The sequence below is a fragment of the Macaca thibetana genome, chromosome 19 (assembly GCF_024542745.1).
Source record: "Macaca thibetana thibetana isolate TM-01 chromosome 19, ASM2454274v1, whole genome shotgun sequence".
NCBI lineage: Eukaryota > Metazoa > Chordata > Mammalia > Primates > Cercopithecidae > Macaca > Macaca thibetana.
This window is the reverse complement of record NC_065596.1, coordinates 41,636,555-41,751,458: the sequence shown is the minus strand read 5'-3', so window position 1 is coordinate 41,751,458 and position 114,904 is coordinate 41,636,555. Positions and strand designations below refer to the sequence as shown.

The 114,904-nt window shown below is 40.9% G+C and overlaps 3 protein-coding genes across 12 annotated transcripts; 1 reads left to right on the top strand and 2 right to left on the bottom strand.

Annotated features, from left to right (window-relative positions):
- Positions 1–12,868: 12,868 nt before the first annotated feature.
- LOC126942017 (zinc finger protein 570) lies at positions 12,869–30,919 on the bottom strand. Of its 3 annotated transcripts, none has more exons than XM_050769052.1 (6): positions 30,809–30,872; positions 28,989–30,435; positions 28,161–28,244; positions 22,264–22,390; positions 21,837–21,932; positions 12,869–14,330 (listed from the first exon to the last, which is right to left on the bottom strand). In XM_050769052.1, the coding sequence occupies exons 3-6, from the start codon at positions 28,191–28,193 to the stop codon at positions 12,976–12,978; spliced, it is 1,611 nt and encodes a 536-aa protein (XP_050625009.1). In that variant the 5' UTR covers positions 28,194–28,244; positions 28,989–30,435; positions 30,809–30,872; the 3' UTR covers positions 12,869–12,975. The 3 variants fall into 3 exon arrangements, with proteins under 3 accessions (XP_050625009.1, XP_050625010.1, XP_050625012.1); XM_050769053.1 differs by having other exon boundaries at positions 29,070–30,435; XM_050769055.1 differs by lacking the exon at positions 28,989–30,435 and having other exon boundaries at positions 30,849–30,919.
- A 16-nt stretch (positions 30,920–30,935) lies between these two features.
- On the top strand, positions 30,936–102,931 carry ZNF569 (zinc finger protein 569). 8 transcript variants are annotated; one of them, XM_050768935.1, is made up of 8 exons: positions 31,073–31,443; positions 33,047–33,210; positions 45,925–46,164; positions 51,509–51,614; positions 56,476–56,533; positions 83,802–83,928; positions 84,229–84,324; positions 99,665–102,931. In XM_050768935.1, the coding sequence occupies exons 5-8, from the start codon at positions 56,519–56,521 to the stop codon at positions 101,485–101,487; spliced, it is 2,061 nt and encodes a 686-aa protein (XP_050624892.1). In that variant the 5' UTR covers positions 31,073–31,443; positions 33,047–33,210; positions 45,925–46,164; positions 51,509–51,614; positions 56,476–56,518; the 3' UTR covers positions 101,488–102,931. The 8 variants fall into 8 exon arrangements, with proteins under 8 accessions (XP_050624890.1, XP_050624888.1, XP_050624892.1 ...); XM_050768933.1 differs by lacking the exons at positions 31,073–31,443; positions 51,509–51,614 and adding an exon at positions 30,936–31,007; XM_050768931.1 differs by lacking the exon at positions 51,509–51,614 and having other exon boundaries at positions 31,067–31,268.
- LOC126942124 (60S acidic ribosomal protein P1-like) lies at positions 35,257–35,800 on the bottom strand. Its single transcript, XM_050769361.1, has one exon. It carries the CDS (start codon positions 35,652–35,654, stop codon positions 35,310–35,312), a length of 345 nt encoding a protein of 114 aa, XP_050625318.1. The 5' UTR covers positions 35,655–35,800; the 3' UTR covers positions 35,257–35,309.
- Positions 102,932–114,904: the final 11,973 nt, after the last annotated feature.

Below are 114,904 nucleotides of genomic sequence, written 5' to 3'. Positions count from 1 at the left end.
TACTCCTAAACCAACATAATATGGGGGTTTTGCTTTTAGGCACAACCAACAATCTTGGGCTAGTTTAGGCTGGGTGAGATTAAGGAGGTGGCCGGGCGCGGTGGCTCAAGCCTGTAATCCCAGCACTTTGGGAGGCCGAGGCGGGCAGATCACGAGGTCAGGAGATCGAGACCATCCTGGCTAACACGGTGAAACCCCGTCTCTACTAAAAATACAAAAAAAAAACTAGCCGGGCGCGGTGGCGGGCGCCTGTAGTCCCAGCTACTCGGGAGGCTGAGGCAGGAGAATGGCGTAAACCCGGGAGGCGGAGCTTGCAGTGAGCTGAGATCCGGCCACTGCACTCCAGCCTGGGTGACAGAGCAAGACTCCGTCTCAAAAAAAAAAAAAAAAAAAAAAAAAAAGAGATTAAGGAGGTAACGTACCCCGTCCAGAATGGACATTAGGCTGGGCTAGAGATGTGGTCATGGTAGCTGAGATTTAGGAACCTGGAGAGGCGGCGGGATGGTTAAATCGACCCTGTCTGGGTGTCTTTGGAACACAGGGTCACCTAAATCAGTTAAAGGACCAATTTGCTTAGGAGGGCTCCATGGGACCAGGATTTTTTTCTGGATGGTGAACATAGTTCCAACATCAAATCCCGAGATATAAAGCCTTAATCCCCATGACATGCCATAATACCATTGAGCCGAACCAGGGTTATGGACAGTTATAGTAAGAGGGTTACAATTTTCTTTTTTTTTTTTTTTTTTTTTTTTTTTTGAGACAGAGTCTCGCTCTGTCGCCCAGGCTGGAGTGCTGTGGCCGGATCTCAGCTCACTGCAAGCTCCGCCTCCCGGGTTCCCACCATTCTCCTGCCTCAGCCTCCCGAGTAGCTGGGACTACAGGCGCCCGCCACCTCGCCCGGCTAGTTTTTTTTTTTGTATTTTTTAGTAGAGACGGGGTTTCACCGTGTTAGCCAGGATGGTCTCGATCTCCTGACCTCCTGATCCGCCCGTCTCGGCCTCCCAAAGTGCTGGGATTACAGGCTTGAGCCACCGCGCCCGGCCAAGGGGTTACAATTTTCTATAATACACAGTCTAGGATGGGAAATGCGAGTTATGGAGAGGGTTGAGAACCGGGTTGATCCTCCAGGCTAAGTGGCTAGGGTTACACACGACCAGTGAGGGCAGAAAAACTGGTAAGAATCTCAACAACTAAAGTCAGGGTGATTTCCAGGACAGAGGTAAAAGTCAGCATTCTGGAGTCCTTTTTCTGCACCTTTAGAGCTTCCACATCCAGTCCGGCTTCCTGTGTGTCCGAACCCTGCAGCAAGGTCGATGTTCCCCACTCCCATGACCGGCAGGTGGTGGTGTTCTTCCTGGGTACTGGCAGGCTCTGGGAACAGAGCACATAAATCGACTGCAAAAGAGACTTCCTTGGAGGTTCCTGCCTTCCAAGTGGTGTTTGCAAACATACGTCCTGTTGTGAAAGAAGTGAGAAAAGAGTAGAGAGGGGCAGAAGGCATAATAGGCAGAAACAAACAAAAGAGGTAAATAAAGAGAATTAATCTGATGGCTTCCCTCGACTTAGGTGCAGTTTTAAGGGGCCTGGCCCAGGCTTGGGGACCCATGTTTCTTGCTGGGCTTTGTTGGCTTTTTTGATGCGAGAGTGATGAATCCAAGCAGAAATCCCGTCCACTTTCAGAGCTGTTGGCGTGGTGAGGATGACAGTATGAAGTCCTTTCCAGGCAGGAGTGAGTCCTCCTTTCTGCAGCCTTTTAACATACACCAGGTCACCCGGCTGGAAAGAGTGGCAGGGCCCCGTCTGGTCAGGAACTGGATTGGGGTGTGCTCCCCGGCCAAGCAGCTAGATGATGTCCTGTACCTGTTGGAGAGACTGCAGGTACTGTAACAAATTAGCTTGTGAGATTTCTGCTAAATGGGTATCTCTTAGCTTAGGCAAGACAGGTGGAGCCCTTCCATACATGATTTCAAAAGGTAAAAACCCAGCCTGGTAAGCGGTGCATCTTACTTTAAGAAGGGCTAAAGGAAGGAGCTTTACCCAATCCTCACCAGTCTCTAGGATTAATTTTGTAAGAGTACTTTTTAGGGTGCGGTTCATGCGTTCTACCTGTCCAGAGCTCTGAGGTCGATAGGCACGATGGAGTAGGTGTCTACTAGCACCAGGAGGTATTTATACCCTGGTTTTTCTTCTGCAAAGTCATTTTCCCACTTTTCTCCTGGTGAGCCTCCCCAGAGGCGGTGGCCTGAGCTGGGCTTGGGACCTTGTTTGGCGTTTACCTGAGCACAAGCTGTGCACAGGAGAGCTGCTTGGTTAGTGAAGTCCTGAAGGTGAGGGATCTTCAAATGGCTCCTTAGAAGCTGGGCCAGTTTTACTCCGCCCAAATGGGTGGTAGAATGCAGACGATTGATTAAAGTTTCCTGAGGGCTCAGGGCATGAAAATTCTGGAATCAGGAATAATCCACCAACCTTCTTGATTTTCACTGGCTTGAAGATCTGAATCTTGTTTTTCTTCTTCTGGGGAGTATTCCGGGTGGTCTGGTAAGTCAGACTGCAGAAAGGACACAGCGGGCAGTAGGGTCAAAGGCGAGACTGGGAGCCGAGCTGCCCCTCGAGCTGCAGAGTCGGCTCTTTGGTTACCATGGGCAACGGCCATGTCTTCTCATTGATGTCCTTTGTAGTGAATTACAGCCACCTGCTGAGGAAGCCAAACAGAGATACACCACGACGCCCGGCTAATTTTTGTATTTTTAGTAGAGATGGGGTTTTACCATATTAGCCAGGCTGTTCTCGAACTCCTGACCTCAAGTGATCCGCCTGCCTCAGCCTCCCAAAATGCTGGGATTACAGGCGTAAGCCACTGCGCCTGGCTGGGGCTATTGACTTCGAAGATAATTTAGGGGGTGAGGAAAATGTTCTATGTATTGTTTTAGGTGGTGGTTTCATGGGCCTATGTAATTGTCAAGACTCATCAAAGTGAACACTTATTTGTGTTATTATATGTAAATTATACCTTCATTTTTAAAATGAAAAAGCATACTGTTTTTTTTTTTTTTTTTTTTGAGACAGAGTCTCGCTCTGTCACCCAGGCTGGAGTGCAGTGGCGCAATCTCGGCTCACTGCAAGCTCCGCCTCCCGGGTTCCCGCCATTCTCCTGCCTCAGCCTCCCGAGTAGCTGGGACTACAGGCGCCCACAACCGCGCCCGTAGTAGAGACGGGGTTTCACCGTGGTCTCGATCTCCTGACCTTGTGATCCGCCCGCCTCGGCCTCCCAAAGTGCTGGGATTACAGGCGTGAGCCACCGCGCCCCGGCCAAGAAAAAGCATACTGTTGAGAGTATTGAGTAGTGATGTGGGCCAGGGAACAGAGAGGGAGTAGAAAAGAAGTAACCGAACTTTATCATAGTCTGCAGAAAGATAGGACCCTGCCAAGGTCATCATCAGCATTTACGGCCTATGACAGGGCGATTCCTCTAGGCAGAGGAATTCGAGAAAGGAGCCTCTAGGCAGACTTAGCTCCAAGGCTCTGGGCTAACCCAACCTGCACTGACCATCAGTGCTCACTTGTTCCAGTGAGCTTATGCCTATAGGTCCAAGCCTTGAACTACATGTGGTGGCCCTGGACACTGTCATCATTTAAAAGGATACAGGCCCCAAATTTGGCCTAAAAGGAGGCACAGCGCTTCCTTGCTCTGGAGCAGAAAGGACCTTACCTGGGCCTGAGTGTTGTTTGTTTGTTGTAGGGGAAAGAAAGAGAGATCAGACTGTTACTGTGTTTATGTAGAAAAAGGAAGACATAAGAAACTTCATTTTGATCTGTAGTAAGAAAAATTCTTCTGCCTTGAGATGCTGTTAATCTGTAACCCTAGCCCCAACCCTGTGCTTGTAGAAACATGTGCTGTATTGACTCAAGGTTTAATGGATTTAGGCCTGTGCAGGATGTGCTTTGTGAAAAATGTGTTTGCAGGCAGTATGTTTGGTAAAAGTCATTGCCATTCTCCAGTCTTGAGTACCCAGGGACACAATGCACTGCGGAAGGCCACAGGGACCTCTGCCCAAGAAAGCCTGGGTGTTGTCCAAGATTTCTCCCCACTGACACAGTCTGAGATATGGCCTCGTGGGAAGGGAAAGACCTGACCGTCCCCCAGCCCAACACCTGTAAAGGGTCTGTGCTGAGGAGGATTAGTGAAAGAGGAAGTCCTCTTTGCAGTTGAGATAAGAGGAAGGCGTCTGTCTCCTGCTCATCCCTAGGAATGGAATGTCTTGGTATAAAACCCGATCGTACATTCTATTTACCGAGATAGGAGAAACCGCCTTGTGGCTGGAGGTGAGACGTGCTGGCGGCAATACTGCTCTTTACTGCACTGAGATATTTGTGTAAAGTTAAACATAAATCTGGCCTATGTGCACATCGAGGCACAGCACCTTTCCTTAAACTTATTTATGACACACAGTCCTTTGCTCATATGTTTTCCTGCTGACCCTCTCCTTACCATTACCCTATAGTCCTGCCACATCCCCCTGAGATAGTAGAGATAGTGATCAATAAATACGGAGGGAACTCAGAGACTGGGGACGGTGCGGGTCCTCTGTATGCTGAGCGCCGGTCCCCTGGGCCCACTTTTCTTTCTCTATACTTTGTCTCTGTGTCTTTTTTTCTTTTTTCTTTTTTTTTTTTTTGAGAAGGAGTTTCACTCTTGTCTCCCAGGCTTGAGTGCAATGCTTGAGTGCAATGGTGTAATCTCGGCTCACGACAACCTCTGCCTCCCGAGTTCAAGTGATTCTCCTGCCTCGGCCTCCCAAGTAGCTGGGATTAGAAGCATGTGCCACCATGCCCATCTAATTTTGTATTTTTTAGTAGAGACAGGGTTTCGCCATGTTGGTCAGGCTGGTAAACTCCCAACCTCAGGTGATCTACCTGCCTTGGCCTCCCAAAGTGTTGGGATTACAGGTGTGAGCCACCGCGCCTGGCGTCTCTGTGTCTTATTTCTTTTCTCAGTCTCTTGTCTCCATCTTGTGAGAAATACCCACAGGTGTGGAGGGGCAGGCCCCCTTCAGTTTGTTGTTTTTTTATTTTTATTTTTATTTTTTGGTGTTTTGTCTGGTTTAGTTTGACTTTTTGGGTTTTTTTTTTTTAGAGACAGGATCTCACTCTGTTGTCCAGGCTAGAGTGCAGTGGCACCATCATGGCTCACGGCAGCCTTGAACTCCTGGCCTCAAGTGATTCCCCTGCCTCAGCCTCCCAAGTAGCTGGAACTACTGGCACACACCACCATGCCCAGCTAATTTATTTTTATTTTTTTGTAGAGATGGGGTCTTGCCATCTTTCCCAGGCTGTGGCCTGAGTGTTAATAGGGATGTAGCTTGGCATGAGTGTAGGGTGCTCTGGATCTGGGTGGGATGTGGCCATCTCCTGGATCAAGTTGATCTTGGGAGTAGCCTGGGATGAGGAGAGGCCACAGCCTATCCTGTCCTGAGAGTATGTGGAGGCGGGGAGAGCACAGGGGCAAGGGTGAAACAAGTATCAAAGTATAATTTTCAAAAACTTGTAATTTTTAACTCTTTTACAGATATTCAAAGATTCATATAACTTATTAGCAAGGGAATTGGAAATTGATTTCCAAGTGAACAGGTATATACATTTTTTTCAGTGAAAAATAATAGAATATTTGAATAAGATTGCAAAGTTAGATATAAAAACTATTTAATATCCCTACAGGGCAATAAAACCATACCTTTATTTCTTCTGCACAGAATCAATTTGTAGCTATACCAGATGAATATATGAAAATGCATCAATTGTCTGCAAGTTAACATCTATTTTTACACGACCTACATCCTAATCAATAACAGAGTCAATCAAATAAAGGTTCATTACACCAGAGCAATGAATTCTCAACCCGGGGCAGTTTTAAGCCCCAGGGGACATTTGGCAATGCCTGAAGATGATTTTGGTTGTCACAATGGTGGGGTAGGATACTACTGGCATCTAGTAGAAAGAGGCCAAGAATGCTTCCAGTCACTCTGTGATATAGAGAAGAGTCCTCTGTAACAAAGGATTATCTGGCCCAAAATGTGAATGGTGCTGACTGTGGGAAAACCAGTCCCTAGAACAGTTTGTTAGACTGTGTTGTAGTATGACTTTGCAAGGATACACGGGATAACAAAGTAATATATTTTCCTTATTTCCTAGTGTCATGTGGTGCAAGGTTAAAGATAACCAGGGGCACACATGCTTGTATCTTGCCACAATGTCAGCCTTTTATTGATGCTAGTTCAATCACAGCAACGTGAGCTACGTGGAGTTCCCAAGGAGGCATTCTCCTTAGTACTTCCCCTTCACTCCGGAGGCAGAGCAGCGGCACACAGGTTCAAGATACTCCAGAAGTCAGTCAATATTGCAAAGCATATATAATAGTGTACCTTTTTTTTGGTGGGGGGGACAGAGTCTCACTCTTGTCCAAACTGAAGTGCAGTGGCATGATCTCAGCTCACTACAACCTCTGCCTCCCGGTTTCAAGTGATTCTCCTGCCTCAGCCTCCCGAGTAGGTGGGACTACAGGTATGCACCACCATGCCCAGCTAATTTTTTTCTATTTTTAGTAGAGACAGGGTTTCACTATGTTGGCCAGGCTGGTCTCGAACTCCTGACCTCGTGATCCACCTGCCTCAGCCTCCCTAAGTGCTGGGATTACAGGTGTAAGCCACCACACCCAGCCAATAGTATACTTAATATATAAACGTTCTTGGTGAGACATTCTACAACAAACAAACGAATATTTAACATCAAGAGGAAAAAGAGATAGGAGAAAGGGTTAAGGAACCAGTCCATGGGCAAAGACAAAAGAGGTCCTAGTCTGGACTTAGGCAGTCCATCAGTCTTGCAAGAAAGAATTTTTGATGTGGCACAGCCTTCCACAGCAGATGCCAAATTCTTATCACAAGTAACTACAAGATAGTGTCAGTTAAGATGGCCTTTTCATGCTGCTGAAGGCCTAATCTTTATTGTTACAGAGTCCTCTGGAGAGAACTGATGGTGGAAGAATGTGCTTGTTCATGTGCTTAACTGGTTGGATGCAGTCTTTATTCTTTTTTAATTAAGCAAAATATCTTGTTGGCAAAGTGTTCTATGAAAAATGAAATGGAGTCTTTTTCTAAGATGGAGTTAGGTATGTCAAAGGTGCTCTATACACCTAGTTTCTGATAGCTTATTATTTTTTTTTTTGAGACGGAGTCTCACTCTGTTGTCCAGGCTGGAGTACAGTGGTGCGATTTTGGCTCACTGCAGCCTCTGCCTTCCAGCTTCAAGTGATTCTCCTGCCTTAGCCTCCTGAGTAGCTGGGACTACAGGCGCACACCACCATGCCTGGCTAATTTTTGTATTTTTAGTAGAGACGGGATTTCACCATGTCAGCCAGGCTGCTTTCGAACTCCTGACCTCAGGTGATCTGCCCTCCTCAGCCTGCCAAAGTGCTGGGATTACAGGCGTGAGCCACCACGCCCAGCCTGGTTGTTCTCAATTCTAACTACATCTTAAAATCACCTAAAGAGATTTTTTAAATCCCAGTTCTTGGGCTCCACCTCCAGAAGTTCTGGTTTCATTTTCCTGGGGTAAAGCCCTGTTTTTATTTTTTTCCTTTTTATATTTCACTAGGTATGGGAAGCTGTGGATTCATAACCTGAGTAAATTAAGGAATTTCACATTATGAACTCAATTTGAGATGGGCTGGACTGGTGATACCTGGAAGGGGTAAATGAGAATCCACTCTGGAGGCACCTTATGCCTCAGGGAGCATCCACAAATCATTTTTCAGGAACAGTGACCAGCAAGTTGTCACAGATATCCAGCATGCAAGGGGACAGAACCACATGAATAAGATCAAATAGAAACAACAGATAGTATAAGCAGATTCATCTAAACTGAGTAGCTTTGAACTAGGGATGTTGCTTTGGTTTGGGTTCAAGGCCCCCATTCAACATCTCTTAGCCCACAATGGTGAGTCTTCAAGACATATGAATATACATTACAGTGACAGCTAGCCCTTGGTATCTGCTGGCACGTAGATACCATTGCACCACTAATTTCCCATAGAACCTACCCCTCCTCCAAAGTCTTTATAGGAGCTGTAGTAGTTGCCTCTGTTTAGATCATGGGTTTTATTTCCCACTGTGTCCTCTATATGTGGTGCTAGATATTATTTCTTTTTTTTTTTGAGACGGAGCCTCGCTCTGTCGCCCAAGCTGGAGTGCAGTGGTGCAATCTTGGCTTACTGCAAGCTCCGCCTCCTGGGCTCACACCATTCTCCCACCTCAGCCTCTTGAGTAGCTGGGACCACGGGCGCCCACCACCACGCCCGGCTAATTTTTGAAAACATTTTTAGTAGAGACGGGGTTTCACTGTGTTAGCCAGGATGGTCTCGATCTCCTGAACTCGTGATTCACCCACCTCAGCCTCCCAAAGTGCTGGGATTACAGGCGTGAGCCACTGCGCCAAGCCAATATTGTTTATTTCTAATCAGCACTAATTTCTACCTCTTTTTGTGCTCTTACCTTTGTTTCAGGGGCTGGAAACCTAACAATTTCACTTCCTAGACTACTTGCTAAAAGTCACCTAAAAAGTCAAAAGTCAAAAAAAAAAAAAAAAAGACACTGGGCTATAGCTCAGATTGCACAAATATCTCTAGCTAAAGGATATGAATGAGTGAATGAGGCAAAATAGGGAAGAGAAGAAGGGCTTTAATTTTTTTTTTTTTTTTTTTTTTTTTTTGAGACAGAGTCTGGCTCTGTTGCCCAAGCTGGAGAGCAGTGGCGTGATTTCGGCTCACTGCTGCCTCTGCCTCCTGGGTCCAGGTTCAAGCAATTCTCCTGCCTCAGCCTCCCGAGTAGCTGGGATTACAGGCACACACCACCATGCCCAGCTAATTTTTGTATTTTTAGTAGAGACGGGGTTTCACCATGTTGGCCAGGCTGGTCTTGAACTCCTGACCTTGTGATCCACCCACCTCGACCTCCCAAAGCGCTGGGATTACAGGCATGAGCCGCTACATCTGGCAGGGCTTTAATTTTTATCTACTGCTTTAACTTTCACTTCAGTGTGCTGGAGTGTGGTGGACAAGCACTCTCCCTCACTCTGCCATCCTGTTTCTTGTTGATATTTTCAACCATTCAGGTATGGATGTCTGAGGCCTCTCTTTGACAGTGATAGACAATTTCCTTGATATTCTTAATTGCTTATTTTTCCATTGACTTATAAATGAGAAAAATATAAAAATGTGAAGCTATCAACAAATTCTGCTGGATATTGATTATAATCACAGTGACTAAGTTAGGCATACATTTAAAAATCCAGAGTCTCTGTGTATTTGTTTCTGTATGCTGCCTATGTATCTGAAGTAAATTTGTCTCCACCGCCTGCTTCTACTTGTAACAGCCTCATGCCACTTCCCTTCCTGTTTCCTTTCACAGTATATTTTATAAAATAATAAATTTTACTAAATACTGCTGTAAATTTAACATGTATTATGACAAATGCATGTAACAGTTCCAAAACAAAGATTTACCTCCCTTTAACATCTGAGAAAATTGAGTTCAGAAAGAATAGTAATTGGCCCAGAAAAATTCTGGACACTCAGATGGTACACAAAGGGAAATTAACAAATGATGGTGCATATACAATGGGGTCCTAAAAACAATAAGAATGATGATGGGAAAATTAGGCTTATAAAACCCTTAGCATAAAACGTCATTCTCAAACCAGTCACACATGGAAAGATAAGTCTTAAAATTGTTAACAATGGTTGCCTCTGGAAATAGACCATAAATAAGCTTCTTTCTGAAGAAAATGGTGAATACAGGAATACCAGTGGCACGCCTGGGGAACAGTAAGAAAGTAACTGACAGGGCACAGTGGTTCACACCTGTAATCCCAGCACTTTGGGAGGTCGAGGCGGGCAGATCACCTGAGGTCAGGAGTTCAAGAGCAGCCTGACCAACATGGCGAAACCCCATCTCTACTAAAAATACAAAAATTAGCTGGGCGTGGTGGTGCGTGCCTGTAATCCCAGCTATTTGGGAGGCTGAGGCAGGAGAATCACTTGAACCTGGGAGACGGAGGTTGCAGTGAGCCAAGACCATGCCACTGCACTACAGCCTAGGCGACAGAGTGAGCCTCCATCTCAAAAAAGAAAAAAAAAAAAAAAAAAAACCTGATAAAAGCAAACATCATTTAAATGTTCTTTATTTTTTTTGCATTATGAAATAGTTTAAATATACAGAAAGACACAGAGAGTAAGAACCGACTCATATACTCACAGTCAGCTTTATCAAATTTTAAGAATTGTCTATACAGTATTTGCTTATTTTTAAAATAAATAAATAATGAAAGATATTTTCATTTGCATCCTTTCCCCAATCTCATTTGTCTTTCTCCCTGCAGGTCATCACTGTTCTGAATCTGATGATTATTTTATGAATTCTTTTAGATTCTTTTCATATAGTATTTAGCCATGAAAAATATACATAACACTAATTTGCATGTTTTGAAATTGTACATGTTATACTGTATTATACAAAATACTCTGTAGTTCAATTTCATTAATACTATTTTTGAGATTTACCCATGTTAACAGAAATATCTCTATCCATTTTAGTTTGCATTCTATCTTGTGTTTAACCTAATGGTTAGATTGCTTTCAACTTTTCATTCTCACAAACAGTGCTGCAGTGGACCATCATATATATCTCCTTGAAACATGAGGAGAGACTATGTAGAGGTTTAAACGTGGAATTGCTGGGTCAAAGATTATTCACATCTTCAACTTTACTAGACATTGCCAAATTGTGCTAAATACAACTACTTCCAATAGCACCGTATGAGTGTTCCTATTGCTCCACATCTTTCCAGTAACTGCCACTCTAATGCTTTTGCCAATGTGATGATTTTGAAATAGTTCATTGTGATTTTATTTTGCATTTCCCTTACTACTACTGAATCCCCTTACTACTAGTAATACCCCCAAATCCAGTCTTTCTCTACTGGTATGAACCATCACCATACACAGTTTCTACAAATAGAGTCGATAATTTTCTTGCTGCTCTTAAGAATTTATACCTCATAGATAAATTTCAGAACAAATTTGTGAAGCTAAAGGGCAAAAAAAAAAAAAAAAAAAAAAAAATACACTGAAACATTTTGGCTGGAATTGCAGTGAATTTTTAATTAGAAGAATTGCCAACTTTATCTCTGTAGTCTAGGCTATATAATGTTCCTTGATTTATTTTCTTGTTACTCTTCAGTTTTCTGGGTTTGATTTTTTTTTTTTTTTTTGTTAATTGTAACCATTTCTATTCCTTCCTTGATCTAAATATAGGTTCTGCATTCTTCCCAGTGAATTCTATTTTTCTTAATTGGCTTATCCAATTCATTATCTTTAGAAACTTCCTAAGACTGGCTATCAGTGTTATAGTTCCACTACCTAAGTTTATATCCACTACTAAGCTACAGTACAAAGACTGCCATTTATGTTCTAAAATTTTTAGATTTTCCAAATTCTGAACTGGTGTTTTGCAGGAATGCTCTACTTTGTCCAATAAGGAATCTTGTTTTGATTGTGAGGAGTAAATGATATATGTAGAGTATGTAAGTTAATATATGTAGAATATGTAAGACAGTGCCTGATGTGTAGTGGGCACTCAGTATATGTTAGCTATTATCCTTTATTGAATATCTGCTATATTTGACAGACTATATGAAATACTTTACATGCAAATTTCTCATTTAATATGCACCAGTCTACAACAGACACTTTCACTTAATACTAACATTTCTACAGTACAGTATCCTGTATTATTCCTATTTTAAGATTTAAAGAAAACCCTGAGGTTTAGATAAGCAAATCGCTCAAAGTCACACAATGCCATAGTAGTGTTGGAGCTATGATTTTCCAGAATCTAAGCTCTTCGTCCTGGGAAGTGCCTAGTGCCCAAAGAAGAAGACTGGAATAAAATAAGGCTGAATGGTGTGTAAGAACCAAATAACAAAAAGCCTCGCAGACAATTTTAAAGGCTGTGAATATTAGTCTAAGAACAATAACAAGCAAAAAAAAAAAAAAAGTTTTAACTGGAGATAGTAATATGTGTTTTCTTTTCTGTTTTTTTTTTTTTTGAGATGGAGTTTGCTCTTATTGCCCAGGTTGGAGTGCAATGGTGCCATCTCAGCTCACTGCAACCTCTGCCTCCCGGGTTCAAGTGAAGCTCCTGCCTCAGCCTCCAGAGTAGCTGGGATTACAAGTGTGCACCACCATGCCTGGCTAATTTTGTATTTTTAGTACAGATGGGCTTTCGCCATTTTAGTCTCAAACTCCTGACCTCAGGTGATCCGCCCACCTCGGCCTCCCCAAGTGTTGAGATTACAGGTGTGAGCCACTGTGCCCAGCCCATATGTTGTTTCTTATACTTTGAAAAGAACAGTTAGAGGCTGGGCGTGGTGGCTTATGCCTGTAATCCAGGCACTTTGGGAGGCCGAGACAGACAGATTCCTTGAGATCAGGAGTTCAAGACCAGCCTGGCCAACATGGCAAAACCCCATCTCTACTAAAAAATACAAAAATTAGCCAGGCATGGTGGTGCATGTCTGTAGTCCCAGCTACTCGGGAGGCTGAGGCACAAGAATTGCTTGAACCCTGGAGGCGGAGGCTGGGAGTCAGAGGTTGCAGTGAGCTGAGATCATCCCACTGCACTCCAGCCTGGGCAACAGAGCAAGACATTGTCTCAAAAATAAAAAAAAAAGTTTTAAAAAGAAAGAAAAAAAGATCAGTTTGAGTGCATTGTGGGAAATGGACTTAAAGGTAGCAAAAATAAATACAGGAAGACCTGTTTGAAAGCTATATTAGTAATCAGAGTGAGATGAATCGGACCAAGGTGACAACTTTAAAGATAAAAAAGAGTACAAATTCTAGAAACATTTAGGACTCAGGATCTATAGGACTTGGTGATTGACTGGGTTGGGTGGTGACAGTGACTCCCCAATGTGAATTCTCTGGTGATGAGCAAGGTGTGCATGCTGCCTGAAGGTTTTTTTGCATTCCTTACATTCATAGGGTCTCTCTCCAGTATGAATTCTCTGATGTTGGGCAAGGGATCCACAGTAACTAAAAGCCTTTCCACAAACAGTACATTCGTAAGGTTTCTCTCCAGTATGAACTCGCTGATGTTGAGTAAGGGATGAGTCATTGCTAAAAGCCTTCCCACATTCGATACATTCATAGGGTTTCTCTCCAGTATGAACTCTTTGATGCTGAGCAAGGTAGGCAATCTGGCTGAATGCTTTTCTACATTCCTGACACTTATAAGGCTTTTCTCCAGTATGAATTCTCTGATGTTGAGCAAGGTGTGAATTCTGGCTGAAGGCCTTCCCACATTCCTTACATTCATAGGGTCTCTCTCCAGTATGTATTCTCTGATGTACTGTAAGGTATGCACGAAGGCTAAATGCTTTCCCACAGACATTACATTCATAGGGTTTCTCTCCTGTATGAACTCTCTGGTGTTGAGCAATGGATGATCTGTTGCTAAAAGCTTTCCCACATTCGATACATTCGTAGGGTTTCTCTCCTGTATGAACTCTCTGGTGTTGAGCAAGGTAGGCAAACTGACTGAAGGCTTTTCGACATACCTTACATTCATAAGGTTTTTCTCCAGTATGAACTCGCAGATGTTGAACTAGATGTGCATTCTGACTGAAGGCTTTCCTACATTCCTTACATTCATAGGGTTTTTCTCCAGTGTGAATCCTCTGATGCTGAACAAGATTTGATCTCTGGCTGAAGGCTTTTCCACACTCTATACATTTATAGGGTTTCTCTCCAGTATGAATTCTTTGATGAAGAGTAAGGGATGAACTCTGGCTGAAGACTTTTTCGCAGTCATTACATTTCAAAAGTTTCTTCTCTGCACAGACACTCTTGGGCTTAATAGCCATTAAATTTTTTTTAAAGCTTCTCTTTTGTGTGTCATGTTTATGTACTTTCTCCTCTTTGGGGATTATCCTTTGTGTACAAAGCAGTGGGTTCTGATGAAAACTTCCCCAAGATTTATATTCTTGTTCTCTTTCATCAACAAGGGGTTCTTCATGAGTGATTATCTCTTCCTTGAAACACGCCTTCTGATTCCCTGGTTGCCTTTCAAAATAGCCCTCACATTTCCACTCTTCTTTCAAACTGGAGTATTCAAGGTTATAGCTTGTAAGTGTTTCTATTATCTTCTGGGATTGATGTTCTTCATAAAAGTCCTGCTTTGGGGTTAATTCTTCAGTCTCACATATAGGCTCCCAGCCTGAAAAGTAATAATAAGAAAAAATGTCTCCTCTTTGAGTATCAGAAAGTATATTTAAGAAAGTACATCTGTAAAGTAAAATATGTGAATTAAATAGCAAAACCCACAGGAACATTGGCTTTTGCAGTTCTGAAGTATACAAGAAGAGAAACTGAAAACAGGTCATACAGAAACCTAAGAAGAAATAATTAGAGTTATAAAAGAAAAATCAGTAAATCTCAGGGCAGGAAGAAATTAGAGATGTGGTCAGAGCTGGTTACAATTTTATGCCTGTGTTAATAAAATAGACACTGAAATAGTCTCCACTCTTTTAGCTGCTTCATTCAAGAACATTCATTGAACAAATATTTACCTTTTGCCAGATACTATTCTGATGCTTTTAATATCACAAAACAAAGATCATTACCTTCAAGGATGTTATTTTCTTAGAAGAGACAGAAAATAAGTGATAAATAAGTAAATTTCATTTTATGTTAGAAGATACTAAGTGCTTCAGAGGAAGAAAATCAGGGTAGGGGATGTCATGGGTACTGATGAAATTAGAGCTAGGAATCATTAATAAGTTAACATTTAAGCAAAGATTTGAAGAAAGTGAAGAAGTCAGTCAGTCATTCAAGTCTCTGGGGAAAAAGCATTCAGGGAAGAGGTAGCAGCTGGTTCAAAGTCCCAAAAGTAGAAGCATGTCTACTATGTCTGGGGAATATCAAGAAGGCCAGTGTGGCTATAGAGTGAGTAGCAGGATATAAAGTCAGCAGGTAAAAGGTAATGAGATTATTTAAGCTTCACAGGCCTTCGAAGGGAATTTGGCTTTTACTCTGAGAGGGAGAGTGTATTAGTTTGTTTTCACGTTGTTATAAAGACACTACCTGAGACTGGGTAATTTATAAACAAAAGAGGGTTAATCGACTCACAGTTCTGCATGGCTGAGAAGGCCTCGGGAAACTTACAATCATGGCAGAAGGTGAAGGGGAAGCAGGCACCTTCTTTACAAGGTGGCAGGAGAGAAGGAGAGAGAGAGAGAGAGGGAGAAAGGGAGAGAGGGAGAGGGAGAGAGAGAGAGAGACAGAGAGAGAGAGACAGAGAGAGCAAGCAGGAGAAACTGCCACTTTGAAACCATCAGGTCTCATGAGAACTTCCTCACTAGCATGAGAACAGCATGGGGTAAATTGCCCCCATCCAATCACTTCCCACCATGTCCCTCCCTCAACACATGGGGATTACAATTCAGGATGAGATTTGGATGGGGACACAGAGTCAAACCGTAACACATGGTAATACAGTTCCATCCAAATCTCATGTTGAAATGTAATCCTCAGTGTTGGAGGTGGGGCCTGGTGGGAGGTGACTGGATCATGGGGGTGGAGTCCTCATGAATGGTTTAGTATCATCCTGTTGGTATGGTCATGATAGTGAGGGAATTCTCATGAGATCTGGTCCTTTAAAAGTGTGTGCCACCTCCCCCCATACGCTCCTGGCTTTTGCCAAGTGATGTGCCTGCTCTCTGTTCACCTTCTGCCATAATTGGAAGCTACCTGAGACCTCCTCGGAAGAAGATGCCACTATGCTTCCTGTACAGCCTACAGAACTGACAGCTAATTAAACCTCTTTTCATAGAAATTACCCAGTCTCAGGTATTATATTTCTTTATAGCAGTGCAAGAACGGCCTAACACAGATGGAGACCCACTGAAATGGTTTGAGTAGAGCAGTAACAGCTGGTTGCTATTCCATGAAGTCAACACAAAATGTGGTATATACATACAATAGATTATTCAGCCTTAAACAAGGAGGAAATTCTGACATATGCTATAATACAGATATAATTTGAGGACATTACAGTAAGTGAAATAAGCCAGTCACAAAAGGACCAATATTGTATGATTCCACTTATATGAGGTACCTAAAGTAGTCCGGCAATATAGCAGACTAGTTTTATAACGACAAATCTTCCTGGTACAAAAAAGCTTATGATTTTGTAGAAATAGAAAAACTTTCTTTTAGCTGCATTACCAAGCTGGCAGGAAACTAAGGTAAACTCTCAAAGATTAAACAGACTCTAGAAGGCACTTTCAAGTAAGTAAGGTGGAACTGAAGCTGAGAGCATCAATTTATCCCTGGTGAGTTTGGTCTTAGGCACATCTAACTGGAGTTTTAGGAAAAACAAACACAGAGAATGGGAAAGTGACCATATGTGAAGAGATAATAGCTGATAATTACCCAGAGTCCATTAATGGTCAGATAAAAAAAAATCACAATAAATCCCAAGTATAGCAGCTGAAATTGACATCTAGATACATCACATTGAAAATGTAGAATAACCAGGGCAAGAAGAAAGTTCTTGAAAGTTGCAAGGAAGAATATATTAAGAAAACTGACTTTTCAAAAGCAAGAACAGAAGCCAGAAAAGCATGGAATGATATCTTTAAAGCACTCATAAAAATAATCTGTTGCCGGGCACAGTGGCTCACGTGTGTAATCCCAGCACTTTGGGAGGCTGAGGCGGGTGGATCACCAGGTCAGGAGTTTGAGACCATCCTGGCCAACATAGTGAAACCCCCGTCTCTACTAAAAATACAAAAAATCAGATGGGCATGGTGGCGCGCGCCTGTAATCCCAGCTACTCGGGAGGCTGAGGCAGGAGAATTGCCTGAACCCGGTATGGGGAGGTTGCGGTAAGTCGAGATCATGCCACTGCACTCCAGCCCAGGCGACAGTGCAAGACTCTGTCTCAAAAAAATTAAAAAATCTGTCAATCTATGACTGACAAGGAAAGGTTCTTGTATGTATGACAGCAAAACTAACATATAAATGAACAAAACAACAATATACGTTTATATGAATAGTATATCTCTAAAATATTTATAAGGAAATTACTTCAGGAAAAAGTTCTGGGATAGAATGGTGAACAAGGAAAATGACAAATGTGAATTTTTTTTTTTTTTTTTTTTTTTTTTTTGAGACAGAACCTTGCTTTGTCACCCAGATTGTAGTGCAGTGCCACATTCTCAGCTCACTGCAGCCTTGAACTCCTGGGCTCAAGCAATCCTCCCACCTCAGCCTCCCAAGTAACTGGAACTACAGGCACACACCCCCATACCCAGCTAATTTTTGCATTTTGTAGAGACGGGGTTTTACCATGTTGCCCAGGCTGGTCTCAAACTCCTGGACTCAAGTGATCCACCTGCCTTGGCCTCCCAAAGTGCTGGGATTACAGCCATAAGCCACCGCACCTAGCCAAAAGTGGATAAATCTAAACAACACTAAATGTAATAATGGTCTATTATATAACTTCATAAAGCAAAATAATAGTTTATGGCATTGAAGAAAAACAAGGAATAACTGAAATGAGGGTAAGTTAAGACAGTCTAAGGTTCTTGTATTTTTTTTTTTTGAGATGGAGTTTTGCTCTTGTTGCCCAGGCTGGAGTGCAGTGGCGCCATCTCGGCTCACTGCAACCTCCGCCTCCTGGGTTCAAGTGAATCTCCTGCCTCAGCCTCCGGAGTAGCTGGAACTGTAGGCGCACGCCACCATGCCCAGCTAATTTTTGTATTTTTAGTAGAGATGGGGTTTCACCATGTCGGCCACGCTGGTCTCGATTTCTTGACCTCGTGATCCGCCCGCCTCAGCCTCCCAAAGTGTTGGGATTACAGGCGTGAGCCACCACACCCAGCCATAAATGTTAGATTTTCTAAGGTAACCAGTACAGAATAGAAATAGATTGTATATCATTCAAATTAGGATATGGAGAAAAACCAAGAAACAAGAAAAATTTGAAAAGGTACAATTTCTAAAAGAAAGTGAGACAGTGGAAAATAAATCCAAGTCTATTAACAGTACCAAAACATTTAATAGACCACCATCATTTGGTTAAAAGATAAAGGTTATCAGACTGGATTTAAAAAAATGTTTATCCAAATACTGCTTATAAGAGAAACACATGGCAAGGTCAGAGAATAAAGGAGTAGAAAAAAACTACATCAAGTAAATATTAACAAAAGGCAAATAAAGCTATAACAATATTAAGTGAACTTTTTTGCTTAATCAGATAATCACGAGATTTAAAGAGAGTAACAATAACATAAGAAAAAATTCACTAGAAAAAGAAAACATTCTAAAAACATATGACCAAATAAAATACCTTCAAAATACAAAAAATCTGCTGTTACAATTATGAGAAAAAAATTTATGATTTACCACCAGAGTAAAAGTTTCTTTAACATGTCTCCCAGTAACTGATTGCTCAAAGATATTTTTTAAAAATCCATAAGGACACAGATTTGACCAGCACAGTTAATGAGCTTAATCTAATGAGCATATATCAAACACTGTATTCAATAAACAGAAAATACATGTTATATTCAAGGACACATAGAATATTCACCAAAACTAGCCCTAAGAAATAAAGCAAGTCTCAAAATACTTTCAAAAAATGTATATTAAAGAGATCCCATTCTCTAACCATCATGCAATTAAACAAGTACCAAACAAAAGCCTTCAATTTCAAACTTCTAAATAATTCATGGATCAAGAGATCATTGAGAACTAGAAAAATAATGGACAACTTCATCTAATAAGTTTGGAAACTTACATCAAAACTAAAAATATTTAGAAAAAAATACCCTAATTGACTCCAGGAGAAATAGAAAATCTAGAATTTTAGAACATATCAAATTGAATGATTAGTTTAAATTCTTTTAACAATAAAAATTCCAGGCCAAGATGAACAAAGTTCTACCAAACATTCAAAAAACAAATAATTTTTATTTTTCACAAATGTTTCTAAAGAAGAAAAAGAGAATTTACGAGAATAATCAACCTTGATTCTGAAATCTGACAAGAAGGGAAAACTGAAGGCCAAATTAATAAATACAGATGCAAAACACCCAAACAAAACACTGGCAAATAGTAACTAGCAAAAAATGGAAAAGATATAAAGATGGGTTTATCTTGGGAATGCAATGTTGGTTTAACATTTGAAAATGTCTGTAAATTACCACATTAAGAGGTGAAAAACTAAAACCTGGTAAGAGGTAAAATCACCTACAGATGGAGAAAAACATTTGGTAAAACTCAAAAGCTTTCCACAATGAAACTCTAGCAAACAGGAATGAAAGGGTATGTACCAAAAACTTTTAAACATCACAATTATCAAAAAACAAAATATTAAAGTATTCTTATTAAGACCAGAAGTGGACAAGAATGCCTGTTATCACAACTTCGATTCATATTATACTGGAGATACAACAAAGGCAACAGAAAAAGAAATTAAGCTATAAGAATTGAAAATGAAGAAATTGCCATTATTCACAAACATGTCTACTCATACATAAAATCCAAACATATCTAAAAATATTAGTATTAACAGGAGAGATTGGCAAGGTTGCTGGATATAAGATCAATGTATATAAAGTTAACTTCATTTCTATATATGAGCAACAAACAGAAAATATAGATAACATTTAACACAGCAATTTAATATGTTTAATGTTTACAATTAATCTAACAGAAGATGTGCATAGCCTTTTTTGGAGAAAATTATAAAACATTGAAAAAAGTAAAAAATCCTAAATAAATGGAGAGCTATACCATGTTAATGAATTTTTTAAATTTCCAGAATTGATTACAGAATAAAATTTGAATTAAAACTTAAAATTGGAATCAAAACTTAACAGCATTGTGTTGTTTTCTGATCAAAATTTACAAGTTGACCCTAAACTTTATATTGATGGCCAAAAGGCAAACAAGAAATTCTAAAGAATTTAAACAAGCTGTAGAGATGTTCCCTAGCAGATAATTATCGTTCTAAGAAACTATTTTTATTAAGATAGTGTGGTACTAGTATAAAGAAAAAGAGATCAATGAAATTGAATAAAGTTTAAAGTTACAACCATAAAAAGACTAAAACTTGATATATTAAGAGGTAACATTCAGGAAAACAGGCAGAGGGAGCATTTATTTAAAAAATATCTGGGGCCGGGCGCGGTGGCTCAAGCCTGTAATCCCAGCACTTTGGGAGGCCGAGACGGGCGGATCACGAGGTCAGGAGATCGAGACCATCCTGGCTAACACGGTGAAACCCCGTCTCTACTAAAAAATACAAAAAACTAGCCGGGCGAGGTGGCGGGCGCCTGTAGTCCCAGCTACTCGGGAGGCTGAGGCAGGAGAATGGTCTAAACCCGGGAGGCGGAGCTTGCAGTGAGCTGAGATCCGGCCACTGCACCCCAGCCTGGGCGACAGAGCAAGACTCTGTCTCAAAAAAAAAAAAAAAAAAAAAAAATATATATATATATATATATCTCTGGGACAGAAATTAAATTCTTTTTTTTTTTGAGACAGAGTCTCATTCTGTCGCCCAGGCTGGAGTGCAGTGGCCAGATCTCAGCTCACTGCAAGCTCCGCCTCCCGGGTTCACGCCATTCTCCTGCCTCAGCCTCCCGAGTAGCTGAGACTACAGGCGCCCGCCACCTCACCCGGCTAGTTTTTTGTATTTTTTAGTAGAGACGGGGTTTCACCGTGTTAGCCAGGATGGTCTTGATCTTGTGACCTCGTGCCCGTCTCGGCCTCCCAAAGTGCTGGGATTACAGGCTTGAGCCACCGCGCCCGGCCAAGATACAGAAATTAAATTCTTATTTAACATAATCCTCAAAAATAAGTTCCAATTGGATTACGGACCTAGATATAAAAGGACAATCTTTAAAAGACTATTTTCGGATATCTATATGAACTCAGAACATAGGTTTCTTAAAGTATCAAAAACATAAGCTACAGGCTGTGTGCGGTGGCTCACGTCTGTAATCCCAGCACTCTGGGATAGCAAGCAATGAATTCTGCAGTGGGTGTCCTCTACCTCAGCTCTATCTACCTGGAGATAGCATCAGATGCTTCAGGTCCCCAAGACTGCCTACACTTCTGATGCTCTGTAGAGCTCAAAAATTTGTAAGATGCCAGGTGCAGTGGCTCATGCCTGTAATCCCAGCACTTTGGAAGGCCGAGGCAGGCAGATCACGTGAGGTCAGGAGTTTGAGACCAGCCTAACGTGGAGAAACCCTGTCTCTATTAAAAGTACAAAAATTAGCTGGGCGTGGTGGTGTGTGCCTGTAATCCCAGCTCCTCGGGAGGCTGAGGCAGGAGAATCACTTGAACCTGGGAGGCAGGGGTTGTGGTGAGCCGAGATCACACCACTGCACTCCAGCTTGGGTGACAGAGCGAGACTCCATCTCAAAAAAAAAAAAAAAAGTTTGTAAGACTAGTAAAAGATTTTTTAAAGACTGAGAGGCTTATGAAACTGAGAGGGAATGGGACTTACTAGAAAGGAGATAGGAAAGTGAGAGAAGTGAAATAATTAAAAATAAGAAATGTGGGAGAACATCCTAAATGGCCCCAAATTTTTATAAAGACCTAGAACATCTGAGAAGAATTTGGAAGCCTGAAGAGTGAAGAGGTGATACCTTTGAGTCAAGCTGAGCTGTCACGTGCAAAGATTTTTGCCAATTTCCTCTTCACTAACCTGAGCACAAGCCTTTTGTCAGCTCTCTCTTCACCATCCAGGGTGCTTTTCCTTGTTCCAACAATAATATCACACTTGGTTTGGAAAAGCAAAGTCCTGCAATATATGAAAAAAAAGTAGAATTTGGTCATGCTGTGGATATTCCAGAACTCACATTCAATCCTTAGATCATCGGGGAAAAGGGAGTTTACAGTAAGCAAAAAAGAGAAATGTGTAAAGGACATGTATTAGAAGGATAAGGAAGATGAAGCTTCAGGCATAGGCCAAGAATATGTTCACTGCCAAATCCACAAACACTAACCCATTCGTTTGGCATCGGCAGCAGACATTCAGCCAAACTTTGCAGATGTTATCCAAAAATTCACAATAGTGGTAGCAAAGAGCCCCTTTTGAGCAGAAGCTGAATTTTGCAAGAAGATATCCTTACCCAGTGATACTAAGATCCTGTAGTTCTCCAGCATCACATTACTATATAGGTGTCTTTGAGAAGAATCCAGACAATCCCATTCTTCTTGGGAGAAGTCTACAGCCACATCTCTGAAGGTCACCAACTCCTGAAATGAAATAAATGAAAGAACCTTATCTCTTACCATATTCACCTCATTTCCTCTGCCCTAGGCACACTGGGCCCTCTCTGATATTACATTCTCAAATATGTAACCATGTTACCATATTTGTACTCAGGGCCTTTGTATGTCTCAGATTATTCCAGTATAAAATAGTAATGCTTCAACCCCAATTCCCTAACCCTCCACAGCACTTAATTATTTTAATCATTGCCCGTTCTTCACCCTCCTCAACTAAAATTTAAGCTCCATGAGGGCAGATTATGTTTTGGCTTTGGTCACTGCTTTATCCCCAGGTACAGAATAGAATCTGGCACACCTGAAGTATTCAAATATTGACTAAGTTGAATTAATCAATGAGTGGCTTGAAGAAAATTTCAAGAAGCTAGAAAGGGATCAAAAATAATCCCAGAAAGTGTTCGCTGTATCTCTGACAACTGTACCAAACCAAGCAGAGCAGAGCATCAATTCCATTAAAATTCAAATACTTTAATGCAGAGTTCTCAAAATTTTGTGTAAAGAAATGGGTGTTCTACTCATAATATTGCTTCCGCCTATAGGGGTTAGAGAAAGTTCTTAAAAACTTGATACTGAGCTGGGCTCATGCCTGTAATCCCAGCACTTTGGGAGGGCGAGGTGGGTGGATCACCTGAGGTCAGGAGTTCGCGACCAGCCTGGCCAATATGGTGAAATGCTGTCTCTACTAAAAATACAAAAATTAGCCAGGCGTGGTGGTGTGTGCCTGTAGTCCCAGCTACTCCGGAGGCTGAGGCAGGAGAATCGCTTGAACCCAGGAGGCAGAGGTTGCAGTGAGCCAAGATTGTGCCACTGCACTCCAACCTGGGCAACAGGGCGAGACTCCATCTAAAACAAAACAAAACAAAACAAAACAAAACGTGCTGCTGTGATGCTGTTGGATTCCAGGTTTCTATAATGTGACCACTTGCTGATGAAACAAACATTCATTATATGTGTATGTATTAATTTTTTACAAAATTAAAAGATGTGAACCTGGCAATGCAACTTTTTGCATTTGACACAATTTTGTTACAGTTAAAGAAACTGTCTCTAGGCTGGGTGAGGTGGCTCACACCTGTAATCCCAGCACTCGGGAGGCCAAGGCGGGTGGATCACTTGAGGTCAGGAGTTCCAGAACAGCCTGGCCAACATGGTAAAACCCTGTCTCTATTAAAAATATAAAAATTAGCTATATTTTATATATATTTTATATTTTATAGGTGCTATATATTATAGCACCTATAATCCCCAGTACTCGGGAGGCTGAGGCAGGAGAATCGCTTGAATCTGGGAGGCAGAGGTTGCGGTGAGCTGAGATTGTGCCACTGCACTCTAGCCTAGGCAACACAGCAACACTTTGTCTCAAAAACAAAACAAAACAAAACAAACTACCTCTACAGAAGCAAAATTCTTCAAGTTCAACACTCAGTAACCTTTTTTTTCACTTAATTATAGGAAGTAGGCAAATCTCTCCCTCTCTGCTCCTGTTAACAATGCTTCCTGTTTTCCTTAGCTTATATAAATACATACAATGTATAAATATTTATATACGACATATATACTTTCCACTGATGCTTTATAGTCAACAAAAATAATTTCTATGTCAATACAGGAGTTTACATTCTGATCTTAAAATATTTGACCCCTAACAAATGATAATACTTGGTTTCAAAATCCATTCACAATTATCATCAAACCAGTCTGAAGCAAAACTACAGTTCCCACTTTTTCCTGTTTTCTTTTTGCCCTTAAAGAAACATGGCTTCCAGCTGAGAGGATGACTTCCCCTAACGCCCTGTCACTGATGAATGTTTTCTTCCCCACATTCCTTGTACCACAGCACTTGAAGGTGAGGCAGGTCACCTCTTTGCTCTTGTTTCCAAAATATTTCCTCCTCCCTAAAAGACATCTAGTTTTAAACCTCATGAAATTAGAATGTGTCAATCACAATCCTTCCTTGTGATAGGTATCTACTAATTCCTGATAGATACCAGTTCTCTGTCATTCCTTAAATTCTTCAGCATCTGACTCACTGTCACTCTCTTCAATGCCATTCCTATCATTCTTTGGTCACTTCGATATCCACATAAATAATACTCCCTACAACCTGGCCTCTTAGTTCTCTGACCCCTCTATCCTGGAATAGTCTTATCCTCTACGCTTCTACAGTCATTCATTTCCATGGTCATAACCCAGACCTTGTCAGTACCAGTCAATACCAAACCCTTCATAACCTCAATTACCCCACTCTGACTTCCACCTCCTATATCTCAACTGTTGCCCTGTGGTACCCCAAACTGGATAGTTTCTTGACTCCACCAGAAGTCAAATTCTGGAGAAGTACAATTTATTGTTCTTACCACTTTTTACCACTTTTTCACTGTTCCTCATCCCTGAGTACCCTCACTTCCCAGCACAACCATCTGTTATAATCACCCCCTGCATATGCCCTTGCCTTCCCTGCCCCTCTCTCAGTTAACTGTACTCACTTGGTTAAACTGCAGCCATCTTTCTGCTTACTCTGTGCCTGTACCCTGCATAGCTGAACTCTGCTGGAGAAAATCATACCAACCATGCAAATTAGTATCACTTTAAATTCATGATCACTTAACCTCAAGTGGGCCGAAATGCTGCATGATACATTTCCCTAGTCCATTCATCCCTTCACTCTGCTAAATGACCATTTGATACTATCCCCTCTCTCCTCACACCTTCAAGATCTCCTTCCCCATGCTCACTCTCAGCTGACAATCTTACTTTTTCTCTGAGAAAACAAAACCCATTGAAAGATAATTCCCACAAACTCCCACCACATCTACACATCCACCTGCACCTGTGCTTCTACACCCTAACATGCCCTTATTCCTATAACTGAACAACCCACTTTCCTAGAAAAGGCCAAACATTTAGCTCCTCTTACCTACTTAAGCACATTGTTCCAGCAATTCCCTTTTCTCTATTCATCTTCAAATCTCCCTTTCTACTGAATCTTTAGTATCAGCCTGGCAACATATATCCATCTTTCTGAAACTTTGTCAATTATGACTTTCTCCTTCAGTTACCACCCATTTCTCTCCTTCTTTTTTTTTTTTTTTTTTTTTTTTTTTGAGACAGAGTTTTGCTCTTGTTGCCCAGGCTGGAGTGCAATGGCACAATCTCAGTTCATTGCAACCTCCACTTCCGAGGTTCAAGTGATTCTCCTGCCTCAGCCTCCCGAGTAGCTGGGATTATAGGCATGTGCCACCACACCTGGCTAATTTTTTGTGTTTTTAGTAAAGATGGGGTTTCCGCATGTTGGTCTGACTGGTCTCGAACTCCCTCACCTCAGGTGATCCGCCCGCCTTGGCCTCCCAAAGTGCTGGGATTACAGGAGTGAGCTACCACGTCCGGCTCTCTCCTCTTATAGCTAAACTTTTTTTTTTGAGCGGAGTCTAGCTCTGTCGCCCAGGCTGGAGTGCAGTGGCCGGATCTCAGCTCACTGCAAGCTCCACCTCCTGGGTTGACGCCATTCTCCTGCCTTAGCCTCCCGAGTAGCTGGGACTACAGGCGCCCGCCACCTCACCTGGCTAGTTTTTTGTATTTTTTAGTAGAGATGGGGTTTCACCGTGTTAGCCAGGATGGTCTCGATCTCCTGACTTCGTGATCCGCCCGTCTCGGCCTCCCAAAGTGCTGGGATTACAGGCTTGAGCCACCGCACCCGGCCATAGCTAAACTTTTTGAAAGAGTTGTCTATGTTCTCTGTCATTTCCACCCACCCTCTGCCTATAAATAATGAACTCATACAACTTATGTATTAACAGCATCACTTTGGCTGCTCCACTGAGAACAGACTAAAAGAGAACAAGAGTGGAGGTAGAGAGAGAAGTTAGGAGAGTACCACAGTAACACAGGTGAGAGATGATGGTTCAGAACATAATGGAAGCAGTGGTGATACTAAAAAGTACTCTGGGCTGGATGCCGTGGCTCACGCCTATAATCCGTCTTTGGGAGGCCAAGGCAGGTGGATCACAAGGTCAAGAGAGAGAGAGACCATCCTGGCCGACATGGTGAAACCCTGTTGCTACTAAAAATACAAAAATTAGCTGGGCGTCGTGGCGCATGCCTGTACTCAGGAGACTGAGGCAAGAGAATTGCTTGAACCAGGGAGAGGCGAGGGTTGCAGTGAGTCGAGATCATGCCACTACACTCCAGCCTGGCTGACAGAGCAAGACTCCATCTCAAAAAAAAAAAAGTAATCTGATTCTGGATGTATTTTGAAGTCTCTGATTTCCTGATGGAAGATTTTTAGCTTAATCAGTGGAGCTAGGGAAGTACCTAAGAGTTTCCTAGTTGAGTTCCCTAATTCTATCCTTGTCCCATTCAGTTTATTCTCAGTAGCAGCCAGAGTGATCCTACCAAATGAAAATCAGTTCATGTCACTCATGTTCCAAAACCGCCAGTGGTTCGTTTCACTCCATTTGTAAGATGTTTGCATTTGAGATATCTCTTATGCAACTAAATGAAGATGTTAAGTAGGCAGTCAGGTATACAACTCTAGAGTTCAAGAGAGAGGTCTGGGCTGTGTACAGTTTGGTAGTTGTTGGCATATACATGGTATTTGAGGCTATGAGACAGGATGAGATCACCAAGGTAGTAAGTGTAGATAGAGAACAGGATGAGGGACTAAGCACTGTGACACCCAGTGGTAATGCGTGCTTACTAAAAATTAGAATGAATGAATGTTGTTTGGTTAGAAACTAGAGTGAGGAAGTTGGTCTGTATCCGTATCTGAGGGAACAGTATCCCAGGCAGAGGGAATAGCAAGTGCAAGGCCATGCATTAAGAATGTACTTACTGGCAGCCAGCCACGGTGGCTCACGCCTGTAATCCCAGCACTTTGACAGGCTGAGGCGGGCGGATCACGAGGTCAGGAGAACAAGACCATCCTGGCTAACATGGTGAAACCCCATCTCTCCTAAAAATACAAAAAATTAGCTGGGCATGGTGGCGAGTGCCTGTATTCCCAGCTACTCAGGAGGCTGAGGCAGAAGAATGGTGTGAACCCGGGAGGCGGAGCTTGCAGTGAGCCGAGATCGTGCCACCGCACTCCAGCCTGGGGACAGAGAGAGATTCCGTCTCAAAACAAACAAACAAACAAACAAAAAGAATGTACTCACTGGCCAGGCCAAGTGTGGTAGCTCATGCCTGTAATCCCAGCACTTTGGGAGGCTGAGGCGGGCAGATCACCTGAGGTCTGGAGTTCGAGACCATCCTGGCCAACAAGGTGAAACCCTGTCTCTACTAAAAATACAAAAAATTAGCTGGGTCTGGTGGCACGTGCCTGTAGTCCCAGCTACTCGGGAGGCTGAGGCAGGAGAATTGTTTGAACTCGGGAGGCGGAGGTTGCAGTGAGCCCATATCGCGGCCGCTCCACTCCAGCCTGCTGACAGAGTGAGACTATGTCTCAAAAAAAAAAAAAAAGAATAAGAAAGAATGTACTCACCACATTACAAGGAAGCTAGTGTTGCTAGAACTGAGTGACTGAGTTAAAGACAGGGTGAGAAAAATTAGATGAAGTCAGAGGGACAGTCAGGGACCAGACAAGGATCTTATTTATCTTAAATAAGATGGGAATCCAGTGGAGAGTGTTGATAAGTGACATGACTGGTTACCCAGAAACGTTTCAGCAGAAGGAAAATTAGTATCTGCTTGTTCTGAAAAGCAGACAGGTATTCAGGAAATAGAGAAAACACCAACGCACCTGGTACATGGCTTTAAGAAGCCCAACAGCCATTCTTTCTCCCTCCTTGCTCTTCTCTTGGGAAATGGCAGTGGCCTCAGATAACTGAGATGGGGAAAAGAACATGAGAAACTAGACTTTTCTTGCAGCATCCGGAATCACCAGTCTAGACTTTTTACGATTCTCTTTCCTCCTCTTGCAACCTTCCCTCCAATATAGAGAACATAATGGAGACCTAGGAGTTTGTTTGCATACAATTTAACTCATGCCTAAATCATTTTCCAATTCCTTAGCTTAACACCAGATGTTCTAGGTTTTACAAATACAGACTCAGAGGAATGTAAGCTTTCACATAAAGACACAGAACTAATAAATAAGAGCACCAAGATCAAATAAAAGAGGACCTGACCCCACAATCCTCCTCTCCAATAAATCAGTGATTCTGAAACTTGGTGGCACATTGATATGACTTGAGCCGGCTTTAAAAGCCTCTCGGTGGCACACAGTCTCTCATTCAATGCCCCACATAATCAGAGTCTGAAAAACTACAGTGCCAACCACCGTCTTACCCACGCCACAGTCAGAGGCCATGGGTATGGACTGTCTCACACGGGCACCCTTTCCCATACCGGCAAGGCTCAGACACCAGGGTATCTATCACAAGCGACAGTCTCACAACCCAGTCACAAAGAGGCCCCGGGTATCGGCCCAACAAGGGGCAGCGAACACTCGCCCGCTCCCCCCCCAACTCACAGCCTCACACTCCACGGTGCCACTGACTCCCTCGCACCCAGTCACACAGGACGTGGACAGGCACACGCGGTGACAGCCTCGCACTACGGTACCAACCTCCACTTGCACCGGAGTCACACAGAGGGCCTGGGACGAGCTTCCGGAGAACCACACGCCACTCCTCAGCCCACTCCCTACCTGCAGAACAGAGCTGGGGGAAGAGCCCGTTCCCGCCCCAATGGCTCGGGGAATCTTCGCTCGGATCACACCCCTACCCTGAGTTGGATGGAACCCAGCCCCTACGGGCCCGGAAAGAAGCGCCTCAGCTGCCTCCGCCCCCGGAGGACACAAAGGGGCCGCGGGCCCAGCTCCCGCGGGGGCAGCTGGGAAACGTAGTCCGGAGTAGAAAAGGTCGCGGCGCCGTAGGGTCTGGCAGCAACAGGGCAGCTCCGCGCAGGGTTTGTAACACTGCCCCCTCCCCACCAGGTCCTCCCACGCTGGCCTCTTCCCCTGCCTTCCAGAGAGCCCGAAAGTCCGGATTCCCTGCAGCTCCGAGCCTGGCTGGGTCACAGGGACGGGACCCAGCGTTACACTACAGTGGCTGGTATGGTAGGCACAAGCGCTCCGCGCACCCCACTTAGCAACCAGGGCGGGGAGTTGAGAACCGCGGGTTGGCCGCAGGGAAAAGGTTTGTGCGTGGGAACGCGCTAGTGGCGCGTCTACTCAAAATGGGTGGGAGGCGAATTCCTAGAATTGTGCTGGATACCCGAAAAAAGTTGCGGGGGGGGGCGAGGGTGCGAGGAGGTAAACTGCGCAAGCGTACTACACTCCTGGCGGCCTCCCACTGGCTACCCTTGGCCAGGCGCGGTGGCTCACGCCTGAAATCCCAGCACTTTGGGAGGCCGAGGCGGGCAGATCACGAGGTCAGGAGTTCCAGACCAGCCTGACCAACATCGTGGAATCCCGTCTCTAATAAAAATACAAAAGAATTAGCCGGGCGTGGTGGCACGCGCCTGTAGTCCCAGCTACTCAGGAGGCTGAGGCAGGAAAACTGCCTGAACCCGGGAGGCGGAGAGGCGGAGGTTGCAGTGAGCCGAGATCACGCCACTGCACTCCAGCCTGAGCGACAGAGCAAAAGTCCGTCTAAAAAAAAGAAAAGAAAGAAAGAAAAAGAGAAAAAACCGCCAGACCTCAAATGATCCGTCCGCCTTGGCCACCCAAAGTGCTGGGATCACAGGCGTGAGCCACCACGTCCGGCCTATTATCTCTTTATTAAAGGTATTAAGACCGGCCCCGTGCGGCTCTTGCCTGTAACCCCAGCACTTCGTGAGGCCCAGGCGGAGGATCGCTTGAGCTCAGAAGTTTGAGACCAGCCTGGGCAACATAGTGAGACCTCATCTCTAAGAATTAAAAAAAAAATCAGCCAGGCGGGGTGTCCCGTGATTGTAGTCCCAGTTACTCGGAAGGCTGAGGCAGAGAATCGCTTGAGCCCGGGAGTTCGAGGCAGCAGTGAGACAGCATCGCGCCGCAGCACTCCAGCATGGGTTACAAAGTGAGGCTTTGTCTCAAAAAAAAAAAAAAAAAAAAAAAAAAAAAAAAAAAAATTAAGATTAAAGGCATGGAGAAATTAAGCACCTAGTCTGAGATGACACAGCTAGTAAGGCCAAGTCTGTTTAGAATCCAGGCGGATTGGCCACACTACTTTTCGCTCACGATCCCGGGTCATGAAATCCAGTAACACTGTCACTTCGAGAAGTCCAGAAAGAACAAATACATGCAAGGTCAGAATCAAACAGCCACGAGAATATAAAACGCGACCATGGTCACACAAAAGGTCGCATATTCGCACGACCTCAGATGTCACTGGACATGGTCTCTCGCCTGGGAAACCCCAAACTCCAAATTCCATGGCCGAAGTTTCACACATACAGTCACACACACAACGTCACTCCTCCCTGTTCTAGCCGCTGCTAGGACCTTAAGGCTCCAGCTGACCCGGCCTTCACGGGCACTTGAGCTCTCACCACCTTCACCACGCCGTATTCTAGTCTCAGGTAGAAACCCGAGAAGACGGAACTAAACAGACTGAGCCAGGCTTCCTTCACGGACCCTGCGAACCTGCAGCTCCAGCCCACTGTAAGAAGGAAATGCCTTTTTGCAGGGGGAGAGGGGGGAGTAGGGCCGCGAAGGCCTCTGGGAAATGTAGTTCGGGGCAGGAAGCAGCGGAACGACTCGATTCTTCTCAGTACCAAGTTGCGCTCCCAATCTGAGAGCTGGGCTGGCAGGAGGCCGCTCCGGCAAAACCCTAGGCTGAGCTCCCCTACGCGGAGCTGTGAGCCCTGGAACGCCGTGGTCGGCTTCTCAGGACGCGCAAACGGGGAAGCTGGTCCCGCCCGGGTGAGCCGCGGGGGCCTCTGGGAAGCGTCTCCCCTGGTCTAACGGACCAAGGCTTGTGGAGCCCTCAGCCACCTACAGCCCCGGCCTCAGGGGCGCCTCTGTCCCAGCCCGCGCCGGCTGTGCCACTTCGGCAGCTTTACGTGTGGTTTCGGGGCCTGTGTCCGCGGGCTAGGTGGTGAGTCATCCGGAAACCGCTAGCTCTCAGCGCCGGACTCTTTGTGCTGGGTGGGAGTGGGGGCCCGCGGACCTGGTGCCCCAATCCTTGGAAGAGGACGCCAGGCGGGGCGATGCCTGTGCCTGTGGTTCCCTGAGGCAGTGGGAGTGGCGTGCGAAGGACTGTGAGAGTCTGGCGTGAAGTGACTGTCATTTGCCAGACGTTTGTCTGGCTGAGTGTGGCCCCGGGAGCGTGTCCGTAAGCGGATTTCGTGGAGGCGCTTTCCCTTTTATCTTTCAGTATGAACCTGCGTGCAAACATGCGTGACAGTGGGATCTTGAATGAATGAAAAACTGTTTTTGCAAGGTAGGGTGTGCTTGTGGGTGTAGATGTGTGACACTTGGCATTTCTGCCAGCGCTGCATGTCTTTGGCTATGGTCATTGGAAATAAGTTCTTTTTGTTTGTTTTCGTTTTGTTTTTGAGACGGAGTTTCGCTCTTGTTGCACAGGCTGCTGGAGTGCAATGGCGCGATCTCGGCTCACCACAACCTCTGCCACCCGGGTACAAGCGATTCTCCTGCCTCAGCCTCCCGAGTAGCTGGAATTACAGGCGCGTGCCACCACGCCTGGCTAATTTTGTATTTTTTGTAGAGAAAGGGTTTCTCCATGTGGGTCAGGCTGGTTTCGAACTCCTCACCTCAGGTGATCCACCCGCCTCGGCCTCCCAAAGTGCTGGGATTGCAGACGTGAGCCACCGCGCCCGACCGGAAATATGTTTTTATATGAAACATCGATAGCCTCAACACTTCATTTTTAATTTTATTTTCGTGTATTAGCTACATTGTTTTGTGTACGTACTAAACTCATTCTCCTCGTCCCCTACTCCACCTCATTTGGGGAGTAGAGTGGGGTGGAAAAAAATGCAGAAAAGCTTGAAGAACAAAAATCATTCATAGTTCTACCAGCCATGCAACTACTGTCAAAATTTACTTTCCATCTTTTCACCCCCGCCTTTGTGAATACATACGTATACGTTCATATGTTCTATATATGTGCATGATGGCTTCAAAATTGCAGTCACACTATACATACAATCTGTAACCAACCTTTCTTATTTAACAATATATGATTGGTATCTTTCCATTTAAACAATCACAAATTATGCCATCATTTTAAAGTATTTCATGGTATACGTTTACCCCTGCTGATGGGTGATTTGGTTCTCTCTAGCTTATTGAAATTATAAACTGTGTGTTTATCAGCAACTATTTGGCACATGTTTTAATGTACTTTTCTAAATTTTTTGGAGGGGGAGCAGGCTCCTAAAAGTAGAATTGATAGGTCAAAATGTATGCTCTTATTAAAGGTTCCCTGAGCCTATCCAATTATTCTTCTGTAAAGTTCCAATAATCTGCAGTATTATTGGCATAAGATTGCCTATATCCTCATACACCATTGATAACTATGGATATTCTAAATAGTAGTAATCTTTGTTCCTCATTGCTATAAATTAATTAATTTACTATAAAACAATTGATTACTTATTGAAGTCAAGCATTTAAAAAATCTTTTGTGAATTATACGTTTTCTAAAGTAGCGTTCTGTTTTCAAATTTCTTTTCCAGAGTTCTTCGTATATTAAGGATTCATTCATTCATAGACTCATCATTTATTGAACGCTGTCTGTGTAACAGGCACGATCCTAAGTGCTTGGGATATAGCAGTGAACAAGAGGCAACCCCCCTACTATCATGGTACTTACATTTTTGTGGGCCAGATAATAAACAAGGTAAGAAAATTAAATATGAAGTATATTAAATGGTGAAAAATACTAAGAAAAAATGTGAAGTGAGAGGATATTTAGAATTAGAGATGGGAGTTTGAGTTTTAGATGGGCTCTTCAGGGAAGGCATCCTGAAAAGGTAGTAATAAAGATATGAAGGAAGTAAAGGATCTATTTATGCATAAGTGAGGAAAGTTATTCCAGGCAGAGGGAACAGCAGTTGTAAAGGCTTTGAAGTGGCAACATGCCTGTTAGTGAAGAGGCTGGTGTGGCTGAAATAGAGTAATTGAAGGGGAGAGTAGTGGGAGAGAAGAGAAGAAAGGTAAGTGGTGGGGAGGAGGGCAGATCAGATTGGGCTTTATGGCCCGTAGTACTAATTTTGGCTTTTCCTCTGAGTGAGATGGGAAGCTGCCGGAGGGTTTTTGAGCATGGAAATGATACTATCTGCTTACGATTTAAGAAGATAGCTTTGGCAGCTCTGATGAGAATGGCCTATGGGAGGACAAATGAGGAAAAAGCGGGCAGGTCAAGGGAAGAAGCAGAGAGACCAATTAGGAAACTACAGTTGTGTTGCTTAATGATGGGTATCCATTCTGAAAAATACTTGGTTAGACAATTTTGTCCTTGTACGAACATCCTGGAGTGTACTTACACAACCTAGATGGTATAGCCTCCTGCAAACCTAGGCTGTATGGCATAGCCTATTCTCAGGCCACAAACCTGTACAGCATGTTACTGTACTGACTACCATAGGCAACTGTAACACAATGGTAAGACGTTGTGTATCTAAACATATCTAAACACAGAAAAGATACAGTGAAAATGCAGTATAAAAGATTAAAAATGGGCCGGGTGCGGTGGCTCATGCCTGTAATCCCAGCAGTTTGGGAGGTCAAGGTGGGCGGATCATGAGGTCAGGAGATCGAGGCCATCCTGCCTAACAGGGTGAAACCCCATCTCTACTAAAAATACAAAAAATTAGCCAGGTGTGATGGAACACTCCTGTAGTCCCAGCTACTCGGGAGGCTGAGGCAGGAAAATCACTTGAACCCGGGAGGCGGAGCTCACATTGAGCCGAGATTGTGCCACCGTACTCCATCCTGGGCAACAGAGTGAGACGCCATCTCAAAAATAAATAAATAAATAAATAAGATTAAAACTGGTACAGCTATATATATATTTTTGTGTGTGTGTGTGTGGTGGTGAGTGAATACGAAGGGTTAGGACATTAGTGTACACTACTGTTGACTTTATAAAAACCCCACACTTAGGCTACACTAAATTTATAAAAACATTTTTCTTTTTTCAGTAATAAATTAACCTTAGCTTACTATAACTCTTTTACTTTATACACTTTTAAATTTTTTAAACTTTTTTACTCTTTTATAATAATACTTAGCTTAAAACACAAACATATTGTATAGCTGTACAAAAATATTTTCTTTATATCTTTATAAGCTTTTTTCTATTAAAAACGTTTTAACTTTTGAAACTCCTTTGCTGAAAACTAAGACACAAACACATTAGCCTAGGCTTACACGGGGTCAGGATCATCAATATCACTGTCTTCCACCTTCACATCTTGTTCCGCTGGAAGGTCTTCAGGGGCAATAAACATGCATGGAGCATGCAGGAAACAAAAAACATGCATTGTTATTGTTATCATCTCCTATGATAATAATGTCTTCTGGAATACCTCTGGAAGGACCTGCTTGAGGCTATTTTACAGTTCACTTTTTTTTTAAGTAGGATTATACTTTAAAATAACAAAAAGTATAGTATAGTAAATACATAAAGCAGTAACGGTCATTTATTATTTTCAAGTATTATGTACTATATGCATGATCAATAATCAATAATATTATCAAATACTAATACCATACACAACTGTATGTGCTATACTTTTATACCACTGGCAGTGCAGTAGGGGTGTTTTGTTTACATTAGCATCACCACAAACATCATAGAGTGTACTTATATAAACCTAGGTTACATGTGTAATGCATTGTGCTATGACGTTATGATGGCTATGACGTCACTAGGTGATAGGAATTTTTTTTTTTTTTTAAAGTTCAGCTTTTTATTGAACACATTATAAAAGAGATTTACTCAAAAAGACCAAAGCCCATGTCATCATCAGACTCCTCGGATTCTTCTTTCTTTGCTTCCACTTTCTTCTCCTCAGCTGGAGCAGCAGCAGTGGAGAGGGCAGGACCTCCTGCTGGTGCAGCACCAGCTGCTGGAGCAGGTCCACCAGCCCCTACATTGCAGATGAGGCTCCCATTGTTGACATTGGCCAGGGCCTTTGCAAACAAGCCAGGCCAAAAAGGTTCAACATTCACACCGGCTGCTTTAATGAGGGCATTGATCTTATCCTCCGTGACGGTCACCTCATCGTCGTGCAGAATGAGGGCCGAGTAGATGCAGGCGAGCTCGGAGACGGAGGCCATAGCGCGGGCAAGTGTGGGACTGGCGCTGCCGGACGCGGTGCTAGTCGCCGGATGAAGTGAGGCCCTCACTCCAACGCGGCCTTAGCTTTCTCGGAAGGACCGAGCACCTTCGCGACAGCTGAGGAAAAAAGGCAGGAATTTTTTAGCTTCATTAAAATCTTATAGGACCACTGGTTGTATATGTGATCTGTTGTTGGCTGAAATGTTGTTACGTAGCATATGATTGTATTGTAGTACTTTAGGGAAAAGATATTGGTGATCTGGACCAGAGTAGTAAAAATGGTGAGTAGTCATCATGTACTAGATATAATTTAAAGGTAGAGCTGCCGTGATTTGCTGACAAACTGAGGCAGATTGTGAATGAGACAAGGTGACACAATATTGTTTTTATGAGTAACTTGAATGGAGGTGTCATTAACTGCGAAGGGGAACAATGTAGGAAAAACTGACTTGGAATGTAGGAAAATAGTGAGATTTCAGTTTGGAATATAGTATGTGAAATGTGAGGATGCCCATTAGACATTCAAGTGGAGATATCAAGGTGGCAACTGGATATACAAGTATGAAGTTCAAAAGGAGAGACAAAAGAGAGATCTAAGGTCTAGGATGGAGACATATTTGGGAATTATCAGGATATAAATGATATTTAACACGAGACTGAATGAGATCACTTAGAGGTTAGGATAGATAGAGAAAGGTGGAGACAAAGGACTGATCTCTGAGTCACTCTAACATAACAAACTCTGGGAAGTAAGGAGGAATTAGCAAAAGAGACTGACGGGGACTAGCTTGAAATGTTGAAGGAACACTAGGTGAGTGTGATATTCTGGAAACCAAGGGAAGAATGTATTTTAACAAGAACTGTGTCGGGTGCTACCAATAGGCCACGTAAAATGAGGAGTGAGAAAGAAACATGGAATTTGGCAACATGAAATTCATTTATTAGGGACCCTGAAAGCAGTGTCTATGGAATTTTAGGCCAAAGAGAGAACTGGAAAAGAAAAAATTGGAGATATCAAGTCTAGACAATTCTTGAAGATTTTTTTTTTTTTCTAAATGGAAGAAGTGAAATGGCGTGGTAGCTGGAGTTAAGAGGTATACATTCTGTTTATATACTGATTGAAATGATCCAGTAGAGAGAGAAACTACAATACAGGAGAGAAAGCAGATAATATAAAAATGTCCTTAAGTAGCCAGAGCAAATGAGATCTTGTGGCAGAGTTTGGCTGAGCTTGGACCTTGACCATGGTAATAACAGGAGAGAAGGGAGAAGTACTCAGGCACAGATACAAGTAAATGGGCAGATGTGTTGGTGAGAACTTGTGAACCTTCTCTTATGATTGTTTTAACTTTATAGTGAAGTACCTAGAAAGAGACTCAGATGAGAGTGAGACTGGTGCTAGAGTTTGAGAAGAGCAGGGGAAAGAAAATCACAGAGATTGGGACAGAAAATAGAGAAATTATGAATTTTAGGCACCATTAAAGACCCACTTAATGTTAGTATTTATGAATTTAAAGTGAGCCTATTCTGTATAGCTGTGTGTTTTTTCTCCTGCAGTGTTCATCCGCTTTTTATCCTGCAGTGTTCATCCGCATAGTTTGCAGCCACAGACAGGTTAGGGGGAGATTTGGATTTAACCAGAATGTTGGTTTCATGAAGCAAAGAGGAATAATGTGAGAGAGAGGCAAAAGGAGTCTTAAGTTGGCAAAATAATTGATTGTTGTTTTGATTTTGGATTTTAGGCTAGGTAAGTGGAAAAGTGAGGACAGGAAGAGGGTGAAGGACAGTAAAAAATTAGTAGAATCAAGGAATGGAAGGTCCTGACAGGGTTGAAGGACTGTTGGGTTGTAATATTAGAGGAAGTAAGGTGAAACATATTGAGGGATGGGTCGGGCACGGTGGCTTATGCCTGTAATCCCAGCACTTTGGGAGGCCGAAGTGGGCAGATCATGAGGTCAAGGGATCGAGACCATCCTGGCCAACGTGGTGAAACTCTGTCTCTACTAAAAATACAAAAATTCACTGGGCATGGTGGTGCACACCTGTAGTCCCAGCTACTCCGGAGCCTGAGGCAGGAGAATCGCTTGAACCTAGGAGGTGGAAGTTGCAGTGAGCCAAGATCACGCCATTGTACTCCAGCCTGGCCACAGAGCGAGACTCTGTCTCAAAAAAAAAGAATATTTTTCATATGTTTTAAAAATAGAACAGTTCTTCTTACCACTATACTGGTTTTAGAAAACATGGATGATTACTAACTAGACCCATTATTTCAGTAAGGGCTGCAAAATGGCAGTATTCTAATTCTGTCATTCCTTCGTTTACTAGCTAGAATATTTTCCTAAAGAAAAAATTTTCCTCGTCAACTGTTTGTTCACCCTTAGGTACAGTTTGTACAGAAAAGGCAGAATAAATGGATTCTTTCCCTTTATATGATTTTGAGTTATCGAAGTGGTTCTCTGGCATCTCCTAGTGGGTTGTTTTTATTATTATCACCATTATATATTCATCATTTTTAGCATATTTGATGTGTCTTAAATTACTGCACTTATTTTCTTTTCCAAGCTTAAATGTTCTCATCTTTGGCTACTGTTTCAGGATAGCTTCTGAATCCTTTTAACACATCCCCAGTAGTGTTTGATGGTGTCCTACGTTTCTGATATGATAGGACATCCCCAGATCATTTTGAACATTTTCTGCCCTATGCATGAAATCAATATTTTCTGTATGGTGCCCTGATTGCTTTAAGTAGGAAATGGTATTTTGAGACCACAGTTATAGTGCTTGTTGCTGTTGGAATGGTTATTGTTGTTAGAGGGTTTTTGTGTGTGTGGACAGAGCTAGGATATATATGTATATATTTTAACAACTTGATTAAGATATAATTCATAACAATACATTTTACCCTTTTAAAATATACAGTTTAATATTTTTAAAAATATATATTCAGCCAGGTGCAGTGGCTCACGCCTGTAATCCCAACACTTTGGGAGGCCAAGGCGGGCGGGTCACAAGGTCAGGAGTTCGAGAATAGCCTGACCAACATGGTGAAACCCCAATTCTACTAAAAATACAAAAATTAGTCTGGCGTGGTGGTGCGCACCTGTAATCCCAGCTACTCAGGAGGCTGAGGCAAGAGAATCACTTGAACTCGGGAGACAGAGGTTGCAGTGAGCCGAGATCGCACCACTGCACTCCAGCCTGGGCGACAGAGTGAGACTCCGTCTCAAAATAATAATAATATTAATAATAATAATATATATAATTGTATATATATTTTTTCATGGGGTTATGAAACTACCACCACAATGGAATTTTAGAGCATTTCATCACTAAAGGAAACATGGTATTCATATGGGATTGATGGTACGCATCCCCTAGGTCCTGCCCAACCTAGTCAACTACTGATCTTTCTGTCTCTATAAATTTGCCTATTCCACACATTTCATATAATTGAAATAATATATTATGTGACCTTTTTTGACTGACTTCTTTCACTTAGCATGTTTTCAAGTTTCATTCCTATTATAACAGGAAATATATTCTTAACAAAATGAGCATCATGAGTTCATATTGCTGTTTCCAATGTTAAAAATTTTAGCCAGGTGCGGTGGCTCACGCCTGTAATCCCACCACTTTGGAAGTCCAAGGCGGGTGGATCACGAGGTCAGGAGATCAAGACCATCCTGGCAAACACGGTGAAACCCCGTCTCTACTAAAAAAAAAATACAAAAAATTAGCCGGGCGTGGTGGCAGGCGCCAGTAGTCCCAGCTACTTGGGAGGTTGATGCAGGAGAATGGTGTGAACCCAGGAGGTGGAGCTTGCAGTGAGCTGAGATTGCGCCATTGTACTCCAGCCTGGGCAACAGAGCGAGACTCCATCTCAAAAAAAAAAAAAAAAAAAAAAAAACATTTAAATTATAGAGTTTTAACTTTGGTTTTATTTTTGTAGCTTTTATTTGCTCAATGATCCATCTGTATATCTATATATGTATGTATAAATAAGACAATTTCAGAGCAACATTATTAGTCCTTACAATATTCCTACAGTAAATAATTTTAACATTTCTTTATAGATCTATTTGCTGCTAGGATATATCCCTCTAGAGAAGTACAGTCCAATTATTGAGCTTTAAAGTAACTATAACTAATTTCCATGTGGTTAAGCTGAAAACTTGATACATGATTAGTTTCATTTGTTTTATTTTGCTTCTGGTTTTTAGGTATAGCTTTTGTTTTAACATTTGATCCAATTTAATTTTGTCCTATAATTATGTAAAACACTTACATGATTGGAAAGTCAGATATACAAAACAAGGTGTATTAAAGTGTACACAAAACAAATACAGAAAATAAAGAGAAGTCTTGGTGTTTATTCTATTTGTGTCTCTACCACCTTTTAGTAACCGTTTTTAAATTGTTAAATTTTTTGGTTTTCCTTCTACTTTTTAATGTAAGCAAATATGCATAAAATGCTAGTTTACTATCCATAATTTTTTTTTGTTTTACTTATCCAGCTTTTTCATCGTAAATAAATTTGAGGATTTGGCTTGATAAGCTGAGTGAAAAACTTTTTGGTAATTATAATTGAAATTATATAAATTTTATAGATACTATTGGGAAAATAGGCATCTTTACCATGCTGACTTTTTCTGTCTTTAACTATGGTATTTATTTAAGGTTACTTTTGTGAACCTTAATACATTTTCTTGACTATGCTCTTATACAGCTTTTGTTTGAATTATTCCTATTGTCTTGGAGTTTTTGTCACTTTTGTAAATTGTGAATAAGTTAGTTAAAATGCCACATAGACCTGCTACCACATTTAACACACCTTTCTCCTGATTAAGTGTTTGCTTGGGTGCAACCTTTAATTATTTCCCAGAGTTTCTGAAAGTCTGGTTCTGACAGGTTTTGCCTGTTTGTTTTTTTCATTTCTAGGGAAGGATAGGCCACCAGTCTCATCCCTTGACTTTTTTTCTTTTTTTTTTTTTTTGAGACAGAGTCTCACTATGCTGCCCAGGCTAGAGTGCAGTGACTATTCACAGATGCAGTCATGGCACACTGCAGCTTTGAACTCCTATGTTCAAGCAACCTTCCTGCCTTAGCCCCCGCAAATAGCTTGGACTGCAGGTGCATGCCACCATGCGTAGCTTCATCTCTTTACTCGTAACCTGAATGTTAAAGTGGGTTTCTTGTAGACATATATAGTTGGTTGTTTTGTTTGTTTGTTTGTTTGTTTTTTAAATGCACTCTGACAATCTGTCTTCTAATTGCTGTGTTTGGACCATTTATACTTGGTGTGATTATTTTTGTAGTTGGATTAACATCTACCATTGGCTGGGCATGGTGGCTCATGCCTGTAATCCCAGCACTTTGGGAGGCCGAGGCAGGCAGATCACCTGAGGTCCAGAGTTTAAGACCAACCTGGCGAAACCCCGTCTCTACTGAAAATACAAAAATTAGCCAGGCGTGGTGCCACATGCCTGTAATCCCAGCTGAGGCTGAGGCAGGAGAATTGCTTGAACCCAGGAGGCGGAGACTGCAGTGAGCCAAGATTGTTCCACTGCGCTCCAGCCTGGGCAACAGAGTGAGACTCCGTCTCAAAAAAATAAAAAATAAAAAAATAAAAAAACCTGCCATCTTCCTAGCTGTTTTCCATTTGCTTCCTATGCAAATAGAAACTTTTTTTATTTCTTTGTTTGGTTTCTTCTCTTCCCTCCTCCTTTGTCTGATTACTACGGTTTTCATTGAGCATTTTATATTATTTCATTTTATCTCCTGTTTACTTTATCATTTATACTTCTTTTAAAAATTTTTAGTGTCACCCTAAAGTTTTCAATATGTATTTTTAACTAATCTAAATTCACTTTTGAAAAATGCTGTACTGCTTCATATGCAGTACAGGAACCTTACAACAGTATTCCCAGTTCCCCCTTCTTCTCCGTTGTTGTGTCACTTGTGATGTCTCTTTCATTCATTTCACTTATCTGTGAGCTATAATCACCTAATAACACTGTTATCATTATAGCCTTCAACAAAAAACATTTATCTTTTAGATCAATTGCTAATAAAAGAACCGAAAGATTTTATCTTACCCTTCATGATTTCGTCTCTGATGCACTTCCTTTCTTTATGTAAATCCATGTTTCTGACATATATTGTTTTTCTTCTGACTAAATAACTTTTTAACATTTCTTACAGGGTAGGTCTGCTGGTGATGAATTCCCTTACCTTTTGTTTTGAGAAAGTCTTCATTTCTCCTTCAATTTTGAAGGATAATTTCCCTGAATAGAAAATTCTAGGTTGGTGACTCTTTTTCATTTAATGCTTTAGATATTTCACACCACTTTTTTCTTGCTTATTTGGTTTCTGACAAGAAGTCTGCTGTAATTTTTATCAATGTCATTTTATAGGTAAGGTGTTACTTTTTTCTGGGTTCCTTGAATACCTTTTCTTTTTCTTTTTTTTTTTTCAGTTTCAATATGATATACACGTTTTTTTTGTTTTGTTTTGTTTTGTTTTGGTATTTATCCTGCTTAGTGTTCTTTGCGCTTCCTCATTCTGTGGTTTGATGTGTGTCGTTAATTTGAAACATTCATGGACATTATTACTTACAATATTTCATCTGTGTTCTCTTTTTTTCTCCTTTTGGTTTTCTAATTGGGAAAATAGATGTCTATTTAATAGATACATGTTTTGATATTGTCCCATGGTTTGGATGTTCTCGTTTTTCATTCTTTTTCCTCTGTGCACTTTCTTTTGAAGTTTCTATTTTCAGGTTCACTGATTGTTTCCTCTACTGCGTTGAGTTTGTTGATGAGTCCATTGAAGGCATTCTTTCTTTTTGTTAATATGTTTTTTATTTCTAGCATTTCTTTTAATTCTTTCTTATAGCTTGCATTTCTCTGCTTACAGTACCCATCTCTTTTTCTAACTTTGTCATAGAGCACTCAAAATATTAATCATAGTTATTTTAAATTCATTGCACAAACTTTTACTGCACATCTTTTCTTATATAGGTTGTGCTGGGCAATGAAACATCAAACCATATGACCAGTCCCTGCCATAAGTGGTTCACAGTCCTACTTAGACAGATAAATCAGTGGGTGCGTTGGCAGAGCGATAAATGCCACAAGATGGTTAAGCTCATGAGATACAGGAGTACAAATAGATCCACATAGAGGGATATCCCAATCAAATGATAAAGTCATTCTTAATCTGATCTCTTTAAAAACAAGAAGGCATTGGTCAAAAGCAAGAAGGAACTGATGATCAGCAATCAAGAGATAGTTTCTAGGCATGGGAACGTAATATAGAGTAACTTTTAAGGAGCTTTGTATATTTTAAGAAAGCATGTAATTATGTATGGCTGGAGTTTACTTTCAGGGAGTGAAAGATGAAGCTAATGAGGTATTCAGAAACAAAATTATAAAAGTTGTCATTGAAGTAATTTAAGGTAATACCCATGTAACTAATAAGCACAGGTAGCCCTTGAATCTAAAATAAAATACAGTTTTTAAAAAGGACTCCATAAAGAATATAAAAATATCAGCCTGGGCATAGTAGCTCATGTCTATAAGCCTAGCACTTTGGGAGGCCGAGGCAGGCAGATCATTTGAGCCCAAGTGTTCAAGACCAGCCTGGGCAACGTGGCAAAACCCCGTCTTTACCAAAAATATATAAATTAGCCAGGCATGGTGGTGCATGCCTGTGGTCCCAGCTACTTAGGAGGCTGAGATGGGAGAATCACTTGAACCTCGGAGATCAAGGCTGCGGCGAGCCATGCGCTTCTCCAGCTTGGGCAACAGAGTGAGACCCTGTTTCCAAAACAAAACAAAAAAAAGAATATAAACATATCTAAGATTTTCCAGTTTTATTTTGTTGATTCTTAAACATTATACACCAATTCCACACTCTCTTTTCCTTTCCTATTTCCACATACCTCAGTTTCTCTGTTACCATAAGCCAATAAATTTTGGGCAAGGGGAGAAAAAATAAATTTAAACAGAGGAGTATTACTTAAGATGCATTTTATAAGGATAGAATTCTCGATTAAATCCTGAATTTATTTTAAAATTGGTTTTAAAGGATATTGTTGCGACAACTAGGGAAGTATGAATAGAAATAATTTATTTTATTGTACTAATGTTTAATGTCTTTGCTGTGATAATGGCACTGTGTTTATGTAGGAGACTTCTTAGTTTTTGGAGGTCATTCTGAAAGAGTTAAATGTGAAGTTTGTGTACATGTTTTTAGAGAAGGAAAGAGAGGTAGAAAAATGTGGCAATTGCTGAATATAGGTTAAGGGTTTTAGAAGTATTCTTTGTACTAATCTTTCAACGTTTTTGTAGTTCGAGTTTTGTGTTGTTTTTGTTTTTGTTTGAGACAGTCTTGCTGTGTTGCCCAGGCTGGAGTGCACTGGCGCGATCTAGGCTCACTGCAACCTCCGCCTCCCGGGTTCAAGCGATTCTCCTGCCTCAGCCTCCCAAGTAACTACAGGATTACAGGCGCCTGCCACCACACCTGACTAATTTTTTGTATTTTTAGTAGAGGTGGGGTTTCACTGTGTTGGCCAGGCCGGTCTTGAACTCCTGACCTTGCGATCCGCCTACCTCGGCCTCCCAAAGTGCTGGAATTACAGGTGTGAGTCACTGTGCCCGGCCTCGAGTTTTTAAAAGCAATAAATTTTGGAGGAAAATTTTTAGAATATATACATACAAGTATGTTTAGAGTGAACTAGAGGAAAGGAAAGTAGGAGGCAGTTAAACTGTTTCATGAAGCGTCAACTCCCTGTCTAAAGAAAAAGTTTTCTTAATGGAGAGCTCTGTGACTTAATGTTTAACTAACATGAATGGGAGCTTCCTTCTCAAACATATGGGCCCTAAGAGAGAAGTAGAAATTTTAAGAGATAAAATATAAGACACTTAGATGGTCAGTTTAAGGGATAGATCACCCTATTCTTAGGAATTATACATAAGAGAAAGTAGAGAAAATGACAACAAAAAGGTGCAAGAAAATTTCCTAGAAGAGAACAATAAATATACGGATTGCAGTGACCATATGTCCATGATATACATTGACCAAAAGCTCAGTGCGATTAATGAGAAAAACCCACACCAACTATCAGAAACTAACACGAGAAGAAAGGCCAAAAACTTTCTACAGAGGAAAAAAAAAGTTGGAATGATCTAGAAGTAGAATGTCAATATACAGCAACACTAGAAGTCACTGGAGCCGCAAAGTGAAGTCACATTGCTTTAAATTTCTGAGGAAAAATTGTTTTTCTGAGAAGCCTACAGTTAGCCAAATTATTATTTGAGTATGAGAGTAGAATAAAAATATTTTCAAACATGCCAGCCAAATTAAAGAGAGAACAAAGTAAAGAAGCTTTTGAGAAATTAAATTTTTGATTTCTGTAGGTTGCAACTGTCTTTGGCAACTTTAGATCCCAGATAGAGCGGTACCCACAGAGTTTAATGCTGTTCTTCCAGCCATCAGTGGGTGCTAATGTCCAGCCCTTATATCCTTCTTTCATGTGTCATTGGCCCTTTTCCCTTGTGATTTAAACATGTGTTGCAAAGTGGTGTGGTAGGACCTAGAATCCGGGAACCCATGGAAATAGTGGATAGAAGACTAGGAAAGAGTTGGGGGTGGGGGAGAAAATAGTGTTGTTGTCCACCACAGAGCCATATCCCCAGTCTGTGAGTTAGTTCATGCTAACTAGAGAATTTCTGTCTTGAGAAACGCTGCCAGGTGTACAGCTTTCAATGAGTTTTAGGTTTTTGGCAAAATGTGGATTCAAGCAAGAGGACTGTTAAAAATATATATATTATTATGTAGATATGCAAGTTGCTGTAAGCATTTTAACTGTATCAGAGCTCATTTCAGGAGGGAATTATGCATGATAGTCCAAAAACTAAACAAATTGATATGCCTGGAAGTAAGTTCTCTGCAGAGGAAAGAAAAATAATATTTATTACGAATATAACATTTAGTTTGTGAATTTGTTTCTAAAGTATTTCCTCAATTAGCTTAAAGTTGAGTTCCTCCAGTATACTGAATTCTGTCTTTTCTGAGGCCTTACCAATTGCTACTGCTTTGCTTGTAATGCTATCCCACCCCAACTCCATCCTAGCTAATTTACTCGACTTTAAACTGTTATCCTAATCCTAACTTTATTTGCAAGGTATTTTTGAGCCCCATGACAAAATAAACTGAAGGACTTCTCAAAAGTTTATTGTAATGAGGGGACTTTGGGTTTCTCCTTAGGGATGTAAACAGCTGGAAGGAGCTTTGCTTCAATCATTACAACAAGGAAACTACAAACTTCTACCCTACAACAAGGAAATGGACAGACTACAAAATAACTTTTCTAGAACCCATCAGAGAACTGAGGTCACAGGGCAACCAAGTAATCTTAAATCTGGGGAAAGAAAGATGCCAGCTGAGAGAAACAGGACTCAAGCTATACTTACCTGGGATGGACTCTGCCAGACACCATATAAGCCAGTAAGAAAATACAGCTATCAAGTTTTTAAACAAATTTTTAAAGTGTGAATGTCAGCTAATGAAAGTGTAAAACTACTGGGGGATTTGCAAAATTAGAGAGGTGGGGGTTCAATCTCTTGTAGGCTTTTCCTCTTGGAATCCCAGCAGCACTCATAGGGAAGATGGGGGTAAATCCTGAGAAGCCTTTCCTTGTGGTGCTAGCCGGGGGAGGGCAACAGCAGCCCAAACCCATCTTCCCTATCACTGCATAATGAAGAGCAGCAAAAACAGTTGCCTTAGGAGACTTGTAGAAAGCTACTGCAGTATAGGAAAGGGACCTGAAAAAAAGTACTATCTCTGAGAATAGGGGAGGAATATGCTCTAGGCCTAGCACTACAGCTGGCAGAGTGGCAAAAGCACTTGTGAAAGCCACATGCCCAAGACTTAGGGATATGGTGTCTGCCTAAGACTGAGACTTAGTGAGATCATAAGAGAATGCTTTCCCTCCATCTACTCAACCCCCACCAAAATAACAAGAATCAAATAGAAGCAATAGTAGAATACAGCTAGGAAGCTTGCAAGAGAGATTCTCTCTGAGGAGCAGCACAAATGGAACACCCAAAACTAAGGGAGAAAAGTGCATTGAGAAAACAACCATGGGAAATCAACCCTTACCTTAAACACGGATATTATTAGAGGATATTATTGAAGCCTGTGGTACACTCAGTGTAACCATAGCAATGACAAACCTCAAACTCTGTCCAGCTATTGAATAGATCAGCATAACCCCCCACGTTAAAAACCTAGCAGAAGGGAAGGCATACTCATGTAAACTTCTTAATCGTCGTATCTACTGTACTACCCAAGATGTACAGCCTTCACCAAAGATTATGAGGCATGTAAAAAGGCAAGAAGAAAAAGAAAAAACATACTTCAAAGAGACAAAGCAATAATCATAATTGACTTAGTTATGACATAGATATTGCAACAACCCAACAGGAATTTAAGATAACTATGACTAATATGAAATGGACCTGATGGGTAATTGCAGCAGAGATGGAAGAAAGGTATTTAAATAAATCATGGCTGAGAATTTTCCAAGTTAGTGACAGCAAACCATAGGTCCAAGAAGCTCAGAGATAAATACCAAAACAAAAATTTAAAACACATCTAAACATATTATATTTAAACCGCTGGAAACTAAAAATAAGAGGAAAATCTTGAAGATAACAAGAAAAAAAATTGTCTATTGAGGAACAAGAATAAGAATTACGTATAGCAGATCTATTATCAGAGACCATGCAAGCAAGAAGACAAGGGAGAATCATTTTTAAAGTGCAGAAAAAAAAGCTGTCAATCCAGGATTTCACACCAAGCAAAAATATCTCTTCAAAATGAAGGCGGGGGGGGGGGGTGGTGGTGGCAATCATCAAGATGGTGGTATAGGAAGACTTGGACCCTTTCTCACCTTCCCAAAATACTAATTCAGCAACAATTCACAGACAAATTCTGTTTGTGAGAAATCAGAAACTAATCGTAAAGGCTGTTGTATCCTGGAAGAACATGAAACAAGACTAGGGAAGCTAGTACGAAGATTCAGGATACCCTGTTGCTAGAGATACTGCCCCTGGTACAGTACCATACAGTCAGGAAGAGATGCCCTAACTCATCCAGGGGAGAGAAGGAGTTGGTTTGTGCAACCAGTACTCCATCTTTTCTTTATGAGCTCCCCAGAGAATTGGCTGAAAAATTCACTAGAAGGATTCAACATCAGACTAAATAAAGCAGAAGAAAGGATTAGCAAACTGGAAGACAAGCCATTAGAAATAATTCAGTCAGGGGAGTGATAATAAAAAATAATGAAAAAGAGTGAAGAAGGCTTAAGTTGGTTGTAGAATACCATCAAGCAGACTAATATATACATTATGGGAATCTCAGGAGAAAATAGAGAAAAAGGACCGGAAAGCTTGTTTTAAAAATAATGGCTGAAAACTCCCCAAAGCTGGGGAAGGAAATAAACATCCAGATTCAGGAAGCACAAAGGACACAAAATAAAATGAAACAAACACATACCAAGATGCATTATAGCAAATTGTCAAAAGTCAAAGACAGAATTTTGAAAGCAGCAAGAGAAAAGCAGCTTATCACATACAAGGGAACATCCATAGGACTATTAAGGGATATTTTTCAGCAGAAACTTTGCAGGCCAGAACAGAGTAGACTGATATATTCAAAGATCTGAAAGATCAAACAGACAAAACAAAACAAACAACAATAGCAAAAAATCCCTGCCAACCAGGAATACTATACTTGGCAAAACTATCCTTTAAAAATGATGAGAGAGGCCGGGCGCGGTGGCTCAAGCCTGTAATCCCAGCACTCTGGGAGGCCGAGGCGGGCGGATCACGAGGTCAGGAGATCGAGACCATCCTGGCTAACACGGTGAAACCCCGTCTCTACTAAAAAAAAATACAAAAAACTAGCCGGGCGAGGTGGCGGGCGCCTGTAGTCCCAGCTATTCGGGAGGCTGAGGCAGGAGAATGGCGTAAACCCGGGAGGCGGAGCTTGCAGTGAGCTGAGATCCGGCCACTGCACTCCAGCCCGGGCGACAGAGCGAGACTCCGTCTCAAAAAAAAATAAATAAATAAAAAAAATAATAAAAATGATGAGAGAAAGACTTTCCCAAACCAAAGCTGAGGAAATTCATCACCACTAGACCTGCCCTATAAAGAATGCCAAAGGGAGTTTTCAAATAGAAATGAAAAAACACCAAACAGCAAAAAGACAGTATGGAAAAGTATGAAGCTCATTGATAAAGGTAAATATATATGTAAACACAGAATACTGCATTACCATAATTGTAGTGGGTAAATAACTTTTAATTCTGCTATAAAAGTTAAAAGACGAAAGTATTAAAAATAGATATGAAATACATTAAAAGATACACTGTGAATAGATGTGAATTGTGACAATTATAACAAAATTTGGGCAGAAGAATTTAAAATGCAGAGTTTTTGTATGTAATTGAAGTTAAGTTTGTTATCAGCTTTAAAAAGACTATTGTATCTATATTTTATGTAAGCCCCACACTAACCACATATGCCAGAAAGTACCCATAGAGGCTACACAAAAGAGAAAGAAGTCAAAGCATATCAATACAAAAAACTAACAAAACACAAAGGGAGACTGCAACAGTGGAAAAGATGAAGGAAGAAGACTAACATAAAGCAACTAACAAAATAGCAATAGTAAGTTCTTCCCTAGCAATAATTGTAGTAAATGCACATTAAACTCCCCAATCAACAAACATAGAGTCGCTGAATGGATATATAAACAAGACCCAACTATATGCTGTCTACAAGAAGCTCACTTCAGATCTTAAGGGTACACATAGGCTGAAGGTGCGGGATGGAAAAAGATTATCCATGCAAATGGTAACCAAAAGAGAGCAGAGTAGCTATACGTATATCAGATAAAATAGGATTTAAGTAAAAAACTGTCACAAGAGACAAGGAAGCACATTTTATAATGATAATAGGGTCAACCCACTGGGACCATAGAATGATTATAAATATATATGCACCCAACACCAGGATATCTAATATGTAAAAGAAACATTGGCAAAATTGAAGGGAGAAATATACAGCAATGCAATATAATAGGAGACTTTAATATCCCACTTTCTGTCCATTAATAATGGACAGAACTTCCTGACAGATCAGTAAGGAAACATTTGACTTGAATAACACTGTAGACCTGATGGATCTAATAGACATATACAGAACTTTTTTTTTTTTTTTTAAGATGGGTCTTGCTCTGTCACCCAGGCTGGAGTGCAGTGGCATTGATCTCGGCTCACTGCAACCTCTGCCTCCTGGGTTCAAGTGATTATCCTACCTCAGCCTCCCGAGTAGCTGAGATTACAGGCATCCACCACCATGCCTGGCTAATTTTTGTATTTTTAGTAGAGACAGGGTTTCAACATGTTATCCAGGCTGGTCTCGAACTCCTGACCTCAGGTGATCCGCCTGCCTCGGCCTCCCAAAGTGCTGGGATTACAGGCATGAGCCACCGTGCCTGGCCATATACAGAACTTTCTACCCAACAGCTGTAGAATATATATTATTTTTCTCTACACATGGAGGTTTCTCCATAATGCATCACATATTAGATCACAAAACAAATGTTAAAAATTTTTAAAATATCTAAGTCATACCAAATATCTTTTCTGACCCCAGTAGAATGAAACCAGAAATAAATATAACAAGGAAAACCAAGAAATCCACAAACATATTGAAACAAACAGAATCTTGAATAACCATTGGGTCAAAGGAGAAATAAAAAATGAAATTAGAAAATATCTTGAGGCAAACAAAAACATAACATACCAAAACTTATAAATTGCAGCAAAAGCAGTACTGAGAGGTAAATTCGTATGGATAAGCTCTTACATTGATAAAAGAAGAAAGATCTCAAATAAACAACTAACTTTACATCTCAAGGAACTAGAATCAGAAGAGCAAACTAAGTCCAAAGTTAGCAGAAGGAAGGAAATAAAGGAAATGAAAGCATAAATAAATTAAATAGAAAAGTGATAGAAACTAATAGCTGGTATTTTGGGCTGGGCGCGGTGGCTCACGCCTGTAATCCCAGCACTTTGGGAGGCCAAGGCAGGTGGATCACGAGGTCAGGAGATTGAGACCATCCTGGCTAACACGGTGAAACCCCGTCTCTACTAAAAATATTTTTAAAAAATTAGGCGTGGTGGCGGGCGCCTGTAGTCCCAGCTACTTGGAAGGCTGGGGCAGGAGAATGGTGTGAACTCGGGAGGCAGAGCTTGCAGTGAGCCGAGATGGCGCCACTGCACTCCAGCCTGGGCGGCAGAGCGAGACTCTGACTCAAAAAAAACAAAAAAAAGAAACTAACAGTTGGTATTTTGAAAAAATTGACAAACCCTTACCTAAACTATGAAAAAAATAGAGAAGACTCAAATAAATAACATCAGAATTGAAAGAAGAGACAATATAACTGATGCCACAGAAATAAAAAGGATCTTAAGAAAAAACTATGTACAGCTGATGCCACAGAAGTAAAAAGGATCTTAAGAAAAAACTGTGAACAATTATATGTCAACAAACTGGATAACCTAGAATAAATAAATAAATTCCTAGAAACATACAAACTACCAAGATTAGATCACGAAGAAATATTATAAAAAGTCTGAACAGACCTATAACTAGTGTGGAAACTGAATCAGGAATCAAAAACCTCCTAACAGCAGAGGCCTGGACCACACAGCTTCACTGGTGAATTCAACCAAACATTTAAAGATGAATTAATAGAAATCCTTCTCAAAATCTTTCAGAATATTGAAGAGGAGGGACCAGTTCCATACTCATCTTACGAGGCCAGCATTATCCTGATACCAAAGCAAGACAGAGACACAGGAAAACTGCAGGGCAATATTCCTGGTGAGTACAGATGCAAAAGTCCCCAACAAAATACTAGAAAACCATATCCAACAGTACATTAAAAGGACATACACAATGACTAAGTGGGAGATAAAATGGAATAATAAAAAATGTGCAATTAAACAAAACCAAAGGAGAAAAGTGGGGGAAGGAGAGCGAAAAAGAACAAAGGAGCAAATAGAAAACAGCTAAGAAGATGATACATCTTAATCCAGCTGTATCAGTAATCAATTTTAGTATCATTATGAATGCACCAGTTACAGATAGAGCTTATCACATTGAACAAAAGAGCAAGATTCATCTAAATGCTGTTTTACAAGAAACCCATTTTAACTACCAGACTATAAGGTGGAGTAGCCTAAGATACCCATTTTAAATATAAAGATAAATAAGTGTATTAAAAGCAAATGACATAGGAAAAACTACCACAAAATACTAACCAAAAAAAAAAAAAAAACCAGGAAACAACTTTAATATTAGACAAAGTTTAGAACAAGGGATTTAATCAGGGATGAAGAAACATAATGCTCTAGGAGTTAGTAAGAAGACACAACAATCATAAATGTGTATGCAGCTAACAACACAGCTTCAAGATACATGAGGCAAAAACTGACAGAACTGAAAGGAGAAATAGACACATGCACAATTATAGTTGGGGACTTAAAACTCCTCTTTCAGGAATCAATAGAACATGAAAGCAGAATATCAGAAAGGTTACAGAAGACTCCAAAACAACATTATCAACCAACATTCAAGTATTGAATGTCAACTTTTTCAGTGTTCAAATGTCAATGACGTGTATAGAACACTCTAAACAACAGCAGAATACATGTCTTCCTCAAGTTCACATAGACATTCACCAACATAGATCATATTTGGGGCCATAATAGAAATCTCAAGAATTTTAAAGACATAAAAGTCATTCAAGGTCTATTCTCAGAACATAGCAGAATAAAACTAGAAGTGAAGAACAAAAAGGTATCTGGAAAATCTCCAGATATTTCAAAATTAAACACACTTCTAAATAGTCCATGAGTCAAAGAAGAAACATTATAGGAAATTAAAAAATAATTTGAAAGAAAATGGAAATACAGCACACCAAAATATGTGGGAAGCAGCTAAATTAGTGCTTAGAGGGAAGTTTGTTGCATTAAATTATATAAATAATTAGAAAAATCATTACTACACTTCTGCCTTAACAAACTAGAGGGGAATAAAGCAAACTAAACTCAAAACAAACAAAAGGAAGGGGATATTAAAGATTACAGCATAATTCAGTACAATTTGAAACCAAAAATAATGGAGAAAAATCAGTGAACTAAAAGCTCGTTCTTTGAAAAGCTCAATAAAAGTTGAAAAAAAGAAACAAATTGCTAATATCAGGAATGAAAGATAGGGTGTCACACTCAACCCCACAGATTTGAAAAGGATAATAAAAGAATACTGCAAACAACTCCATACCTGTGAATTTGACAACTTGGATGAATGAGCAAATTTTTTGAAAGACATAAACTACCAAAATTCAGACAAGAAATAACTTGAATAGTTATATATCTATTCATGAAATTGAATTTGTGATTTTAAAACTTCCAAAATGGAAACTCCACAACCAGGTAATTTCCCAGGTGAAATACTAAACATCTACAGAAGAAATTCTAATGATTCCATACAAACTTCCAGAATGCAGAAGAGGAGGAACACTTTTCAACTCATTTTATGAGGCCAGCTTTGCCCAGATACCAAAGCCAAAGATATTACAAGAAAACTACAGACTAGTATTCCTCATGGAGTTAGAAACAAAAATCCTCAACAGTATATGGGTGAATTGAATCTAGCAATATAAAAAAAGTATATCACAATAGGGTTCACCTTGGGAATATGAGATGAATTTCCAGTTCATCCTTTGAAAATCAATTACTATAGTTGACTGTAATAAGAGAATAAACATATGACTGTTATCTCAGTAGATGCAGAAAAGCACTTGACAAAAGTCAACATTCATTCATGTTAACAACAAAAAAACAAAGCAACTCCTCAGCAAACTAGGAATTGAAGGGAACAACCTTTACTAAAGGGCATCTTCAGAAAACCTAGAACTACATTACAGTTAATGGTGAGATACTGAATGCTTTATCTCTAAGACTGGGAACAATGCAAGAATGTCCTCTCTTACTACTATTATAATAGTCACTATTGTACTGGAAGTTCTAGCCAGTGCAATAAGGGAAAAGAAGTACATGAAAGACATAAAGATTGAAAAGGAAGGAATATAACTGTTTCTATTTGCAGACAACATAATTAAGTAGAAAATGCCAAAGAATCTACAATAAACCTCTTTATGTAGTACAGTTAAATTAATGTGTCATATTCTACATTCTATTTTAGATTCCACCTCCCAGAATTCACATCCTGGTTGAATTCTATTTGTATACAGTAAAATTCACTCTGTTTTTATGCCAATATTTTGTTCCGTTTTATATATAGGCTGGTTCCATATTTTTGGAATTGCAAATCATGCTGCTATAAACATGCATGTGCAAGTATATTTTTCCTATAATGACTTCTTTTCCTTTGGGCAAATACCAGGAGTGGGATTGCTGGATGAAATGGTAGATATACTTTTAGTTCTTTAAGTAATCGCCACACTGTTTTCCATAGTGGTTGTACTAGTTAACATTCCTACCAACAGTATGAAAGTGTTCCCTTTTCACCACATCCATGCCAACATTTATTATTTTTTGATTTTTTGATTATGGCCATTCTTCCAGGAGTAAAATATCATATGGTGGTATGGTTTGCATTTCCCTGATAATCAGTGATGTTGAGTATTTTTTCATATGTTCGTTGGCCATTCGTATATCTTCTTTTGAGAATTGTCTCTTCATGTCCTAGCCCACTTTTTGATGGGATTGTTTTTTTCTTGCTGATTTGTTTGAGTTCCTTGTAGATTCTGAGTATTAATCCTTTGTTGGATGTATAGACTGCAAAGATTTTCTCCCATTCTGTGGGTTACTTTGCTGATTATTTTGCTGTGCAGACGCTTTTTAGTTTAATTAAGTCCCATCTGTTTATCTTTGTTTTTGTTGTGTTTGCTTTTGGGTTCTTGGTCATAAAGTCTTTGCCTAAGCCAATGTCTATGAGGGTTTTTTGAATGTTATCTTCTAGAAATTTTATAGTTTCAGGTCTTAGATTTAAGTCTTTGATCCATCTTGAGTTGATTTTTGTATAAGGTGAGAGATGAGGATCCAGAGGATCCAGTTTCATTCTTCCTTTTTTTTTTTTTTTTGAGATGGAGTCTCTGTTGCCCAGGCTGGAGTGCAGTGGCGTGATCTTGGCTCACTGCAACCTCTGCCTCTCAGGTTCACGCCATTCTTCTGCCTCAGCCTCCCAAGTAGCTGGGACTACAGGTGCCCGTCACCACGCCTGGCTAATTTTTTTGTATTTTTAGTAGAGACGGGGTTTTACCTTGTTAGCCAGGATGGTCTCTATCTCCTGACCTCGTGATCCACCCGCCTTGCCCTCCCAAAGTACTGGGATTGTAGGAGTGAGCCACCGTGCCCGGCCCCAGTTTCATTCTTCTACATATGGCTTGCCAATTATCCTGAAACCATTTGTTAAATAGGGTTTCCTTTTCTCACTTTATGTCTTTGTTTGGTCGAAGATATGTTGACTGTAAGTATTTGGCTTTATTTCTGGGTTTTCTATTAGGTTCCATTCGTCTGTATGCCTGTTTTTATACCACTACCATGCTGTTTTGGTGACTATGGTCTTATAATATAGTTCGAAGTCAAATAATGTAATGCCTCCAGATTTGTTCTTTTTGCTTAGTCTTGCTTTGGCTGTGGGCTCTTTTTTGGTTCCATATGAATTTTAGGATTGTTTTTTCTAGTTCTGCCTAGATTGATGGTGGTATCTTGATGGGAATTGTGTCAAATTTGTAGATTGCTTTTGGCAGTATGGTCATTTTCACAATATTGATTCTACCCATCCATGAGCACAGGATGTGTTTCCATTTGTTTGTGTTATCTGATTTCTTTCAGCAGTGTTTTGTAGTTTTCCTTACAGAGATCTTTTACCTCCTTGGTTAAGTACATTCCTAAGTATTTTATTTTTTTGGCAGCTATTGTAAAAGGGGTTGAGTTCTTGATTTGATTCTCAGCTTAGTTGCTGTTGGCATATAGCAGGGCTACTGATTTGTGTACATTAATTTTGTGTCCTGAAACTGCTGAATTCAATTGCCAGTTCTAGGAGCTTTTGGGATGAATCTTTAGGGTTTTCTAGGTATACAATCATGTCAGCAGCAGCAACAGTGTGACTTCCTGTTTACCAATTTGGATGCCCTTTATTTCTTTCTCTTGTCTGATTGCTGTGGCTAGGGAAAAGTATGGATTTAACTCTCTTACCATCAGTACCTCTGATACACATTACTCACACATACAAACTTTTTATTTGTTCCTCAAGATATAATTATATCACCTTTTAAATTCTTTGAAATTGCTACTTAATTCTTTCTTAATTGCTAATTATTACTGTCTTAAATGTCTCAATACATTAAAATACTTTAGGTGTTTTGTCAGTTTCATAATTTTCCTGGATATATGCCTTCATAATGCTACATGTATTCTCTGATACAGAGCTCCCACATATGCACCCGTTTCTATCCACTCTATGCCCAAGCTCTGCATGATTATTCCAACCATCCTCACACCTATTAAGAACATTTGTGGTGTGAATATTCTTGGCATTTCTGATAGATTTAATTATCATTCCACTACAGGGTGACCTTTAATCCACTCTGTGTGTGCATATTTCTGAAACTACAAGCCAGGCCTATTTTAATGAGTTTTATTCTCTTCCCCAGCTCGACTTCTGCAGGCCCCATCCCTTCCCAGAAAGAAGAGGAAATGACTGAGTCCCAGGTAAATATTAAATAGTGTATTTGTTTCTTGCCTTACTCTCCAATGCAATTTAAGGGGATTACAGTAATTCATACAGTAAATTATAAAGGCCTATATACATAAAACATTTTCAGGGGAAATAGAGTTGAACGATTAAAACTAGGGAAGAGTTAAAATGTGGGTATTTTATGAAATTCATTCAGAGAGATTAAAGTTGGGCATCAAATTTAAATTTCCTTTTCATAGGTAAAGAAAACCAGAGCAAAAATTTGTTACATCATTTTCATTGTATGTAACAATAAAAAATCAACATTTTCTAACAGAAATAAGCTTTTCATTGATACCTAGAGGTCAATGAAAACATTTTAGTGTTACCTCTTGTAGTTGATAAACCTAGCTCTTTTGATGTTCTCTTTTGATCAAGGACAAAATAAAGTGTAACTATCAAAATAGCCCAGCATTAGAAAGAATGCAAGTGAACATTAACAGAAAAGGGAATAAATTACAGTATTTCACACAGTGGAATACTACTTAACAATAACAAAGAACAGATGACTGCCACACACAACAACCAACATGGATAGATTACACAAACATAGAATGAAAGAAGGCAGAAACAAAAAAGTATATATCGTAGGGTTCCATTCATATGAAGTTGAAAACGGGCAAAACTAATCTATTGTGATAGAAGTCAGAATACTGGTTACCTCTGAGAGGGTATTTACTGTGAAACAGCATGAAGAAATTTGGAGGGCTGAAAATGTTCTATGTTTGACTTGTAGGTACCCATGTCTACAAATGTATACAAATTTATCAGATTGTATGCTTAAGACTAGTCCATTTTACCACATTACTCTATGCATGTCATATATAAATTTATTTATTTACTTATATTTATTTAGTTTTTGAGATGGAGTCTTGCTCTGTTGCCCAAGCTGGAGTGCAGTGGCACAATCTCAGCTCACTGCAGCCTCCGCCTCCCGGGTTCAAGTGATTCTCTTGCCTCAGCCTCTGTTGTACCTGGGATTATAGGCACCCCCCAGCACTCCTGGCTAATTTTTGTGGGGGTTTTTTTTGTATTTTTAGTACAGATGGGGTTTCACCATGTTGGCTAGGCTGGTCTCAAATTCTTGACCTCAAGTGATCCACCTGCCTTGGCCTCCCAAGTGCTGGGATTATAGGTGTGAGCCACTGTGCCTGGCCCATAAATTTAAAGAGAGAAAACTAGACTATCTTGAGAAAGAGGTGGGATGTGTGTCTTTCAAATGACCCTATGTAACTATCTTTTTCAATGGGCATTTGCTGCTGATTGAGCCACACTGTAATCATTTCTGGTAAATTCTTAAAATTTTAACCACTAGAATGAGCAGAGAGTGTGTTTTACTTTGTTTACTGCTGTATCTCCAGTACCTAGAACACCACCTAGTACACTTGATATTCTGTGAATACTTGTGATTTCCTTTCAGATTTATCCTACCCTCTCAGATACTGAACATATTTTACTTTTTACCCTCAGCTCAAAGCTTTGCTCTTCTGAGATATACCTTTCTTTTACCGTGTTGTTGTTGTTGTTGTTGTTGTTGTTGTTGTTGTTGTTGTTTTTGAGTCTCACTTTGTTACCCAGGGTAGAGTACAGTGATGTCATCTCGGCTCACTGCAACCTCTGCCTCCCAGGTTCAAGCAATTCCCCTGCCTCAGCCTCCTGAATAGTGGGATTACAGGTGTGCACCACCATGCCCGGCTAATTTTATATAATTTTTTTTTTTTTTTTTTTTTTGAGACGGAGTCTTGCTCTGTCGCCCAGGCTGGAGTGCAGTGGCCGGATCTCAGCTCACTGCAAGCTCCGCCTCCCAGGTTTATGCCATTCTCCTGCCTCAGCCTCCCGAGTAGCTGGGACTACAGGCGCCCGCCACCTCGCCCGGCTAGTTTTTTGTATTTTTTAGTAGAGATGGGGTTTCACCGTGTTAGCCAGGATGGTCTCGATCTCCTGACCTTGTGATCCACCCGTCTCGGCCTCCCAAAGTGCTGGGATTACAGGCGTGAGCCACCGCGCCCGGCCTAATTTTATATTTTTAGTAGAGATGGGGTTTCACCATGTTGGCCAGGCTGGTCTCCAACTCCTGACCTCAGGTGATCCACCTGCCTCGCAAAGGCTGGGATTACAGGCGTGAGCCTCCGCGCCTGGCCGACCATGTATTTTTATCTACCAGTTTCTGTATATCTCTGGTTTCTTCCTCAGGCACACACAGTTAATTTTCAAAATGAACACACCTGTGTAACACAGTGCACACACTCAACGAAGAAATACAGAATTACCCTAGCACTCTAGGATAGCTTTTCTATACCTACCTAGTTATCACCCGCACCCCAGGAGTGTTCAGTGTTTATCACCATAAATTGTTTCTCTCTGTCTTTTAACTTTATATATTCTGTGCATTCTGTATCTGGCTTCTTTTGTTTAATACTATGTTTGTGAGATTCATCCATGTTAAATTGTTGCATCTAGTTGTAGTTCAGTTAATCTCATTGCTGAATATTATTATATTCTCTGATCAACATTTCCATGGATCTTATAATCCATGTCACTTCATTTCTTACCTGGAACTACTCTGGCAACTGCCTACTAATCTCCCTGTATCCACTCCTGACCATCTATAGTCCATTCTCCATAGAACAACCAGTGATAATTTAAACCTCAGGTTTTATTATGACTTATCTGCTTAATACCATCTAGTGGCTTTCCTTTACATGTGGAATAATGTCCCTTACAAAGCCCTTCTTGGTATGCCTTCTGTCCATGTCTTCACCATTATCTTGTGCTACATTCTCCCCCATTCACTATGTTTCAGCCTCACTAACCTTTCCCCGCTTTGAACAGACCAAGTTTATCCTGCCTCAGGAACTCTGAACATGCTTTTAAATGTTCCTACCCTAGATATTTATATGACTGGTTCTTTCTCATTCAGGTTTCTGCTGAAATGTCATCCTCCTCAAGGTCGTCTTTGGTTACTAAATTCAAAGTAAAGTATCTGATTCATTCCATAACCCATTACCTTTATTGCATTTCTTAACTTATCAATATCACATTTTATCTCACTTATTCACTTGCTTATGTTTTCATTTCCGTGTCCCCTAAGTAGAAGCCCCAAGAGGCCCAGAGTGTTTATAAACTCGCTCTGCTATCCCCTCTGAGTTCTGATTGATAAAATGAAAAAACTAATCTTAATGCAGTCTGATTCAAAACTTAGTTCAATCAGCAAATTGTTCTCTTGGCAATTAGTCATTTAGATTCTCTTCTGTATCCCTGTTCTCTGTTAAGGTGGTGTTTGAGATAACAGGGAAGATCTTCATAGCTTGGGTATGTGCTAGATGATTTAGCTAGCTCCTTTTTTATGTGCTAGATGATTTAGCTAGCTCCTTTTTCTGTACATTCCGTGGCTGATGAATTTATGGTGTATTTCACAGCTCAATGATGGTCCAAGGACCTCTCCTTATCAACTGGCCTCCTTTGGTTCTTGCTATCTCTGTAGATCTTTCTGAATCTCTGTCATGCTCTCGATGCTTCCTGAGTCCTCTAAACCCCACCACATGCATGTAGGATCATTTTGCCTTTTTTTTTTGAAACAGGGTCTTACTCTGTCACCCAGGCTGGAGTGCAGTGGCGCACTCTCAGCTCACTGCAACCTCTGTCTGCTTGGCTCAAGCAGTCCTCCCGCCTTCAGCCCAAGTAGCTGGGAGTACAGGCACATGCCCCCATGCCTGGTTAATTTGAAAAAAAAAAAAAAATTTGTAGAGACAAGGTCCCACTATGTTGCCCAGGCTGATCTCGAACTCCTGGGCTCAAGCAATCTTCTTGCCTCTTGGCCTCCCAAAGTGTTGGGATTACAGGCATGAGCCACTATGCCCAGCCTCATCTTGTCTTCTGAAATGACCCTATTTCATCCTACTCAGGGTCTGTGCTATATGGGAACTGAAAGCTACTTAGAAGTTATTCTCTCAGTTTGATATGACACTCTTCCCACTTAACTCACTGCCTCTCTCCCATTTCACACTCATGCCTTGGAGTGTGGGGAGTTCTAGGCACATATTTAACTGCTTACCTCCCTACCTTCAAAGCCTTTTTTCCCTCTATTCCAGGCCTGTAAGAAGAAGGAGAGGATTTTCCCCTTTCATCTTCTCCTCTGTCTTTCCTTTTTCAATAAAGTTAAAAGGAGAAAAGGTAGAAGGCATAAGGAAACATACATTACTATGTACTTCAAAACTAGTATACTGGTTAAACATGTTTGGAGCCGGTGAGTGCTGAGTAGAGGCCAAGGTAGTATAAAATAAGGCCATGGAAGGTCTTGAGATATTCTTGGTGATAAAGCGCATTGATAAAGAAGAAAATTAGCCCATAGAGAAGAATATCACATTTATTTGTTCTTTCGTTACCATTAAGTCTTCATCTGCAAGTAAAAGGTTCACTTCTCCAGCAATGCAGGGCAGAGTACCTAAGAAAATTAAACTAGTTCAGCTGATATATACTTACAGAGCCTACTGTGTGCTCTGCATTTTGCTTAGTGCTTTATTGGAGCTCTTCATTTTTTCATGTGGATTTTAATTGTTTTTTGCTACTTCCTTTCAGTCTGAATAACTTCCTTCTGGGTTTCTTATGAGGCCAGTCTGCTAGCATTGAATTCTTTGTTTTTATTTATTTCACCTTATTTTTTTTTAACTGAAATTCACATACATATTTAAAATTATTCTACAATTCAGTGGCCTTTAGTACATTCACAGTATTGTACAGCCACCACCTCTATCTGGTTCTGTAACATTTTTATCACCTCAAAATAAAACCCCATGCCCATTAAGCATCTGTTCCCCTATCCCTCTCTTCCTCCTAGCCCCTGGCAAACACCAATCTGTATTCTGTCTCTGTGGATTTAACCTATTCTGGCTATATTATCTGTCCCATCCCGCGGGATCGTCAATGTAGGCCCTAGAAGAGGGAGTGGGAACTCCGGGGGACAAGAGACACGAGAAATGAAGACAAGACAGTATCCTGATCAAGTCTCGTTTATTGGTGGCAGTGTAATGCCTTATATAGACCGGCAGGGGCAAAGGTTGGGCCAGGGCGATGATGGTGGCCCTGCGGTGGGCGTGGCCAGGTAGGTCTCGGTTTCTTCGGTCGGACGTCATGTTGCGCCTGCGCCGTCGGTTGGTAATTTTCCCGGGCGCGGGATGGCGCCTGCGCTGTAAGTTGATCATTTTCCCGGGCGTGGGAAAATTGGTGATGAAGAACCAGGAAGAGCGCCATTTTGTACTGGCGTATGAGACAGCAGAACAGGGAAGAAAGTAAATCTAGGGAGGAGGCATAAAGTGGAAATGTATAGAGCTCAGGCGTCAGTCGTCAGTTATAATCGCTATGGCCGGGCCACGCAACTCCGGACAGGTCCCCCTTTTTTATTATTTCATGATGAGAGCTAGCCCCTCGGGAACTGCGCCTGTCTTAGGTTGGGTCAACTCATCCCCACCTTTTAAGCCCGTCATGGGATTAGGCAGCAGCAAGGGCGGCCCTCCTGTCTTAGGCTCAATTGGGGGTGGTGTCCTCTTACCCGTCATTGACTGTCCAGTTCAGCTCACAGGGCAGGTGGTCTTAAAAGGGCAGATAAGACTCACTATGTTCAGACATCTCAAGGCGATGATAATGGACCTGTATAGGCTTGGCCTGGAAGGCCTCGATTTGTCGTCTGACGAATGCCATAAGCTTATTAAGGATTATAGGCCCAAGAGTGAGAAAGAGTAGAAGGGTAAGTAAAGGACCCAAAAATGGTAGGAGATAAGGGAGAAGTCCGTGAAGTCCAGTCCAAAGCGGATTGGCGGCCAGGTCTTTTCTGCGTTTTTCTAGCTCTTCTTGTAAGGTCTTTATTTTATCTCTAACGATCCAGGATTTGTTAGCATAAAAACAGCATCTTTCCTGTAGAGCCAAACAGATCCCTCCCTGTTCTGCTGTTAGTAAGTCTAGACCTCTTCTATTTTGGAGAACTACTTCAGCTAATGAGTCTACCTGATCTTGTAGATCTTGTATAGTACTGGATAAGGTTTGTACATCTGAAATTAATTGATTGGATAATTTAGTATATTGGGTTAGTGAGACTCCTAGGCCTGTAGCTCCTGTTGTAAATGCAGTGGTGATTCCCAGTCCAGCCAATAAGGGAATAAATTGTATGGCCCGTTTTGGTCTATATATAAAATGCTCAATAGCGGGGATGGGGACAGGTTCATCTCCAGGGATGATATCAGTGTCGGGGAGAAGAGTGGCTAGAACACAAAGCCCTGTCCAATTTGTGGGTAGATAAGTATATGCCATGTTGTTTCCACAGAGGAAAACTGAGCCATTTATAGCACACAAGGGGCTGGTGACATTGATTATGGAGGTACAGTTGTTGAATACAACGTAGCCTAGATCGATTTCTTCAGTGCTATTGTAAGAGGGTGAAAAGAGGCAAGAGGAGTTAGAAAACTTCATTGGTTGAACTAAGAGGGGAGAAATAATTGGACAAGAGTTACTGACCAAGGATTCACCCATGCAATTGACATAGGATAATGAAAAGTTAGGTATAGCAAGAGGAGTAGGGGGACCCATTTTTAGACAAAGCCAACAATCGTGGGCAAGGCTTGTATTGGACATTTGGAGTAAGTTGTAAGTGGCATTAAGGATATCAAAAGTTTGAGCATCGATCATAAGGTTATCTCTAACCTTAGGCAGGGCCAAAGGGTGATATTGAATTTCAGGATACAGGGCTTTATGAATTTCTTCTAGTTTTTTTCTGAACAGTTTAAATTCTTGTGGTGTCTAATGGACCTCCCCCATCAGAGATGTGGATAGGGGCTGTAGTGCTCCAGCAAACAGGCTGTCCTTTTTGGCCGTTACAAGAAGATTGTACAAGTTTATTGGTGGATCCTAATACTTGTACGTCACTGGTACCTCCAGTTTGTGTTTTTAGTAACGTAGCCGTATGTTTAGTAACGTAGTAGTATGTTTTATTGCCTGATTTGCATTGTTGATATGAGGTGTAGCAAGAACTATGTACAGAGGACTGGAAAGAACTACAGGGGCGGCCGGGCGCGGTGGCTCAAGCCTGTAATCCCAGCACTTTGGGAGGCCGAGACGGGCGGATCACAAGGTCAGGAGATCGAGACCATCCTGGCTAACCCGGTGAAACCCCGTCTCTACTAAAAAATACAAAAACCTAGCCGGGCGAGGTGGCGGGCGCCTGTAGTCCCAGCTACTCGGGAGGCTGAGGCAGGAGAATGGCGTGAACCCGGGAGGCGGAGCTTGCAGTGAGCTGAGATCCGGCCACTGCACTCCAGTCTGGGCGACAAAGCGAGACTCTGTCTCAACAAAAAAAAAAAAAAAAAAAAAAAAAAAAAAAAAAGAACTACAGGGGCATTCTTGGAGCGGCCCGCTAGGGGAGGTGTCTCTTGGGGTTGACTTACATTTCCATAGCTGGTTTGGCATTAAGTAAGCTGTCTTGCCCGAGCAAGTCACTTGGAAGATTCTGTCTGACGGAGGTTCAGATACTTGTCCCCCGCTGCAGTCACAAGGCTGGCCGTGTTGCTTTCGTATTAGTTCTATTGCTTTACGAGGGTCATCAAAACCTGCATAGACTGTCACTATGTTATATAAAATGATTATTTTCCAAAAGAATCTCATGTGGGCTTCATTTTCTGAAAAACAAAAGGGAAGAAACTTCTCAGGGAGGATTGTTTTCCCTGGATTGACAATGGTTATGATTCATTTGGCTTACCAATCTTTTGGGCAGCCATCTGGCTGCATCATTTTTTTGTGAGAAAATACATACTGAGCCTCTTCCCCAAATTAAAACTGGGTCAGGGCCATGCCATGAATTATCGAGTGGATCTTTCCATTTTACCATTGCGAACTGTTTTTGAGATTCAGGATGCCAGAAACGGTCGGCAGCAGATTTTCCGTGAGTGTCCAAATTTAAAAAATTAAGGATAAAGAGGGCATGATTAAGTATGTTTCTGGGGGTACCCTTCACGGGGTACCAGCTCCCCCCTTTTACTTTTTCGATAGTAGTTTTTAATGACAGATGGGCCCTTTCTACTATACCTTGTCCTTGGGGATTGTAGGGAATGCCTGTGATATGTTTAATTTGTAGGGTGTTGCAGAATTGTAAGAAAGTTTTGGCTATGTAACCAGGACCGTTATCTGTCTTAATTTGTTTGGGTATACCTAAGATGGAAAAGCAATGTAATAAATGAGTTATGACATGTTTGGTGCCCTCTCCTGTCTGGAGAGTTGCAATAATGGACCCACTATAGGTGTCTATGCATACATGAATATATTTTAGTTGGCCAAATTCTGAGTGATGTGTAACGTCCATTTGCCGAATTTCGTTGGGGATGAGTCCTCGAGGGTTAACTCCTAGATGAGGAACGGGTAAATAAGTTATGCAGTTGGCACATTGTTTAACTATTTGTCGGGCTTGTTCTCTAGTAATTTTAAACATAAGTCTTAAGGTCTGGGCGTTTAAATGATGTAGGGCATGTGGTTTTTGTGCTTGTTGTAAATTGTCTGTAGTGACTGTGGCTATGGTTTTTGTTGCCATGTCAGCTGTTGAATTACCTTGTGCTAAAGGTCCCGGTAATCCTGAATGTGCTCTAATATGTAGTCCTTTTTTGAATAAGTTGTTGACATTGTAGAAATAGGTTAGCTGTGTCTGAAATATGTTTAATTTGCGGCATGGTCTCTGAGAGGGGTATTGAATGAGCCAGGTAGGCGCTGTCTGTGTAAATATTAAGTGGCTGACAAGGGAAAGCTGATAATGCTGCAATTATGGCTTGTAATTCGACTAGCTGAGCTGATGTATAAGTGGTTTGGAACTTGACAATTGTATTATTGTAGGTGTAAGCAGCGAGTCCTGTGGAAGATCCATCAGTGAAAATTAGTAATGCGTCATTGTGAGGTTCCTTACTGGTAATATGAGGAAATACAAACGCATGAAGTTTGCAAAATTGAATGAGTTTGTTAGGTGGGTAATGGTTGTCAATTGTGCCAGTGTAAGAAGCGCAAGCAATTGGCCAGGCTTCTGTATTTTGTAACAGCCAATGGATGTGTGATTGAGTGTAGGGCTGTATAATGGTAGAGAGTTCTATTCCAAAGTATTTTCTACTGTTTTCTCTTCCCAAGATAATTAGATCAGCTATGGCATCATAATAAGGCAACAAAACCTTTTTGGGGGAGGAGGGCAGGTGTACCCACATAATGGGATTGTTTTGCCAGAATAAACCAGTAGGGGTCATTGCTGTGTTAAAAATGATGAATATTAATGGCTGAGAATAATCAATACTGGTAACAAATTGTGTTGTAATGGCATTTTCTACCCGTTGGAGTGCCGTTAATGCTTCTTTTGAAATGGACCTGGGGGATTTTGGATTAGAGTCTCCTTTTAATATATCGAAAAGAGGTTTTAACTCTCCTGTGGTAAGTTTTAAGTATGGTCGAAGCCAATTTATGTCTCCCAGTAATTTTTGGAAATCATTTAAAGTTTTTAGATGGTCACGACGTATAACGGCCTTTTGATTAATGATTTTGGGTCCATTAATTTGAAAACCAAGATAGGTATATGGATTTTGTAGTTGTATTTTTTCTGGGGCTATTTGCAGTCCGGCTGTTGTCAACTCTTGTTTGAGTTGGGCAAAGCACTGTAAGACTTGGTCACCAATTTGTCCTGCTATTAAAATATCATCCATATAATGTATAATATACATTTGTGTCCATATTTTTCTGACTGGTTCTATAGCAGTGGCTACATATTTTTGACATAAGGTAGGACTATTGGCCATACCCTGAGGTAAGACTCTCCATTGGTAATGTTTCATTGGCTGCCTAAAATTTGTAGATGGAAGACTAAAGGCAAACCTTTTCTGATCAGCAGGATGAAGGGGGATTGTAAAGAAGCAATCTTTAGGCCGGGCGCGGTGGCTCAAGCCTGTAATCCCAGCACTTTGGGAGGCCGAGACGGGCGGATCATGAGGCCAGGAGATCGAGACCATCCTGGCTAACACAGTGAAACCCCGTCTCTACTAAAAAAATACAAAAAACTAGCCGGGCGAGGTGGCGGGCGCCTGTAGTCCCAGCTACTCGGGATGCTGAGGCAGGAGAATGACGTAAACCCGGGAGGCGGAGCTTGCAGTGAGCTGAGATCCGGCCACTGTACTCCAGCCCGGGCGACAGAGTGAGACTCCGTCTCAAAAAAAAAAAAAAAAAAGCAATCTTTAAGGTCAATAATGATTTTAAAATATTTTTGAGGAATCGCAATTGGTGAGGGCAGTCCCGGTTGTAAGGCACCCATAAGGACCATAGTGATATTTACTGCTCTTAAATCTTATAAGAGTCTCCATTTGCCAGACTTTTTCTTAATGACAAAGATAGGTGTATTCCAAGGGGAATTACTTTCTGTAATATGTCCTGCTAGCAGTTGTTCCTGCACTAACTGTTGGGCAGCACTTAGCTTATCATTAAGTAAAGGCCACTGATCAACCCAAACGGGCTCATCTGACTTCCAAGTAATGGGGTCAGCGCACTTTTGGGGTGCAGGTATGTCAGTGGCCTGGGCTAAAAATTTCCAAACCCTTTTTTATCAAGTTGTCCTGAGACCGGTATAGACTGTGGAATACCGTTTTCCTTTTTTCCAAGACCTTTACCAGGGGTGTATCCCTGAGTTAGCATTTGTGCAGTAATTATATCATTTGGGCTGCACATTATAATTTTCATTTGGGAGAGCAGGTCTCGTCCCCAAAGATTAACAGGTAAGTGAGGGATGATAAATGGCTTAATGAGGCCTGAATTGTTTTCTTTATCTGTCCATGTTAGGTATTTAGAACTTTGTTTAGGATTACTGCTTTGTCCAATTCCTCTCAGGTGAGTTAAAGTCTCTGTGGTAGGCCAATGAGAGGGCCAATCTTCTTGTTTAATGATGGTTACATCGGCCCCTGTGTCTATTAGCCCAGTAAATGCCTTACCATCTAACCATAAGGTTAGAGAGGGTTTTTGATTTGTAATTGGTTGCACCCAATATATATTTGACGATCCAAAACCTTTTGTATTCCTGTTAGAGTGTTGGATATTATTATCTGTTTTAACTAAGGGTAGCAAAACTAACTGTGCTATTCTAACCCCTTGAGGGACAGTAATAATGTTGTTAATAGCTCTGGCCATGATTTTAATTTCTCCTTCATAATCATTATCGATAACTCCAGGGAGGACTTGTAAACCTTTCATGGTGACACTACTTCTTCCCAAGAGTAGCCCAAAAGTGTCAGGTGGTAAAGGCCCATATATTCCTGTATTTAAGGTTTGTGGTCCCATCTCAGGTGTTAATACTGTGTGGGAGGTGGAACTGAGGTCCAGTCCTGCACTTCCTGTGGTTGCTCTACTAAGTTTTGAAATGGATTGTTGCTGCTGGCTGGAACAAAGCTGACCGCCCCATATGCTTGTTTTGGGGCCTGGGGCTGGCCCCTCACCCCATTTCCCTGCTGAGACGATAAAGGATTTCCTTGACTATCAGTTTTAGATTTACATTCGTTGGCCCAGTGCCTTCCTCTTTTACACCTTGGGCAAAGGCCTGGAATTTTTGTTTCTGGATTTTTATTTTGGTTTTCATGGCAACCTTTTGCAAAGTGTCCTTTTTTTACCACATTTAAAGCATCCTCCTTTATCTTTACCTTTGTTATTGAGGAAGTCTCTTACTGTTTGACCGCTAAAGGCGGCAGCCATTGCTAGACCCTGTTGATATGAGGGCCCAATATCTGAACAAAGGCGAATATATCCTGTTAAATCTGTTTTCTTTCGATAAGGTCTGATTGCCGCTTGGCAGGCGGGGTTGGCATTTTCATATGCCAACTGTTTAACATAATCTACACCCGTTTCTGCATTTCCAAAAATTCTACCTGCCGTGGTCATGAGTCTATGTACAAAATCTGAGAACGGCTCATCTGGTCCTTGTTTGACTGCCGTGAGTGAGGCCCCTGGGTCTCCTTTAACAGGGAGTTTCCTCCAGGCTTTTGTAGCAGCTGCCTGGATTTGTGAAAACAAGCCAGGATCATATTGCATTTGGGCCTGAGTGTCTGCATAGTTACCTGAACCAGTTAACATATCAAAATCCCAGCCGTTTCCTGCCTGTTGGTTTCTTTTAGCTGTGTCCCTACAATTTTCAAAAAAATCTGACTTCCAAATTAAATGATCTCCCCCAGAAAGGACTGCCCTAACTAAGGTATTCCAATCTGTAGGGGTGAGCCAGTTATCGGCTACAGATTCCACTATTGCGAGAGTATATGGAGCAGTAGCCCCATATTGAGAAGCAGCAGTTTTTAACTCTTTTATGATAGTGAAATCAAACCCAGTATGATGTCTCCAAGCTTGTCCTTGCCCATCTGTGGTTTCAGTAACTGGGAAGATGTCCTTGGGGGAGGAGTCTTCTCTATGTCGGCTAGCAACTAACCCCCCTCTTAGAACATGCTGTCCAGGCCGCTGAGGTGGGCGCAGGGAACCCTCCATAACATCTGGGTTAGGTATCTTTTCATTTCCTGTTTTTAATTTTTGGAGCCTAATTATCAATGATTGATGCAACTCCTCAAGTTTAATTTGTTCTTCTAGTTGAGCAATTTTTTGTTTTAATTCTTCTTTGGGATCTACTACTGCCATAACAATGGGCGCAGAAGCCCCATTACGTGTCCCATTACATGGGGGCGGGCGTGGAGTAAAGGGAGGCCAGTCGGGGTTATGATATTTAGCCGCCTCTTCCTCTAAATCATCCCAATTTATGTCTGATTGATCAGGCTTATTAGTTTCTTCCTCTTTTTGAGGCGTTTGTAAAACTGGATATTTTTTCTGTTTGTTTTTGTGTAACATTTCTTTATCTGTTACAGAAGGAGATTTGACTTCCTCATCATCGCTCTCAAGGGAAATGAGATCCTCCTCCGTATCTTGCGGAGGCTTTGTGAGGTTAGAGCGGGAACTAACCTTTAGAATATGTTCTGTTTGAGCGACCGTGGCCATGACTTGTGGATCGACCTCCTTTTTATCTATCAAATCTTTAATGAGATTCCAATAAGAGAAGGCAGTCACAGGAATTTTTTCTGGCCCAAAAGTATTATAATAATCTTGAAAACAATCTCCTACTCTACGCCATCTTTTAATATCAATAGTTCCTTCCTGTGGGAACCAAGGGCAAGTGTCTTTTACAAAATCAAAAAATTTAAACAAATCATTACCTTTAACCTTTACTCCTCGTATCTTTAAAGCCTCTTTTAATTGTCCTACATAGATTTGATGTTGACTTAATTCTTGTCCCATTTCGGACACGTCACTTACCTTCGATTCTGACGTGGCAGGTTCCCGCGGTGATCGGAGGAGTTTAGTTTCAGCTTGACGGTCGACCGTTCTTTCGCGTCCTCTTCCTCACGGAATCCCTCGTTTCCAGGCTCCACGTTGAGGCGCCACGTGTCCCATCCCACGGGATCGTCAATGTAGGCCCTAGAAGAGGGAGTGGGAACTCGGGGGTACAAGAGACACGAGAAATGGAGACAAGACAGTATCCTGATCAAGTCTCGTTTATTGGTGGCAGTGTAATGCCTTATATAGACCGGCAGGGGCGGAAGTTGGGCCAGGGCGATGATGGTGGCCCTGCGGTGGGCGTGGCCAGGTAGGTCTCGGTTTCTTCGGTCGGACGTCATGTTGCGCCTGCGCCGTCGGTTGGTAATTTTCCCGGGCGCGGGATGGCGCCTGCGCTGTAAGTTGATCATTTTCCCGGGCGCGGGAAAATTGGTGATGAAGAACCAGGAAGAGCGCCATTTTGTACTGTCGTATGAGACAGCAGAACAGGGAAGAAAGTAAATCTAGGGAGGAGGCATAAAGTGGAAATGTATAGAGCTCAGGCGTCAGTCGTCAGTTATAATCGCTATGGCCGGGCCACGCAGCTCCGGACAATTATCTATTCTGAATATTTCATATGTATACAATAATAAAATATGTGACCTTTTCTGTCTGGCTTCTTTCACCTAACATAATCACCTTCATGTTTGAAAGATAAGTTTCTGGCCAGGCGTGGTGGCTCATGCCTATAATCCCAGTACTTTGGGAGGCCGAGGCATATGGATCACCAGGTCAGGAGATCCAGACCATCCTGGCTAACATGATGAAACCCCGTCTCTACTAAAAATACAAAAAATTAGCCAGGCGTGGTGGTGGGTGCCTGTAGTCCCAGCTACTTGGGAGGCTGAGGCAGGGGAATGGCGTGAACCCGGGAGGCAGAGCTTGCAGTCAGCCGACATTGTGCCACTGCACTCCAGCCTGGGCAGCACAGCAAGACTCCATCTCAAAAAAAGAAAAAAAAGATAAGTCTCCTAAATATAGGATTCTTTGTTGATAGTTTTTTTTTTGTTTTTAATTTTTAGCTTTTGTAGAAACATAGTAGGTGTATACTGTATGAGGTATACATTTATGAGGTACGTGAGATGTTTTGTTTTGAGATGGATTCTCGCTCTGCCGCCCAGGCTGGAGTGCAGTGGCGCGATCTCGGCTCACTGCAAGCTCTGCCTCCTGGGCTCACGCCATTATCCTGCCTTAGCCTCCGGAGTAGCTGGGATTACAGGCACCCGCCACCACCCCCAGCTAATTTTTTTTTGTATTTTTTTTTTTTTAGTAGAGACAGGGTTTCACCGTGTTAGCCAGGATGGTCTTGATCTCCTGACCTTGTGATCCGCCTATCTCGGCCTCCCAGAGTGCTGGCATTACAGGCGTGAGCCACCACGCCTGGCGAGATATTTTGATATAGGCATACAATGAGTAATCAGGGTAAATAGGGTATCTATCCAAGCATTTATCCTTTGTGTTACAATTTACTCTCTTGGTTATTTTTAAACGTACAAATAAATTATTGTTGACTATAGTTGTCCTGTTGCACTATCAAATGTTAGATCTTATTCATTCTAACTGTGTTTGTACCTATTAACCATCCCCATTTCCCCCACCCACTATCCTTGCTAGCTGCTGGTAACCATTATTCTGTGCTCTATTTCCATGAGTTCAGTTGTTTTAATTTTTAGCTCTCATAAATAAGTGAGAATATGTGAGGTTTGTCGTTCTGTGCCTGGCTTATTTCACTTAACATAATGATCTCCAGTTGCATCCATGTTGTTGCAAATGACAGGATCTTGTTCTTTTTTATGGCTGAATAGTACTCCAAGGTGTGTATGTATCACATTTTCTTTATCCATCCGTTTCTTGATGAGCACTTAGCTTGATTCCAAATCTTGGCTATTGTGAATAAACAAGGAAGCAATAAATAAGGGAGTGCAGATATCTCTTTAATACACTGATTTCCTTTCTTTTGGGTATATACTTAGCAGTGGGATTGCTGGGTTATATGATAGTTGTATTTTACTTTTTTGATGAACCTCCAAACGTTTCTCCATCTGGTTGTACTAATTTACATTCCCACCAACAATATATGAGGGTTCCCTTTTCTCCACATCCTGGCCAGCATTTATTATTACCTGTCTTTTGGATAAAAGCCATTTTAAGGCCAGGCACGGTCGCTAATGCCTGTAATCCCAGCACTTTGGGAGGCCAAGGCGGGTGGATCATCTGAGGTCAGGAGTTCAAGACCAGCCTGGTCAACATGGTGAAACCCCGTCTCTACTAAGAATACAAAAATGAGCCAGGCGTGGTGGTGCATACCTGTAATCCCAGCTACTCGGGAGGCTGAGGTAAGAGAATCGCTTGAACCCAGGAGGCGGAGGTTTCAGTGAGCCAAGATCGCACCGCTGCACTCCAGCTTGGGCAACAAGAGTGAAACTCCATTACAAACAAACAAAAAAAACCATTTTAATTGGGGTGAGATGATATCTCACTGTAGTTTTGATTTGCATTTATCTGATGATCAGTGATGTTGAACACCTTTTCATATGCCTGTTTGCCATTTGTATGTCCTTTGAGAAATGTCTTCAGATCTTTCCCCCTTTTTAAATCATATTATTAGATTTTTTTCATATAGAGTTGTTTGAGCTCCTTATATTATCTAGTTATTAATCCCCTGTCTGATAGATAGTTTACATATATTTTCTCCCATTTTGTGGGTTGCCTCTTCACTTTGCTAATTGTTTCCCTTGATGTGCAGAAGCTTTTTAACTTGATATGATCCCATTTGTCCATTTTCGCTTTGGCTACCTGTGCTTATGGGGTTATTACTCAAGGAACCTTTGTCCAGTCCATTATCCTGAGTTTCCTCAGTGTTTTAGTCGTTTCATAGTTTGAGGTCTTATATTTAAGTCTTTAATCCACTTTGATTTTATTTTTGTGTATGGCAAGATATAAGGGATCTAGTTTCATTCTTCTGCGTATGGATATCCAGTTATTGAAGATACTGTTCTTTCCCCAGTGTATTTCTTGGCACCATTGTTGAAAATGAGTTCATTGGAGATGTATGGATTTGCTTCTGGGTTCTCTATTCTGTTCTATTGGTCTGTGTGTCTGCTTGTTGTTAGTCTTTGTTGCCGCTGCTTCTGACAGGATCTTGCTCTCTTGCTGTCTTGCTCAGGCTGGAGTGCAGAGGTGTGAACATGGCTTGCTGCAGCCTTGACCTCCCCGGCTTAGGTAATCCTCTTGCCTCAGCTTCCCGAGTACCACAGGTGCACACCACCATGCCTAATTTTTTATTTTTTTGTAGAGACAAGGTCTCACTATGTAGCCCAGGACTCAAACTCTCAGGCTCAAGCACTTCTCCCCCTCAGCCTCCCAAAGTGCTGGGATTACAGGCACAAGCTACCCTTCCTGGCCTATGTGTCTGTTTTTACCTCAGTACCATGCTGTTTTGGTTACTGTAGTTTTGTAGTATAATCTGAAGTCAGGCTCCTCCAGTTTTTTTTCTGTTTGCTCAGGGTGGTTTTGCCTGTTCTGGGTCTTTGGTGGTTCCATATAAATTTTAGCATATTTTTCTATTTCTGTGAAGAATGTCATTGGTATTTTGATAATAATTGCATTGAATCTGTAGATTGCTTTAGGTAGTATGAACATTTTAATAATATTGATTCTTCTAACCCATGAGCATGGACTGTCTTTCCATTTTTTTGTGTCCTCTTCAATTTTTTTCATCAGTGTTTTATAATTGTCATTGTAGAGATCTTTCAATTCTTTGGTTAACTCTTAGGGATTTTATTTTTAGCTACTATAAATGGGATTAATTTCTTGATTTCTTTTTTCAGATTGTTTGCTGTTGGCATATAGAAATGCTGTTGATTTTTCTATGTTGATTTTGTATCCCACAACTTTACTGAATTTGTTTATCAGTTCTGATAGTTTTTTTGCTAGAGTCTTCAGGTTTTTTCAAATAGAAGATCATATCATATGCAAACAGGATAATTTGACTTCTTCGGATGCCTTTTACTTCTCTTATCTGATTTCTCTTGCTAGGATTTCCAGTACTATGTTGAATAACAGTGGTGAAAGTAGGCAGCCTTGTCATATTCCAGATCTTAGAGGAAAGGCTTTCTGTTTTTCCCCATTCAGTATACTAGCTGTGAGTCTGTCATATATGGCTTTTATCGTATTGAGGTATGTTCCTTCTGTACTCAGTTTTTGAGAGTTTTTATCATGGAAGGGATGTTGAATTTTATCGAATGCTTTTTCAGCACCAGTTGAAATGATCATATGGTTTTTGTCCTTCATTCTGTTGATGTGATATATCACATTGATTGATTTGCGCATGTTTTACCATCCTTGCATTTCTAAGATAAATCCCACTTAGTCATGATGTATTATCTTTTTAATGTGTTGCTGAATTCGGTTGGCTAGTATTTTGAGGATTTTTGCATCAATGTTCAGCAAGGATATTGGCCTATAGTTTTATTTTTTGATTTTTTTATTTTTTGATGTGTCTTGGTCTGGTTTTCATATCAGGGTAATATTGCCCTCCTGGAATGAGTTTGGAAGTATTCCCTCTTCCTCTATTATTTGGAATAGTTTAATTAGGATTGGTATTATTTCTTCTTTAATTGTTCAGTAAAATTCAGCAGGGAAGCCATGAGCTTTTCTTTGCTTGGAGACTTTTTATTACAGCTTCAATCTCATTACTTGTTATTAGTCTTTTCAGGTTTTGGATTTTTTCATGGTTCAATCTTGGTAGGTTGTATTTTCTAGGAATTCATTTCTTCTAGGTTTTCTAATTTATTGGCATATAGTTGCTCATAGTAGCTTCTAATGATCCTTTGGATTTCTCCAGTATTGGTTATGTCTCTTTTTTCATCTCTGATTTTACTTATTTGGGCCTTCTCTTCTTTTCTTAGTCTGGCTAAAAGTTTGCTGATTTTATTTTTTCAAAAAACTGATTTTTTATTTTGTTAATCTTTTGTATCTTTTCTTCATTTCATTTATTTCTGCTCTGATCTTTATTTCTTTTCTTCTAATAATTTTGAGTTTGGTTTGCTCTTTTCTAGTTCTTTTAAGATGCATCATTAAATTGTTTATTTGAAGTTTTTCTTCTTGTTTGATGTAGGTCCTTATAGCTATAAACTGTCCTTTTAGTGCTGCTTTTGCCGTATCCTATGGGCTTTGATGTGTTGTGTTTCCATTATCATTTATTTCAAGAAATTTTTAAATTTTTTTCTTAATTTCTTCATTGACCCAGTGATCATTCAGGAGCATATTGTTTAATTTCCGTGTGTTCGTATAGTTTCCACAATTACTCCTTGATTTCTAGTTTTATTCCACTGTGGTTAGAGAAGATATCTTATATAATTTTAATTTTTTGAGTGTTTTAAGACTTGTTTATGGCCTAACATGGTCTATCCTTGAGAGTGGTCCATGTGCTGAGGAGAAGAATGTGCATTCTGCAGCCACTGGATGAAATGTCCTGTATATATCTATTATGTCCATTTGGTCTGTAGTACAGATTAAGTCTGATAGTTCTTTGTTGATTTTCTATCTGGATAATCTGTCCAGTGCTGAAAGTAGAATGTTGAAGTCTCCAGCAATTATTCTATTGGGTCTATCTCTCTCTTTTACTGTAATATTTGCTTTATATATCTGAGTGCTCCAACGTCGGGTGCATACATGTTGACAGTTATATCCTCTTGCTGAATTGACCCCTTTATCGTCATGTAATGACCTTATTTGTCTCTTTTTATAGTTTTGGTCTTGAAGTATATTTTGTCTAAGTATAGCTAGTCCAGCTCTTTTTTGGTTTCATTTGCATGTAATGTATTTTTCTATCTATTTTCAGTCTCTGTGTGTCTTCATAAGTGAAGTGTGTTTCTTGTAGGCAACGGATTTTTGGATCCTGTTTTTTGTTTGTTTGTTTTTTTAAATAATACATTCAGCCACTCTGTCTTTTGATTGGAGAGCTTTACATTCAAATGTTAGTCCATTTACATTCAATGTTATTATTGATAAGTAAGGACTTAGTCCTGCTATTTTGTTATTTCCAGGTTGTTTTGTGGTCTTCCTTTCCTCCTTTCCTGTCCTCCTTTTTGGGAAGGTGGTTGTCTCCAGTGGTATGTTTTAATTTCTTGCATTTTACTTTTTGTGTATCTGTTGTATGTTTTTTGATTTGAGGTTGTCATGAGGCTTGCAAATAATATAACCTATTATTTTAAACTGATGACAAATTAACACTGATTGCATAAACAGCCCAAGAGAAAATTAGTAAAAACTCAACACTTTAACTTTGTCTCCCTGCTTTTTTAGCCTTTTGCTGTTTTTACTTTTTATTTTATTTATTTACTTATTTTTGAGATGGAGTCTTGCTGTTACCAGGCTGGAGCGCAGTGGCGCGATCTCGGCGCGCTGCAACCTCTGCCTCCCAGGTTCAAGCAATTCTCCTGCCTCAGCTTCCTGAGTATCTGGGACTACAGGCGTGCGCCACCCCACACCCAGCTAATTTTTTTGTATTTTTAGTAGAGACAGGGTTTCACCATGTTGGTCAGGATGGTCTCGATCTCCTGACCTTGTGATCCACTCACCTCAGCCTCCCAAGGGTTTGGGATTACAGGTGTGAGCGACCGCACCCGGCTTGCTGTTTTTATTTATATTTTATTGTACTGTGTCTTGAAATAGTTTTAGTTACTGATTTATTTATATTGATTAATCTTCTCATCTTTCTTTTTTTTTTTTTTTGAGATGGAGTCTCACTCGGTCACCAGACTGGAGTGCAGTGGTGTGATCTCAGCTCACTGCATCCTCCGCCTTCCGGGTTCAAGCGATCCTTCTTCCTCAGCCTCCTGAGTAGCTGAGACTACAGGCATGTGCCACCATGCCCAGCTCATTTTTGTATTTTTAGTAGAGATGGCGTTTCACAATGTTGGCCAGAATGGTCTCAGTCTGTTGACCTCGTGATCTGCCCGCCTCAGCCTCCCAAAGTGCTAGGATTACAGGTGTGAGCCACTGCGCCCAGCCCATTCTTCTCATCTTTCTATTCAAGATATGAGTAGTTTACACACCACAATTACAGTGTTATAACATTCTGCATTTTCTGTGTACTTTCTATTACCAGTGAGTTTTATACTTTCACATGATTTCTTATTGTTCATTAATGTCATTTTTTCAGGTTGAAGGACTCTCTAGCATTTTTTTGTAGGACAGGTCTGGTGTTGATGAAATCTCTCAGCTGTTCTTTGTCTGGGAAAGCCTTTATTTCTCCTTCACGTTTGAAGGTTATTTTCACCAGATACACTATCCTAGCATAAAAGTTTTTTTCCTTCAGGACTGTAAATATGTCGTGTCGCTCTTTCCTGGTGTGTAAAATTTCCACTGAAAAGTCTGCTGCCAGACATATTGGAGCTTCCATTGGTATGTTGTTTCTTTTCTCTTGCTGTGTTTAAATGGATCCTTTCTTTATCATTGACCTTTTAGGAGTCTGATTATTAAGTGTCTTGAAGTAGTCTTATTTGGTTTAAATCTACTTGGTGTTCTATAACCTTCTTGTACTTGAATATCAATATCTTTCTTCTAGGTTTGGAAAGTTCTCTGTTGTTATCCCATCGAATAAACTTTCTACCCCTGTCTCTCTACCTCCTCTTTAAGGCCAATAAGTCTTAGATTTGCCCATTTGAAGCTATTTTCTAGATCTTACAGGCTTCATTCTTTCTTACTTATTTTTCTTTTGTCTCCTCTGACTGTGTATTTTCAAATAGCCTATCTTCAAGCTCACTAATTCTTCCCTCTGCTTCATCAATTCTGCTGTTCAGTGACTGATGTGGGTGAGGGTGGTGGCTCATGCCTATAATCCTAGCATTTTGGGAGGCCAAGGCGTGAGGATCACTTGAGCCCAGGAGTTTGAGACAAGCTTGGGCAACATAGTGAGACTACCATCTCTACAAAAACATTAAAAACTTAGTTGGGTATGTGGCATGCACCTGTGGTCCCTGCTTTTTGGGAGGCTGAGGTAGGAGGATCACTTGAGCCTGGCAGGTTGAGGCTGCAGTGAGCCATGATCACACCACTGCATTCCAGCCTGGATGACAGAGACTCTGTCTCAAAAAAAATAAAAAAAAAAAAGAAAAAAAGACAGATGCATTCTTCAGTTTGTCCATTGCATTTTTCAGCTCCAGAATTTCAGCTCTATTCTTTTTAATTATTTCAGTCTCTTTGTTAAATTTATCTGATAGCATTCTAAATTCTTTCTCTGTGTTATGTAGAATTTCATTGAGTTTCCTGAAAACAGCTATTTTGAATTCTCTATCTGAAAGGTCACAGATTTCTGTGTCTCCAGGATTGGTCCCTGGTATCTTATTGAGTTCAATTTGGTGAGGTCATGTTTTCCTAGATGGTCTTAATGCCTATGGATGTTTGTTGATGTCTGGGCAGTGAAGAGTTAGATATTTATTGCAGTCTTTGCAGTCTGAGCTTGTTATACCTGCCCTTTTTGGCAAGGCTTTCCAGGTATTTGAAGGGACTTGGGTGTTTTGATCTAAGTTTTTGGTCATTGCAGCCATGTCTGCATCAGGGGGGCATGCCAAGCCCAGTAACACTGTGGCTCTTACAGACTCATACAGGTACCACCTTGATGGTCCTAGATAAGATCCAGAAGAATTCTCTGGAAGAATTATCCGGATTACCAGGTAGAGACTCTTGTCTTACTTTCTCCCAAACAGACTGTGCTGAGCTGCCTGGAGCTGGGGGAGGGGTGACACAAGCACCCCTGTGGCCACCACCACTGGGACTACGCTCAGTCAGATGAAGCCAGCACAGCACTGAGTCTCACCGAACGCCCACAGTGTTCACTAAAGTTCACCCAAGGCCTGTGTTCACTGAAGGCCCTATCGCTCTACAATCAGCAGGTGGCAAAGCCAGCCAGTTTTATATCCTTACCTTTAGAGTGGCAAGTTCTGCCCAGCCACGGGCAGGTCCAGAGATGCCGTCCAGCAGCCAGGGCCTGGAGTCAGAAACCTTAGGAATCTACTTGGTGCTCTATTCTATGGTGGCTGGACTGGCACCCAAGCCACATGGCAAAGTCCTTCCCACTCTTCCCTCCCCTTTCCACAAGCAGAGGAATTTCTCCCCATGGCTACCACTGACCCAGGCCCATGGCAGGTATGGCCTGGCTACCACCAATGTTCACTCCAGGCCCAAGGCCTTTTCAGTGAGCTTGTGGTGAATGTTGCCAGGCCTGGGATTCCCCCTTCAGGGCAGCAAGCTCCCCTTCGGCCCAGGGCAGGTCCAGAAATGCTATCCAAGAGGCAAGGCCTGGAATTGGGGATCCCAAGAACCCAGTTGGTGCTGTACCACACTGTGGCCAAGTTGGTACCTAAGCTGCAAGACAAAGTTCCCTGTACTTTTCCCTCTCCTTTTCTCAAGCAGGAGTCTCTCCCTGTAGCCACCATACGGGAAATGTGCTGGGTCACACCTGAAGCCAGCACATCTCTGAGTCTCACCCAAGGCCCATGGTGAGTAGTACCTGGCTACCACTGCTGACTGTTGAGGGCTCAAGGGCTCTTTAGTCAGTAGGTGATGAATGCTGCCAAGATTGAGTTCTTCCTCTCAAGGCAACGGGTTACCTTTTGGTCCAGGGTGTGTCTAGAAGTTTCATCCAGGAGCTGGCGCATGGAATGGGGGCCTCTGCCTGGTGTCCTATCATACTGTAGCTAAGCTGGTATCCAAGGTGCAAGACAAAGTCCTCTTTACTCTTCCCTCTGCTCTTCTCAAGTGAAAAGAAGGGCTCTCTCCTGGAGTTGCGAGCTGCACTACTTCAGGTTAGGGAAAGAGTGGCACAAGCACTCCCTTGGCTACCCTAGCTGGTGTCTAACCGGGTCCCATGCTCCTCTAGTCCACTGGCTCCAAGCCCAGCACAGTACCAGGACTTGCCCAGGAATTGCAATTCCTGTGGCCTAGACTGCCTTTCAAGGTCACTTAGGACCCTAGAGCTCTTTAGCCCATGGTGGTGAGGCTTGCCGGAATTCAGGTTCCTACTGCTACAATGGACAATTCCCCCAGACTGGCTAGGGATGGTCTAAATACTTCTGGTGTCGGCACCAACTGAGTTCTCCCCAGTGTTGCCTTCTGCTGTGACGGGGCACCACTGAGTTCCAGTGCAAAGTCCTACAATCACTCTTGGTCTCCCTCCTCCAGGAGCATAGATTCTTTCTTACCACCATATGACCACTGCTGGAGGATAGGGATGGAATGGCATCAGCAATTCAAGACTGTCTTTCCTATCCTCCTCAGTGCCACTTTCAGTGATGTGAAGTTAAAACCAGATACTGTGATTGCTGACCTGATTTTTGGTTATGATGAAGATGCTTTTTTTTGTGTGTGTGTGGATAGTTGTTCAGTTTGGTGTTCCTGTGGGGGGGATGATCAGTGGAGTCTTCTATTGGGCCCTCTTTCCCTGCTTCCCCTCTGATAGTTTTTTTGTTCTTTCAGAACATCTAATATGTTGTCCCATTGCTATTTGTCCTCCATTGTGTTTGATGAGAAGTCAGCTATTAGTTTTATTGTGGTTGATGAAGATGATAAATTGTTTTCCCTTGCTGTTTTCAAGATGTTCTCTTTATATTTATTTTCAACATTTTGACTATGATGTGTTTAGGTGTGTATCTTGTTGCATTTATCCTACTTGAAATTCATTGAGCTTGAATATGTACATTAATGTTTTTCATGAAATGTGGGAAGTTTTCAGTCATTATGTCTTTGAATATTTTTCTGTCCTCTTCTCTCTCCTCTCTAACTTACACTAAATTATGCATATGTTGATGCACTTATTGCTGTAACATTTCTGAGTCTACATTCTTTTTTTTTTTTTTTTTTTTGAGATAGGGTCTCACTCTGTCACCCAGGCTAGATGCAGTGGCACAATTATAGCTCACTGTAACCTTGAACTCTTGGGCTAAATCAGTCCTCCCACCTCTGTCTCCTGAGTGGCTAGGACTATAGGCATGTGTCAGCACACCTGGCTGATTTCTTAAATTTTTTGGTAGAGATAGGGTCTCACCGTCTTGACCAGGCTGGTCTTGAACTCCTAGCCTCAAGTGATCCTCCCACCTTGGCCTCCCAAAGCACTGGGATTACAGGCATGAGCCACTGTGTCCAGCCTGTATTCATTTTTCTTTGTCCTTTTTTCTGTCTTTTCTTCAAATTGCATCATTTTTGTTGATCTGTCTTCAAGTTTACTAATACTTTTTTCTGCCAACTCAGACCACCCTGAAGCTGTGAGAAAGTCTCAGCCAGGCCAAAGGGGAGTTGCTGACCAAAGCTTTCCCACTGGAGGAAAACCATATCAGGTGTAATAGTCCAGACTTTAATAGCCTCACTATGCTGAGCCTGTGGCTGGAAGCAGTGTTGGGGTATCATGACTTTAGCATGGCTGTTTGCCAACTATGCTTCTCACAGTGGATTCCCTTAAAGAGGATTTGAGCACCACGCCTTCATAGCTGCCAAAGGATGGCCAGATCTGGCATGAACATATTAATCTGTTAGTATTACACTTGACTGCCCGTGATAGAAAGCCCAGATAACCTTTGCTTAAACAAGATAGAAGTTTATTTATCTCTCATATTGAAGTTCAGCACTGATCCTGTAGCTCCAACGGGCAGAAAACAAAACGCTTTCTCCTTCATTGCTCTACCATTCTCAGTTGTTGACTTCTGCCTCATCTCAAATGGCTGTATTTGCTCTAACCATCACATTGACTTACCATTCTACAAGAAGGTAGAAGCTTGGGAGAAATGGTATACCTCGTGCTTTTATGCTCACTTATCAGCAGTTGCATGCAGTACTTTCATCTCACTCTCCAGAACTTTATAATATAAACATATTAATACTTATTTCAGCAGACCATGTGCCTGGCCAGAAATTGGGAAGACAGAATAAATATTGGAATAGAAGAATAACAGGGGTTGCTACAGTATTGCACTGTTGAGATTTTCTTCTTAGGCTTATGTTTCCCTTTAGCTTATTCATTTCGTTATGAATTTTAAAATTTCAGGCTGGTTATGGTGGCTCACACCTGTAATCCCAGCACTTTGGGAGGCGGAGGCAGGCAGATCATTTGAGGTCAGGAGTTAAGAGACCAACTTGGCCAACATGGGGACACCCCGTCTCTACTGAAAGTACAAAATTTAGCTGGGTGTGGTGGTGTACGCCTGTAGTCCCAGCTACTTGGGAGGCTGAGGCAGGAGAATCATTTGAATCCAGGAGATGGAGGTTGTAGAGAGCCAAAATCACGCCACACTGCACTCCAGCCTGGGTGACAGGGAGAGCCTCTATCTAAAAAAAAAAAAAACAAACCACAGATATGTACTACTTTAAATATTGATTAGTTTTAATGGTTTTTCCTAGTTTGGGATGTTTATTTTTCTTCATTAAACTTACTAAATATTTGGCTAATTCATTCTTCTTAAACTATCAACTTTTTTTTCTTTTAAGAGACAGGGTTTTGCTCTATTGCCCAGGCTGCTGGAGTGCAGTGGTGAGATCATGGCTCACTGCAGCCTCAAACTCCCAGGCTTAAGCAGTCTTCCCGCCTCAGCCTCCCAGGTAGCTGGGACTATAGCCACGTACCATCATACACGGCTTTGATTGATTGATTGATTGATTGATTGTAGAGATGGGGTTCTGCTGTGTTGCCCAGACTGGCCTTGAACTGGCCTCGAGCACTTCTCCCACCTCGGCTTCCCAAAGTCATAGAATTACAGGCGGGAGCCACCGCGCCTAGCTCCAGCTTTTAAATATGGAGATTTATGTATATACAAGTTCTAAATTTTTCACTTTAAATTGTTTCTATTTTTGCATTTACTAAATTATTTTTCTCAAGTATTTTCTTCAAATGTATTTTAATGACTTCTTTTTGGGATTCTTTTACTCTTGAGCTAGGGGCAATTAGGATTTTCTTGTAAAATCTTTGGTGCTGATTTTTAAAATTTATTTACTAGTTTAATGATCTGATCTCTTGAAGAAAATACAACTTCCTGAGGAAAAAGTCTGCAGCTGAGGTAGTCCCAGCAAGAGTGTGTCTTATGTGCTCATGTCCTTCCCTGTAATTGGTGAAACTATTATACCAGCGCCAGATTTTCACATCATGCTTTCTCCTCAGTCCCACTTCCTCACTAAGTGCTTTATCCAAGCTTATTTGGATCTTCCTCCCAGATAAGAGGAAATATTAAAAGCCCCTGGATTTCAGGTTATTTTTCCCCTGACAAATTGTTACCAGGGCATATTTTTTTCATGGTTGTCTCTGAGATTCTATCTGTGGTCCCTTTTCCAGTATATGTAAACTCTTTAAGCAATCAGATCCCATTTGCATGGCTGCAGACACATACTACAGGCTGATGACCAATAAGTCTTCATTTCCAATGTGGATTTCTCCTGATCTTATGAACAATATGTCCAACTGCTAAATCAGTGGCTATCTACAATTGCATGTCCCACCATACCACAGATTTCACCTATCATTCTGTCCCCTGCTTCTGCTTCCATCTAAGCCTTGCTTTCATTTTTTCCTGCCTTTGGTATCTTTTGAGATCTCAAACCACTTAACTTGGTTAAAGTTTTATTTTTCCATTTCTTTCACACTCAAGATAAATTGGTACCTAACATCTCCCCTTTAACTCATGGTAGATATTAAAAACATGTGCTTGCTAAATCAGTAAATGAACATAAACTGACAGCAGGCTGCTAATATGATGGGCTTTTTAAATAACCTCTGATTAATACCAGAACAAGGTTCAATATATTTTGTTTACCATCACCTAAGATGGATACTTCAGATTGAGTGGGAGTGTGTTGTTACAGGGAACAGTGACATTCAAAGATGTGGCTATTGACTTCACCCAGGAGGAGTGGAAGAGATTGGATCCTGCTCAGAGAAACCTGTACCGGAACGTGATGCTAGAAAACTATAACAACTTAATCACAGTGGGTAAGAGTAATTCACTATATAATTCAAACTCTGGAAAGAAAGTACCTTACCCCCCTACCCCCCTAGTGTTTCTGAAATATGTGGACCTTTTAAATATTAGAGTGAGCTTGCCCCTGGGATGCTTTTGCTCATGTGAATGTCCATGCTGCAGTTTTCAGAACAAAAGGAGACAGCATCCCTAGAAGCCACATTTTCTTGTCCTTTAGAAAGCCTGGTTTTCCTGGGCCAGCCTCAATTTTTGGGTGGTTCTTTGTTCCTAGTAGTATGTATGCACAAATCTATGTAACTTCCCTTTGACAGGCTATCCATTCACAAAACCTGATGTGATTTTCAAATTGGAGCAAGAAGAAGAACCATGGGTGATGGAGGAAGAAGTATTAAGGAGACACTGGAAAGGTAAGTGGAAGGGAACCAGACAGGTGAGGAGAGGTCAGGGCCCTATTAATGATTAATCAGTGAATGGTTGATCCCTCTAAAATATTCTTCAAAGATATTTTCAGAGCTTGGCACGGTAGTTCATACCTATAGTCCCAGCACTTTGGGAAGCCAAGGTGGAAGGATTGCTTGAGTCCAGGAGTTTGGGACCAGCCTGGGCAACATAGTGAGATCTCATCTCTAAAAAAAAAGAAAAAGAAAAATTAGGCATGGTGCCGTGGCTCGCACCTGTAATCTCTGCACTTTGGGAGGCCGAGGTGGGCAGATCATGAGGTCAGGAGATCAAGACCATCCCGGCTAACACAGTGAAACCCTGTCTCTACTAAAAATACAAAAACTTAACTAGGTGTGGTGGCGGGAGCCTGTAGTCCCAGCTACTCGGGAGGCTGAGGCAGGAGAATTGCTTGAACCCGGGAGGCGGAGGTTGCAGTGAGCCAAGATCACACCACTGCACTCCAGTCTGGGAGACAGAGTGCGACTATGTAAAAAAAAAAAAAAAAAAGCCAGGTGTGGTGGCACACGCTTGTGATCCCAGCTGCTTGGGAGGCTGAGGTGGGAGGATCACTTGAGCCTAGGAGGTTGAGGCTGCAGTAAGCCATGATCACAGCACTGCATTCTAGCCTGGGCAACGGAATGAGACCCCATCTCAAAAAATATATATATATATTTTTTTTCAGAAAGCTGTAGACCTTTTGTGTGTGTGTGTGACAGAGTCTCACTCTGTCACCAGACTGGAGTACAGCCACGTGATCTCGGCTCACTGCAACCCCTGCCTCCCGGGCTCAAGGGATTCTCCTGCCTCAACCTCCTGAGTAGCTGGGACTACAGGCGCCTGCCACCATGCCCTACTAATTTTTTGTATTTTTAGTAGAGACAGGGTTTCACCATGTTAGCCAGGATGGTTTTGATCTCCTGATCTCGTGATCTGCCCAACTTAGCCTCCCAAAGTGCTGGGATTACAGCCGTGAGCTACCGGGCCCGGCTTTTTTTTTTTTTTTCCTTTGAGACAGAGTCTCACTCTGTCACCAAGGCTGGAGTGCAGTGGAGCGATCTTGGTGCACTGCAACCTCTGGCCCCTGGGTTCAAACGATTCTCGTGCCTCAGCCTCCTGAGTAGCTGGGACTATAGGCATGCACCACCACACCCGACTAATTTTTTGATATTTTTGGTAGGGATGGGGTTTCACTATGTTGGCCAGGCTGGTCTTGAACTCTTGACCTCAAGTGATCCACCTGCCTCAACTTCCCAAAGTGCAGAGATTACAGGCATGAACCACTGCGCCTGGTCTGATGTATACTTTTGTAATACAAAAGTGACCATTGATGCAAACTCTTTTATAAACCTAAGATGTCATTTCTAGATACCATTCTTAATTTCTTTCCTCAGAACTTAGAGATCTGGTTGGCTTTCTTACCTGTGTGCTAGATACCAACCTTTCCTAATAAGTTTCCAGCCTTACTTTGATAATCATTCTGTTACTAACATCTTCGGGAGTACCGTCCACCCTCATATACAGGATCCTTTCTTTTTGCATACATTCACTAATTTGCAGTCATTAAATTAAACCTACTGACATTTATAGGCCCTTACTTTCTCTTCTTTTTTCTGTTCTAAATGTCTGAAATATACAGTCATACTTCTCACTGTATTTTTAGGTTTTGCTCTCATACTTCAATAATCACTACCATACTTTTATTTCAATAAAAGTTTTAAGTCAGTGCAGATTTATTGGTAGCTCCCATTTTCTGATATATTTGTCATGTGTATACGCAAGTGTATATAATGTATGTGTGCATATGTATACACACACACATACACATATATACACATACATATATATGTCCATATACACATATTTTGAATTTTATAAAGTCATTTTTGCCCTCCAAAGAGACTGTAATAATTTATATTTCTACCAGTAACTTCAATGTAGTCTGTTAGCATTTTAAAATATCATTGCCGGCCAGGCGTGGTGGCTCACGACTGTAATCCCAGCACTTTGGGAGGCCAAGGAGGGCGGATCACAAGGTCAGGAGATCGACCATCCTGGCTAACACAGTGAAACCCTGTCTTTACTAAAAATACAAAAATTAGCTGGATGTAGTGGTGCATGCCTGTAGTCCCAGCTACTTGGGAAGCTGAGATCACACCACTGTATTCCAGCCTGGGTGACAGAGCAAGACCTTGTCTCTAAAAAAGAAAAAAAACAGTGCCACTACAGTATACACACAAATGATAAGAAAGCAAAATAGCCTTATTGCTGATATGGAGGAAGTTTTAGTTGTCTGGGTAGAAGATTAAACCAGCCACAGCATTCCATTAAGCCAAAGCATAATCCAGGACAAGCCCCTAATTATCTTCAATTCTATGAAGCCTTAGAGGTGAGGAAGCTGCAGAAGAAAAGTTTGAAGCTAGCAGAGGTTGGTTCATAAGGATTAAGGAAAGAGGCCATTTCCACAACATAAAAATACAAGGTAAAGCAGTAAGAGCCAATGGAAGCTGCAGTAAATTATTCAGAAGATCTAGCTAAGATTATTGATGAAGGTGGCTAACTAAACAATAGAGTTTCGATGTAGATGCAACAGCCTTCTATTGGAAGAACATGCCATCTAGGACTTTCACAGCTAGAGAGGTGAAGTCAGTGGCTCACTTCAAAGGTTCAAAGGATAGACTGACCCTCCTATTAGGGGCTAATGCAGGTGGTGACTTTAAGTTGGAGCCAATATTCATTCCCCATTCTGAAAATCCTAGGGCCCTTAAGAATTATACTACATACACCCTGCTTGTGCTCTATAAATGGAATAACAATGCCTGCATGGTAGCACATCTGTTTACAGCATTGATTTGCTAAATATTTTAAGCCCACTGTTGATACCTACTGCTCAGGGGGAAAAAAAAAAGTTCCTTTGAAAATATTGCTCATTGACAGTGCACTTGGTCACCCAAGAGCTCTAATGGAGATGTACAAGGAGATCAGTGTTGGTTCTCATGCCTGCTAATACAGCATCCATTCTGCAGCTCGTGGATCAAGTGTAATTTTGACTTTCAAGTCTTATTATTTAAGAAATACATTCTGGGGGGCGGAGCAACATGGCCAAATAGGAACAGCTCCCAGCGCAAGCGACACAGAAGACAGGTGATTTCTGCATTTTCAACTGAGGTACTGGGTTCATCTCACTAGGGAGTGCCGGACAATCAGTGCTGGTCAGCTGCTGCAGCCCGACCAGCGAGAGCTGAAGCAGGGCGAGGCATCACCTCACCTGGGAAGCGCAAGGGGGAAGGGAATCCCTTTTCCTAGCCAGGGGAACTGAGACACACAGCACCTGGAAAATCGGGTAACTCCCACCCCAATACTGCACTTTACCAAGGGTCTTAGCAAACGGGCACACCAGGAGATTATATCCCACACCTGGCCGGGAGGGTCCCACACCCAGAGCCTCCCTCATTGCTAGCACAGCAGTCTGCGATCTAACGGCAAGGCAGCAGCGAGGCTGGGGGAGGGGCATCCGCCATTGCTGAGGCTTAAGTAGGTAAACAAAGCCGCTGGGAAGCTTGAACTGGGTGGAGCTCACAGCAGGTCAAGGAGGCCTGCCTGTCTCTGTAGACTCCACCTCTGGGGACAGGGCACAGCTAAACAACAACAACAACAACAACAAAAAGCAGCAGAAACCTCTGCAGACGCAAACGACTCTGTCTGACAGCTTTGAAGAGAGCAGTGGATCTCCCAAAACGGAGGTTGAGATCTGAGAACGGACAGACTGCCTGCTCAAGTGGGTCTCTGACCCCTGAGTAGCCTAACTGGGAGACATCCCCCACTAGGGGCAGACCAACACCCCACACCTCACACGGTGGAGTACACCCCTGAGAGGAAGCTTCCAAAGCAAGAATCAGACAGGTACACTCGCTGTTCAGCAGTATTCTATCTTCTGCAGTCTCTGCTGCTGATACCCAGGCAAACAAGGTCTGGAGTGGACCTCAAGCAATCTCCAACAGACCTAAAGCTGAGGGTCCCGACTGTTAGAAGGAAAATTAACAAACAGGAAGGACACCCACACCAAAACCTCATCAGTACATCACCATCATCAAAGACCAGAGGCAGATAAAACCACAAAGATGGGGGAAAAGCAGGGCAGAAAAGCTGGAAATTCAAAAAATAAGAGCGCATCTCCCCCTGCAAAGGAACGCAGCTCATCGCCAGCAACAGATCAAAGCTGGACGGAGAATGTCTTTGATGAGATGAGAGAAGACGGTTTCAGTCCATCAAACTTCTCACAGCTAAAGGAGGAATTACGTACCCAGCACAAAGAAACTAAAAATCTTGAAAAAAAGAGTGGAAGAATGGATAACTAGAATAATTAATGCAGAGAAGGCCATAAACAAACTGACAGAGATGAAAACCATGACATGAGAAATACGTGACAAATGCACAAGCTTCAGTAACTGACTTGATCAACTGGAAAAAAGAGTATCAGCAACTGAGGATCAAATGAATGAAATGAAGCGAGAAGAGAAATCTAAAGAAAAAAGAAGAAAAAGAAATGAACAAAGACTGCAAGAAGTATGGGATTATGTAAAAAGACCAAATCTACATCTGATTGGGGTGCCTGAAAGTGAGGGGGAAAATGGAACCAAGTTGGAAAACACTCTTCAGGATATCAACCAGGAGAACTTCCCCAGCCTAGTAGGGCAGGCCAACATTCAAATTCAGGAAATACAGAGAATGCCACAAAGATACTCCTCGAGAAGAGCAACTCCAAGACACATAATTGCCAGATTCACCAAAGTTGAAATGAAGAAAAAAATCTTAAGGGCAGCCAGAGAGAAAGGTCAGGTTACCCACAAAGGGAAGCCCATCAGACTAACAGCAGATCTCTTGGCAGAAACTCTACAAGCCAGAAGAGAGTGGGGGCCAATATTCAACATTCTTAAAGAAAAGAATTTGCAACCCAGAATTTCATATCCAGCCAAACTAAGTTTCATAAGTGAAGGAGAAATAAAATCCTTTACAGATAAGCAAATGCTTAGAGATTTTGTCACCACCAGGCCTGCCTTACAAGAGACCCTGAAGGAAGCACTAAACATGGAAAGGAACAACTGGTACCAGCCATTGCAAAAACATGCCAAAATGTAAAGACCATCGAGGCTAGGAAGAAACTGCATCAACTAATGAGTAAAATAACCAGTTAATATCATAATGGCAGGATCAAGTTCACACATAACAATATTAACCTTAAATGTAAATGGACTAAATGGTCCAATTAAAAGAGACAGACTGGCAAACTGGATAAAGAGTGAAGACCCATCAATTTGCTGTATTCAGGAGACCCATCTCACATGCAGAGACATACATAGGCTCAAAATAAAGGGATGGAGGAAGATCTACCAAGCAAATGGAGAACAAAAAAAAAGCAGGGGTTGCAATCCTAGTCTCTGATAAAACAGACTTTAAACCATCAAAGATCAAAAGAGACAAGGCCATTACATAATGGTAAAGGGATCAATTCAACAGGAAGAGCTAACTATCCTAAATATATATGCACCCAATACAGGAGCACCCAGATTCATAAAGCAAGTCCTTAGAGACTTACAAAAAGACTTAGACTCCCATACAATAATAATAGGAGACTTCAACACCCCACTGTCAACATTAGACAGATCAACGAGACAGAAAGTTAACAAGGATATCCAGGAATTGAACTCATCTCGGCAGCAAGCAGACCTAATAGACATCTACAGAACTCTCCACCCCAAATCAACAGAATATACATTCTTCTCAGCACCACATCACACTTATTCCAAAATTGACCACATAATTGGAAGTAAAGCACTCCTCAGCAAATGTACAAGAACAGAAATTATAACAAACTGTCTCTCAGACCACAGTGCAATCAAACTAGAACTCTGGACTAAGAAACTCAATCAAAACTGCTCAACTACATGGAAACTGAATAACCTGCTCCTGAATGACTACTGGGTACATAATGAAATGAAGGCAGAAATAAAGATGTTCTTTGAAACCAATGAGAACAAAGATACAACATACCAGAATCTCTGGGACACATTTCAAGCAGTGTGTAGAGGGAAATTTATAGCACTAAATGCCCACAAGAGAAAGCTGGAAAGATCTAAAACTGACACTCTAACATCACAATTAAAAGAACTAGAGAAGCAAGGGCAAACACATTCAAAAGCTAGCAGAAGGCAAGAAATAACTAAGATCAGAGCAGAACTAAAGGAGATAGAGACACAAAAAACCCTCCAAAAAAATCAATGAATCCAGGAGTTGGTTTTTTGAAAAGATCAACAAAACTGATAGACCGCTAGCAAGACTAATAAAGAAGAAAAGAGAGAAGAATCAAATAGACGCAATAAAAAATGATAAAGGGGATATCACCACCGACCCCACAGAAATACAAACTACCATCAGAGAATACTATAAACACCTCTATGCAAATAAACTAGAAAATCTAGAAGAAATGGATAATTTCCTAGACACTTACACTCTCCCAAGACTAAACCAGGAAGAAGCTGAATCCCTGAATAGACCAATAGCAGGCTCGGAAATTGAGGCAATAATTAATAGCCTACCAACAAAAAAAGTCCAGGACCAGACGGATTCACAGCTGAATTCTACCAGAGGTACAAGGAGGAGCTGATACCATTCCTTCTGAAACTATTCCAATCAATAGAAAAAGAGGGAATCGTCCCTAACTCATTTTATGAGGCCAACATCATCCTGATACCAAAGCCTGGCAGAGACACAACAAAAAAAGAGAATTTTAGACCAATATCCCTGATGAACATCGATGCAAAAATCCTCAATAAAATACTGGCAAACCGGATCCAGCAGCACATCAAAAAGCTTATCCACCATGATCAAGTAGGCTTCATCTCTGGGATGCAAGGCTGGTTCAACATACGCAAATCAATAAATGTAATCCAGCATATAAACAGAACCAAGGACAAAAACCACATGATTATCTCAATAGATGCAGAAAAGGCCTTTGACAAAATTCAACAGCCCTTCACGCTAAAAACGCTCAATAAATTCGGTATTGATGGAACGTATCTCAAAATCATAAGAGCTATTTATGACAAACCCACAGCCAATATCATACTGAATGGGCAAAAACTGGAAAAATTCCCTTTGAAAACTGGCACAAGACAGGGATGCCCTCTCTCACCACTCCTATTCAACATAGTGTTGGAAGTTCTGGCTAGGGCAATCAGGCAAGAGAAAGAAATCAAGGGTATTCAGTTAGGAAAAGAAGAAGTCAAATTGTCCCTCTTTGCAGATGACATGATTGTATATTTAGAAAACCCCATTGTCTCAGCCCAAAATCTCCTTAAGCTGATAAGCAACTTCAGCAAAGTCTCAGGATACAAAATAAATGTGCAAAAATCACAAGCATTCTTATACACCAGTCACAGACAGACAGCCAAATCATGAGTGAACTTCCATTCACAATTGCTTCAAAGAGAATAAAATACCTAGGAATCCAACTTACAAGGGATGTAAAGGACCTCTTCAAGGAGAACTACAAACCACTGCTCAGTGAAATAAAAGAGGACACAAACAAATGGAAGAACATACCATGCTCATGGATAGGAAGAATCAATATCGTGAAAATGGCCATACTGCCCAAGGTTATTTATAGATTCAATGCCATCCCCATCAAACTACCAATGAGTTTCTTCACAGAATTGGAAAAAACTGCTTTAAAGTTCATATGGAACCAAAAAAGAGCCCACACTGCCAAAACAATCCTAAGTCAAAAGAACAAAGCTGGAGGCATCATGCTACCTGACTTCAAACTATACTACAAGGCTACAGTAACCAAAACAGCATGGTACCGGTACCAAAACAGAGATATAGACCAATGGAACAGAACAGAGTCCTCAGAAATAATACCACACATCTACAGCCATCTGATCTTTGACAAACCTGAGAAAAACAAGAAATGGGGAAAGGATTCCCTATTTAATAAATGGTGCTGGGAAAATTGGCTAGCCATAAGTAGAAAGCTGAAACTGGATCCTTTCCTTACTCCTTATACGAAAATTAATTCAAGATGGATTAGAGACTTAAATGTTAGACCTAATACCATAAAAACCCTAGAAGAAAACCTAGGTAATACCATTCAGGACATAGGCATGGGCAAGGACTTCATGTCAAAAACACTAAAAGCAATGGCAACAAAAGCCAAAATTGACAAATGGGATCTAATTAAACTAAAGAGCTTCCGCACAGCAAAAGAATCTACCATCAGAGTGAACAGGCAACCTACAGAATGGTAGAAAATTTTTGCAATCTACTCATCTGATAAAGGGCTAGTATCCAGAACCTACAAAGAACTCAAACAAATTTACAAGAAAAAAACAAACAACCCCATCAAAAAGTGGGCAAAGGATATGAACAGACACTTCTCAAAAGAAGACATGCATACAGCCAACAGACACATGAAAAAATGCTCATCATCACTGGCCATCAGAGAAATGCAAATCAAAACCACAGTGAGATACCATCTCACACCAGTTAGAATGGCAATCATTAAAAAGTCAGGAAACAACAGGTGCTGGAGAGGATGTGGAGAAATAGAACACTTTTACACTGTTAGTGAGATTGTAAACTAGTTCAACCATTATGGAAAACAGTATGGCGATTCCTCAAGGATCTAGAACTAGAAGTACCATATGACCCAGCCATCCCATTACTGGGTATATACCCAAAGGATTATAAATCATGCTGCTATAAAGACACATGCACACGTATGTTTATTGCGGCACTATTCACAATAGCAAAGACTTGGAATCAACCCAAATGTCCATCAGTGACAGACTGGATTAAGAAAATGTGGCACATATACACCATGGAATACTATGCAGCCTTAAAAAAGGATGATTTTGTGTCCTTTGTAGGGACATGGATGCAGGTGGAAACCATCATTCTTAGCAAACTATCGCAAGAACAGAAAACCAAACACCGCATGTTCTCACTCATAGGTGGGAACTGAACAATGGGATCACCTGGACTCGGGAAGGGGAACATCACACACCGGGGCCTATCATGGGGAGGGGGGAGGGGTTGCATTGGGAGTTATACCTGATGTAAATGACGAGTTGATGGGTGCAGCACACCAACATGGCACAAGTATACATATGTAACAAACCTGCATGTTATGCACATGTACCCTAGAACTTAAAGTATAATAATAATTTTTTAAAAAGAAAAAAAAAAAGAAACACATTCTGTAACGTAGTAGCTTCCATAGGTAATGATTCCTCTGATGGATCTGGGTAAAGCAAATTAAAAAGTGTAAAAACTGGCTGGAAAGGATTCATGATTCTAGGTGCTATTATGAATATTCATGACTCATGAGAGGAGATCAGAATATCAACTGGAGTTTGAAAGAGGTTGATTTGACCCTCATGGATGACTTTGAAGGGTTCAAGGCTTCAGTGGAGGAAGTTATTGTAGATGTGCCCCTAGCAAGAGAAGTAGAAATAGAAGTAGAGCCGGAAGATGTGACTGAACTGCTGTAGCCTCGTGATAGCAGGGATAAGGATTACTTCTTATGGATGAACAAAGAAAGTCATTTCTTCAGGATCTACTCCTGGTGAAGATGCTGTGCACATTGTGGAAATCAATGATTTAGAATATTCCATAAATATAATTGATAAGGCAGTGGTAGGATTTGAGAGGAGTGACTACACTTTTGAAAGAAGTTCTACTGCGGGTAAAGTACTATCAAACATCATCACATGCTACAGATAAACTTTTTGTGAAAGAAAAATCAATCAATGTGACTCTTCATTGTTATCTTAAGCAATTGCGGCCGGGCGCAGTGGCCCATGTCTGTAATCCCAGCACTTTGGGAGGCTGAGGCGGGTGGATCACGAGGTCAGGAGTTTGAGAGTAGCTTGGCCAACATTAGTGAAACTCCATCACTACTAAAAATAATAATAATAAAAAAAATTAGCCTGGCATCGTGGTGCACACCTGTAATCCCAGCTACTCAGGAGGCTGAGGCAGGAGAATCGCTTGAACCCAGGAGGCAGAAGTTGCAGTGAGCAGAGATTGAGCCACTGCACTCCAGCCTGGGCAACAGAGGAAGATTCCATCTCAAAAAAAAACAAGAAAAGAAAAGAAAAAAGAAATTGCTACAGCCACCCCAACTTTCTGCAATCCCTCCTTGATTAGTCAGCAGCCATCAACATTGAGGAAGAACCCCTATCAGCAAAAAGATTACTCACGGAAGGTTCAGATGATTGTTAGCATTTTTTTAGCAATATTTTTAAATTAAGGTGTAGTACATTTTTTAGACATGATGCTATTGTATACATAGTAGACTACAGTATATAGTATTAACTTGTTTTTTGGGGTTTTTTTTGAGATGGAGTCTCTCTTAGACACACAGGTTGGAGTGCTGTGGTGCGATCTCGGCTCACTGCAACCTCTACCTCCTGGGTTCAAATGATTCTCCTGCCTCAGCCTCCCAGTAGCTGGGTGTGTACAGGCGCCTGCCACCACGCCCAGCTAATTTTTTAAAATTTTTAGTAGAGACAGGGTTTCACCATATTGGCCAGGCTGGTCTTGAACCCCTGACCTCAAATGATTCACCTACCTCGGCCTCCCAAAGTGCCGGGATTACAGTCGTGAGCCACCGCACCCGGCCAACATAACTTTTATATGCACTGGGGAACCAAAAAAGTTGTGTAACATGCTTTATTGTAGTGGTGTGGAACTGAACCCACAGTATCTCTGAAGTATGCCTATGTTTCTATTTTGAATTATTGATTTATAGATTTTATTTTATTATCTTTTTATATATTTGTTGTAATACATTTAGTTAACATTATTTATGTAAACTATCAGTAAACAGACAACCTACAGAATGGGAGAAAATATTTGCAAACTATGCATCTGACACAGGCCTAATACCCAGCATCTATAAGGAACTTAAATTTACAAGAAAAAAACAACCCTATTGAAAGGACATGAACAGATACTTTTCAAGACATAAATATGGCCAAGAAGCTTATGAAAGTTCAACATCACTGATTGTTAGAGAAATGCAAATCACCATAATGAGATATCACCTCACACCAGTCATAATGGTCATTATTAAAAAGGCAAAAAATAACAGATGCCGGCAGAGAGGAGAAAAATTTCCATTTTCCTATTGGAAGTAAGCAGCAATATGGAACTGAGTATCTCAGCCTTATTAAGTATGTAAACTTTCACTTATTCTCCTTGTTTGAGCCAGTTTATTTTCCCTGTATTCTTCTGCCTGGTGTCCCTGACTCTAGAGTCTGTCTGGTTCCATTTCTCCAGAAGCAGAGAGTAGTCTCCCATCTTCTCTAGGGAGTGATAGGCATCTCATGGCACAATGCAGGCAATTGTTTGCCTTATAGACTTCCATTCAGTTCTCTGTTTTTTAGGGCCCCTGTTCATTCCCACCTTTCGTGGTACATGATTTCTCAGCCTTTCTTTAGTTATATAGTAGGAACTTGCTTTTTGACATCTTCATCTGCAGGCACATGGGTTTCAGTGTTCTCAGTTCTTCTGTTAGGTAACAGTCCTTTCATCTTCTTCCATCTGCTAAAATTATGTTTAAATCTATCATCCATTGTTGTCTGTTATGGCCTTTGTCTTCGTTGGTTTATGCCTTTTACATGATACTGTAATATTAGTGCACTTTTGGATAGAATCCAAGCTAAACTCATGTATTTATTATACCATGTTTAACCTCAACTTCTTATTATTTTTTTCCCTCTGCTCACTATATTTGCCCCTATACAAGTAACCTAGGTGGGCCTCTCCAGTTTTATGTTCCAATTCTGTCATCCAGTTTTTAACCTTCCTATTGGTTCTTCTCATTTTATTGATTATTGCAGTGTTCAGAACAATTTTATTTGTTTACACTGGATATATAATACATACTCATAGAGCAGAACTTTTTATTTTTATTTTTTGATGATTATTATTTTTTTTGAGATGGAGTCTCACTCTATTACCCAGGTTGGAGTATAGTGGCACGATCTTGGTTCATTGCAACCTCCGCCTCCCGGTTCAAGTGATTCTCCTGCCTCAGCTTCCCGTGTAGCTGGGACTACAGGCACGCGCCACCATGCCCGGCTAATTTTTGTATTTTTAGTAGAGATGGGGTTTCACTATGTTGGCCAGGCTAGTCTTGAACTCCTGACCTCATGATCCATCCGCCTCGACCTGCTGGGATTACAGGCATGTGCCATCGCACCCAGCCAGAACAGACCTTCTAAAGTAGAAAAGGATATATTTTGAAAAGTAATTATTCTCTTACACATTTTTCCTGTCTATGGTGGCAACCACCAGTATCATTTTCCTTTGAGCTATTCTATTTTCAAACATTTTTATTGAAACTCCTTTAAACTGATATATTAACTTGTGAATGTCATCTTTATGCTGTTGAATTTTCTCGTGTAAAATCCTTTAATGCTTTTTGTCTTAGTTTCCTAGGGCTGCTGAAACAAAATACCACAAACTTGGTAACAGAAATAACAGGAATTGGCCAGGCATGGGCCACCACTTTGAGAGGCCGAGGTGGGTGGATCACCTGAGCTCAGGAGTTCGAGACCACTCAGGGCAACATGGTGAAAACCCATATCTACTAAAAATACAAAAAAATTAACTGGGTGTGGTGGTGCACGCCCCTAGTCCCAGCTACTCGGGAGGCTGAGGCAGGAGAATCGCTTGAGCCCCAGAGTTGAAGGTTGCAGTGAGCCGAGATTGCGCCACTGCGCTCCAACTTGGGCTACAGAGTGAGAATCTGTCTCTAAAAAATAAAAAATAAAAAAAAATGTTCTCACAGTTCTGGAGGCCAGAAATCTAAAATCAAGGTGTCAGTAGGGCCATACTCCCTCTGAAACCTGTAGGGAAGGATTCTTCCTTGCCTCTTTCAGCTTCTGGTATTCCCAGACATTCCTTGGTTTGTGGCAGCAAAACTCTACTCTGTCTCTCCATCTTTGCATGGCATTTCTTCTGTGTCTCTTGTCTCTTTGTGTAGCATTCTTTTTGTAAGAACACAAGTCATATTGCATTGGGGCTTCTCTTATTCCAGTTTGACCTCATCTTAACCTAATTTCATCTTCGGTGACCCTATATCTAAATGAGGCCTCATTCTGAGGCACGAGGAGTTAGGACTTCAATTCAATTCAATTCAGTCCATAACACCATTCCATTTCTTCAAGTCTGTGTGTTCATTTTAAAGTTTTCTTTGTATGGTTTTTGGACGTTTTTAATTTTTGTATATTTTTCATACTTTTTGTTGTCATTATAAATGTAGTTTTTAATTCTATAATTTCTGAATATAGTCAGCCCTTTCTATCCATGCTTTCTGCAACTACAGATTGAAAATATTCAGGGGAAAAAAGCAACAAAAAATAACAATACAACAATAAAAAAATACAAATTTAAAATTATAGTATAACGATTTACATAGCATTTATATTGTATTCAGTATTATAAGTAATCTGGAGATTATTTAAAGTATATGGAAAGATACGTATACTTTATGAGGTTATATGAAAATACTTTATCATTTTATGCAAGGCATTGAGCATCCATGGATTTTGGTATCCATGGGAGGTCTTGGAACCAGTCCCCAGTAGATAATGAGGGATGAATGTAGTTGTTTGTATATGAAGGTTTTTAAAAATGAATATTGATTGATATGTAGTGAATTTCTTACTTTTCATAATTGTTCAGATGACTTGATTTTTCAGGTAAACAGTTTTGTTTCTGACAAATAATTTTCATTTTCTTTTCCTTTTTTTTTGTTTTGTTTTTTGAGAGACAGTCTTATTCTTTCTCCGAGGCTAGACAGCAGCGGTGATCTCTGCTCACTGCAACCTTGACCTCCCAGGTGATCCTCCCATCTCAGCCTCCCTAGTAGCTGGCACTACAGGCGTGCACCACTACGCCAAGATAATTTTTGTATCTTTTGTAGAGATGGGGTTTTGCCATGTGGCTCAGTCTGGTTTTGAACTCGTGGGCTCAAGAGATCTGTTTGCCTCAGCCTCCCAAAGTGCTAGGATTACAGGCATGAGCCACTGCACTCACGCCTTTTAATTAAGAGGGGCAAACTCTTTTCTTAATTTTCATACCTCTGATTTATTTCTCTTATTTAATTGTACTACCTAGTACTGCAATGAGTGGTGACAACAACTCATCTTTTCTTATTTCTGACTTTAATGTGAATGTTTCTGAATGTTTTCCATTAAGTAAAGGGCTGGTGTTTGGGCTGTACTGTAGTTTATTCTCAAATTAAATGTTATTTGTTCCTATTTTATATAAAGGATTTTTTAATGAAAAATAGAGTTTTATGATCTTAATATCTACAGAATTGATTACTTGACTTTTCCATTTTTTTAAATGTCATTACTTGACATTTTCATTAATGTATTTACTTTTAGTAATATACTTTCTATTATTGAAACATATCCCTGGAAAAAATGGACTCAACTCAAATATGATATATCTTATATTTAATGTACTTCTGGGTCACTTTTTTCCTTTTGGGTCATTTTGATGTTTTACATAGAATTTTTACATTGGTTTTCATAAATGAAATTGGATAGTTTCCTTTTTTGGTGTGTCATCTTTGTCAGGTTTTTGTATTAATATATTTTTTTCATATACAAAAACATTGGGAATTTTTCTATTTTTTCTTTCAGAACATTTTAGACAGCACAGGAGTTGTTCTTTAAATCTGTTAGAATTTTCATGTGAATCTCTGGGTTTTTCCTTTTTGTTTTGTTTTAGGGTATTTTCATATTTCTTTTCATTTTAGGAAAACTGATTTAGATAAGTTTTCTGAATCTTGTGGAGTCAGTTTTGGTAATTTACAATCCAGAAACGTGTTTAGATTATAAAAATGTATTTTAATAGAGTCCTGCAAAATGATCTTATAGGTTTTAGCTTCCCGTTTTTGTTTTTTCTCTGTAATTATTTCTTCTTACTTTATTTGTACATTCTGTATCTCCTATTTATTTACCAATTTGTTTTCTATCAAATCCTTTTTTAAAGCAATCAAAGCTATTTGTATTTATAAATACATGCCTCCACTCATATTTCATTTCCTGAATTTCCTTCTCAAAACTTCAGAGATAAGAGATATATGCACTTGAAAATTTTTTAGTAGTGGGAGACTGGGGCTTAAACCAATAATCAGTCCCATAATTGCATATTTTTCAAAATGTTCTTCATATTACGATATTGGAAAAAAAATTGTAAGTGATATTTATTTGCAATCTGTTTTAGGAGAAATATGGGGAGTTGATGAGCATCAGAAAAACCAGGACAGACTTTTGAGACAAGTTGAAGTTAAATTCCAGAAAACACTGACTGAAGAAAAAGGCAATGAATGTCAAAAGAAATTTGCAAATGTGTTTCCTCTGAACTCTGATTTTTTCCCTTCCAGACACAATCTCTATGAGTATGACTTATTTGGAAAGTGTTTAGAACATAATTTTGACTGTCATAATAATGCTAAATGCCTTATAAGAAAGGAACATTGTGAATATAATGAACCTGTGAAATCATATGCTAACAGCTCATCCCATTTTGTCATTACTCCCTTTAAGTGTAATCATTGTGGAAAAGGCTTCAATCAAACTTTGGACCTCATCAGACATCTGAGAATTCATACCGGAGAAAAGCCCTATGAATGTAGTAACTGTAAAAAAGCCTTCAGTCACAAGGAAAAACTTATTAAACATTATAAAATTCACAGTAGGGAGCAGTCTTATAAATGTAATGAATGTGGTAAAGCTTTCATTAAAATGTCAAATCTCATTAGACATCAAAGAATTCATACTGGAGAGAAGCCCTATGCATGTAAGGAATGTGAGAAGTCCTTCAGCCAGAAATCAAATCTTATTGATCATGAAAAAATTCACACTGGAGAGAAACCTTATGAATGTAATGAGTGTGGAAAAGCATTCAGCCAGAAGCAAAGCCTCATTGCACATCAGAAAGTTCATACTGGGGAGAAACCTTATGCATGTAATGAATGTGGTAAAGCCTTCCCTCGAATTGCATCTCTTGCTCTTCATATGAGAAGTCATACAGGAGAAAAACCTTATAAATGTGATAAATGTGGTAAAGCCTTCTCTCAGTTTTCCATGCTTATTATACATGTTAGAATTCATACAGGTGAAAAACCCTATGAATGTAATGAGTGTGGAAAAGCCTTCTCTCAAAGCTCAGCCCTTACTGTACATATGAGAAGTCACACTGGTGAGAAACCCTATGAATGTAAGGAATGCAGAAAAGCCTTCAGCCACAAGAAAAACTTCATTACACACCAGAAAATCCATACTAGAGAGAAACCTTATGAGTGTAATGAATGTGGGAAAGCTTTTATACAGATGTCAAATCTTGTTAGACACCAGAGAATTCATACTGGGGAAAAACCCTATATATGTAAGGAATGTGGGAAAGCCTTTAGCCAGAAATCCAATCTCATTGCTCATGAAAAAATTCATTCTGGAGAGAAACCCTATGAATGCAATGAATGTGGTAAAGCCTTCAGCCAAAAGCAAAACTTTATTACACATCAAAAAGTTCATACTGGAGAGAAACCTTACGATTGTAATGAATGTGGTAAAGCCTTCTCTCAAATTGCATCCCTTACCCTTCATTTGAGAAGTCATACAGGGGAAAAGCCTTATGAATGTGACAAATGTGGTAAAGCCTTCTCTCAGTGCTCACTGCTTAATTTACATATGAGAAGTCACACAGGTGAGAAGCCCTATGTATGTAATGAATGTGGGAAAGCCTTCTCTCAAAGAACTTCCCTTATTGTGCACATGAGAGGTCATACAGGTGAAAAACCCTATGAATGTAATAAATGTGGAAAAGCCTTCTCCCAAAGTTCATCCCTTACTATACATATACGAGGACATACAGGTGAGAAACCCTTCGACTGCAGTAAATGTGGAAAAGCCTTCTCTCAAATCTCATCTCTTACCCTTCATATGAGAAAACATACAGGTGAGAAGCCCTATCACTGTATTGAGTGTGGCAAGGCTTTCAGCCAAAAGTCACACCTTGTTAGACACCAGAGAATTCATACTCATTAGAAACCCTATGAATACTGTGAATATGGCAAAGCCTTCTGAAGGAATTAACACCTCATTGCACATTACATGATCACTTCCAGAGTAGAAAACTATGAATGTGGGATAGCCTTCTGAAAAAGCCACAAATTTATGAAACATTAGAGAATTCTTCCAAGGTGACAAATTATATAATGAAAAAGCTGATTATCAGAAACTTTCAGCAGACATCTTACTGATAATATTTAATCAGAATTCTCATTGAAATCTGAAACAAGGTATCTGCCATCAGCATAACAACACAATACTTGAGCTCCTAGCCAATGTATTAAGTAAGAAAAACAAGATTGGGAAAACCAAGTATCAATGAAGAACTATAAAAATAACTTATACAAAAAATAGTTAATTAGAAAACATGTTGATAGAAAAATCTAAGAATAAACACAACAATGAATTGAGGTCTTCATCAAGTTATAAAACATGTTGAAAGGCACAAAAGAACACCTGAAAAATGATATTTTGTCTGAAAAGACTCGACATTGTAAAAATATAATTTCTCTCCCAATCGCTAAGTTTAATATACTTCCACTTGAAGTTTACATCAGTTTTATTTTAAGGAACTTCACAAACTTATCCAAAAATTTTATGTGGAAAAGTAAAGAAACACAAATAGCTGAAACAAACTTGACAAAGCAAATAGAGAAGACACACTCTATTATTAGATATATACTTATTTAAAGCTGTTGTCATTTAAACAATGTATTACTGATTGAATAAATCAAGCAGTAGTAAGATAGCATCGATACAAAAATCCAAGATACAGGAATTCTGTGTATGACAGTGCTATTGAAATCATTGGGGAATGAATGGCTTATTTAATAAATGGAAGGTTCACAGGAGAAAACTTTTAGCTTTCTACTTTATATCATATACAAAAATAAAATCCAACTAAAGACCAGAATATAAAAAGCAAAATTCTAAAACTATGATGAAAGTAGAACCTATTACTTTAGGGTAACAAGATTTCTTTAAAAACACATAAACATGGAATAGTCCATTGAATTTTGGTGTGTTGGCTCACAGGCACCCACAAATGTACACAAAGAGATATCACTGTGTTCCTGAATCATGGTTTGTATTGCCCAAAATTGGATATAACAAATTTTTATCAATTGTGGAATAGATGAATAAGTGTGATCATTTCTGTGACAAAATACAGAATTTAGAGAGAAACAAAACCTACTTATAGTTATATGGATAGATTATATAATATTGAGAGAAAAAAATTTAAATACACAACGGAACACGGTATAACATTTGTATAATTTAATAAGATCTTGCAAAGAACAGTACTATGTATTGGTCATGGATCCATATACGACTTGGTTGCCTTTTGTGATGTGGGAAAGGTTTGATGGGAGTTCTTATATTTATCTGTAATATTTCTTTAATAAAAGAGTGAAAGCAATTTTGACAGTGGTGATAAATCTGGTTGTCCAAATTAATGTTACGGGTTTTTCATTTTTTTTCTTGCCTTTATTTTCCTAATTTCCCTAAAATAAGAATCAAATGGGTGGGGGAAACCTGGGCCTGGAGAAATAATTTTAAAATGGAATTTTATTCTTGATCAGATACTAACATTTATAGAAGATTCTCTTTACACAAAACATACCTAACAGGATATTATTTTGTTTACTGTCTCTTCATGTTAATTGGAATAATAAAATCAGCAGTATTTTAGCATTTATTTGAGGCCAATTTTTAATTTTAAACAAATTTTTTTCTAGTTGAAAGGAGTATAGAAACAAAACAATTATTATTGGGATAATTGGCTATCCATTTGGGGGGGAAAATCCACCTTCATTTGGGTTGGTTTTGGAGTGAGGGAAAGAGACCATTCATGCATACTGTAAAATATAGTTTACATTCTAATATGTCAAGCCAAGAATAGTTACCAGTGTTAAGAGTAGGAGCAATTTCTATAGATCTCAACAAAGCTTTCTTTGTTTCTGGATCAATAAATGGGGATGCAGATGCTGGTGATTTTATGTATGCCAGGTAAGGCCCAGTGGAGGTGAAAAATTCACTTCATTCTGTTCCATAGATGTTTTATATTCAGGCCTTTCAAATATTTGTGTTGCTGCCAGGTACAGTGGTGGCTCACGCCTGTAATCCCAGCACTTTGGGAGGCTGAGGTGGGCAGATCACTTGAGGTCAGGAGTTCATGACCAGCCTGGCCAACATGGTGGAACCCCGTCTTAACTAAAAATACAAAAATTAGCTGGGTGTGGTGGCACGCGTCTGTAATCTCAGCTATTTGGGAGGCTGAGGTACAAGAATCACTTGAACTCAGGAGGCAGAGGTTGTAGTAAGCCGAGATCGCGCCACTGCATTGCAGCCTGGGCAACAGAGAGACTCCATCTCAAAAAACAAAAAAACAAATATGTTGCCTCCAATTTCATTTTCTGTGAATAGTCTATTCATATATTAAGTCTGCTTTTTTCTACTGGAACTTTAAAAAGTTTTTCTTAGAAATAATTATAGATTTGTAGGAAGTTACACAAATAATACCCTATATAGTACTATTTAGTTCTTGTACCCCACACCTCATTTCTTCTAATGGTAACACCTTATATAACAGTACAATATCAAATTTGACATTAGTACAGTCCACAAACATTACCAGTTTTATGTGCACTTGTGTATGTGTCTGTACAGTTCTATACAATTTTATCTCATGTACAGATTAGTGTAACTACCACTCCCAATAGTCAATATATAAAACTTTTAATACCCCAAAGATCCCTTGTTCTATCCATTTATAGTCATACCCATCTTCCTGTCCTCTCCTCACTCCCCATCCCTAACCCCTGGCAATTACTAATCTATTCTCTATCTCTCTAGTTTTTTTAATGGATTTTTTTCTTAATTTTTGTGTTGTAATATATTCTGGACACAAATCCTTTGTCAGTTATTTGCATTCTAAAAATACTGTTTTGTTTTCAGTTTATTTCAGACAAAAATTTTTAAGCTGAATGTGAAAATTAGTCTATGATACATTTTGAGTTAACTTTTCATGAGGAATAAAATTTAGGTCAAGATTCATTTTTTGGATGTCTACTTATTACAATGCTATTTGCTGGAAAAAAAAATAGTGTTTCTCCATTGAATTGTTTGGCCTACTTGTGTGTTTCTGAATGTTCTTTTCCAAAAATCTATGCATCTATCCCTCTATCAATGCCACACTGTCTTGATTACTGTAGCTGTATACTGATTGCTCTCACTGTATCATTCTTTCTCTTTTCTTTTCCTTTTTTTTTTTTTTTTTTTTTTTTTGAGCCAGGGTCTCACTCCTGTTGCCCAGGCTGGAGTGCAACAGTTCAGTCATAGCTCACTGCAGCCTCAACTTCCCAGAATCAGATGATTCTCCTAACCAAGTAGCTGAGACTACAGGTGTGTGTCACCACACTCAGCTAATTTTTGTATTTTTAGTAGAGATGGTTTTGCCATGTTGCCCAGGCTGGTCTCAAACTCTTGAGTTCAAGGAATCCTCTGGCCTTGGTCTCCCAGAATGCTAGAATTACAGGCGTGAGCCACCACACCTGACGTATTTTCAAAATTTATTTATCTATTCTACTTTCTTTGCTTTTCCATATAAATTTTGGATCAGCCTATGTTTTCAAAAGCCCTGCTTAAATTTTGATAGAAATTGCATTAAGCCTTTATTTCACTGTGGCAGAATGGAAGTCTTTACTATACTGAGCCTTCCACTCCATAAACACAATATGTGTCTTATGTAAGTCTTCTTTGATTTCATCAGTTTTAATCATTATTTTGTAATTTTTAGCTCCTGTAAACGTATTAGATTTAAACTTAACTGCTTCACTGGATGTGTGTGTTGTGATATTCTTGTTTGTAAATTCCTTTAGATTTTCTATGCTGAAAATAATATCATCTGTAAATGGGGCCGGTTATATTTTGTTCTTTCAAATCTATATGCTTCCTTTTTACTTTTCTGGTGTTATAAATTGTCAGCAAGCTTCTGGAATGGGATTTTAAAGCTGACTTATGGGAGAAAATCAGTTAGCAATCATCAAAGGCCAAAACATAAAAGGCAATGAAAACATAAAAGGGGCACCCGGGAGACAGTACATGGGTGACAGGGTCATTTGTACCCCAAACCTCAGCATCACACAATATGCCCAGGTAACCTGCACATGTACCCCCAACTCTAAATTTTTTTAAAAGAGATGATATTTAAAGGAGAAATGAGATTGCCCTATACTACAGTAACAGTCACTTGTACAGATAGAATTCCATTGTTTTTATCCCTAAAGTGGGCTGAGTTTCAAAGAACCTAATTGAGATAGGTAATCTGGGTGGAGCTTTGCTCCCATCAGCCAACAACAGGAAGGATCAGTTGTGAATACTGTGGCATCTAACCAGAGATTCCTTCCTGGAATCCCAGTTGAAAAAACAGTGACCAGGTAATTAAGGTCTCTATCAGTTCTGGAACTCCCGACCTCAAGTGATTAACCCGCCTCCGCCTCCCAAAGTGCTGGGATCACAGGCATGAGCCATGTTCTAACAGTTCTATCCATTCTATCAGTTCTAATCATTTTCTCTTGAGCCATGTACATGAATCCAAGAAAGTCTCTTTCTCATGCGTAAGCTCCACAACACAATAAGGGTACCACAGGGGTACACATGGACATAAAGTTGGGAACAACAGACAATGGGGACTACTGGGGGGAGGGATGGAGTGGGATAAGGGCTAAAAAACTACCTACTGGGTACCATGCTCACCACCTGGCTGACAGGATCATTTGTACCCCAAACCTCAGCATCATGCAATATATCCATGTAACAAACCTGTAAATGTACTCCCCGAATCTAAAATAAAAGTTAAAAAAAAAAAGTTAAGGTACAACAGCAAAGATCAAAACTGATTCCTGAAGTCAACCTTGTGATTTTTGCAGGTGTGGTCCATTGTATGTTCAGGGAAACAGGAATTAAAGCAGCAGTAGGGGGTGAAGTGGGAATCAATTTTAGGTCTAATATATGGCACGAAAAGAACATAGGTAATTTTAATAAAATTCTAACTAGAATAGGGTGGTAGAATCTATGTGCTTTTATAAAATTAAATGAGATCCAGCGCGGTGGCTCACACTCGTATTCCCAGCACTTTGAGAGGCCAAGGTGGGAAGATTGCTTGAGCCCAGGAGTCCCAGACCAGCCTGGACAACAAGTCAAAACCCTGTCTCTACAAATTAAAAAAAAAAAAAAAAAAATAGCTGGACATGGTGGTGCACAACTGTAATCCCAGCTACTTGGGAGGCTGAGGTGGAAGGATCAGTAGAGGCTGGGAGTTCAGTGAGTTCGAGGCTGCAGTGAGCTATGGTCATGCCACTGCACTCCAGCCTGGACAAGACAGTGAGACCCTGCTTCTATTTAAAAGAGAGGGAGAGACCCTGTCTCTAACAGAGAGAATATAAAAATTAAATTAAATGACGAGAGCCACAACCAGGCTGACTTGTGTTTAGGGTTTGAATCTCTTCAACAGACTCAGACCTGTGTCTCCTTTGACTAAAAGATTGGAAATCATACTGTAGAGCAAGTAGTGAATCTCATCATGAATTCACCCTGCATAATTTTGTGTAGGTGAAAGTACAATTTGGGGAAAGGATTATCTTTTTTTTCTTTTTTTTTTTTTTTTTTTGAGACAGAGTCCCGCTCTCTCCCCCAGGCTGGAGTGCAGTGGCCGGATCTCAGCTCACTCCAAGCTCTGCCTCCCAGGTTCACGCCATTCTCCTGCCTCAGCCTCCCGAGTAGCTGGGACTACAGGTGCCCGCCACCCCGCCCAGCTAGTTTTTTTGTATTTTTTTAGTAGAGACGGGGTTTCACTGCGTTAGCCAGGATGGTCTCGATCTCCTGACCTCGTGATCCGCCCGTCTCGGCCTCCCAAAGTGCTGGGATTACAGGCTTGAGCCACCGTGCCCAGCCAGGATTATCTTAAAAACACTGAGTGACAGCGATTATGACAGGTTCAGTTTTTCTTCCCTCACCCACTCCACCCTTGTGGTTCACCCCAGGGAGCATGTCAAAACTTCTATGCTATGGGTTTATGCTCATTAAGCCCATCTCATTGACGCCAACAATTAATGATTATAATTTGCATCTGGAACAAAAGTGGCACTCTTCTGTGGAAATGTCCCAGTCTCTTCTTGTAGACAATGTCATTGTTCTTCTTACAGGTGACATGGTAATGACATTTCCACAGGGAGGGGGCCGGGTGCAGTGGCACACGTCTGTAATCCCAGCACTCTGAGAGGCCAAGGAGGGTGGATCACCTGAGGTCAGGAGTTCGCAGCCAGCCTTACTAACATGGTGAAACCCTGTCTCTACTAAATACAAAAAAATTAGCCAGGCCTGGTGGCACATGCCTGTAATCCCAGCTACTTGGGAGGGTGAGACAGGAGAATCACTTTTACCTGGGAGGCCAAGGTTGCAGTGAGCCTAGATCGCACCATTGCACTCCAGCCTGGGCAAGAAGAGTGAAACTCCTTCTCAAAAAAAAAAAAAAAAAAAAAAAAAAAAAAGAGAGACATCTCCACAGGGAGAGGAGATCCATAAATATACAGTACCTTTGCCTGTGCTATAAGATACCCCATGCACAACCCGGTAACACATCCCTGCCTACAGTTATAAACTGCAGAGGCTCATCCAGAGACACTCATTTTGAAAGTAAAACATAAGAGGGGTCTCCCCTGGCAACAAGTTTGGATTAGGGCTATATTTTTGGAGCAACAGATGTTTTCCTCTGCCTTACTTCTAGAATCCTCCACAGCCCAGAACCAATTTACCTGGAATAAATTGGACTGTGTTGTAGGATCCACATAGTGGCCAACAGGAACCCACATCAGACTAGAATATATGACATGGCTTCACAGATTTGTGCCCTATTTATATTTATTCCAAATTCATCATGGGATGAAACTGTCTCTCCTTAGTATAATCCCAGCCATGAAAGGCAAAAGCCACTGAGCCTTTACCAGCACCACCATCTCCTTTTTAATAAAAAATCTCAGTGGGGTGCAGTGGCTCACACCTGTAATCCTGGCACTTTGGGAGGCCAAGTTGGACGGATTATGAGGTCAGGAGTTCCTGACCAGCCTGGCCAATATAGTGAAACCCCATCTCTACTAAAACTACAAAAAATTAGCTGGGCATGATGGTGCGCGCCTGTAATCCCAGCTACTTGGGAGGCTGAGGCAGGAGAATAGCTTGAACCCAGGAGATGAGGTTGCAGTGGGCCAACATCGTGCCATTGAACTCCAGCCCAGGCAACGGTGTGAGACTCTGTCTCAAAAAAAAAAAAAAAATCTGGACAAGGGCGGTGACTCACGCGTGTAATCCCCATGCTCTGGGAGGCCGAGGCAAGCGGATCACAACGTCAGGAGATCAAGACCATCCTGGCTAACAGAGTGAAACTCCGTCTCTACTAAAAATACAAAAACAAATTGTATTACAAAATACAAAAAATTAGCCAGGCATGGTGGCACATGCTTGTAGTCCCAGCTGCTCAGGAGGCTGAGGCAGGAGAATCACTTGAACCCAGGAGGCAGAGGTTGCAGTGAGCCAAGATCGTGCCACTGCACTCCAGCCTGGGCAACAGAGCAAGACTCCGTCTCACAAAAAAAAAAAAAAAAAAAAAAAAAAACTGCTCATTATGTCAGAACTAAGAGAACTGGTCTTATGGTGAAAACATGATTTGGTATTCAAAGATTAGGACCTAAAAAAACATGTAAAGGATTAGCATCTATGAACGCATACACTCAGAGACACACAGACCTACATGTATACATATGCACATGACCCTTGTGTAAGCAACACACTTGTTTCCTGCCCTTTGATAGGATATTTTGTAATGGCTGGGTTACTCCCACCGGGAAGTACTGGCTCAACTTTTTGAGTATCTGTGCGGTTACAGATATGTGTGGTTCATACTTGGGTCTTTGTAAATGAATTGGAATGGGCCTCTCCTCTGCTACTCTTCAACAGGAAAGGGGAGAAAGATAAATGACTTTGTATCCAGACAGTCTCCAGTTCATAAGTCAGATAGGTAAATAGAACCAATGTTAATTTGGGAGATTTGTACAACCCTTCTCCAATTTCCACACTTTTAGAGGAATATGGATAATGAATGACAAGAGTATTAAATATTATTCTTGCTAATAATATTTATATTATTAATCAATTTATAAAAGCCACAAATAATTGTAAGATGGACTGTTTTCTGCAAGATCTCAGGAGTAATTACCAGGAAAAAGATGGATAGACATAGGGAACAAGTGTCTCCTCAATTTTCTGGATATCTAAACCTAACCTTACCTCCCTGGCACCCTCTCCCTCTTCTCTAATCTTGTCTCAAAAACATATAATACAGATCCTGCGGTTTTGTCTTCCATGAATGTCATCCTGCTTTTTAAAAAAGTATGTTTCCAGCCAGGCACAGTGGCTCACACCTGTAATCCCAGCACTTTGGGAGGCCGAGTCGGGTAGATCACCTGAGGTCAGGAGTTTGAGACCAGCCTGGCCAACATGCTGAAACCCCGTCTCTACTAAAATACAAAAATTAGCCAGGCGTGGCGGTGCATGCCTGTAATCCCAGCTACTGAGGAGGCTGAGACAGGAGAATCACTTGAACCCGGTAGCCGAAGGTTGCAGTGAGCCAAGACCACACCATTGTACTCTAGCCTGGGCAAGAAGAGCAAAACTCTGTCTCAAAAAAAAAGTATGTTTCCTTAAAACCCTATCACTCTTTGTGTCTCTAGGTATATGGTGGGGACCAGCCCTAACACTACCCGTAAGGTACCCAAAGTCCGGTGGCGACGAAGGAATGAGAAGAGACAGGTTAAGAGGGCATAAAGAGTGGGGGCCAGGGGGCCAATTGCAAAATGGAGGCTGCAAAGGTGCCGAGCTCTGGTCTCCACACTATTTACTGAGTACAGTCACTTAGATCTAAGAAGCAGACGTTCAGGGCAAACAGTGGAAGGGAGGCAGTGCGTCATACTATAGCAGTGGTGGTTTAAATGAATCTCCTTTATCCTCAAACAGCACAAATTTAACTTATCAGAGAGTAGCTAGTGGGAGTGGGCTGAACTAGGAGGCTGCACGTCTGGCCACATTCCAACGCTTCAAAGGAGTGTCTTTCTCCTTGAGCACAGTGTTTATGGATAAGAGAGCAGGTCTCGCTCAGAGCATGGGAACATAATGGCGATAAGAGGCTTTCCTCCTCAGAGGCCTCTTGTGGCTTTCCACAACTTCCTGTCCCATCTTGTTATGGCCAGTTTATACAGGCACCCTATAAGCCTTTCCCCCCAACAGGTATAGACTCTGTCTTTGAATGCCCTAACATATGTTCCACCCTGTTCCAAATGTACTGGATACCAACGTGCTAGAGAAAAAAAGAAATCCATCAGATGATTTGAGTTTTATTATTTACACTATCACCCTCCACGTCCTGAGTTCAAAGAATGAAGCTGATTATGTCTAACATTTGCCAGGGCTTAGAATAAGGCCTAAATTGAGGATTTAATTTCAAGGTCATTTAGTAGTATTTGTAAGGGTGTTTGGAATATAAGATTTTTTGGAAATTTTTTTCAAGAAGTCTATTTTTATAATTTAACCAAAATGAGTTTGTGGTTAATGCTCTCTGGCCCCACCACCCTAGACAGAATATTCTACCCCTCTCTGAATTCACAGCATTGTCTTCATACACTATTACAGCACCTATCAAACTTATGTGCAATCACAGGTAGGCAGTATAATCCAAAATCTTCTGCACTACAGTCTACATGCATGTATTCTCAATTTTTGGTTCATGATACATGTCATTAGGCAACTTTGACAATATAGCAAACCTCTCTGAACCCCAATTTTCACATTATATTACCTTATGAATCAGAATTATATTACTCACCTTATGAATTTGGGAGATGCATTGTACAAAGTGATAACTTATAAATACTGGGTTGTGGAAGAATCAGCACAAGAATGTGTTCCTGTGCTATTCACTTTGTGCATATTTGTATGTATGTGTGACATGTGATGTGTCAGTGTTTGTATCAGTGAGAGTTCTCCACAGAAACAGAACTAACAGAATATATACAGATACATGTGTGCATGTATATGTGTTTTGTTTATTTACTTACTTACAGTTGATCCTTGAACAATGTGAGGGTTGGGGACACTGCCACCACACAATGAAATCTCTATATAACTTTTGATTTCCCCAAAACTTAACTACTGATAGCCTACTGTTGACTGGAAACCTGGCTGAAAATATAAACAAGTCAATTAACACATTTTGTATATGTATTATATATTGTATTTTCACAATAAAATAAGCTAGAGAAAAGAAAATGTTAAGAAAATCATAAGGGAGGGAAGACACTATTCATTAAATGGAAGTGGGTTATCATACAGGTTTTCATCCTCATCATCTTCACATGGAGCAGGCTGAGGGGAAGGAGGAAAAGGAGGGGTTGGTCTTGCTCAGAGGAGGCAGAAATGGAAGAGGTGGAGGAGGTAGAAGTGGAGGATGGAGAGGCAGTCACCTGTGGTGTAACTTTATGGAAATATATCATAAGTTGTCTGACTTTTCTGCTTTTTTATTTCTCTAAGAATGTTTCTATATGGCATCAAACTTCTACCATTTGCTTTAGTTTCACAGTGCCTGTACCATAAGGGTCCATGTTAAAAGGAAGTCAAAAGCAGTTTTGAAGAATTGGAACCCTTCTACCAGTTTGTCTAATGTCAATTTGTTTTCGGGCACTGCTTCTGCTTGTCTTTGTCTCATTGTCCGGCACTGGTTTAGAAGCGTTCATCTCCAGCAAGTCATCTGCTGTTAATTCCTCTGGTATGGCATCTGCTAGCTCCTTAATTTTTTCCCTCACCCCTCACCTCATTTTCCTATTCACAGTTTCTTTCTCTTTCATGATGTCCTTGACTGGCTCTGTCGTAAACCCTGTGAAGTCATGCACAACATCCAGACAGTTTCTCCAGCAGGAATTTATTGTTTTGGCTTGATGGCTTTCACAGCTTTTTCTGTAACAATGATGGCATCTTCAGTGGTGTCATCCTTCCATAAGACTTCCATAATGTTCTATCAGGGTTCTCTTCTATAATGTTGACAATCCTTTCTATAGAGTACCATGTGTAATGAGCCTTGAAGGCCCTTATGACCCCCAATCTAGAGGCTGAATTAGAGAGGTTGTGTTGGGAGGCAAGTAAACCATTTTGACATCTTCAGTGTTAAACTCATGCGGTTCTGGGTGGCCAGAAGCACTGTCCAATATCAAAAGAATTTTAAAGGATAGTGTCTTACTGGCAAGATACTTCCTGATCTCAGGGACAAGGCATCAATGGAACCAATCCAGGAAAAGGGTTCCAGTTGTCAGACCTTCTTGTTGTACAGCCAAAAGACTGAGAGCTGGTGTTATCTTTTCCCTTCAAGGCTCAGGGGTTAGCAGCTTTATAGATAAGGTCAGTCCTGATCACTAAACCTGCTTTTGCACAAAACAGTAGTTATCCTATCTATTCCTGCCTTAAATCCTGCTGCTCACTTCTCTTCCTTACTAATGAAGGTCCTTTGTGGCTTTTTTCCCCTCAGAATAGGGCACTTTTGTCTGCATTAAAAGCCTATTCAGAGGGTCAGGCATGATGACTCACGCCTGTAATTCCAGCACTTTCAGAGGCCAAGGTGGGTAGATCATCTGAGCTCAGGAGTTCGAGACCAGCCTGAGCAACATGGTGAAACCCCAACTCTAGCAAAAATACAAAAAAATAGCTGGGTGTGGTGGCAATGTGCCTGTGGTCCCAGCTTCTTGGGAGACTGAGGTGGGAGGATCTCTTGAGCCTGGGAGGTGGAGGCTGCAATGAGCTGATATCACACCACTGCACTCCAACCTGGGTGACAGAATGAGACCCTGTATTCCAAAAAAAAAAAAAAAAAAAAAAAAAAAAAAAGCGCATTCAGGCAGATATCCTTTCTCCTCAATGATTTTCTTAATGGTGTCATGGAACTCATCTGCTAACTCTTGATTGGCAGAAGCTCCTTCTCCTTTTATCTTGACCTTTTCTTTTTTTTTTTAGATGGAGTTTCACTCTTGTTGCTGAGGCTGGAGTGCAATGGCATGATCTTGGCTCACCACAACCTCCACCTCCCAACTTCAAGTGATTCTCCTGCCTCAGCCTCCCAAGTAGCTAGGATTACAGGTATGCACCACCATGCCCGGCCAATTTTGTATTTTTAGTAGAGATGGGGTTTCTCCATGTCGGTCAGGCTAGTCTCGAACTCCCAACCTCAGGTGATCCGCCTGCCTCAGCCTCCCAAAGTGCTGGGATTACAGTCGTGAGCCACCGCACCCAGCCTGTCTTGACATTTTTAAAGTTAACCTCTTTCTAAAATTATCAAACCATCCTTTTTTGGCATTAAATTCTTCAACTTTAGATCTTTCAGTTTTGTCATATAATGACTTAGTTTTTCCTTGAATCATGACAGTCTTCTTATAGCAATCCTGCACCCACCTAAAAACTGCATTTTCAATATGAGATAAAATAGTATTTCACAAGAAGTGCAATATTTTCACACCTGCTAGTGTAGCTGCAGCAATGGCTTCATGAATTTCCTTTTTTTTTTTTTTTTTTTTCTGAGACGAAGTCTTGCTCTGTCGCCCAGGCTGGAGTGCAGTGGTGCAATCTTGGCTTACTGAAAGCTCTGCCTCCCAGGTTCACGCCATTCTCCTGCCTCAGCCTTCTGAGTAGCTTGGACTACAGGTGCGTGCCAGCACACCTGGCTAATTTTTTGTATTTTTAGTAGAGATGGGGTTTCACTGTGTTAGCCAGGATAGTCTCGATTTCCTGACCTCATGATCCGCCCGCATCGACCTCCCAAAGTGCTGGGATTACAGGCATGAGCCACCACGCCCGCCCCCCCCCCTTTTTTTTTTTTTTTTTTAACAATGATCCTTACACTGGATTCATTTATCTTCAAATAGCAGGCAGCCACAGCTGCTGACCTCAACATATGGCACATATCAAGCAATTATCTTTTTCTTGTAATATCATGACTCTTCTCTGTTTCTTGGAAGCACTTACAGCATTACTAGTGGCACTTCATATGGGTTATATGGTGTTATTCAAAATGTATGGTATCACACCAAACATGATGAAAAATACTTGAGAACCACAAGAGATCACTTTTTACTGCAATATGCAATTTACTGAAGACTAAGTGCCCACATGGAGATGATTCACATCACATGGCTTTAAGGTGGCTGCTTGCAACACTTAAGCTTACCACAGTACCAACAGTAGGTGGTATGAAATTATTATAGGAGACAGACTTTGTATGATACCATAATGGTGAATACATGTC

What these genes read in the sequence shown, in the direction of transcription:
- LOC126942017 (XM_050769055.1), bottom strand. Translation starts at nt 28,193, where the DNA reads ATGGCTGTTGGGCTTCTTAAAGCCATGTACCAG. An exon ending in CAGGATCTTAGTATCACTGG is followed by an intron (nt 21,933 to 22,263) that starts GTAAGGATATCT and finishes CATATATTGCAG; the next exon opens with GACTTTGCTTTTCCAAACCA. An exon ending in GACAAAAGGCTTGTGCTCAG is followed by an intron (nt 14,331 to 21,836) that starts GTTAGTGAAGAG and finishes ATTACTTTTCAG; the next exon opens with GCTGGGAGCCTATATGTGAG.
- LOC126942124 (XM_050769361.1), bottom strand. Translation starts at nt 35,654, where the DNA reads ATGGCCTCCGTCTCCGAGCTCGCCTGCATCTACTCGGCCCTCATTCTG.
- ZNF569 (XM_050768933.1), top strand. Translation starts at nt 46,136, where the DNA reads ATGGACTCTGCCAGACACCATATAAGCCA. An exon ending in GCCAGACACCATATAAGCCA is followed by an intron (nt 46,165 to 56,475) that starts GTAAGAAAATAC and finishes TCTCTTCCCCAG; the next exon opens with CTCGACTTCTGCAGGCCCCA. An exon ending in AGGAAATGACTGAGTCCCAG is followed by an intron (nt 56,534 to 83,801) that starts GTAAATATTAAA and finishes GTGTTGTTACAG; the next exon opens with GGAACAGTGACATTCAAAGA.